General features: G+C 48.3%; 2 protein-coding genes and 1 long non-coding RNA gene across 5 annotated transcripts; 2 read left to right on the top strand and 1 right to left on the bottom strand.

The window, feature by feature from the left end:
• The first annotated feature begins 28,585 nt into the window (after window positions 1-28,585).
• LOC102903612 (5-hydroxytryptamine receptor 5B) lies at window positions 28,586-47,031 on the top strand. 2 transcript variants are annotated; one of them, XM_006980954.4, is made up of 2 exons: window positions 28,586-29,892; window positions 45,783-47,031. In XM_006980954.4, exons 1-2 carry the CDS (start codon window positions 29,122-29,124, stop codon window positions 46,116-46,118), a joined length of 1,107 nt encoding a protein of 368 aa, XP_006981016.1. In that variant the 5' UTR covers window positions 28,586-29,121; the 3' UTR covers window positions 46,119-47,031. The 2 variants fall into 2 exon arrangements, with proteins under 2 accessions (XP_006981016.1, XP_015854865.1); XM_015999379.3 differs by having other exon boundaries at window positions 28,682-29,733; window positions 45,783-46,419.
• A 5,902-nt stretch (window positions 47,032-52,933) lies between these two features.
• Ccdc93 (CCC complex scaffolding subunit CCDC93) lies at window positions 52,934-129,258 on the bottom strand. Of its 2 annotated transcripts, XM_042258018.2 has the most exons (25): window positions 129,054-129,258; window positions 124,748-124,861; window positions 122,154-122,248; window positions 117,594-117,705; window positions 114,641-114,739; window positions 112,021-112,077; window positions 103,605-103,705; window positions 102,488-102,505; window positions 98,213-98,249; window positions 97,703-97,795; window positions 97,415-97,465; window positions 96,337-96,423; window positions 84,190-84,306; window positions 82,735-82,797; window positions 79,498-79,571; window positions 78,301-78,382; window positions 77,612-77,677; window positions 75,148-75,201; window positions 73,603-73,665; window positions 67,553-67,661; window positions 66,338-66,420; window positions 64,855-64,892; window positions 62,939-63,023; window positions 60,974-61,087; window positions 52,934-58,705 (listed from the first exon to the last, which is right to left on the bottom strand). In XM_042258018.2, the coding sequence occupies exons 1-25, from the start codon at window positions 129,093-129,095 to the stop codon at window positions 58,652-58,654; spliced, it is 1,908 nt and encodes a 635-aa protein (XP_042113952.1). In that variant the 5' UTR covers window positions 129,096-129,258; the 3' UTR covers window positions 52,934-58,651. The 2 variants fall into 2 exon arrangements, with proteins under 2 accessions (XP_042113952.1, XP_015854876.1); XM_015999390.3 differs by lacking the exon at window positions 102,488-102,505 and having other exon boundaries at window positions 129,054-129,239.
• A 20-nt stretch (window positions 129,259-129,278) lies between these two features.
• On the top strand, window positions 129,279-131,331 carry LOC121821223 (uncharacterized). The gene is made up of 3 exons (XR_006061918.2): window positions 129,279-129,784; window positions 130,215-130,336; window positions 130,633-131,331. It is a non-coding gene; the product is annotated as an uncharacterized LOC121821223 (long non-coding RNA).
• Window positions 131,332-133,012: the final 1,681 nt, after the last annotated feature.

Raw genomic sequence — 133,012 nt, 5'->3', positions numbered from 1 at the left:
GAGACAGGCGGGTCCCGGAGCTCCTGACCAGCTGCTCTAGCCAAATGCAATTCCATGTTCAGAGAGAGACCCTGTCTCAACAGTAAGGTGGGAAGCGACTGAGGAAGGTATGCCAAGATAACTTCTGACCTCCACACGTGCACACATGAACTGGACATAAAAGTGGTACCCTTTTGTATGTTCCTGACTTTCAAATGGTGGGTTTTTGTTGGTTGGATTGGTTTTGTTTTTGTTGTTTTGTTTTTTACATTTTTTTCCAGAACACATAATTGGTCTGGGGAGATGAATAACGAGTTCAAATCCCCAGAAACTACTTAAAATACAGGCATTGTAGGGCCTGTACAATTCCAGCATCCCTACAGCAAGATGAAAGGAGAGACGGTGAATCCTTGGACAACTAAGGGGAGTCCACAGAGATGACCACTGAACCACAGTGTAGCCAGTTTTGAAAGTATTCCAGTTAGCTGGGACTACACAGGTATTTGGGACCCAAGTGTAGCCCCAGGTATTTGAGCAGGAGACTTACAGGCAAAAAGCACATGCTAGCATCTTGTTCTGCAGCTGGAGGGAGAGGTTTTGCACGAGCAAGCAAATTATTAAGCTAAATTACCTGGGGCATCTTGAACCTATTCCTGGGATAGGGTGATTTTCCATGGGATTCTCCATCAAGGAGATCAAATTCAAGTTAAGCCTGAAATGGCCTCAGCAAAAATACAAAATGGAGGAGCCTCTGCACTGTCTGCCATGTCACAACTAGAATACTGTGTTTAAGAAGATGGAAGGCAAAGACTGACAGCCATGGTTATCCTCTTACCTACACATGGTGTGATGACAGGCACATGCCTGTACACACATCTGTAGGAATAAGAAATGTTTGAATGAAGTGCCCTGACAGGGAGGAGGAGAGAGATTAGATATTGTCGACTCTCACAGCAAGAGAGGTGTGAGACCAGCAGTAACTTAGCAAAGACTTCTGGGACAGTTTTCCTATAAGAGCAGGCTGAATTCACAGAGCCTCCTGTCTCTACCTCCTAAGAATGCTGGGATTAAAAGCAAGCACCAGGCGGTGGTGGCTCACGCCTTTAATCCCAGCACTCGGGAGGCAGAGCCAGACAGATTTCTGTGAGTTCAAGGCCAGCGTGGGCTACAGAGTGAGTTCCAGGACAGCACCAAAGCTACACAGAGAAACCCACTCTCGTAAAACCAATAAATAAGTAAAAGCATGCACCACCTTGCCTGACCACAGAGGTAAAACACCAAACCAGAGTTAGGATCCCTGGAACATGTGCCAGGTAGACGTGGCAGTCCACCTGTGCTTACAGGTGGCATATTGATGAACTCTGGGTTTGAAAGAAGGCCCTGTGGAATGATTATCAACCTCCGACCTCCTTTCACATACGCATGAAAATGAGAAAATGGGTAGTGCTCATTTAGATTCTCGACAGCACAATTTGTCAGGGTACAGGGGACGAACCCCAGCCACCAGCCCTCTGAAACAATCCTGGACAGTGGGTTGGGTCAGAACTGATTTCCTAAGAGCCCTGTAAACAAAGGCCCCTGAAATGACAGCTGAACGTGAACAGAGGTCAAATTGAGCAGAGGTTCAGCCAGATCTTAGGAGTCCTTGCACCCCAGAGTGTTTGGTGTGGTGTTTAACTACAAAGCTGCACTTTGTTGTCATTCTTGGAAATCCAGAATTGCCAGATGCCACTCAATTCTGGCTCCTTAGTTTCTTAAGTTCCTAACACCTGGCACTTAACAGTTAAGTCTCCAGGGATCTTTGCGGAATTTTTCTTTTTAATTACGTGTATACATGCCTGTGTGTGTGTGGGTGCGGTTACCTTCTTGCAGTCCCTGCAGACAGGACTCGGAGATTGTCTTGTCTCACCCCAGGAGGGTTTCAGCTGATCACTGGTGGGGCAGGGAACCTGCTCAGTGGCTCTCGTGTAGCTGGGTTGGTAAAGTCTCCGGTCCCCGTGTGTCAGTCTCTTGTTGGACCTTGTCTGCCCTGACTGTCTTCTCTTTTGACACTGACTGTGTAGCTCTGCCTGCTGTTTGCTGTGTAGAGCAAGCTAGCCTCACATTTGCATCTACACCTCTGCCTCCTGTGTGCTCATCATGGCCGTAAGCACCTGGCACTCTGCTGTGGTCTTGGCCAGTTGAAAAACCAGCACAGGAAATGGTGTTAATATGTGTAGTCATCCACAAGCGATTATTATCCCCAGGAGGCAGATGCCCAGGCTTGCCGGAGGGAAGCAGCTGCGTCTTTTTGAATGCCTTGTGTGGGAAGAAGCATGCTATAGGCAACCTGGGATTGCTCAGTGCTGCCCATTCAGTCTGTGGGTTGGTATCCACACAGGAGATAAAACGTATTTTCCTTGGCCCTGTGCCTTTTGGAAGGAAGTTCTCCCCTCTTGACTCAGCATCCACGCCTGTGATGGGGAGGAAGGTTTTTGCTTTTAAGTTGCTGTGCAGCATTTAGACTTCCTGGTCAAGTCCTGAAAGGCTGCTGAGGCCTCCTGTGGTGGTTAATAGTGACAGTCAACTTGGTGGGAATTAGAATCACTGTGAAAACATACCTCAGGATGTTTCCAGAAATGCCTAAGAAGGGAAGACCCACTCCGAAGGTGACAGCCTAGCCTAGGCTGCGGTCCTGCGATGCATTAGCATTCACATCTCTGGCCCCAGACAGCAGGTATACATGCCGCTATGCTGCCTGCCTTCCCCACCATGGCAGACTGTGCCCGCCAACTCGGAGCCACTATAAACCCTGCAGTGAGTGGTTCCTGCCAGGGATTCTGTTACACCAGTGGAGAAAGCAACCAATACAACTCCCATCAGGAAAGCAAACAGCTTTCCTGAGACCTGGTCTGAATCAGCCAGATACATCTGCCCACACTGAATCAGACACAGATTGAAGGGGCGGAAACAAGGATAACCACTTACTCGGGTGCTGAGGCTGCAGCGTTGGGAACAGCTGGTTCCCACTGAGCATCCAGGCAGCAGCTGTACTTGACGTCACACTGGCAACAAAGAGCTGCCCACCCTCTTTCCTAAGTATTTTCCAAGCTGGTTCTCTACAGTCATTCAATAGTTTGTCAAACAAGACTGCTCACATCTTTAATCCCAGCACACAGGAAGTAGAAGCAGTTCAGTGCCATCTTCTGCTTCATAGCAAGTTTGAGGCCAGCCTGGGCTACCTGAAATCTCAAAACAACTGAGATAATTTTTTTCCAATTCTCTTTTTTTTTAATTAAATTAAACAAAAATTTAGGATTTCATATAGTCCAATCTGACACTAAACTGTAGACGTGGATGATCTTGAACTTCTGATCTTCCTGCTTCCTGCAGTGTTGGGATTATAAGCATGCACCCCACGACTGTTTTTGCAGTGTTGGTGAATGAACTCAGGGCTTTTGTTGTTCACTGAACCACATTCCCAGCCCCAGGTTCCTTTTTAATCACTCTAGCTTTGTATTCATCCTAAGAACCCAAAGCTTTCTGTCTGCTGTTTGTGAATTGGTCAGGCTGCTTGCTGCATCCCCACCCTGGGGCCACAGCTCCTGAGATCAGGGAAAGGAGTTACTTTCAAGCAGCTGGGTTTTGGAACATCTAGGGCAAGTTTACATCAAAGAAAGAACACGAGGTAAGCTCAGCCTGGAAGAGCTGGCCTAGATCTAAAAGCTTCAAAGGCATTAGGGAGTGGGAACTTTGGATACTCTACCTCCATGGGGATTATCATCTGGAGAAGGGCAGAGCAGAGAACATCAGAGCCTCCAGGACAGCAGCTCTCAGATCTTGGAAGAGCTTACAGGGAGACATTGAGGAAGTGACTTCCCCTCTCTGGGCTGTTTCTTCATTCATAGGAAGAGGGGAAGGGATTATAGCTCCAGGGATCACATGCATGATCGAGCCATGAGCTCACAGAAACCAAGGCTGTCAGTATCGGCAGTCAAACAGAAAAGAGCCTGTTCCTCACATCCTCTCCCCATCAAGTAGGCTCAAGATGAGTCAGGCCAAGAAGCTGCTAAAAGGAGCCTTCTTGGGAGCTGGGGAGATCAGGGTGACTCAGTGGGTAAAGACACTTGAGCCAAGCCTGATGATGGGATTTTGATCCCCAGAACCCACAGGGGAGAAGGAGAGACCAAACTCCTACATAGTATCCTCTGCTCTCAATATGTGTGCTGTGGAATGCACACACACGCAGTCATTTTTGTAAAGTAGTCTTTCAAAACTATCAATTTTCATGATTCTCCCATGTTGCCAGCAGAGGGCCTCTGAGATAGGCCCACACCAGAGGACAGCTACCTTGTCGGGACCTGCTGAGTTGGCAGAGGCAACTTGGGCCTGGAGCAGTGGAGCTTTGATTTGTCTGTGTGGGGAGGCACAAAGTGGCATATTGCCAGGCCCTCTGGTGCTCAGAGCCCTTGAGGAGATGGATCCGTGCCCATGCTGACCAGGCTCTGAGCTAAGTTTGGCCTTGAGCTCTGATCTTCATGTATCACTCAGGAGCACCAGGGTTGCAGGCATGCTTCATCACACCTGGTTTTCCTGAGATAAGCCCTTCCCGCGCCTTGCCTTCTCCAAGCATCCGAGCAAACCTGAGAAGCACGGACTCATCCTAGTATTAATAAGGATTTAACAAATCAGATGAGGCCATGACAGCTAGTAAGTGTCCTGGCTCAGATTCAGGCCCGAATCCATCCCAGAGCTGAGACTCTTCCACTCTAACTAAGGCTTCATTCTTCCCATAGACAAATGATGGCTGTTCCCAAAGACACAGGCAGGAGAAGCCACAAGAACCAGAGTCCAGATGCAGGGCTGTGTGTGGGAGCAAAGACCAAAAGCCTAGCCTCAAGCCTGATCCTGCATAGAGCTGCTGACAGCAGACCAGACACCACAGCAGCAGTGCCCTGGACCTCATTCTCTCGACATGTATTTGAGCATCTGAGAAGAGTCTGGGTGTGCAGGAGCATCACATGTTCAAGACCAGCCTTGTCTATATAGTGAGTTACAAAACCAAATAATGGTTTTGATATCCTATAATAATCTTGAACTGCTCACATGGACACACTGCAAATCTTGGTATCTTTTATGAGGCTAAAAAGTCAGAATAGGGGGCCAGCCAGATGTCTGGATAAAGACACTTGCTGCCAAGCCTGACCACCAGAATTTCATCCTTGATTCACCCACATGGTGGAAGGAGAGAATCAGCTCCCACAAGTTGTCCTGTGACCTCCACACACATGTACTCCCCACACATATAAAAATATATGAATAAATGATTTCTAAGTCAAGATCAGAACACAAGATCTGACACCAGAGAGATTTGAAGAATGGCACAGCTGGCTTTGAATAGATGGGTGGGGGACTCAGGCCATGCCGTGCGTGCTCTGGAGCTGGAACCCACAAGGAAACAGCAGCACTGGAAGTTGGGATCTTCTGACTATTGGGTAGGATGGGGTGGGGTGCTGTGTGTGAATATGTGTGTGTGTGTGTGTGTGTGTGTGTGTGTGTGTGTGTGTGTGTGTGTCATCACATGTATGTGGAGGTCAGAGGACAACCAGAGGGAGTCAGTTCTGTCCATCATGTAGGTCCTAGAGACTAAATGTAGGTGGTCAGCCCTATTGGTGTTGGTTGGCTGTCTCTGTCTTATTGCCTTGAGACAGGGTCTGTCACTAAATTTGAAGTCAGGCTGGCAGCCGTCCAGCCCCAGTGATCCTCCCGATTCCATTCTCCAGTGCGTGGGGGGTTACAGGCACATGCTGCCATGTTTGACTTCGCGTGTGAGTGCTGTCTGTGTATTTGAACTCAGGTCCTCATGAGCACACAGCAAAAGCTCCTGTGTGCTGAGCTATGTCCCCAGCCCCTGTGTTTCCTCCGTTAATACTTGTATGCATTACGTAATGATTGAATAAAATAACCTGCATTTCCATCCTCTCCAACTTTTCTTAGTGCTTTGGGATGAGAATACTATTTTAAAATTTTTATTTATCTATTATAGTTATGTGTGTGCATGTTCTGTGTACCAAGGCACACACATGAAAGTCAGAAGGGTCGATTCTCTTTTCCCACTTTTATGTGGGTTCCAGAGATCACACTTTACCAGCTGAGCCATCTCACTGGCCTGGGATAAAAATATTCTTCTTTCAAATGCCTTTTGGTGATTTTGGAGTTTGGAGTACTCTTTATGTTTTACTTAGTTTCCTTCTGTCCACCTGTCAGTATTTGTTTTCCATGGCAGAGTAAGTTACCATGGTAACATGATCTGGGCAATAGGTGAACTGAACTGAGCTGTTGAAGTGCCTAGGAGAAAAATATCAGTAATCTAAGAAAATCTACTCACTGAGCAGAACCTAAGGCCACAGACATAGGATGGATAGGTCTCAAGGCCACCAGGAAGTGCTGGTGTCATCAGCTCAGATACAACTCACTGTGGGAAACTACACTCCATCCTCAAGTGTCCACCTACCCATCTCCAAACCCCTATCCAAGCTGCTCAGCTTAATGCCAACTGTGGGGGAAGGGCTTACAACCCAGAACAAGAAAAGGATGAGTACAGAGCTAGCCTGCAGGGATTCTCAGAGGTTGATGGCAGCCAGGGTGGAACATAATCCAGACATAAAAACTGATAAATCAGTGGTGATTCAGGCCTGTACTTACAGCTGCTCTACCTAGTGAGAGCCCATTCTGGAGAAAAAAGACTAAGAAGCCACAGGCGTATTTATTACTCACAGCCACTTCCTGCCTTATCCTCTCTGCTTCCCGGCCGCCATGATGTAAACAGCTCTTCACCACCTTCCTGCTGCGTAGTATCCTGCACCACACTCTGACAGCAGGAGCTGAAGTAAGTCCTCCCTCCCCTAACTCATCCCTTCCAGGCAGCTTGTCACCATGGTGAGCAAAGTAACTAATACAGCTGCCTCTGCCATGGAGACCCTCACAGCAGGGCAATGTTCCAAGTTCGTTTCTGTTGCTGTCATGCATACCCTGCCTGACAAAAAGCTTGGGAGGAAAGGGTTTGTTTGGCTCACAATTCCATCATTTCAGGGAAGTCAAGGCAGGAACTCAAGCAAGCTGGTCATATCATATCCACAATCCAGAGTGAAGAGTGTGTCCTTGCTTGCTTGCTCCCGGCTCGCTTTCCTCCACTTATGTTGTTCAAGACTTGCTGCCTAGGCGGTGGTGCCACCAACAACGGGCTGTATCGTCCTACCTAAGTTTACAGAGCAATCCCTCACAAACATTCTCACAGGCCAGTGTGATCTAGATAATTCCTCATCAAGTGTCTTTCCCAAGTATTTCTAGGCTGCTTCAAGATTACAATTAAAACTAATCAGAACAGGTAGTATGGCCTCTTCATAATGATCAGTTCACCCTCCCCCAAACATGGAGGCGAGATGATTTGAGAGGCAACATAGAAGGAATCAGGCATCCTGGGGGCCACAGCACCTTTCTGGAGGCCTGGGGGCAACAGCACCTTTCTGGAGGCCTGAGGGCCACAGCACCTTTCTGGAGGCCTGGGGGCAACAGCACCTTTCTGGAGGCACTCAGTGTCTGCAGTGTGAGGCTTCTGCACCCTCAGATCCTAACTCTCCCACTGCATCCGCATCTTCCTTGTTTCCAAACCAGCAGAATTAAAGTATTTGGTGATTATAATTAATTGTGTGATTCCATCACAGTGCTTCTTCTTTGCTGTCCCCATGGTTCTCCCAGAGTCCAGGCTCTTTTCACTACCCATTGGTCCACTTGTGACTGTTATCTATCATGCTTTGAATCTAAAAGTCTACATAGTTGTTGGAAAGTGATGGAGACTTTAGAGGAAATATTTTTCTTTTCTTTTTTTTTTTTGAGGTTTAATTTATTGTTTATTTATATGTATATCTGTGTGCCTGTCTGTGGGTGGCTGTTTACTGCTCTACTTAGGAACATAAACCTGGGAGAGCAGGTCCTGAAAATGAGGCGGACTAAAGTCTCATGCAATAGCCAACTTTATTCAGAGCATCAGACAATTTATACTCTAAGGGTTAAGAGTCATATGAGTAAAGTGTCCAACTACAAGGATAAGCCACGTAAGACACATGTGGCAAAACAACAACAAAAAAAAAAAAACATGTTTTTTCCATGGAGGCATATAAACAAACAAGAGCCAGTTGTAATGAATAACCTAAAGCAAGCTCTCTCCTATTCGAGAGAGGGGCACAAAAGCACATTCCAAAAACAATTCTGTGTTTTTGAAGAAACTGAGGTCACGAGACTCTTGTCTTTTTTGTTTGTGTGTTTGTTTGTAGTTTCCTCATAAGCATTCAGAATTCTCACGATTCCATTCTTGGCCCGTGTTCCTCTAACAAATGTGTATGTGCACATGTGTGTGGGGGTACCCACAGAGGCCGGTAGAGAGCATTGGATCCCCCGGAGCTGGAGTTACAGATGTGTATAAGGCACCCAACATCAGTGTTGGGAACTGAACTCAAATCCTCTGCGAGAGCACAAAGAGCTCTTAACTGTGAGCCAGAGTAGTGGAAGTTCTTTAGGTTATTGGAGACCTACCTTCCCAGTGGACTGTTGGACTCTGGTTCCTATTTTGCTCCTTGCCCATGTGGTTGGGCTAGTTTTGCCTTGAGGTATGTTCATGTGTCTTTCTGTGCATGTGATATTGGAAAAGAAAGTGACACATGATTAACCACTGACTTGTACTGCCATCATCCTGTTAATGCACATTTTTGTTAAGACTTAAGGGGCTGGAGAGATGGCTCAGAGGTTAAGAACACCGGCTGTTCTTACAGAGGCCCTGAATTCAATTCCCAGCACCCATATAGTAGCTCTCAACCATCTGTAATGAGATCTGGCTCCCTCTTCTGGCCTGTAGGGATACATGCAAACAGAACACTGTATACGTAATAAATAAGCAAATCTTTAAAAAAAAAAAAAAAAGGACTTAAAAATTTTTTGTATTTATTTGCATGTGTGTGTCTACCTGTGTTTATGTGTATAGGGATGCCTAAAGAGGCCAGTAGAGGGCAATGGACCCCCTGGAGCTAGAGTTACAGGTTGTGAGCTGCCCACCACAAGTGCTGGGAACCAAACTCCGGTTTGCAAGAGCAGCAAGTATTCTTAATTACTCAGCCATCTCTCCAATCCCAGACTTTCTTTTGTCCATTAAATTGCTTCTTCTGTATCCAGCTCATCTTGACTGTTGCAGTTCAGGTTCCCTAGAACACACATGTTGAGATTAATTAATTTCTTGTTTTTGTGTGTGTGTGTGTATGTGGGGGTGGGGTGGGGGTGGAAATCAGCTACAGGGAAGGTTTAAGGCAAAGGAGAAGCTGAGCTCTGACACCATTTCAGCAGAAGTTTGAGGATGTTCTGAGGTGGGATGACCCTACAGATTCATCTTAAGTTGTAGCGAAAGGCTTTATATCCTGTGTTACAACAGACCGGCCACTCCTAGAAGGTTTTGTGTTTCCAGAAGGAGGCATGGGTGGAGGTCGTTTATTATAGCTTTCTCAGCTGCTAGGGTGAGAAATTCTTCAGTCCTTAAAGAGAATATTGGTGTCAACACTGATGACCTAAAAAGAAAGCAGGACAGGAAGGGGGAGGAATGGAGGGAGGAGATGGAAGAGGACAGAGTCCTTCGCTCTCTCTTTGTACATATGTGTTCGTGGATGTAGTGGTGTACGTGTGGAGGTGAGAGGACTGCCCTGGCTGTCATTCCTTAATCAAGCCACCTTGGTTTTTGAAACAGCATCTCTCACTAGTCTGGAACTCTCTGATTTGGCTAATTAGGCTGACAGACTGTCTATAGATCGCAAGCCCCAGGGATATATCCTCTCCTACCTTCCCAGCATTGGGATAACAACCATGTGCCAACCATAAGCAATGTGATAGTTAATCTCAAGCTGTCGATTTGATGAGCTCTAGAATCACCTGGGAGATGGGGGGCTCTGCACATGCTTGTAGGGTACCTTAATGAGGTCAAGATGGGAACATCTTCCCACTGTGGGTGACACCATTCCCTGGGCTGGGATCCTGGGTTTTATGAAAAGGAGGAAGTAAGCTGAACAGAAGCATTCCCCGTTCTCTGCTTCCCGACTGGTTGCAGTGTGACCAGCTGCCTCGAGCTCCTGTTGCTGCTTCTTCCCCAGCACAGTGGACTGGAACCCTGAGTGTGAACCATAATAAACTCTCTCTAAGTTGTTTTTACGTGCCTGCTTTATCACAGCAAAGGAAAAGCAGCTAAGACTCTCTGCTCTGTTACATGAATTCTTGGGCCAAACTCAGCCCTTCCTGACTGCACTTTACTGACTAGGCCACCTCCCCTCCCCTCCCCTCCCCTCCCTCCCCTCCCTCCCCTTCCCTTTTCTCTCCTCCCCTCCCACCTCTCTTGTCGGGTCTCATTGGGAGCAGAGTGAAACAAGACAGTCACTCTGTGTCGAAGTTGGGCGCCTGTATTAGTTCCTCTCCTGGTGATGTGCTAGAATATCTTGACCAAAGCAACATAGGGAAGAAAGGGCTTCCTTTGGCTCCCAGTTCTAGAGAAACACAATCCACCCTGGAGAAGGAGGTACAGCAGCTGGAGAGTGAATCTGACCCAACAGGAAGCAGAGTGATCACATTTCATCTACACACAGGAAGCAGGAAGAGAGAGAATAGGAAAGTAGACCTAGGCTATAAACCCTCAAAGTCCACCCTCTGTGACATATTTCCTCTAGCAAGGCTCAGCCTCCTAAAGGTGCCCAAATCTTCCAGAACGGTGCAAAGCTGGAGTGCAACCATTCAAGCACACGGGCCCAGGAGGGACAGTTCTTATCCAAACCACCACAGCACCCCTCTGCAGAGGCCAGGTAGCTGCGTGAGAAGCATCAAAGCATGGGATGGAGAGATGGCTCCAAAGTTAAGGGCATTTGTCGCTGCTGTAGGAGACCTGGGTTTGAGTCCCAGAACCTACATGGTGGCCCCCAACCATCAATAACTCCAGTTCCAGGGGATCTCATGCTCTCTTCTGACCCCCCTGGGCATTGGACATGCATGTGGTACACATGGAAACATTCAGGCAAACAAATCACACACATGCAATAAAATAAACAAACCTGAAAAATAAATACACATTTTAAAAAAGCAAAGTGTCATGACCTCAGGGTACTCAGTTGACTGCCAGCTGAGGCGGCATGGGCCACCAAGCTTGGGGGCTGCCCAGAACTCCCTCCCATTCTTTCTGTACTCAGAACTGGCAAATTAGGCATTGGCTCATCATTGCGGGGTAAGTACGTGGAAAAGATGAAGGAAAACTAGTAGCCAAGAAAAGACAATGAATTTTGAAAGTCTTTTCTGTCTTCTGTACCCCTCAGAGACCAAAAGAAAAATTTTAGAGTTCCAGGATAGTGAGGGACCCTGTTTCCAAAAACAAGGTAAACAGTGCTTGAGAGATGACACACAAACCATGTTTTCAAAAATATTTTATTTTTAGGCCAGGCAGCAGTGGTGCACACCTTTAATGCCAGCACTCAGACAGCAGAGGCAGGTGGATCTCGGTGAGTTCGAGGCCAGTGTAGTCTACAGAGTGAGTTCCAGGACAGCCAGAGCTACACAGAGAAACCCTGTCTTAAAAGAAAAAAAAAGTATTTTTTATTTTAAGTGTGTGTGTATACATGAATGCAAGTGCCCACAGAGGCCAGAAGAGGGCATTGGATCCCCTGGAGCTAGAGTTACAGGCAGATGTGACCCACCCCCATAGGTGCTAAAACCTAAACTTTGGTCCCAGGTAAGAACAGAGAGCACTCTTAACAGTAAGCTATCTCTCCAAGCCATACTTTAAGGGGCAAACATTTGCCTGAAGGAAGAATTTCTGGAGTCCATCTTTCTCTAGATGCCAAGGAAAGCAGAAGTACAGACTTTGCAAGATAAAGAATATGCCTGGAATGAGTCAGAATCCAAAACTGTACACACAAAGGAAATTCTCAGCAGGAGGCCTGGTACTGACTCACTGAGCTACCTACAGGAGTGAGCTTGGTTCCGAGGAGATAGTTCTGAACCAGACAGGAGAGGCGTGGAAAAGAAAGCAGAGGTGTGAGGAGAGAGCTCAGCCTGCAAGAAGATGCATGGGACCAGAAAGCAGTGTTCCCTCCTTCCGGTTTGGAGCCCAGTAAGGATATGGGCTCTCTCCAAGGCCCTTCCCCGCAGGTCCTAGGTTTGGATTTACTTTGGAAAACCCTCAGGGAGAGAAACAAAAGTCTAGGGCTTTCAGAAAGTAGAATGGCTTCTGCTCCAGGGATCCTGGATAGAACTGGGTGGGAGGGCAGGAGGAGGAGAGGGACAGGCATTCCTCATGGAGTGTGAGGCAAAATAGCAAGTTTTCTTTTTTAGATTTAAGTGTGTGTGTGTGTGTGTGTGTGTGTGTGTGTGTGTGTGTGTGTGTGTGTGTGTCTGCCTGGTAGTGAGGTAGTATGTGTACATTAGTGCAAATGCCTCCAAAAGCTAGAGGCCTGGAATCCCTTGGAACATCAAGCACAAGTGAGTGTGAGCCGCGTGATGTAGATGCTAGGTGATGAACTCAGGTCTGAAAGAGCAAGCATCATGGACTCTCACCCTCTGGACCATCTCTCCAGTCCCAGAACTGTTTTTCTAATTCCAGTTCCAAGGATCCAGTATCCTCTTCCAGGCTCCTTAGGATCATCGTGCTTACATACATGAAGGCAAAACACATATGCACATGAAATAAAGGAAATCTTCAAAAAACATTTTATGCTTTTCTTTAAAACTTTATACAGCCACCATTCATTAACAAGTGGCACTTTAGAAGGCTATACATCTGTCCATGAAACTTATCAAACTCCATTTTGTTATTTCTATTTCTCTAACTATAGTGTTGATAAAAAGCTTTTAGAGGCCTTTGAGGATGAGCTCCTCTCTCATGGTCAGCTTTGGACCCAACTTCTGTTTCCCTGGTCACTCTAGGAAAGTAAACATCAGCCTAGCCTCTCTTTATTAATCCTCCTGCTGGAAAGGATGGAACACCTCTGGCCCTGAGTAGAAAAATGGCATTCTGATCTGCTCCAAGATTAGAAGATCACTATTGTCTCCTCCCTTAAGTGGTAATTCAGTTGGGCCTATCAATCACCTGGCCCAGTACCCAGTAAAGGTGACTCAACCTGAGAACATGTAAAGAGATGGGAGAAGTAACCAACCTCTTGATAAGATGCTGCTCATGTTTCCTTCTGTTATAGTGATCAAATACTCTGATGTTTGTGGGCTCACTCATTGGACCACTCTCTGGCCTATGCTTAGCCAGCTTTTTTATATAGCCCAGGAAAATGGTGCCATACACTTTGGGCTGGGCCCTTCTACGTCAATCAAGAGAATCAAGACATGTCCACAGACCAACCTGACAGAGACAATTACTCCACCAAGATTCCTTTTTCAGGTGGTTCTAAGATGTGCTAAGTTGACACTTGATTCTAACCAGAAGAGATACCGCAGTGACTGCCCAGTGGATCTGTCCCATGCAACTACTTGCAGACTTTCCATTGTGTAGCACTACCTTTGCGTCTGCACACGTCTCTGAGCTACTCAGAAAAGCATTGCTTTCCCGTTTCCTGTCCTATCTTCAGACACTGGCCAAGCTGAGGGCATGCTTTCCTGGTCTTTACAGCTTCCCCACTCCCTTGTCCCCCTGTAGCTGTTTACAAATGGCATGGCCTTCTCTCTTTCCTCTTAATCTCCCTTCTCCCGGCAGCTGCCAAGGCTCCCAGGTTGTCTGCTCTGTTGTTTTCTCTTAAACTGTAGTAAGACTGCCTTTAACATTCTGAATTATTTTATTAACAAAACTAAACTCAAAAGAGGGAACCCCGATTTCCCTGACAACACAGCTCTCAATGATGCACTTCAGAAGGACCATTTTCAAATCATAAGCCGTAGAGTTCTTTGATTCATTCTTTGAAGCTGGAAATGGAATCTGTTGGCTTTCTAGGTCTATGGGTTCCATAACAAGATGTGGGGTTAGATTCCCTGGTCCTTATTCATGAACTGAGGGTTCAGGATGGAAATTAGCTGCAAGGAGAACAGAGAACATTTCCAGGCTTCCTTCCTAACTTGGCCTTCTGTGAGCTGCTTAAAATGCAGAGGAGACTATGATAAACATGGTCTTCCCTCATCCATCCTGTCGTGTGTGTGTGTGTGTGTGGGGGGGGGGTTATGACACTATTCTTAGGGAAACATTAGCAAACCTCTACTCACCCTCACCGCAGACATGGAACTGACAATAAACCAAAGTAAGGACGTCACCCCAAAGTCCAACTTGGTACATGACAGAAGATACACCAGGAGGAACTAACCAGATGCTGACAGGCCTTCATTAAATCTACCAGGCTTCACTCAGGATGGCAAGAAAGTATAACCCTGGGGACAGAAGTGAGCTTTAGGGATAGGATAGGAGCAAGCTTGAGGTGGGCTAGTCAGGCCCTGATTGGCTGCAGCCTGAACAGTTTCTAAATAAGGGCACCAGAACATGCTGTCTAATACAACATGGTGAAAAATTGTAAATTTAGAAAGTGATAGATTTCATTTTCCCAGGAGGGATGTGTCCATCAGAGGAGTCAAAACCCATTTATCTTGTTACCAACTCATTGATGGACTGAGACAAAATGGCGTCACCAGTGTTCAGGCCTATCACTGTATGTACCAATGAATTTTATTGGGGTTGCTTGCAGCAGCAGGATTGTTTCAAAGACAGCTGCATTACCAAAAGCCCACTCCAGCAAGGGTGACAGCTCATGAAAGCTGGGAAGCTGATCCTCACCTCAGAATTTGCAGGCAGCACAACAGGATGGAAAGTGTCTTTTCTAGGTAAGACATTTTGTCTGATCCTCTTCCTGGGAATTCGGCTGGTCTTTGCCTCTTCCAGGCAGCTACGTTGGTCTGAGCTTCTTGGAGTGTTTCTCAGCAGTCTTCACTGCTTGTTGGGAGCATAAAGGCCTTTGGGTTCACCAATAGCACTGGGGACACCAGGAGTGTTAAACACACAGAGTTGTCTTTTTAAAGAAAAAGATGTGAAACCTGTTTTTTTGCCCAGAAAGCTAGGAATGGAGGTGCCTAACAGCCCAGGTCACCCTTGCACTATCTGTAGGGCCAGGCCACACCTGGCTCCCCTCCAACTCCCACAACCAGGATGGGAGAGGGCTAATAGTCTAGCCTACCTCTGTGCTATCTGTTTGACTGAGACCTTAAGTTAACCTATCTCTAGAACCCATCGTCATGGAAGAGGTGGCATGTACTTTGAGAAGAGTTTTGATGTAATGATGCCTCCTGGTGCACATGGGATTGTGTTGCATAAGGAAACTTTTCTTCCAAATTGTATTGTACTTAAATGCGCCCAAAATAAACCTCCCAGTGTCAGACTCTAGAAGTCTGAAACAACACCGCTCCTGAGCCACGTTGCATCAGATTTTCTTCTTGCCTCACACAGATCATTACTCTGCTGGCCTTGGCATTTGCAGAGCCCATCCCCCCAACTGCTCATATATGCTTGGGGAGGGAGGAGCATTGTGAATCTAGCTGATTTCAGGGACTTCCTTGGTGCTACTGAGTTGTTTGCTCCTTGAATTTTCATGAGCTTCCCTGTGTCTTAAGGCATTTTCTTCCATGTTGGAATTTTTGTTTAAGAAGAAATTGCTGCAAAGCAGGATGGGAGCAGGGTGTGGGGAGACTGTGTGTATCACGTGGCCTGAGTGGACTGGGTTCTTACAGCAAGTTGCTGCTCTCTATTCTCATCGTTGATTCTGGAAAACCTCCAGTTCTTGGTGATTGTTGTTGCTCTCACTGAGAAACAGGCATGTTTAAGAGCTGCATCTGAATGCATGGAAATTAAAAAAATGACTTTTGGATATATAAAACAAGGCAGCTGGGGAAACGGAGGGAAAGGAGCTGTTCCGCTAATTAAAACTGGGAGACAGGAGGAGGAGGAACAATTACTCTACAGCACTATCTCTCCCCACATTCCTGCAAACAAATTAGCTCCAACACCCACGCAGGAGGAAAAAGAAATGGCAATTATGCTTAGATGTTTCCTGAACTCTTTGCTCTCTCCATCTGATCCACTAACACTGGTAGTGGGCCGGAGGTAGGCCTGGTGCTTATCTGGATGAATGGTTTCCTCCTACCTTTCAACTAAGCCAAAACCACAGCAGTGAGGAGGCTGGGACCCTGTACCACATTGAGAACTGTTTCCTCAGATAGAGCAAAAGCTTCTGCATGGCTGAGTGTCAATGACAGTCTTTTATCCAAAGAGAAGGAGAGTATGGTTTGAACCATTAAATTTCAGCAGAAAACTTAACAAATATGTTTAAAATAGTTACATAAAGGCAGGTGAAGCTATGGCATGTGTCCATGAACAGAGGATACAAACCGCATTGAGGGGCTGATGAGATGGCTGAATGAGTATGGGCACTTGCCACCAACCCTGACGACCCAAGTTCAGTCCTTGGGACCACCTGGCAGAAAGAACTGACTCCTATAAATTATCTTTTGATCTCCACATGTGTTCTGTGGCACACACACACACACACACACACACACACAGAGAGAGAGAGAGAGAGAGAGAGAGAGAGCGCAAATAAATATAAATCATTTTAAGAATCAATCTCAGTCGGGCGGTGGTGGCGCACGCCTTTAATCCCAGCACTAGGGAGGCAGAGCCAGGCAAATCTCTGTGAGTTCGAGGCCAGCCTGGGCTACCAAGTGAGTCCCAGGAAAGGCGCAAAGCTACACAGAGAAACCCTGTCTCAAAAAATCAAAAAAAAAAAAAAAAAGAATCAATCTCACATTTATCTTCAATGTAGATATAATGGAGGTGTCTGGCTAAGATACATTTTGGAGAAGTAATCTTTAAGTCTCAAGTAACCACAGTAATGGTTCTATAATCACCATGCACAGTTCTTTGTGTGGACGTATTTTTTGTTTAGATTCTATGTATATTCTTGACATCTTGATGAAGCCAAGGTGAGAGTTATGAAGGGAGATAGCTATCTGAAAGCCACAGGTGGGGGCCGGTGAGCCGTCTCGGGAGCCTGGGAGCAGACTGGAACAAGAAGAGAGTGGGAAGATCCCATGTGACGCCTTCATTTCATGTTCTTTTATTTGATGCTTCGTTCCAGATGTCACGGTGGATTTAATAACTCGGGGACTGCACTTCTCTGGGGGCTTGCATGCTGTCTAGGTGAGGAGGGACTAAAGCAAGAGGACGCTTTGTTTCTGATGGAGTGTACCAGTGAACACAGAGGCACGTGACCGTTCTTGTTGCCGAGACTAAGTGACCTCGAGTGCTCAGCTCTAAACCAGACATTTAGACTGCCACCCTAAGGCTCAGGGAGTATAATGAAAGGGGGGCAGAAAGACTATAAAAGCTGGAAGACGGGGAGAAGGGCTAGGAGATGCTGTCTTCTGGGTATGGCATGGCCTGTGCAGAAATGACTTCTCAGCAGCTGTGAGTGCCTGCACTGTGCTGGGCCTGCCAACAGTCAATCACAGCTGGGGGATGGTCGCAGGGGCACTACCTCTCTCTGGTGAACTATGGGCTACTGAGGTATTCTTGGAGAGGGGCAGCCATTAGTCCTGTGGTCACCAATGAGATCACCAGTCTTCACTGTACAGACCCAAACCCACGGGCACCGAGACAGCTTCTGTTAAACAGTGGGTCACAGAAACAAAACAATATGAATATGGAAAAGAGACAGGTAAGGCGGGGGAGGGGGGAGTAATAGGGAAGAAAGAGACTAGGGGGAGCAAGCAATCAGAATGGACTACATGTCTGAAATTGTCAAAGAAGAAATTTAACAAAAGTTAATTTCCGGAAAGAGGTAGGTATCACAAAAGGTTGTGAAAATTAAATGATTTACGTGGGTTACTTTGCATGACTTCTGTGGAGTAGTTAGCACAGTGACTGACAAAGAACACTTGACAGGATGTTTTATAAAATCCCTCATAGTGTTTTGCCTAGAGTAGTCATCAGTGCGGTGATTGACATGGAATATTTAGCGGTGTCATCCACTGAGGGTAAGACAAGGGAAGTAGAAGCCAATGGCTCTCTACCCTCGAATGGTCGTCACAGTGTGTCCCTGACCAGCAGCAGCCCCAGGGTGCTTGTTAGAAGTGCAATGTCCTGGTCCCCAGCCCAGAGCTAACACTTAGGACAGGGTCAGAAATCTGTCTGTTAGCTACTGCTCCAGGTGACTGATGTGCTCAAGTCTGAGAGGCAGTGAGTCCCGGGGAGATACAATGTGGGCTGTACCAGAGAACTGAGTCTCAGCCCTGCCAAGTCTATAAAGATGAAAATAAAATAAGAAATTAAAAACAATTCCATATTCTTTCTATATCTCCTTCCCCTCCTCCCCCAAGGCAGCATCTCATGTATCCCAGTCTAGCGGTGAACTCACTATGTAGCTGAGGATGGCCTTGAACTCCTGACCCTTCTGCCTCTGCCACCTGAGTGCTGGGATTACAGGTGTTTGTCACCATGCCCAGTTTATGTGGTGCTGGAAACGGAACCCGGGGCTTTGCGCATGCTTGGCAAGTACTCTGCCAGCCGAGCTGCCTCCCCAGCTCCCCTGCCTCCTCCCTTTCTGGTTATTTATTTCTTTTAGCCTCATACTCAGAGATAGATTTTTCCTCTTCTTAAGACTACATGCCTTCCCTGATGCCCTGCAACACCAGAAATAGTCTCTGTCTTCAGTGAGCTGGTATTAGGTTCCTTTCTTTCTTTCTTTCTTTCTTTCTTTCTTTCTTTCTTTCTTTCTTTCTTTCTTTCTTTCTTTCTTTCTTTCTTTCTTTCTTTCTTTCTTTCTTTCTTTCTTTCTTTCTTTCTTCCTTCCTTCCTTCCTTCCTTCCTTCCTTCCTCCCTCCCTCCCTCCCTCCCTCCCTCCCTCCCTCGCTCCCTCCCTCCCTTCCTCTCTCCCTCTCCCTCTCCCTCTCCCTCTCCCTCTCCCTCTCCCTCTCCCTCTCCCTCTCCCTCTCCCTCCCTCCCTCCCTCTCTTCTCTCCTTTCTGGTTTGCTTGGTGTCAGCCAGGCCGCCTGTGGGCAGCCTCATGGAGAGCCCCGCCCACATCCATTAGGAACTTACCTTCTAGTGGGGAGACAGAAATAGGCCCCTACTGTATGCTGCATCCAAGTCCAAGTTTGGGTGGAGTCCAGGGTCCCAGGAGAGCTGGGCTTGGGGCAGAAGCGCAGCTCAGAAGCAGTTTCTTTAAGCAGTTAGTGTCTAAGAGCTGATGAAACAGGAAATGGGCTTGATAAAATAATATTAAGAACCATCTGGAAGAACACACGAGAGCACCGATATCTAACAATGAATGGTTTTTAATAACAGCCCAAAAGATAATCACAGGAGACATGGGAGCTCTGGAGAGACGAAAGGCCCAGCGGAATGAAAATAGTAGACACGCTCTATGCACATTTTATTTGTCTCCCTTTTTATTAATTTTTATTAGTGTAGAAAGCATTCGATTTTAGGGCCGGAGAGATGCTCAGTGATTAGGAACATTTGCCACTGTTGCAGAGGACCAAAGTTCGGTTCCCAGAACCCATGTCTGGTGTCTCACAGACACCTGTAACTCCAGCTCCAGGGGACCCAACACCCTCTTCTGGCTTCTGCAGACACCTACATATGTATGTTGATACACACTCGCACACGCACACACAAATAAATAAAACTAAATCTTAAAAGTAAAACAAAAAACAAAGTATTAGGTTTCACTATGGTATTTTCAAACAAAATTTGTTTTTGTTTATTTTCTTTCTCCACTTCCCCAGTGGCCCTGTGCCCCTCACACCCTCCCGTTCCTAGCCGCTTCTTCTCAGCTGTTCCCTCATCTCTTTCCTCAACACCTCTGTCCCCTCGCCCCTGTGTGGTCTTCTGTCTAGTTTCCTAGCCTACAGTCCCTTTCTCATGTACACACATATAAATATTGGAAGCCAGGACCCATGTATAAGAGAGAACATGGAGTGTCTGTCTTTCATAGTCTGAGTACTTTCCAGAGTCCCCCAGTATCCTGCAAAATACATAATTTCATTTTTCTTCACAATTGACTAGAAGTCCATTGTGTATCCGTTGACAGACACCATAGTGGTTTGAATGTGGAATGTCCTCCACAGGCTCAGGTAGAGGAACCCTTGGTTCCTAGCTGGTGATGCTGTTTGGGAAGTTGTGGGAAGTCAAGTACAGGCTTGACGGAGGAAGTGCATCACTGGAGGGAGGTGCTGAGGGTTTATTGCTTTGCACTATTTCTGCTTTGCCCTCTCTTGCTTTCAATGTATTGTTGAGATGTGATCTCTAGATGTGATCATGTACATCTAGTCCCATAGAACCATAAGCTAAAACAAGACTGTTCCTTAAGTTGCTTTTGGTCATGATATTTTATCACAACATCAACAACAACAACAACAAAGTTAATACCTCCATCTAGGCTGGATCCATTTCCCTAGTGTCGTGAATAATGTAGCAATAAACATGGGTGTGCATGCATCCCTGTAGTAGGATATAGAGTCCTTTGGGGACCCAGGAGTGGTAGAGCTGGGTCATAGAGAAGATCTATTTTTTAATTGTTGAAACAAAATGTTATTGTGTTTATTTATACATGTTTTAGAGGGGGTGATGTGCATGCCACAGTGATTGTGTGGAGGTCAGGGGCAGGAGTTGGGTCTCTCCTACTTTGTGGGCCTAGAGAGAGAACTCCAGTTGTGAGGTTTAGCAGCAAGCACCTTTATCCTGTGAGCCATCCCTCTGGCCCTATTTTTAATTTTTTTTTTTAAAGATGCCTCCATGCTTTAAATTTTCTCTAAAGTCAAAAATTGACAAGCCAGAAGTAAACAGACTACCACTGGGTCGGGGGTGGGGGGGGGAATGAACTGCCATTTGCTCTCTCTCTCTCTCTCTGCGGGGTGCTGCCTAATCATTCTCACTAGTGGTTTGGTTTTATTCTGTTAAAGTCTTTTTTTGCCTGCTTTGTTCACCTTCCTCCTGACAGGCATGGCTCGTATCTCCTCTCCCTCCAATTTCTCAGTGAAATCCCCATATTTAACGTCCAAGTCAGAAGCAACCTTTCCCCAAGAGGCGTGCACTTCCCTTTCCAGAAAGCAACGGCCTTTGCTAGGTATCTCTAAACTGTTTCATACATGTTGTTGCAACACGGTTGTTCTCTAACTCTACCTGGCCTCTGGCAGATGAAAGGTACTTGTCCTAGCTAGCTTCACCTGCCAACTTGACCCAACCTGGAAATCACCGGAGAGGAGAGCTTCGGTTGGGGGATTCTGTAGATCAAAATGGCCCAAGTATGTCAGTGGGAAATTGTCTCCATTGTTAGCTGACATGTAGGATCCAGCTCCACTCACTGTGGACAGTCCCATTCCTTAGCTAGGTGGTCTAGGATGTACAAGGAAGCTGGCTAAGCCTTTAAGCTGATATATAACCAAATAAATACCCAGAGTCCTCTAAAAGTGGATCCTTTTTGATGGGGCCCTGGAGATGGATGGCTCAGTGATGAAAGGACTTGCCACAGAAGCCTGATGACCTGACTTTAATCTCCAGGACACACTTGATGAAAGAAGAGAACAGACTTCTGAAAGTTGTCCTCCGACCTCCATATGTGCCATGGTGAGCACACACACACACACACACACACACACACACACACACCACCACCACCACCACCACCAAAAGTTTATTAAAGTGGATAATTTCTATAAAAGAGTGCATAGGTAATGTATCAGTGTGGAAAATAAGTCCTTTTATCCTTTAAAGAACTAAGATTTAGACTGTTGAAATATATTATTGTACAGCAAATAAACATTTTTCTAACGATAAATTGATTTTGGCAAGGCTTCAAATATCTCCTTTTCTCTTTTTTTTTTTCCTTTTCTCTTTGTCTTTGTCTCTCTCTTCAAAACCCAGAGCTGAAGGAACAGTCAATCCATAACATATCTCCCAGGTACAATATAAAAATATGAAAAAGGAATAATCACATATTCCTTCCTACATTTTAAGCCAGTCATTAAATTTGGAAGAAAATGTAGTAAAGAAATAATCCACAAAGGAAAAAAATGGGATTGTTATATTAAAAATCAATAATTTGCTTACTGAACGCCTGTCAAGTCCTGCTTAGCATTTAGGATTTTACCTGGCTACAGACTGGACAGCAGTTCTCTTCCTGTTTTCAGTATGATGGTTGAAGACGTGAGACTTCTGGGTCAAATACGAAGGACTTAGGACTCTGAACTAAAGCTTCGTGATTGTTATGCCAGTTCCTGGTGTGTCTTATTAAGTTAATTGATGCAGAAGATCCAGAGCACTGTGGGTGGTGCTATTCCCTAGACACAGGGTCTTGAACTGTGTAAGCGTGGGGCACCTGAGCTGAGCATGGTTGTAAGCAGGCCATTGAGTAGGCATGCGTTCGTGTCTCCCTGCTCCTGTCTGTGGTGTGCTGGGACCAGCTAGCTGCTTCAACTGCCGATGACTTAACTTCCCTGTAATGCTGGACTGTAATCCAGAGCGAATAACCCCTTTCTCCTCTGAGTTGCTTTTTTGTCAGGATATTTTCATCATAGTCGCAGAAGTGTGACTAGACTATAAATTGGTGTGTGTCCTGTGGTGTGTGTGTGTGTGTGTGTGTGTGTGTGTGTGTGTGTGTGTGTGTGTGTTTGTGACAGAAAGGTCCCATAATAGCCACACAGGCAGTAAACTGTGTCTCAGGACAGAAGTGTGAGCCTGCCTTTTGCTCTGTGTGGGGAGCTGCCTCTTCCTTCAAGGAAGCATTCTCTAAGCTCCTTCACATGTGAGCCATTTTCGCAGGAGAATGTTCACACCACCCCAGGCTTATCAGAATGTAAAATAGGCATACAAGTCAAACGTATTGTTCACAAATCATAAAGAGGTTACTTTAAAACAATTCCTTCTTATACACAGAATTTCACTACTCCCTAAAGACAACAGCCAATCTGCATGATCATGAGATGGATGTACTCGTTCACTTTTTATGACTCTGAAGTCAATCTATGCAGAACATTTGACTCAGAAGGATGTAGAACATCTTCAGCCCTCTGCAGAGTTGATTAACATTTTTTTGCCTCAGTCCAGCAGCAGCCTGGGTTCAGCTCCTGAGACAGGGAAGGGGAATCAACATGAAGAAATGAATTGTCCAACCACCAGATGAGTTTCACACAAGTGGCTGGCCCCAAATAGCTCCAGCCATCTTTATTTATACATAAAAAACAAGCATGCCTTTCCATACTAACAAGTTTTTCCAGTCCTTCAACGTTAACCTCTAAGCAAAAATAAATATGTCAAATATGTTTTTTCCCAACTTCTACATCAAAACATCTTGTAACTAAAAACAACACTTACATTTTGCTTGCTTGGCCAAATATTGAGCCAGGTACACCCTGTCTTTACAAAACTAAAAGGTGACCGACATAGACACACATTTTCAAGAACAGCAATATCATCAAAACTTAACAAAGCATATTTATAGGAATAGGGGTGAATCGCCTCCGATCCTGTCGGCACTGAATCAGAACAGCTCCCGGGGTCTGGAGTGACAGCTGGCATCCCCAGACAAGAAACCTGAGAAGTATCAGCTCCCAAAGAATTTTAGGGGAAATTCAAAGAAAACTGGGGTTTCCAGGAGTGATCACATCTGTCCAATGCATGGTTGACAAAATGACACTGAAACTGCCGAGAGAATCATCAGTGTTACCAGAGAGAAGAGAGCATGCAGGCCGTGTGGTCCCAGCAGTATTCTGCTGTTGTGAAGTCCATTGGTCCTTGCTGAGTGACACTGTCCCCGTGGGCTTTTGCCTCATCTGGAGACCCACTGGACAAGCACTCATATATTGGTCCAAAACTGTTGGGAGGCCGTGGGGCTCCCAACAATTTTTATTTGATAATTGTCAGTGTTGAGAACACTGCTTCATGTAAATACATAGTCCAAAATGGTAGCAGTTATGTTTTAGGGCTATTTCAGAAATTGTTGGAAATGGTATACTAAACCCAAACCAAAATTCCTTATGCTTAAACAAATGAATCTTAGGTCCTTGTTTTCTGTAATTAAAACACTCTATCTCTTTAAAAATTTTTACACACACACACTCTCTCTCTATATATATATATATATATACATATATATATATATATATATATGTATATATATATATGGTGTGTTTGGGTGTGGGTGTGGGTGTGTATCATGGCACACAGGTGGAGGTCAGATACAGCTTTTGGGAAGCAGTTCTCTCCTTTTACCAGATGGGCTCTAAGAAAGGGACTTAGGTTACCAGGCTTGACAAGTGCCCTTGCCTGCCGACTCATCTTGCTGGCTCCAAACCGCTCTATTTCTGTAAGAACCAAAGCTTTGTACACGGTGTAAAAATACTTCAATTCTGGGCTGGCAGGATGGCTCACCAGATAAAAGTGCTTGCTGCCAAGCCTGACAACTTGAGTTCAATCCCAAGAATCCACACAGTGGAAGGAAAGACCAATTCCCTAATGTTATCCTCTGACCTCTACAAGCACTCCATGGCATATGGACACTTGCACTCGTACATACCACATACACATACCTGCCCACAAGCACAGATATGTAGTAATAATAAACTTAAAAAGGAACACTGTAATTTGTCACACAGCTGTCTCAAATGTGATCTGGGATGTTCCAGGGAGCGCTCATAGGTATCATGTGACTCTGGTATGATGTGGCGGGCAGAGTGTGCATGCTGTGAGTGCAGAACCAAGGCTGCAGTGACGATGTGCAATGCAACACAGGCGAGTGGGGCCAGAAACCATCTCAGGTATATTGTGTGTTTGGTTTTTAATTAATTTTTGTTTGTCCTTTTAACGGCACCAAGTTTTCATGATCCCAACATTCAGTTACATGACCCCATCTGGGGTGTTGTGGTCATAAAGCTCAAAGAAGTTGGAGTTCTGAAGAGCATTTTGGCATCAGACATGGAGATGCAGAGTTTGGAATTCGCCCCGCTGGTTTTAGGTCTTCCTTTGGTCCAGTGTTTCCTCATTATGCTCCCTTAACTCCCTTTTGACTGGTAATGTATACTCTGTTCCTTTTCTGTTGGAAGTACACGATCTGCTTTTCGATTCTGATTTTACAGGGAGTTATAGTTGAGAGATCGCCATGCATTAGAAGAGACTTTAAACCCAGGCTCACCTGTTCAGCCAGTAAGCTCCAGGGATCCTTCTGTCTCGGCCTTTCCAGGTATGGGATTGCAGTTCTCAGAGATCAAGCTCAGGTCCTCATGCTTACAAGGCAAGCACTGTACTAACTGAGGCATCTCCCCAGCCCCAGTCTCTCTCTTTTTAAAGATTTGTTTATTATGTCTAGTGTTCTGCCTGCATGTATGCCTGCAGGCCAGAAGAGGGCACCAGATCTCATCATAGATGATTGTGAGCCACCATGTGGTTGCTGGGAATTTAACTCAAAGAGCAGCCAGTGAGTGCTCTTAACCTCTGAGCCACTTCTCCAGCCCCAGTGTCTCTTCTCACAAGGACTCTCTCAGGTCAGGGCTCTTTTAACCCTTTACCTTCTATAGGTCCTGTCTTAAAACGTATCACACTATGGGGCAGGACTTGAGCATATGGGTTTGGGAGTGAGGGGTAGAATCTAATCACATGCGGAGTGAGGGGTAGAATCTAATCACATGGGGAGTGAGGGGCAAGGCCACAGTTCAGTCGCAGCGAGTCGACAGACCTCTCTCCATTTTCCCACCTGCACAGGGTAACTGTGCCTTAAAAGGCGGCTAGTTGTGATAGTTTATTCTGATTGTCACCTGGACAGGAGCTAGAATCACCTAGGAATGGAGCCTCTGGCATGCCTGTGACTTTACAGATGAATTACACCGCTGTGGATGTGAACTCTACCATTTGATGGGCTGGGATCCTGTGCTGATGAAAAAGGAGAAAGAGAGCCGAGCACTAGCATTCATCTGCCTCTGGCATCAAGTTCCTGCCGCCATGCCATGATGGCTCGCACCCTCAAACTGTAAGCCAAAATGAACCTTCCCTTCTTCAGCTATTGTTTTTTTAGCAGGTATTTCATTACAGCAACAACAACAAGCATCTAGGACATTGGTAAGCAACAGAAAAGTCACTGGTAAAGTCAACTAAAAGGCATGTGAAATAAAGTGTTTTGTCATTACAAATACTCGACAGACTAAAACCTATATAAAAACATGGTCACACTGAAGATCAGAGAAGAACTGATTATGAGGTCTGGGCACGGAGTTAAAAAGAGCAGAAATTATCAGCACTTACTGAATGCTTACACACCCCATGCTGCTGGCTTTATCTAGCTTGATTTTCATGACAATCTCACATGAAGTATGATCATCTTCATTTTAAGGTGTGTGTGTGTGTGTGTGTGTGTGTGTGTGTGTGTGTGTGTGTACACCCATGTGCAGGTGCCTGCCGAGGCCAGAAGAGGGTAACAGGTCCTGTGGAGCTGGAGTTATGGGTGGTTGTGAGCTGCCTTAAATGGATGATGGGACCTGAACACAGACCTTCCCCAAGAACGGCAAGTGCTCTTAATCACTGAGCTGTCTCTCCAACCTCAATTATCCCCACTTTTTTTAAGATGAGAAGGCTGTCTCAGAGAGCCTAAGTAGCTCAAAGTCTTTCAAGTGATAAATGATATGACATAAATAAAAACCACAAAGAGAATATATAGTAACATGAAAAATGTTAAGGGAAATGGGCAAAATAAAAAATTGATTTTTGTCATAAAAAATATATGTGGAGAGAGGAGCGAAGACTAAGAATAAAAATGTGTCATGAATTTGGTGCAAGGTGAATTTTTCTACTTTTTTTGGCATTCTCTCTTTGTTCAAAAAATTGGGGAGAGTGTCATGGCAAAAAGTATTTCTCTTTAAGGATTATTTTCATTCCATTAGTTTCCTTAAAATCACCCAGTGTCCAACCTGCAGCCATAGGCTGCATGTGGCCCAGGACAGCTATGAAAGTATCCTGAGACAAAATCTTCGAATCATGCGCCTGCAGGGCAAGATTGCCCAGGTGCCGGGATTAGAGAAGAAAGTCCACTCTGCACTGGAGCTGGGGAGAAGACTCAGCAGTTAAAGCAAGCATTTGCCACACACTTTTGAGGATTGGGATTTGGATTCCCCAGAGCTCAGGTAAATGCAGATTGGGTGTGGTGACCTATAATCCAGCCTGAGATGGCAGAGGCAGAGCTGGCGATCCACAGAGGAAGCTGGCAATAGCGAATAGCTATATTATAAGAGATCCTGCCTCAGGGGATAAGGTATAAGAGTGATTGAAGATCATTGCTGAGGCAAACCTGGGACCTTTACACACACACACACACACACACACACACACACACACACACACACACACACACACGAGCTGGGGAAAGCCCCTTCCCCTGCATTAGCCTGCGAGGCCTTCCTGGGTCACCTTGGGAATTCATTGGCAGCCTGCAGAGTCCAGTAGCTCTTCTGAACATCCAGCTTGGCCTCCTCTGTCCCTAATAGATGAGCAACATGCTATTTAGTTATTTTGAGGCAGGGTTTTTCTGTAGTCCTGGCTGTCCCGGAGCTGGCTATTTAGACCCTGCTGGCCTCAAACTCACAGAGATCCATCCGCCTGCCTCAGTCCTCCAAGTGCTGGGATTAAAGGCCTGTGCCACCACTGCCCTTGATAATGCTTTTTAAAATATGAGACAGGGTCCCAAAAGATGGTAAGAAAAACTTGGCACCAAGCCTGAATATCTGAATTCAATAGATGAGAGTTCCATCCCTGGCCCCACATGGTGGAAAAAGACAACTGACTTCCTTAGTTGTTCTCTGACTCATGATTCTCTCTCTCTCTCTCTCTCTCTCTCTCTCTCTCTCTCTCTCTCTCTCTCTCTCTCTCTCTCTCTCACACACACACACACACACACACACACACACACACACACACACACATACACATACACCTTTAAAAATGTAAAAATAATTTAAAGTATGAAAATGAGAAGAGGATGTTGGTGGAGGGTGAAGAGATTTTCACCTAAGTAGATTTTTTTTTTCTTCCCTTAAGAGTAGATAGAATAGCTGCTGGGCGCTTGCCTACCGTGGGCAAACCTCCCCCCGCGTTCATCCCCAGCACCACAAGACAAAATTAAAGTTTCAACAACAAAACCTCTGGCTTGAACTTGGAAGAGGGTGGTAGAGCTATTACAAATCAGGCGCAGGGAAGCACGGGAAATTAGGGGTTTGGCAAGCAGGTTGGAAACTGTCCCTCTTCCGGACCTCTGCCAACAGCTTCAGTCTGGAGCTTTTTTTGCACAAAGCGCCCGGGTGGGGGTGGGGGATAAACTCCAGCGCCCAAGAAGCTCTCCCTATGTGCTGGGCACCAAGCAGTCCGGATGAAGCTGGGCTTAGGACTTTCTATTTCACGCACTCCAATATTTGGTACTCTTGCTCCGGATACAGGTAGAATCGGGGCTCCAGGACACCACAATGACTTTGTCTCGGTCTCCAATGTCTTCAGTGTCTAACGGAGCTACCGAGTCCGCGGGTGTGTGTGTGTGCGCGGGGGGTGAGGAAGTGATGGCTACAGAATCATGATGGATTGTTAGAAACCTTCCCCGGAGGCGACCGCTGCTAGGATTCTCTCTGCCGGCCTTGGCTGGAGAAGGCTGGGACAGCGTTACAGCTCCATCTCCTATTGGTGGCGGCTCCAAACCTCCTCCGCCCACTTCAGCCCACACCAGGAGCCCATGGGTTCCAGACGCTATCCAGGAGAGGTCTTCCTGAGCCATCTCTGCGCTCAGACATTGATCCCCAGCCCTCGGCAGCCGGTTACCCTGAAGACTACAAAGGGACCGGGAGAAATTGATGTGCTGGGCAAAGCTGGACTAAAGGGTTCCACTCATTTTTTTTTTTTTTTTTTCTCAGCTGGAGAAGAGGGTCCACGAAAGCCACCGAAAGAAGCGCCAAAGGGAGGCTGCAGTTTGGAAAAAGGACCAGGGTGGAAAAAGGACCACAAAGTGTCCCTCCAATTTCGCCACCTACCCACAGTCCATGCAACCACGCGCGCATCTCCTGCCCAGGAGCCCAAGTCCCTGAACAATGGAAGTCTCTAACCTCTCAGGCGCCACCCCTGGCATCGCCTTTCTCCCGGGGCCGGAGAGCTACAGTGACAGCCCAATTTCCGGCAGGGGCGTGGGGTCCACCCCAGGTGGGCTCATCTTGCCAGGCCCGCCCTTCTCTGTCTTCACCGTGCTCGTGGTGACTCTCTTGGTGTTGCTGATCGCTGCCACTTTCCTATGGAATCTGCTAGTTCTGGTGACCATCCTGCGCGTCCGCACCTTCCACCGCGTGCCACATAACTTGGTGGCCTCGACAGCCGTCTCGGACGTGCTTGTGGCGGCCCTGGTGATGCCACTGAGCCTGGTGAGCGAGTTGTCGGCTGGGCGACGTTGGCAGCTGGGCAGGAGTCTGTGCCACGTGTGGATCTCCTTCGACGTGTTGTGCTGCACGGCCAGCATCTGGAACGTGGCGGCCATCGCCCTGGACCGCTACTGGACCATCACGCGTCACCTACAGTACACGCTGCGCACCCGGCGCCGCGCTTCGGCGCTCATGATCGGGGTCACCTGGGCACTGTCCGCGCTCATCGCGCTCGCCCCGTTGCTCTTTGGCTGGGGCGAAGCCTATGATGCTCGGCTGCAGCGTTGCCAGGTGAGCCAGGAGCCCTCCTATGCCGTCTTCTCCACCTGCGGAGCCTTCTACCTGCCTCTGGCAGTGGTGCTCTTCGTCTACTGGAAGATATACAAAGCCGCCAAATTTCGCTTCGGCCGCAGACGGAGGGCTGTGGTGCCCTTGCCTGCCACCCTGCAAGTGAGAGGGGCTGGTTGTGGATTTGGGGGTGGGGGACCCTGGGAAGGATGAAATTTAGAGAAAGGGAAGAGTGGGACAGAGCTGGGATACTGGAGCATAAGAGGAAAAACTGTCGCGTGTGGAACGCGGGAGGAGATGGCCATCTGCTCTTTAGGAGAGCACATGGAGTGGCTTATCGCTGGTGCTTCTAGTGAACCACCTGCGGGATAGGCACCTGTGGAAATGGGTTCTTCGCGTGCGCATTAGGACTAGTGCTGGAGCCTCCAAACCTCAAAAGTTGTGTGTGTGTGTGTGTGTGTGTCTGTCTGTGTGTCTATCTATGTGTGTGTGTCTCTCTCTCTCTGTATCTGTCTGTCTGTCTCTCTGTGTCTGTCTGTCTATCTATATGTGTGTCTCTCTGTAACTGTCTGTCTCTCTGTGTGTGTGTCTGTCTGTCTGTCTCTGCGTCTATGTGTGTGTGTGTCTGTGTGTGTGTATGTGTGTCTGTCTATCTATATGTGTGTGTGTCTCTCTCTCTGTATCTGTCTCTCTGTGTGTGTCTGTATGTCTGTCTGTCTCTGCGTGTATGTGTGTGTGTCTCTGTGTGTGTGTGTGTCTGTCGGTCTCTGTGTGTGTCTGTCTCTGAGGTGTGTGTTTGTGTGCGTGTGTCTGTCTGTCTGTCTCTGAGGTGTGTGTGTGTGTGTGTGTGTGTATGTGTGTAGACAGAGTCTCATGAAGCCCAGACTAGACTCCAACTTTCTTTGTAGCCAAGGATAATCTTGGATTTCTAATCCTCCGGTCCCCATCACCAAAGTGGAGAATTACAAGCACGCACCACCCATCTCCGGGTATGCAATGGGGGTGGGATGGGGGTGGAACTCAGGGTTTCCTGAATGGGAGGCAACTCAATGTACCATCTCAGCTACATTCGCAGCCTGCCTTTCTTGATGGTATCAAGTCACATCTAATTAGCTGGGCTCAGGCAGGCAGCCTGGCTTATCTAAGTAAAGGCACTTTCTTCCAGGCCTGACAGTCTGGGTTCCATCCCCGTGATTTGTACTCTGACTTCCACGTGGACTGCACATGCACACGAATGAATAACTGTTACACACACACACACACACACACTCTCGCACACACGCACGCACACACGCACGCACGCACGCACGCACGCACGCACGCACGCACGCACGCACATATGTGTAGATTCACTTAGCACTCTTCATTCCGTAGATCCTGGAATTATTCTGCCCATGTCAGGTTTGGAGCTGCCAACTTGTTGATCCCTGCTAGACCGACTGTCCTGGACTGCGGTGGGATGTCATGTACCTTAATATATGTAAATAAATTCCTGCCGGGCGGTGGTGGCGCACGCCTTTAATCCCAGCACTCGGGAGGCAGAGGCAGGCGGATCGCTGTGAGTTCGAGGCCAGCCTGGGCTACCAAGTGAGCTCCAGGAAAGGCGCAAAACTACACAGAGAAACCCTGTCTCGAAAAACAAAAAAGAAAACCCAAAAAAAAAAAAAAAAAAAAAAAAGATTCCTATAGCTTCCACTCTTTTCGCCACTGACTCCAGACCCTTCACAGTCCAGTGACCATATCCTGAAACTCTAGGGGCCACTATCCTGACAGTGTGTGTGTGTGTGTGTTTAAAACAAAAAAATCCATTGTCCTCTCCTTTGTTTATCCCAACCCCAGTGATGTCCTCTGGAGATTTGGGAGAGAGAAACTGTGTTGCAGTCCCAGTTCCAGACATCCATTGCTTAATACCCTTGTGCCTCATTTTTCTCATCTTTAAACAAGTTAGTTATTACTTTTCATTTAGTTTAATTTTTTTGAAGGTAGGAGCTCAGGTATTGTAAGTTGACCTGGAACTTCCTGAATAGCTGAGGATGACCTTGAACTTCTGATCTTTCTCCTCTCACTTCCCAAGAGCTGGAATTAGAGGCAAGCACCACTATGCCTGGTTTATATAGTTCTGGGAATGAAGCCCACAGCTCTGTGCATGTTGGGCAAGCGTTCTACCTACAGAGCCACATCCCAGCCTTAGGTCCTACTGTATAAGGCCCCCGGTGAGGGTCTCACGAACTGAAGAATGAAAAAATGTCTGCATAGTCCTGGCTCATGGTGGGTGGCAGAACTGGCCGAGGAAATGAAGTATTAACAGCCCAGCAGTTTAGCTGAATCAGTGGAGCTGTGGGCTCAAAGAAGAGACTTTGTCTCAAAAACAGTATAATGGGCAACAGTTGAGGAAAACACCTCATGTCAGAGAACTCTGGACTCCACAAACACAGATATACCCGTGTGCACATACACACAAACACAATGTGTGGACCAAGAAAGGAGTCAAAAAATTAAAGAGAGCACGACATAGGAAAGGCTGCTGTAGTTTGCTTGACTTTTACAGACTTGGCCCAGATACCAGGCTACCAGACAAGGGCATGCGCTTTTAAAAGTAGATTCTTCTTCGTTTTAATTAAATGACGGAGGAATTTTTTTTTTTTTTAACACAAAACAGGAATGTCAAGTCTATAATTGGAAAATGTTGGAAGGGAGAGCTTTATTCAAAATTAATGATGCTCTTTGAAAGGTCCCTCGGAAATGCCTGGGGTGATTATAGCATCTCTGTTTGGCTGCAGGGGCAGGGCTGACTTTTAATAGCTGCATCAATCCAGTTATGCACCTAGGAAAATCACAGTGGAATGGACGCCTGAAAGGCTTGCCACGCTTGATTGGACTTTTCATTTCATAGAATAAACATTTATTTATTTATTTATTTGTTTATATATGTATTTATTATTGCTTTGCTTTGGTTTGGTTGTGTTGCTGGCGATCAAGATGGCACTGAGGACCCCGGGCACGCCAGGCAAGCACATTACCCACTTGGCACCATCCGAAGCCCTTGCTGTTGACTTCCGACACATTCCATCTAGGAAGGTGATAGGAAGAGGTGAAAGGGCAGCTGGCTGACCCATCAGAAGCAGCCTGTGATGGGGAGAAAGAACCCCAGGAGGCAGGGGTAGGTAGAATTGGGCTGAGTAACTCTTTAGTGGTAGGGCCTGTGGGAAATCCTCCTCCGCGCTGACATTGCACAGTATTATCTCTGTCATGGTTGGAATGTGAAGTGTCCCCCACAGGCTCAGGTGTTTGAGTACCTGGCTCCCAGCGGGGGATGCTTCTTGGGGAGGCTGTGAAATCTTTAAGAGGCAGAGCCTCCCTAGAAGAAATGGGTCACCTGGAAGGAGCCTTGGTATCCCAGTCCTACTGCCCTCTCATGCTCTGCATCCTGACTGAGAACGCAATGTGAGCAGATGCCTCCTGCTCTTGCTACCATGGCTTCCCCACCATGACAGACTGTGTCTGAGAACCGTAAGCAAAAATAAAACCTTTCTCCCTTAAGTTGCTTCTTGTGAGAAATCTGGTCAGAAAAATATTTAATACCACAAGATAGTTTATTCTTTCTTTCCTTCCTTCCTTCCTTCCTTCCTTCCTTCCTTCCTTCCTTCCTTCCTTCCTTCCTTCCTTCCTTCCTTCCTTCCTTCCTTTCTCCCTCCCTCCCTCTCTCTCTCTGTCTTTCTTTCTCATTCATTTTGAGACAGGTTCTCTCTATGTAGCCCTGGCTGTCCTGGAACTCTCTATGTAGACCAGGCTGACCTTGAACTCACAACGATCTGCCTGCCTCCAAAAGCTGATAGTTAATTTTAACTGTCAACTTTGAGATAACATGACAAGAGTCTTTTTTTTTTTTTTATTATGTATACAGTGTTCTGCCTGCATGTGTCCTTGCAGACCAGAAGAGGGCACCAGATCTCATTGCAGGTGGTTATGAGCCACCATGTGGTTACTGGGATTTGAACTCAGGACCTCTGGAAGAGCAGTCAGTGCTCTTAACCACTGAGCCATCTCTCCAGTCCCAACAAGAGAATCTTAATTGAGAAACAGTCTATATCAGCTTGGCTAGTGGGCATGTCTGCGGGCATTATCTTGATCAAGTTAATTGATGTGGGAAGACCCAGCCCACTTTCGCTGGCCCTGTTCCCTCTGCAGGGGGTCCTGAACTGTGTAAGAGAGGAAAGAGAGCAAGCAGGCCCGCATGCCCTTATCTCTCTGCTCAGGACTGTGGAGATGATGTGACTGGTGACTTCAGGCTCCCGTCATTGGTCATTGTCACTTCTGTACTGTGATGGACAGGAATCCGGAATCAGAAGACGAACACATGGCTTTCTCTCTGAGGTTTTGTTTTGTTTTTTTCTCTCTCAGTGTATTTTATCACAACAATGGAAATAAAGCCAGGATCCACAGTATCCTAGTACCTTCCTGACCAAACTAGCAATACCCCCGCCCCCAGTCCATATGAAATTAAAGCTGAAAACATAAATGTTACCTAACCTCAATTAACGTACTTGCTTACATCTCCCTTTCTAAGCGCTAATCCCAGTGCATCCTTAGCCCGTGCAGAGCAATCAAACTCAGCAGCAAAACAAGATCCACCTAAACGTAAGAATGAGGACAAGATCTGGGCGGTGGTGGCACACACCTTTAATCCCAGCACTTGGGAGGCAGAGGCAGGCGGATCTCTGTGAGTTCGAGGCCAGCCTGGGCTACCAAGTGAGTTCCAGGAAAGGCACAAAGCTACATAGAGAAACCCTGTCTGGAAAAACCAAAAAAAAAAAAAAAAAATGAGGACAAGTGTACCTTACCCAAGACTTTGGTTGACCTGTATATTTTTTGTGTGTGTGTATTTCACCGCACTGACAGGATGGCTTATTTGTGTCAAGCCAACTGTGCTCGGCTTTTATTTTTACAAGAGAATGTCCTTATTTGCACAGTTGCTTCTACACATGAGAGGCCGTTGAGAAAATTTCCTTTTTTTGAGTTGTCAGACATGATAATCACCCTCTGTTTATGGCGGGTGATGTTTGGGGATGTAGTTTTTCAAACTTGGCGTTTGTCTGTGGCAGACAGACGAAGCCCCGGTGTTCCAATCTTGGCCAGGCATCTTTGGTTAGAAATAGCTATTTCAGAGGTTAGGGAGATGGCTCAGTCGATAAACTTCTTTCGTTGGAAGCATAAGACCCGTGTTGGACCCCCCAGAATCGCGACACATAGCAGAGAGTGATTGTGCACACTTGTAATCCCAGAGGTAGGGAGGTGGGGATGGGTGGATCCCTGGGACCCACTGGCTGGCCAGTCTAGCCTACTTGGTTAACTTCAGGCCAGTGGGAAACCACACTCAAAAAACAAGATGTAGCTGGAAGGTCATTTCATGTACCATTTTCAGCCTGCCTGCATGTGGATGATGACCCCCCTGGAGGTCAGAAATGAAACTTCTTGCTGGTGGCGTCATGCTGATGTTTAAGAAGTTGTAGATTTGGCTACATACTGGATTTCTGGTTTTTGCAGGAGACCGTCTGGTCCTGTAAAGGTCACACAGGATTGATGGGAGGATGAGTCAGTGGCGGTTAGTTCAAGAAGTTAGTGCTCTCCACAGCGCCTTTCCATTTTCCTGTCTGCACGTTGAGTATGTGTGGATGCACTTGTGTATGAGAGCCAGAGAATAACCTCGGTTGTTTTCCCTTGGGGTCCACATTTTTTTCCAGCCAGGGTCTCTCATTGCCTTGGTGCTCACCAAGTAGCCTAGACTGGCTGGACAGCTAAACCCCAGGGATCCACCTGTCTGCACCACCATGCCCTGGGATTACAGATGTGCACCACCATGCCCTGGGATTGCAGGTGTGCACCACCATGCCCTGGGATTACAGATGTGCACCACCATGCCCTGCTTTGTCTTCCTGTTTTCCAGCGGACATCACATTTTGAACTGGAAAAGGGAAAATGAATTATTATGTGCAATTGACTCATACTCTCTCTCCCTTTCTCCCTCTCTCTTCCTCCCCCTCCCCCTTCCCCCACCCCGTTCTTTCAGTATTTACCACTGAACCTAAGGCCTCCTGTATGCTATCCAAACTTTACCACTGAGCTACAAACTGAGACCTTTATATTTTCTTAGCGGTTGCTCCCGGCAGCTCCCTTCCCTTCCAGTGTCCCTCTGTGTGGTGGGTGTCATGCTCAGGCTGGGAAGCTGTGAACACGGAGCTTCTGAGCACACGTGTTGACAGTGCACGGGTGGACTCAGCCCACTGCTTCCCCTGTGGAGTGGGTCTATTTGAAATGAATGATTTCATCAGTAGACTTGCCTTTTCTACTCCCTTCCCTCCTGATCTCTTTGGACTTAACTTACCCCATCCATTTCTTACACTTTCTATTCTTCAGTGGACAGACTCTAGTGACTGGAGGTCCTTTAGATGGGCAGAGAGATGGCAGGGAAGGTGCCCACTAGTAAGCACTTCCTGGGTGGGAGGGGAAGGGGACAGAGCAGTCGCTTTCTTCCTCTTGTGCTCTGTGGATGATACTCCCTCTCCAAAGAGATGGCTAGGAATTCCTGGAATGATTTCAGGATACAGCTGTTTATCCCTTAGACCTTCTGTGGTACGTGATGCTGGTCTGTGCTGCACAATGGGCCAGTCTGTCTCCCCTAGTTGCCTGATTTTTGTTTTAGTCTTACTTGTAATTTTGTCCTCTGCCCTCCGAGCTGGACACTGGAAAAGTTGGAACAGCTCATTATTGATGGGGCAGTTCTCAGCTCCCTCTTCAGAATACACCTGTAGCTACCCCAGGGGAGAGAGACTTCTGTGTGGGGACAGGGAGGGGTGTTTTTAGGCCCCGCCCAGGTCTCTTTGGATCCACCTGCCTCCTCCTCATCACTGGAATTGTAAGTACAAGCCATCACTTTGGGTCCTTCCTCCCTCCCTCCCTCATTCCCTCTCTTCCTTCCTTCCTTCCTTTCTTCCTTCCTCCCCCCTCCCTCCCTTCCTCTGCCCTCTTTCCTTTTCTTTTAAGACATGGATTTGGGGACTTGAACTCAGGTTCTCTCACTTGCAAGGCAAGAACTGTACAACGTGAGCTATCACCCTAACCCTCCAGAGACTGTTTTCCTGCCACAGGTATTTGCCTCTTCATGGTCTCTCCTCGGGTGACAGGTGGGGAGGATGCTGGGGTGTACACTGTCAAAGGAAAAGGCTTTTCTTTTGCCCAGATTTCCACGCATCTATGTTTAGACTGATTTAGTGATATTCCCAAACAAACAGAGGTAGGGCCCTTGGAAAGAGAGGGCAGGAGACAGAATCTAAATGTAGTCCTGAACAGAATTCTGACTGCAAAGCCAGGCCATCTGGAAACCCTCCCTAGGGCTTATTTTTGGCAGTGCTAAAGTGAAAGGGGATGGACAAGCAAGATGGGCTGAGAACAGAGTCCAGTGCCCTCGGTCCCCAGTGGTCCTGATGGTTGCTTCCAGGTGGATCTTGGAAAACAGCTGGAAACAGTTATTCTTTGACATCTTCTAAGAAGGAAGAGAGAGGCAGATGTGAGCCATTGTGTTGTAACACTAAGCCACTGGTTAAGTGGCTATTTTCTGGGTACTGCCAGGAAGCAGGTGCTGATGCTAGGTAGTTCCTGTACTAAGAAGATATAGGTCCTTCCTCTATTTGAGATTCAGACATCACTCACATAATCACCCAAATTAGTATAAAAGCAGAAAATGAGGTCTTAGTACAGGGAGTCATGAGTGAGTTCAGAGGATGATTGGAGCATTCTTTGGAGGCTAGTAACCTAAGAAGTGAACAGAGCTCTCTCTCTCTTTGTGTGTGTGTGTGTGTGTGTGTGTGTGTGTGTATGGTATATGTATATATGTGTGTGTGTGAGAGAGAGAGAATGTGCAGAAATGGCAGCTAATTATTATTTTGTCTGTATATGGGTGTGTACATGCTAGTTTTCAAGTGTGGGTGCATAGGCATGTGTGTGCTTGTGAATGTGGAAGCCAAAGGTTGATGCTGGGTGTCTTGATTGATTGCTGTCTACCTTATGCCAGGGTAAGTGAGGCAGGGTCTCTCATTTGAACCCAGAGCTTGCTGCTTTAGTCAGTCTAGCTAGCCAGCTTGCTCAAGGGATACTGTCTCCATTTCCCTTGCTGGGATTACAGGTGAGCTGTCATGCCTGACCAGCATTGACGTGGGTGCTAGGAATCTGAACTCTAGTCCTTACAGTCGTGTGGCAAATGCTTCACCCATTGAGTCGTCTCCCCAGTCTAGTAACTAATTTATGATACAGAGGTATTTGGAGTTCTTTTTTTAATCTAGGCAAAGCAGAATTATTACATCACTTCTAAGGAATCCATTTACTATAGCAATTATACAATGCGTTGCAATGTTAATGTGGACAGACTGTCTCTCTAGAGCAGACTCTGTAAGGGCCAGGGCTGTGTCTGCTCCATTGGTGGCTCCAATTCCAGTCCTAGTCTCCACCATGAATATGGAAGAGGTGGACGCATGTGGCAGGGGCTGTTCTGGGCATGGAATGTGTATCCAATGATGATCTTCCTTGAAGCCTCGATGGAGCAGCAGAGACTCATCAGCCTGCTTACCAGATGGGCAATCAGGCTTGGAGAGGCAGACAGGCTTGCTCAGTTTCAACCATGGGTCTGACCCAAAAGCTTCTGTTCTTGTCATCTGGCCTTGTGGGGACCTTTATTCTCTCTTCCGGAGACTCTTTAGACCTTACCTTATCCTGTATTTTCAATATATTTTTTTCAAGGATTTTTGATGGGTTTCTTGACTAAAAACAGAGAGGTGTCTGGCAAGCCTAGAATAGCCTTGTGTTGCCTTAGTCATGTAGTACTAAGGCTAGGGATGGGCCTCAGTCGGTAGAGGGCTTGCCAAGTATTCATGAAGTCCCGGGTGTGGTCCCCAGCACCTCATAAACTGGGCATGATGGTGCATACCTGTAATGCCAGAAGGAGGTGGAAGCAGGAGGATCAGAAGTTCAAGGTCATCTTCAGATAAATAATGAGTTTGAGGCCAGGCCAGCAAAATGAGGTCTTCATCTCAAAAAAAAAAAAAAAAAAAAAAAAAAAAAAAAAATCCATGGCAGGTTTTATTTGTTTAAATTGATAAACCTTTTTAAGAGTAGCTTTGTTTTTCATCAAAAGGGGTGAGAGCCTCCACACATGGTTTATTTAATTATATCCCCCCCCCGTTTCCTCTCTCCTACTTTCCCATGTCCCTCCTTTCCCAAATTCACGGGGCCTTCTTTTTCTTTAAAACTGTTGTTACATTTACAACAGGAAGCAGAGACAGGTGGAACTCTGTGAGTTCGAGGCCAGCCTGGTCTACACAGCGAGTACCAGGATAGCTGTTACACAGAGAAACCCTGTCTCAGAAAACAAAACAACAACAAAAGCACCCCAAACATTTACATATAAACTGTGTTGACTGTATGTAAGTTTCTAGGGCTGATCACTTGGTATTGGATAACCAATCAAAGGCTCATTCCTGGCTAAGACTACTTTCTCAGCATTGTTAATTGCTTGCAGCTCTTCATCGAGGAATGGGGCCCCGTGGGATTACATCAGTCCATATTGGCATATCAACAGTTGTTGGAATTGTTCAGGTCTTGATTAGGCAGTCATGTTGACATTTTACGGGTAGAGCCGGAAGGCACAGTCTCACAGCAGATTTCCTGGTCCTCTGGCTCTTACAATCTTTCCACCCTTTTTCTGTCCATGTTCTCCAAGCCTTAGTGAGGTGCAGGAGTTGTGTTGTGTTGTAGATCTATCAACTAGTATCCTGTGGTCAGTTATTTGCATTTTGACTAGTTGTGGCTTTTCAGTAACGGCCTCCTGCTGCAGCAAAAGAGGCCTCTTAGATGAGGGGTGAGATGGTCCCGTTATCTGGGGGTCCTCACCGTTGGTGCTCCATTATTTTACTTCTTGAATCTGGGTCTCAAGTATCCCAGGCAGACCTCAGACTCACTGCGTAGCTGAGGATAACTGGTCCTTCAGCCTCCATCTCCTGAGTGCAGGGGTCACAGGTGTGTGCTGCATGCCTGGGCTATGTGCTGCTGAGTGCTGGGGTCACAGGTGTGTGCTGCATGCCTGGGTTCTGTGCCGCTGAGTGCCGGGGTCACAGGTGTGTGCTGCATGCCTGGGTTCTGTGCTGCTGAGTGCTGGGGTCACAGGTGTGTGCTGCATGCCTGGGCTATGTGCTGCTGAGTGCCGGGGTCACAGGTGTGTGCTGCATGCCTGGGTTCTGTGCCGCTGAGTGCCGGGGTCACAGGTGTGTGCTGCATGCCTGGGTTCTGTGCCGCTGAGTGCCGGGGTCACAGGTGTGTGCTGCATGCCTGGGCTATGTGCTGCTGGGAGGGGACAAAGGACTAGTGCACACTAGGCAGGCACTCCACCAGCTGCGCTGTGCTAGCCATACTCTCACGCCATTTTGACAGCGGTTTAGTGACATCTCATCGATGTTTTGATGTCTACTTACCTGATGACATGAAGTGGAGCATATTTTCATGTTTTTATGACGTATATCTTCTAAAACCTTTAAAATACATCTATCTGTCTGCTGTCTGTCTGTCTGTCTATCTATCTATCTATCTATCTATCTTTGGTATGCATATGTGTAGGCTGGAGCAGAACTTTCTATAGTCTGCTCTCACTTACTGCCTGTGGGCCTTGGGCATCAAATTCAGATCCTCAGTGTGCCATGTTGCCAGCCCAAGAGATGTAGAACTATGAAGTTTTTAGTGATGCGTCAAAGTTTTTTTTTTGCTTATTTTAAATAGGTTGCTTTACATTCCCTTTTTGCATGTATGTGTATGTGTGTACGTGTGTGTGTGTGTGTGTGTGTGTGTGTGTGTATGTTTGCATGTGTGGGTCACAAATGTGTGTCTAGACACATGTGTAGAGGCCTGAGGTTGACATTGGGTATTTTTCTTGATCCTTCTTCACCTTCTATATGGAGACAGAGTCTCTCAGTGAATGCAGAGCTTGCTTTTTGGCTTTTTTTTTTTTTGGTTTTTTGAGACAGGGTTTCTCTGTGTAGCTTTGTGCCTTTTCCTGGAACTCACTTGGTAGCCCAGGCTGGCCTCGAACTCACAGAGATCCACCTGGCTCTGCCTCCCAAGTGCTGGGATTAAAGGCGTACGCCACCACCGCCCGGCGCACTCATTTTTTTATTATTATTATGTTAAAGTGTGTGTGTGTGTGTGTGTGTGTGTGTGTGTGTTGAGTATACACATGTGTACACAGTGCCCAAAGAAGCCAGAAGAGGGTAACAGGTCCTCTGGAACTGGAGTTACAGTGAACCCCCTGATGTTGGTGATGGAAATCAAACCCAGGTCCTCTGGAAGAGGAGTAAGTGCTCTTAACCACTGAGACATCTCTCCAGCCCTCAGCCGATCTTACTAGCCAGCTTGCCCAGGGGTTCTGTCCATTTCTGACCTGAGCTGGGATTACAGGCAGGTCTCCATGCTGGCTGGCATGTGTGTGGGTTCTGGGGAATGTGCCCTTGGGTCTGTACATGTAGGGCAAGCACTTGACACCTTGAACCCTCTCCTCGGCCCAGTTCATGTTCTTGACTTTTAAGAATCTTTATATTTTAGGTAAGGATACTTAACTTGCTGACTTTTTGTTGTTGTTGTTTGTTTTCTTGGAATTATTTCCCCTCAGACTGTGGATTGATTTTTCATCCTCTTGACAATGTTTTCCAGAGAGCAAAGAATTTTAACTTATTGATATGTAGCATGTTGATTCTTTCCTTAATGATTGTACTTGTGGTATTGTGCCTCAAAAGACATCATGAATCCAAACTTATCTGGATTTTCTCCTACAGTATTTCCTAGGGATTCATATTCACACTGTGATATGATTTGTAGTATGTTTTGTGCATGTGTAAGGTCTAAGTGGATGTTTAGCTGTTGCAGCCTTGATTGTTGAAAACACTTTTTATCCATTTTATTACTTTTGCTTCCTTGCCAAAGATCGGCTGACTATATGCCCTAACTTCATTTCTATTCCTCTGATAAAATACCCTGATAAAAACAACTTAGGGGATAAAGGGCTTATTTTAGACTTAATTCTGGGATCCAGTCCATGATAGTGGGGAGATCAAGACAACAGAAACTTAAAGCTGGTCACATCACATCCACACCCAAGAGCAGAGAGAAATGAATGAATGCATGCTTACTGCTGTTTAGCTCACTTTCTCTACTCTTACATGGTCCAGGACTCAAACGTAGGGAATGGTACTGCCTAAAGTAGGCTGGGTCTTCCCATGTCATTTAATGTAATAAAGACAGTCACTCACAGAAATGCCCAAAGGCCAATCTCTCATTGCAATTCTCTCCCCAAGTAATTGTGGATTGCATCAAGTTGACAATTTAACCACCACACACTACATATATGTAGGTTTATTTGTTGTAGTATATTATTTTAAGATGTGTTACATTAGTTTATGCCCTGGAACATTTGTTTTAATGATGCAAAGATGTTTGCATTCCCTTATGTTGCATTTGTTTAACTCTGTGAAGCTGTGTTACTTTGTCCAAAACACTTGATGGTCTAATAAAGAACTGAATGGCCAATAGCAAGGCAGGAGAAAGGATAGGCGGGACTGGCAGGAAGAGAGAATAAATAGAAAGGAGAAATATGGGGAGAAAAGGAAGAAAGAGCAAGAGAACAAGGAGGAGAATGCTAGGGGCCAGCTACCTAGCCAGCCACAGAGTAAGAGTGAAAGTAAGGTATACAGAAGTAAGAAAAGGTAAAAGCCCACAAGAAAAAGGTAGACAGGATAATTTAGGTTAAGAAACAAGCCATTATAAGCTGGCAAGAAACAAGCCAAGCTAAGGCAGGACATTTATAATTAAGAATAAGCCTCTTTACATGAATTACTTGAGAGCTGGGTGGTGGTTCCCCCAAAAGAGCAGAAACAACCAACTACACTATGGTGTTCCAACATGGAGCTACAATAAAAAAACAACCAACAACATTTACTATTGAGCTCTTCATGTTCCATTGATCCACTGTATTTATATGTTCTTTTGCCAACACAACATACTCTTGATTACTAAAACTGTAGAGTACTTGTTTGTTGTTACAGTTTTTGTTTTTTGTTTTGGATTTTTTGAGACAGGGTTTCTCTGTAACGCCCTGTGTAGGTGGAATTCTCCTGTGCCATAGCTGCTCTCCAATAACCAACATGGAGACTTAAGATTACTTATAAATGCCCAGCCAATAGCTCAGGCTTGTTACTAACTAGCTCTTAAAACTTAACCTGTTTATATTAATCTATGTGCTGCCCTGAGGCTCGTGGCTTTTACTTCCATCCCATTTTGTATATCAGACTCATTCTCCATCTGGCTGGCAACTCCTCTGACTCTACCCTTCCTCATCCCATCACTCTCAGTTTGGCTTTCCCACCTAACTTTATACTGTTTAGCTATTGGTTTTTCAGCTTGTTTATTAAACCAATCACAGTGACATATATTCATACAGTGTACAGGAGGATTATTCCACAGCAGCCCTGGCTGTCCTAGAATTCACTCTGTAGACCTGGCTACCTTTGAACTCAGAGACTGCCTGCTTCTGCCTCCCAAATGCTGGGATTAAAGGCATGTGTTACCACTGCCTGACTGTAGTATGTTTTCTTTTTTGGTTTTTCGAGACAGACTTTCTCTGTGTAGCTTTAGAGCCTGTCTTGGAACTCACTCTGTAGACCAGGCTGGCCTCAAACTCACAGAGATCCACCTGCCTCTGCCTCCTGAGTATTAGGATTAAAGGCATGCTCCACCACTGCTCAACCCTGTAGTATGTTTTTAGAAAGATTATTTTTATTTATATGTATGATGTGTCTCTGTGTGACTATGTGTATGTGTGTGCAGGTGTGTGCAGATATGCACAGAGGCCAGAGAGGGCATCAGATCCCCTGTAAATGGAGTTACAGGTAACTGTGAGCTGTGACATGGGTACTGGTATCTGAACTCTAGTCGTCTAGAAGGGCATCAAGCTCTCTTAAGCACCGAGCCACAGATCCAGCTCCCTTAGTTTGTCCTAAAGTTGAGTAATGCTAATCCTTCAAGTTTGTGGTTCTCCTTCAGTACTGCTTATGTAAATTTCTACCTTAGGAAGCAAAATGGGAAGAATAAACCCTCAAGAGTCAGAATAGAAATTAAAAAAAAAGAGGTAAAAATGAATGATGAGAAGTGGAAATCAGTGGAGAAAATCAATGAATCCAAAAGCTGGTTCTTTAAAGTGATCAATTAAAAAGTAAAACTCAAGACAGGCTAAGGAAAAATGTCAGTAATGAGTATCAGAAATGAAAAAGGGGACATCACTACAGGTCCCGTGCTTGTTGAAAGGATCATCCAGGGCTGGGGGATGGCTAGATGGGCAAAGTGTTTGCTGTTATGTGCTGGTTACTTTTTGTGTCAACTGGGCACAAACCTAGAGTCACCTGAGAAGATGGAACCTCATATAAAGAAATGCCTTAGTCTTGTTGGTCTGAGCTCACTCCTGTGAGAGACTGTCTCAATGGGTGATTGACATTGGAGGTTGGAGGTTCCAGACCACTGTGAGCAACACTGTCCCTAGGCAAGTGGGCCTGGGCTGTATCAGTAAGCTTCATTCTTCCATGGTTCTATTTCACTTCCTGTTGTGTTCCCACCCTGACTTTCCTAAGGACTGACACTTAGCCTGGAGGTGTAAGCTGAACACATCCTTTCTTCCTCAAGTTGCTTTTGGGAAGAATGTTTTACTCAAAAGCAAACTGGGACAGCGTGCAAGCACGAGGATCTGAGTTCAGTCTCCAGATCCCCATTAGACTCGTTGAGGGCCAGTGCCCTGGACACATGCTTGCTTATCTCATCCTCAGGTGGGACCTGAAGGTTAAAGGGTGTTTAACTTTAATGTTTACCTTCTCCAAGGTAGATTAGAATCTGGTTAACTAATTTCTTTTGATGCTAAGCCTTGTTCAGAACAATAAAATGATCTGATGGGTTTCAAAACAGATCTCCCTGTCACCTGCAGTAAGCACAAAACGATCCCCACACACTATTTGCTTAAAGGACAGGGCAGGATTTCTGAAGTTACAAACTTTTTGAAGTGTATACTTTCACTGCCCACTTCCTTTCCTGAGTGAGTTCTCCTGTGGCGTTTGTGTTAGTGTGTGTGCTGATGTATGTGAGGAGGCCAAAGGTTGATGTTAGGTATCTTCCTTAGTTACTTTCCACCATGTTTCTTAAAATGCATGTGTTTGTGTATGTGTCTCTGTATACCTATGCCTGTGTGAAGAAGCAAGATGAGGACATCAGGTGTCCTCCTCTATCACCCTCTGCCTATTGCTTTGAGGCAGGGTCTCTCCCTGAACATAGGGCTCATATTTTCTCAGCTAGGCTGGAAGTCAGAAAGCTCGACAATCCTTCTGCCTTCCTCCTCCCCACTTCCAGATCTGAGGCTGTAGGCATACAAAGGATATTGGGATCCAAACTACAGTCCTCATGATTGTACGACTAGGGGTCTGAACTGCTGAGCCATCTCCCTAGCCCCCTTCACCTTGTTATTTTGAAACAGGGTCTCTCACTGACTCTGGTACTCACCAGTTTGGCAGGACTGGATGGTCAGTGAGCCCCAGCCAACCTCCTGTCTCCACTTCCCCAGCACTCCCTATTATAAGCATATGCCACCATGTCTGGCATTTTTAAGCTGGGTTCTGGGGATTGAACTCAGGTCCTCATCTTGTACAGCAAACACATTCTTGTCTGTTTAGAACTCAGATATGTCAGTGCTGAACTTCCGGCACCCTGTCAGTCATATTTACAATTTTTTGCCCCTCTGCGCTTGTTTGTGGGTACCCTATTCCTCTCAGCTGTGAGTCTCTGTAGTCACCGGTTTCTGCCTTGGAAATGGCATCTGAGCCTTGTGACCTCACTTCTGTGACAGAGCTGAGAATAGCTAACATTTTTTCCTGTTCAGCTTTTCCCCTTGTTCTGTTACTCTAATTCCATATTTCCTTTGTTCTAAGGCAAAGGAGGCACCTCAGGAGGCCGAGATGGTATTCACGGCACGGTGCAGGGCCACAGTGACCTTCCAGACAAGCGGAGACTCATGGCGGGAGCAGAAGGAGAAGCGAGCGGCCGTGATGGTGGGGATCTTGATCGGCGTCTTTGCGCTGTGTTGGATCCCGTTCTTCCTGACGGAGCTCATCAGCCCGTTCTGTGCCTGTAGCCTGCCACCCATCTGGAAAAGCATATTCCTGTGGCTCGGGTATTCCAATTCCTTCTTCAACCCCTTGATTTACACAGCTTTTAATAAGAACTACAACAACGCCTTCAAGAGCCTCTTCACTAAGCAGAGATAAGAAGGGCTGGGAGACGGAAGGGAAGAGCAAGGGGATTTGCAATTCCCGTTTCATCAGAGCCCTGGGGACGTTCTCTCCACCTCACGCCAATGACATTTTGGAAGTCCTACCATTGGGCCTGGAAGAGTTCTCATGAAGGGTGGCAACTGTCTGGCAGACACACTCATGCCTTCTACAGAAGGACATGACAGACATTACTAGTGGACTGTGGTACATGCCTGCACATGTGGGACACAAACCCCGCCAAACCCTTACAGGATGTAGTTTAGGTATTACTGATAAATCATTAGACTTGGCACGTGACAAAGCTGATTTGCTTTTGTTTTATTTAATACTCTGTTCCTTGGGGGGGGGGGAATGGTCTCTCAGGGTTTTCCTGAGACTGTCTCCCTGACATAGCTTCTCCTTTACCCTTTCTTTATCCACCAAAGGAGTTTACCTTTATTAGCTTCCTACACATCCTCAACAAGGCAATGATTCTTAGTTTGGGAACACGCACCTCACCTGAAGCCTTGTTAAAAAGTGTTCCATGCAGGTGTCTTCAAGACGGCTCAGTGGATAAAGGCACCTGCCACCAAGCCTGGTGACCTGCTTTTGAGCCCCAGACCCGTCCAATCTCCACATACGTGCCGGCAGCCCGCTCCCCCATGTGTACACAAAATAAATGATACATACAATTTAAAGATAGAAACGTGTTCAGTAATTCACACAAACCAACCCAGACTCTCATAGAGGCCTGGTGGTCTAGTGTTATGGTGTCTCAGTGGTTTTTCTGTTTTGTTTTTGTTGTTGTTATTTTGGGATAGGGCCTCCTTTGTAGCCCTGACTGGGCTGGGACTCACTCTGTAGCCCAGGCTGGCCTCTAACTCACAGAGATCCACCTGCCTCTGCCTCCTGAGTGCTGGGATTAAAGGTGTGCATATTATCATGTCCAGCTTTTTTGTTTGTTTGTTTGTTTGCTTTTATAATTAGTCCATATGAGATACTCCTGGGTGCTTACATTACTCTTCAAAGTTTTGTTTTTTTAAGAGTTATTTTTATTTTTACTGAGTGTATGTGTGTGTATATGCTGGTATCTGCAGGGACCAGAAGAAGGTGTCAGATCCCCTGGAGCTGGAATTATGGGCAGTTCTAAGCTGCCCCGTGTGGATGCTGGGAACTGAACTCTGGTCCTCTGCAACAAGTACTTTTAACTGCTGAGCCATCTCTCCAGCTCCTTACTTTACTCTTTAGACCAGTTAAATGGGCATTTCTGGGGATGATCCATGAAGCTCCTCACGTGGCCTGGTTTTTTTCTATCCACAGGAAGGACAACTGTGAGAAGTTTGCTGATGTGTGTATGCCTGCAGGCATACACACGTGTGTGTGTGCATGAGTGAGGATGTGTGTGACTGCGTGTCTATGTGCTTGTGTGTGCCTATGCATACACGAGTGCGCATGTGCATGTGTGTATGTTTGTGGTTTGTGTGTGTATGCCTGTATGTCTGTGCATCTGTGTGCCTGTGCATGCATATGTGTGTGTGTGTGTGTGTGTGTGTGTGTGTGTGTGTGTGTGTGTGTGTGTAAGCAATAAAAATACTTCTTAGCCGGGCGGTGGTGGCGCACACCTTTAATCCCAGCACTCAGGAGGCAGAGGCAGGCGGATCTCTGTGAGTTCGAGGCCAGCCTGGTCTCCAAAGCAAGTTCCAGGAAAGGCACAAAGCTACACAGAGAAACCCTGTCTCAAAAAAAAAAAAAAAATACCTCTGAGGTGCTTCTTTCTTGGCACACTATCAATTTATTTATGGTGCCTACTCCAAGATTGGGAGTGTGATGCTCACTGTGGACTCACAGTCCACACGCACAAAGCCTCTGTATCATACAGATCCTTTTGGCTGAAAGACACTGAGCGTTGTCGTCAGCTGTGCAGCTACAAAGACCTGGGTGGCCCATCGAACAAACCGTTATCACCTTGCTCAGATGCCTATGGTCTGTGTGGGTCTTTCCAGCTCTTGGTGTCTTCTTAGCCCCCTTGGTGTGGGCAGGGTGTGTTCTCAAGAGAGGGCAAGAGGGTGAACACGCTGAAGCCCCCAAACTCACATTAAGTCCGCTGATATCCCAGGGACAGGAGCCCAAAGTGGGGACAGAGAAGTGTATATCAGGAGTAAGAAAAACCCAGCTGGGGACATGGCTCAGGAGGCAAAACGCTTACTGTGAAATCCTGAGGATATGAGTCTGTGTCTTTTTTTTTTTTTTTTTTTGGTTTTTCGAGACAGGGTTTCTCTGTGTAGCTTTGCACCTGTCCTGGAACTCACTCTGTAGTCCAGGCTGACCTCGAACTCACAGATTTCTGCCTGCCTCTGTCTCCTGAGTGCTGGGATTAAAGGCGTGTGCCACCACCGCCCAGCCTGAGGACATGAGTCTGAATTGCCAGAACCCAAATGAAGCTGAACACAGAAGTGTGTGTCTGTGATCCTAGTGTTCCTATGGTGACTGGGAGCAGACACAGGGGGGTCCCTGGAAGTTTTCAGGTCAGCTAGCCTGAGGTATGAGACAGTGAGCAGAGCCTTTGCCCCAAACAAGACCGAAGGTGAGGATTAGCACCCAAGGTTCCCTCTGACCTCCACATACTCTGTGGCAAGTGCTCACCTACTCTTCCACACACATCACACATGCAAAGATGAAGGAAACAAGTTAGCAAACATGGAAGAAAGTCCAAGAATAACATAGAAAGGGTGGGGACTGGGAATGTAGCTCAGTTGGTAGAGTGCTTTTCTATCATGCACAAGGTCCTGGGTTTGATACCCACCACCACATAAAACAAGTATAGTGCAACATGCCTAGTGATCACACTTAGATGGAGGCAGGCAGATCAGGAGTTCAAGTCATCCTCAACTACACAGGAAGTTTGTGGTGATTTGAAAGAAAATGGCCCCCTAAGGGAGTGGCACTATTAGGAGGTGTGGCCTTGTTGGAGGAAGTGTGGTACTGTGGAGGTGGGCTTTGAGGTCTCTTCCATGCTCAAGCCACACCCAGTGAGACAGTTCACTTCCTGTTGCTTGCTGATCAAGATGTAGCACTCTCAGCTCCAGCACCATGTCTGCCTGCATGCTGCCATGTCCCACCATGATGATAATGGACTAAACCTCTGAAACTGTAAACCATCCCTTTAAACTTTTTCTGTTATAAGAGTTGCTGTGACCATGGTGTCTCTTCACAGCAATAGAAACCCTACCTGAGACAAAGTTCAAGCCTGGGCTACATAAGACCTTGTCTCAAATACACACACACACACACACACACACACACACACACGCCTGGGGGAAGCCTTCAGAAACTTTTGTCTCCATCACATCCACCGTGTTATTGTAGTCATCTTTGGAGCCCTGCACCTGCCCCCACCTTCCTGCAGTCATCTGTCCCCAGAGGGAGCCCATTCGAGTTGCCTCCCTCTCAAAACCCTCCGATGGCTCTCCACACAGGTCCTCAACCTCACCAGGGCATGCGCTTGTTCAGTCTTTTTACTCGTTATTCCCTCTGCTTGGAATTGTCACCAGGTCCCCACGCGACTGTCCCTGGTCGGTGGCTGAGGCCTCCCCTAGCTCTTCAGTGTAACAATGCAGCCACCACCAAAGCCATCCTCCCGGTCCTTCCTCGTTTTAACCAGCATGTTGAAGCAGCGCATGCGGTCACGTGCTCGCGTGCCTTGTCCCCACTCCAGTCCCTGTGGGAAGACAGGCTCTTGTCTGACCATTAGTGCACCAGTGCTTGACACCTTTGAATATGAACAATGAAGATCCTCACTGAGCAGGACATCGAGGCAAATGGTCCCCCGTTTGGTTCAGAAGCTTGCCACGCCTCTAGGAATTCCAGTTTTCCGTTTTTTGTTTTTTTTTTTTTTTTCTTTAAAAAACTTGGCCAAGCTCAGTATCAAGGTGTCTTTGCTTGTTCTCAGGATGGTTGATGCCACTCAAACTCTGTCTTTTCTCCTACTATTTGAAAGAACAGGAAGGGTAGGTACCAGGAGCTCTTGGTGCCTCTCCTGCTGATGTGGCCAGGGGTCCTGTCTTTGCCGGTGGTGTGCTAGCAGGGTTTCTCAAAGCATCACAATTGGCTTGGACATCTGTTCAAAAATCAACCGAGCAAGTAGAGCATTTCCCTGCTTTAGAACAGTAGTAGTGGGCTAGAGATGGTCAGGGGTTAAGAGGGATTGCCGCTCTTGGAGAGGACCTGAGTTCCGTTTCTAGCATGCATGTCAGGAGGCTGACAAATGCCTGTAACTCCAGCTCCCAGGATATCTGATGTCCTTTTCTGGCCTTCACCGGCACCTGCATTAACATGTGTTGTGTGCCCCTCCCCCACTTAAATAATACTTAAGAGGAGTCATGGTTCCTTCCCCAGGGACTTCATGGTTAATGTTGATTGTCGCTTGATGAGATTCAGAATTGCCATGGAAATAAAACTCGAGGAATTTTATGTGAGGGAGTTTCTAGATTAGGTTAACAGAGGCGGGAAAACCCACCCTGAGTATGGATGGCATCGTGGACTGGGATCTCAGACTGAATGAAAAAGAGAACACGAGCTGAGCACCAGCATTCTCTTTCTGCTTCCTGACGGTGGGGACAATGTGACCAGACACTTTCAAGGCTCCAATTGCTGTGCTTTTCCACCACGATGGACTGTATCCCTTGAACTGTGAGCCCAAAAAGCTGTTTTTTTTTTTTTTGTTTTGTTTTGTTTTTTGTTTTTTGTTTTTTTTTTGGTTTTTCGAGACAGGGTTTCTCTGTGTAGCTTTGGAGCCTTTCCTAGAACTCTTTTTGTAGACCAGGCTGGCCTGGAACTCACAGAGATCCGCCTGCTTCTGCCTCCTGAGTGCTGGGATTAAAGGTGTGTGCTAATACTGCCCGGCTTTAAGCTGTTCTTGTCAGAGATTTCTTCCCAGCCACAAGGAAAATAACTAATGCACGGGAGTCAGACCCAGCAGAGTTCAGCTGCTCTTCTCATCAGCCTTCTGTTGCTGAGATAAACACCAGGAGCAAAAGCAACCTGGGAACACAGGGTTTGCTTCCCCTTATGCTTCCAGGAAACAGGCTTCACTTGAGGGAGGGAAGGCGGGGCAGGGAGCTGAAGCGGAAATCGCAGAGGAACATTGCCTACTGGTTCTTCTCTGGCATGTGTTCAGCTAGTTTTATATGTGGATGAGGGCCACTTGCCTAGGGATGGTCCGTCATCCATCAAGACCATCTCTTACAGACATGGACACAGGCCAACCTGAGGCAATTCTTCATCTAAACTTCTTCTTTCCAGATGACTCTAGGTTTGTGTTCAGTTGGACAATAAAACTAACAAGCAGAGTTGGTAAGGAAAAGGGGGTGAAAAGAGCACCCACAGAAGGCTCCCGGTGAACTAGGCATGGCTGCTGGAGGATGTTAATTGTTCAGAGGTACCGGCCCTATCTTTTGAACTTCAAGTGTCAGCAGGCAGGTTATAATGTGAGTCTCATGAGAGACAGGCAACCCTAGAGCTGCTCAGCTCACCCCCTGTCCCTGTTAAACATACACACAAGAGCAGAGCCAGCCTCTCCAGTCCCCCAAAGCTCTTCCGCCAGACAAGGCCAACCCTTCATAGTGGCCTAGTGTCTACGACCCAAACAGATGAGTCTAGCTGCCTGTTTTGGTGAGGGTTCTCTAGAGCAGAGCTTATAGCATGAATCTAACACACACACACACACACACACACACACACACACACACACACACACACACACACTCTCAAAGACTAGAATAACTTACAGGCTGTGGTCCAGCTAGTTCAACAATGGTTGTATACCAATGAAGGTCCATGAATCTAGTAGTTGTTTGGTTCATGAGGCTGGATGTCTCAGCTGGTCTTTAGTCTATGCCAGAATCCCAAAGAAGTGGCCTCTAATGCCAATGGAGGAATGGACTGGACAGTGAGAGCAAGCAGGCAAAGGGGAGGGGCATGCTTCCTTCTTCTGTGTCCCTTATCTAGGCTGCCAGCAGAAAGTGTGGTCCAGATTAAAGGTAGATCTTCCCACCTCAAAGATCTGGCTTAGTAGTGGGTCTTCCCACTGCAAGTGATTTCATTAAAGAAAAGTCCCTCACAGATATGCCCAATCATTTGGGTTTTAGTTAATTTTAGATGTGGTCAAGTTGACATCCAAGAACAGCATCACATTGCCAGACTCCAGTGCTTTGTGTTTGTCAAGAAAACAAATTAGCTGGACATGTTGGTGCATACCTTTAATCCTAGCACTCAGGAGGCAGAGGCAGGTGGATCTTTGAGTTTGAGGTCAGCCTGGTCTACAGAGCAAGTTCCAGGACAGCCAGGCTACACCGAGAAACCCTGTCTGGGGGGGAAAAAAACCAAACCCAAAGCAAACATATTGATGGGGGGAGGGGTGGTGTAGCTCAGTTGGTAGAATGTTCAACTCATGCAAGACGCCCTGAATTCAATCCCAGTTCTGCATAAACTGTCTGTGGAGACACAAATCTGTACTCCCAGCACTGGGAGGTAGAGACCAGTGGAAGCTCAAGCTCACTGATGCTATACAGAGTTTGAGGCCAGTCTGGGATACTTGAGACCCCGTCTCAACACCATTTGTCCACCCCCACCCCTGAAAGCAGGAAGGAAGGAAGGAAGGAAGGAAGGAAGGAAGGAGAGAGAGAGAGAGAGAGAGAGAGAGAGAGAGAGAGAGAGAGAAAGAAAGAAAGAAAAAGAAAGAAAGAAAGAAAGAAAAAGAAAGAAAGAGTAAGTAAGCAAGCAGATTAATGGAAGTGGAATCTTATCCCATGATTTTTTTAAATGAAACCAAATTAAACTTCAAAAACTATTTATTTTTGAGTAGATAATGCATGTACATGGTACAAAATTCCAGAATACAAAAGACAAGTGGTGAAAAGTCATTCCCACCCTCTTCCAGGAGGCAACCTAGGTTGCCAGGCTACTGTGCCACTTCTGAGAGACACTGGGCACAGGCAAGCAGACGCATCACAAGCATATGTGTGAGTATATGCACACACACATATGCATACACACACCTACAACACATGTATTTATCTCTATCCCAAACACTAGCATTCCATGCATGTTCGTGCATGTCTCCTTCCCCCACTTAGCCATGTGGCTCCAAGATCTGTGAACATTCCCTGGCAATACACATCGCAGGTCTACTTTAACTATCTGCAAAAAGCCCCATTGTGGAGATGGGCCATGATTTTTCACCCCTGTTCTGAATTAATGATAGTTTCTAACTCTTTGTTATTACAAACGTTGCTTTAATAAAAGTTTCTGTACATGAGAAAAGTTCCTAGACATGGCACTGCTGGTTCAAAAGGCGGTCCGCTTGGATTTGTGATATACATATTCGGCTGTCCTCCGAGGAGGAGGCTGCAGGTTTTCAGCTCTGCCATCACTGGGCTGCTGCCCACAGGTGTACAGCACCTCCCCTTTTCTTGGATTCATGTGGCTAAGATGCATCTGCCACGTTTGAAGAACATATACTCATGATCCTATCTGACATCAATGTGCCCTCTCTGCCACAATACTGGACATCTCCAAAAGGTGATCTTGGTTAAAGGTTGGAAACTTCTGGAAAACTCTTTTCCATTCCAACCTTCAAGGTTAGTGACTAAAGAACACACATCTTAGAGAACTTCTCTAATGTTGCTGACTAGAACTGCCAGCCTGTTTCAACCTGAGCAAGGATTAGGTTAAGTCTATATTTTGCTACTACAGGATTTAAAGATACAATCTGGGGAGCTGACTTAACCAAGTGGGGTGTTCTGACCATTTGAGGAACCACAATAAGGTGGTCAAGGTTCCTGTTTTTGCTGCCCTTATACATTCCTAAGAGGGAAGGTGTAGATCTTGAAAAGGACTGGGAACCTTGAGCATCGATGTGTGTCATTGGGACAACAGATGTGGTGGGTGGACTGGGGATCAGGAGGCCAATGTAAAAGGGACCACACAGATGATCATGGGAAGCCACTACACCAAGCCAGGGAGAGGACAGAGCCTAGTCAGAGGACATATGAGGAAAATACCCACAGAGGGTGAACTTAGTCCATCTAGGAAACTAATATAGGCTGATGAGGATACAGAAGAAGAAATTCCCCATGGAGTCAAACACACTGCAGATGAGGTACTAAAACCCTGATCATGATCTCATACATCATATTTATTCTAAGAAGATAGAAACATGCATTACTTTTTTGTATGTGCATGTTCCTATATGTGTATGGGGTGTGTGTGCATGTGCATGTATATGCCTGTGCAAGTGAAGGCCAGAGGTCAACTCAGTTGCCTTCGGATTGCTTTCCACCTTATTTTATGAGACAGGTTTTCTCACTGAATCTGAAGCTTACCAATTGAGCTAGTCTGGCTGGTCAGTGAGGCCCAGAGATCGTTCTGTCTCTGCCTGTCTAGTGCTGGGAATACGAGAGCACATGGCTGTGCTTGCCTTTTTATGTGGATGCTGGGGACGCTAACTCAGGTCCTCCTGCTTGCAAGGCAAGCACTTCACTGCTAAGCCGTCTCCCCAGCTCTCCATTACATTTTATGGACAACTTTGGCCTACTGCCCCCTGCTGCTAGAAGAGAGAGCATGGCGGACTCTAAGACACATCTCATAAGGCTCTTCCTCTGGCCACGCCCAGCTGCAAGAACAGACAGTAGCACCCATGTTACTCTTCGCTGTACTGCTCTGCATTAAGGTGTTCTTTTTCTTGGTGACCAACCCCGGCAATGACTACATCATAACCACCTCCTTCCAGTGTTTCTCAGAGCATATTCCAATTCAACCACCTGAACCTTCACAAGTCAAAGTCACTGTTAGAAGTTATTGCTAGGATATCCAGTCCCCTTAAACTGACCATCCATGGCCTGGAGAGCAGGCAGGATAGAACCGTGGAGGTGGGAGGAATATAGAAGGTACAGGCTGCAGACCGGGATGGGTGTCCCAGATACCCCTTCAGGTAGTGTCTGCTTTACTCAGGATAGACAAGCTGAGAGTCTGCCAAAGTGACAGTCCATGGGAATGGCACTTTGTGAGGTAGTAAGAGGGCTGCTGGAGGGCCTGCCCCATGTTTTCTTCAAGGTTTTGAGAGGTCTCCAGGGACAGTGTGGAGAGGAAGAGCCCTGCCTGGTGACCAATGCTGGTCTGGTTCCACCACCAGTCTGTGTCTTCACTGTTTAAGCCCGACATAAGCTCTGCTCCAGTAGGAAAACACCAGCCCTTGGAGACAGGCTGGCAGCTGTTCTATGGTACTACGTGCTGCCCACGTGCTGCTGGCTGACTAAATACTGAACATGGGAGAACAACAGAATGTCCCCACATCCTCCCAGACATCTCACCATCACTTTATTCTCACCTAGATCACGACTGCAACGCTGCTCTGAGCCTGATGGTAACCAGAGCACCCCCAGGTATTCCATGAGAAGCGAGTGGTAACCAGAGCACCCCCAGGTATTCTAGGAGAAGGAAATGGGAGTGAAGGCAGCTCCTCACCTAGAGACCGAGAAAGCATGGCACTGGGTGCCAGTCCTGTCAATAAGCTCCCTGCTCTGAATCTGGTTTCTCTTAAAGTGCACACGGGGGAAAAAAAAGTCACTTACAATTGTTTCCCCACTGTCTTATAACTCTGGTAAAAGCCAGGAGGCTTAGAACACAATGCTATCCCATGTCTGGGCACAGAAGACACTGCCTGGGCAGGCCTCTCCCTTTCACCAGCCTCCAGATGGATTCTGAAATGACCAGGGCCCTCAGGGAATCTCCTCAGCCTATTTCATGCTGGAATTACCCACAAAGGTGCTGTCTTATGCTTCAGGATGTCAGAAGCACATGTAGAATTCTCAGTGCTGGCTTCTGAAGCCTAATTCAGAGTATTCAACCAACCCAGCCAACCCAGGAGACTCCAAAACAATACTCATGGTGGCCATGCTCATGGTTGGCCACCAGAACTAGATGGAAAGACACTACTGCTTCAGGTACCACATACTTTGAATGAAAGTCACAGAGAAATCGAGATAGATCCTAGCTAGATGCTTCCTCCCTGCTGGCTAGCTTTCATGGTGGCAGATGTTGCTCCACAGGCAGCTGGGGAGGAGGGCGTCATCAACAGTCTTAGCCAGCTATGAACTTGCAACTAAAATACCAACCAGCCAGGCAAGATGTGAGCATTGGTGCAATACTGGCATGACTGTTATGGGGTAACCAACTGTACTTTGTTTAGATCTGTGGCCTGCTCCTCAGGAGGGAGTTCATACCTGGTACTATAGAGCTAGTAACACGAACCTCTCATCATCTGTGTTAAGCCTTGTGGATTAAAAAATGGGACAAGGTATCTACCAATTTCTCTCCACCAGGAGTGACCAACCTTTTGATATGATAACATGATATCGTCACCTCCGAAGTTTATTCAGAGTACACAGTATAATGGAGTTTAAAAAAAAAGCAGAGAGGGAAAAGAACCTCAATGTTTTTAAATTACTTTACAATTTTGTGTTGGGCCACATTCACAGTGATGCTTGGCTACAGGGACCCTGTGGTTGAACATGTCTACAGACTAGTGATCCTCTCCTCTGAATTGGAATAGTTCTAACAAGGTCAAAATGCTGTCTCCTTCCTCAAAGTCCTACTTTATTTTTATTAATTGGGATAGTTCTAACAAGGTCAAAATGCTGTCTCCTTCCTCAAAGTCCTACTTTATTTTTATTAACTTCATTATTATTTTACAAGTGTTTACGTCAGCCGAGACTTTTCACAATGCTCTCGTGACGATGCAGGTCCCAGTGCAGGCAGAGGTGGGCACAGGGCTCACTAGGAAGTGTGCTGGCACAGGGGAGTGATGCTTTAGCTGCTGCTGTTCCTACCCAGCTCACTGCAGCTCAGTGACCCTGCTTCAGGAACTGAGGATGCTATTAAGCCTGCCTGGGCTTTTCTTTTGGGGTGGGAGACAGTCTTATGTAGCCCAGGCTGGTTTCCAGTTTGCTGTTTAGCCTAGGAGGACCTTGATTTCCTGATCCTCCTGACTCTACTTCCTGAGAGCACATCACAAATGTGCCCTACCATGTGTGGTTTGTGTGATGTTAGGGATGGAACCTAGGCAAGCGCTCACCAACTGGGCCCCAGCACCATGCATCTTAATCACATACATCAGGAAATGAACAGTGAATGGTGCTTCTGCCCAATGCTCCACCTGCCTCACATATTTATGCTTCTGTCAAATGGTCCCAATCTGCCGTTCAGGTTAACTTTATGCAGGATGAAGCACAAGCCTCACACTGGGGTTTACTGAGCATGACCCAGTTGCTAGGTTCCTAATTGCTGAGGGGAGTACTCTGCAATTGCTTTGGTCTGCTCATTTTCCAGGGCCTAAAACCAAGGCTTTGGGGGTTATTAAAGGCCCTTCCTCCCAGCTCAGCTAACATTCTCTTCCTTGCAGAACTAGTCCAAGTACTGTTTCTTCCATGGAGTCCTCGTGCCCCTAAAACCTGCTCAGAGCCTACTGTCTTTCCCCAGGTCTGCCCTGATAGTACCGAACAGAATACACATCTTAATCTTCACTTAGACCCTGACATCTGCAGTGCAGGAACATGGGATACACCTCAAACAAGGCCCAGCCGGATATGGGAAGCTTCAGTTCTTATTGAAGTGTCCTCAATGGAAGGTGCGTTTGCAGTATTTCCATCAAGTGAACCTAGGTGGTGTGCAGGGCTAAAGGGATGACACTGAGCCACCCTGACAGCTATCCTGGACCACATGTAGCCTGAGGGCTGGACACACCCACAGCCATGCCAAAGGAAACACCCGAGAAGCATGGATCCAGATGAAGGGTTACTTTGTATCAGTCTTCCCGACACAGACAGGTGAACTCCAGAAAACCGGAACCTCACCTCTTCTGTCTCTACACCTGTGGGCTAATTTCTCTGCATGCCAGTCCCGCCCATAGTCTGCACGCACTGTGAGAAGCCAGAACAGAAGGCACAATGGTAGGTGCACGGCCAACACCAGCCACAGGACTGGGCTGGCTGCTCCCTCAGCAGCCTTCTGAGACATTGCAAGGGACAAGCCTCAGGGGTCAAGTGGGTTGTATCTGCTCTCTGGCCCCTGCCAGATGCCAGAGGAGAAGGGACAATGTTCTGTATTCTGCTACATTTATCTCAGGGCTCATTTTTCAGCAGGTGCTCAACTAATAAATGCTCTTTATTCTCAGGGCCTGTACAAATCTAGGTACCTTCATAAATGCAGTGTTACTGGAGGAAAAAGTTGGGCGGGCAGAGTGAATGAGCATCGCCCACATTTCTTCACAGGGTTCTAGGCGTCATCCAAGCCATGGTGTTAAAACTCTGAGTCCACCAGCTGCAGCCAGGAGAGATGAAAAGAAACAAATAGGAGAAAGAAAACATCCATCCGGAGAGTTGAAATGAGTCTTCCTGTATCTTTCCACCATCACTTTCAGAACCGTTTCAGGATCCTGTAGTCTATACATGCCATTGAAAATATCGCCAACATACAGAGGTGGAGATGGGTGTTCAGGAGGCCTTGGCTTTGATCTTGGACAGCAAGAGTTCATTCTTCCGGCCCTCCTGGAAGAGCAGTCAGAGAGAAGCAATGACTGTTAGTCACTGGTACTCACGTGGGGTTTCCAAAGATGCCCCAACCTTCTACTCAGTCTTGGTAACTGCCTGCTTCACCCCCCCCCCCCCCCCCTTTGAGACAGAGACTCACATAGCCCAGGTTGGTCTTGAACTGGCTACAAAGTCAAAAATGACCTTGAGTCTCTGATGCTCCTGCCTCCACCTCCTGAGCACTAGAATGACAGGTGTGCTGGAGATCAAATCCGGTGTTCTGGACTGCCAGGCAAGCACTCTACCTACATCTGTGTCAAGACAGATGTGATGAAACCTCTGGGCTGAAGAAAGGAGACCAGGTACGACCATCCTACAGATGGAACTTTCTAAAAGTCTCCAAGGGGACAGAAGCAGAGAGGAGACACTTATTTTCCAGTCTGTTTGGGGAGGCAAAAGGAGAGAAGGAGGCTTGGAGATTGTTCCCCAAGAAGGGAGCAAGATATCCTTAGTGCACACACAGCAGGTGGACAGTCAGAGGTTCTATCAGCGAAGATGCCGGGCATTCTCAGCCTTAAGAAATAAGTGTGCAGAAGGCGCAATGAGAGGCATTTATGAAGGGTGCTTTCTTCTTCAATAATGAGGGCATAAGGTTCATGACTAAACACTGTGAGTGCAGCCACTGAGGGACGTCATTGCCCCTATCCCCTGCCAATAGTGTCCAGTGTCCTGAGATACCAGTTACCTTTCTGTATTTCCTTCCTCTGGCAAATTCCAGAGTGGTTCACCTGACAGCTCAAGACCCCTCGCTTAGCAAACCCCCAACAACCCCAGGCCCTTCCCAAAGCTTTCTCACGTCTCTAAGCAAAAGGGAGCTGAAGGGCTGGGGAGATGGCTCAGTGGGAAGCGTGCCTGATGAGCAAGAATGAGGACCTGAGTCTGAATCCCCATCACCTGCACAAAAAGATGGGCATGACTGTGCACATGCCTGCAACCTTGGTGCTGTGGGTATGGAGACTGAGGATTGGTGGGACTTTCTGGCTGCCAGTCTAGCTCTGGACCAGTGAGAGACTTTGTCTCACAAGAATACAACAGAAGAATTATAGACATCCGATATCCTCCTCTGGTCTCTGCACAGACATGCATGGGCATGCACAGGCACACACATGTGCATCACATATGTACTCCACATCAGGTGCTGGGCTCTTCCCGAGCCTCAGGACCTTGGCTGCTCCCTGACATGCTCTTGCTCTCCCCAGAGCAGAGCCCTGCTCAGTCTGTAGACTCCACTTTGGCTGCAGACCTGCATCTGTCTCTCTGCATGGTGAAGTCTGCAACTATTACTGTTATTATTTCTTGTTCACTGTGGCTTCTGTCTGTCTATTTCTTAGCATCTCATCTGTCTCCTTCAGCACAGTGAAGCTCCATGAGGGCAGAGAGCAGGCCCGGTTTACAACCTGGTTTATGCCAGAGGCACAGTCAGAGCTCGGAGGACATTTGAAAGGATGAGAGTTGTTGCTTTGCCTTAGACAGGCATTCAGCTGCCACAGTTAACTCATAAAACAGGGGGTCGGCCAGGTAGAGAAGAGTAAGGCGGAAGAGGAGACAGAATAACCTTTAAAAATAAACAAGAACATCGTCGGCATGGGACGTTTGCTTTTCATTTTGTTCATGTGTGCGTGTGTGTGTGTGTGTGTGTGTGTGTGTGTGTGTGTGTGTGTGTGTGTGCTTGCATATGTGTGTGTACGTGCGCCTATGGAGGGCAGAGGTCAGGCTCAGCTGCTGCTCTTTAGGCATTGTCTACCTTCTTTCTAAAATTATATTTTCTACTCATTTGTTTTGTGTGTCTGTGTGTGCCGGCCACGGAGATCACAGGGCGACTCGCGTGGTTGGTTCTCTCCTTCCACTGTGTGGGTACTGGCTATTGAAGCCAAGTCACCAAGCCTGACACCTTTACCCACGAGGCGTCTTGCTGGCCCTACCTTACTTTTCTGAGGCAGGGTGTCTCCCCGGCCTGAAACTCACAGAGAAGGCTGGGCTGGGTGGCTGGGTGGCCCAGTGGTGCTCCTGCCTGCTCTCCCTCAGCACTGGGATTACAAGTGGGCACCATACCTGTCTTGTGAGTTCTGGGGATCGAACCCGAGTTCTCCTTCTTTCACACTGAGTGCCTCACTGACAAAGCCCAGGTCTCGCCAGCTCCCAGCTCTGGTCTTTAAGGATGTGCCTTGAGGTGGGTGAACGAGCACCTGATTTTGGCTACCCCCCGTCCGGCCCATGCCCTCTCACCTCTTTGAACTCTTTCACAGTCTTGAAGTAGAGCCGCTGCTTTTCCAGAAGCTCCAGGTACTGATCGTTCAACTGGTCCCTTCTCATCTTGTTCTCCTGCTTCTTCTTTTCCATCTGTTGGAAACATTTCGGCGGATGAATGAACAGGCATTCTGACAGCGACTACAACAGGCAGCCCTGATTAGCATCCGCAGCTGCTGCTTCCAGGCCCTCCCTCTAAACATCGCTTCTCAGGTTGGCCTGTTTTCCTGAATGATACCATCTGCAGGCTCTATAATCTAGTCGGAAGCTCAATCGCCATGGAATGTTAGGTGAGCAGCGTGTGTTTTGGGGGTATTCTCGACTGGGGACTACTTTTTAGAGCGTATTTCTGAGTGTCTGCAAGAGGTTCCGAGTGAGTGAGTGTCACAACTGTGAGGAAGGAGCTGCTGGCATCACTAGCAAGGAGGACCTGCTCACTACCCTACAGGTTCGGGATGGTGATAAGGAAAAGGATTACTGGCCCAGAATGTTGGCTGTGTTGTGGGTGAGTAACCCTGACATATATAATTGTGTATTTATAATAAAATAGCCCATCACCCCTTCACTTATCATAACTGCATCATAGGATAAGCTATCTACAATTGCCTTGACTGTGTTATAGGTTGTTCCCAGGATTCTGATCTTATACAGACACTAGATGCTGACTTCAAGGGATTCTCTAAAGTAGCCAAAAGCTGGGGTAGGTTGCAAGCGGAGGTTGGAGGACAATTTGTCTCTCCTTCTATCACATGCCTGTACCCAGTGAGCCACCTAGTTGTCCCCACCTTGTTTTAGAGACAGGGACCATCACTGGCCTGAAACTTGCCAAGTACTCCATCAAACCCCAGGGACGCTCTAGTCCTCTGGTCCCCAGCTCCGGGAATACAAGTATACATTAACACCACTACACTTGACTTTTTCTCAGGGTTCTAGGGACTAAGTTCAGGTCCCTTATTCACTTGGTAAATAGTAACGGAACACCTACAGAGGGCCTAAAGTTAGCAGCGAACAGCAAAGTCTTTGTTCTCACTGAGCACATCCTGGCAACTGGTACCGCGCCAAACGAAACCGAGCAACCAAGCATCTGACAAACGAATGCACGTTACAGTTCTCAGCAGCATCAGTGCTGAGGAAAACGGAATGGGGAGAGATGGTGAGGGCATGGGGACTCTGTGATGCAGAAGGCTGGGGGTGGGGGAGTGCTCTGAGGAGAGACAACTCAGCAGAACCAGGAGCGGCGTGTGCCGTGTGCCGTGCTTTCTGAAGCTAAATGTAGAACATCAGCCAGCCAGGAGGTGAGGGCAGGAAGACGTCATGTACAGAGCAGGTGCTGCCTGCACGTAGCAGCAATGGTGCGTGCGTGTGCATGCATGCGTGTGTATCTGTGCAAGTGTCTATGTGCATGCGTATGTGTGCATAGGCCAGAGGACAAACTCGGCTGTAATCCCTCACCTTGTTTTTGAGACAGGTCTCTGCCTGGCCTAGGACTGGCTAAGGAGGCTAGGAGGGCTAGCCAGTGAGCCCCAGGGGTCCTCCATCACTCTCCCCAGCATCAGAATCATAAGCACATGCTATCACACCCTGCTTCATTTGTGTGGAAGGAGTCAGTTTAGGCGTGAAATGTCATGAGATAAATGACCAGGGAGGAGGTGGATGGACAAGAGAAGGTTGCTAGGGAAGGACAGCTCTTTTTCTGTAAAGCAGGGCAGGGAGGGGGTAGGATTACTTATTTAATACAGTCTACGGGGGAGTAGCACAGTGCCTGGACACAGGAGTGCTCAGTGCCTGGAAGCTTTGGTTAATAGCGTGGAGGCTCCCCCCCCCCCCCCCCAGTCTCATGTCTGCTGGGAGGCAATGTGGAAGGGTGCAGTCAGGATGGAAAGCCTATGCCGGGACCTCCTCCCCACCACAGAGGCTGCAATGCTGTAGAATGAGCTAGCTGACCTTCATCCTGTTTTGTTTAATGCCTTCGACGATTTGTTCCATCTGCCTTAAAAACTGGTCCCGGGAAGCAGGGGAGGCCATGGCTCTGAAAGAGAAATCAGCAGAGGTAGGAACAGCACACGGGACGGTTAGAAAGGGGTGGGGGGCACCAAGGAGTCAGCCCTGAACCTAGAGTGTGCCCAACAGCCACCTAGGTCTTTGCAGGGCCAGCGGACCCAGAGGGCCACCAAGAATAGCACGCAGTCAGTATGCCAAACCCCTGATCTAATAACTGAATGTGAATCTTCTTTCCCATTCTCCCTATGTTCCTGTGGCAATGGACTGCAGAAGGAACAACTTTCTTTAGATGGAGGTGGATTCCGAGGAACACTATGCAGGTGAGAATATGCTACTTCTTTAGTCTACACAGACAGGTATGTGTACCTCTTTCAGCAGCACTATGCACACAGGCCACTTTGGGGGGCTCCCCTTCCTAGGACTTTTCAGCTTCTTCCTTTCAACTTTTAACCAATATGTATTTTCTCAACATAAAATGTGAATAAAAATAATAAAAATGCCATCTGCCATGAATTATGGCATGTACTGCTTAAGAAAATAATTCGTTTTTGTTTTTTAGAATCTGAGGACAGGGAGATGTCATCTGGAACTAGAGGCCATGCTCTGAGTAGTATTCCTAGATCTGAGCCGGGGAGCCTAAAACCATGCTGGAGGCAGCAGGTCAGGGGTAGATTTCCCGGTGTGCCTGCTACACCTTCCTACCCATATCCAGCCCTACAGAGGGATGGGAACCAGGAGGCTCAGAACATCAGTGCTCACAGAATTGGGGATTCTCCCAGAGAGTGAGTGGGCTGACAGAGCAGAACTGTCATGGTCATCAGGAAGACAGTACTATAGTCTGAGAAGGGCAACAGGACCCTGAGAAGGCCACACCTGCACCTCCCAGGAAACTATGGCTGCTGCCTTTTTTCCCTTCAAGACTCCTTCCCTGGCATGCCATAGGTGCTGAGGATCCAATTCAGGTTCAGGCCTGATGAAGAATGCCTTAGTCCTGCTGTGTTTAAATTAGAAAAGACATAGACACCCCTGATTCTAGAAGAACTTTGTCTTAAAATGTTTCTGGTCTCCTGCCGGGGGCCCACAGAGGCTTGTGCTAGAAAAGGGAAGCATGCTATTCTGGGAGCAAGCCTTGGGCTACCAGGAAGGTGGGTAGGCTAGCTCACCGTGGATACACTCCAGAGCTGATGTGACCTGATGGTCTTGCTATACGATTTACAGATGTCCTTGCTACACATGTTTTATTTTATTTTTTGAGACAAAAATCTCATGTAGCCTAGGTTGGCCTTGAACACACTTTGTAGTCAAGAATGACCTTGAACTTGATTCTATCTTCGCTCCCACGCGCTAGGATTACAGATGTGTCCTAAGAAGTCCCAGTTTATGCAGTGCTGGGAACTGAGCCCAGGTCTTCACGCTCTACACAAGCATTCCTCTACTGAGCTACACCCACAGTTCAGAGGATGTATGCTAACCTACAGAATACGCCTTCAGGCATCCCTCCTCAGTGTCTGCCTTCCTTGGTTTTTGAAGCAAGCTGTCTCACTGGCCTGGAATTCACCAAAAAGGCTAGGCCTGCTGGAAACTGGATCCCAGGAATTGCCTGCCTCCACCCGCTCTGCTCTGGGATTACAGTCATGACACACATTCGATTTTCCATCTGGGGGTTCTGGGATGGAACTCTGGTCCTTGTGCAAGGCAGGCTCTTTACCCAGTGCATTACAGTTTGCAGAACCTTCCCTTAAAGCCCGTCTGCCCTGAGTGGAGCAGGAAAGTGAGAGGTTCACATGCCAGCACCAGGCCATTCATGCACCACAGCAGGATCGGGAGGGCAGCCAGGGGAGAGAGCACGCGGTACTTACTGGGAGAAGTTCTCGTGAATCGAGTTAAGCAGGCTAATCTGGGGGAGTGAAAAAGAATCGTGTAAGTAAAAGGCGGTAGTTCCCACACCACCTCAGTCGTTGCAAAGCTTGCCTGGGCTGGGGTAACGCCACTGAAAGAATAAAGAGCTGGTAAGTGGGCCGAAGTAACACGTGGAAGAAGAAAAGAAAGAGCAACGTGTCTTGCCTGAGTTTTCCTCCGGGAATCGACCACTATTTACCTGAAGACAACTTTCCCTCAGAACGCATGATCGTGAGAATGTGGAAGGAAGGACGGTTGCCAGCTGAGAGGACTCTAGTGGCAGGACTCTTTGGACAAACTGCCGGCACAGACCATTTTTGTCTTCCCTAACATCCTCTTTGTTTTGAGGCTATCAGCCCGGGGTGGGTCAGCTGAGAAAGAGAAGACACTGCCCGTCGTCTTCCACTACCCCACTCCCACCAGTCAGCCAACATGGCCAGCTGCTAAATGGTCCTGAGAGCTTCTGATAAAACATATCCTTCATGGTCCTGTTCCCATGGAAACTGTCTCTGCCCTCACCTCTGGACCCCTCATCTGCCGGGAAGAGCTGTCTGGGGTCTCCCTGGCTGATCTGTTGGCTCATCCCTAAGCAGTAACCATACCTGAACTTTGGACTCACCACACACAACATAGGAATGACATTCTTACCCTTAGTACTTCAGAAAGAGTGTGGGTTTTTTTTTTTTTTTTTCTCATGCGTTTTTTTGTGTTTGCATGCACCCTTGCCTGTGGAGGCTAGAAGATGCCCTCATCTGCCACTCCCCATGATGCTATCCACCTTGCTTTATAAGACAGGGTCTCTCACTGGCCTGAAGTTTATCAAGAAGGCTAGGACAGGGATAGGGCAGTGATTCCCAGTGATCTATCTGTCCCGGCTTCCCCAGGGCTGGGATTACAAGCATATGACCATGCCTGCTTTTATTTTTTTAAATGTGGGTTCTGGGGGCTGAACTCAGAACCTCATGTTTGGAAGGCAAGTGCTTCATGGGTTAAGCCATCTTCCCAGCCCTTCATGAAGGTGTTTCTCACATGATACTACAGAGCAGGTGAACACCAGCTGCGCTTCACTGCAGTGAACTCCCAGGCAGTCTCCTGCTTTGCAGTGGCAAACCTGGATGCTTGGCCCAGGACGCCTCTCTCTACTCAACGCCTCCATCGCAGGCTCGAGGCTCTCCTGAATCTTCTGGAGCTACTACGCTCTCAGTGGCTCATCTAAGTTATTTTCTTCCCATACAGGCTCTTACTAAGGCCAGCGCGATGGCTCAGTGTAAAGGTGCCTGCTGCCAACCCTAAAGACTGGAGTTCTAGTCCTGGAGCCCACATGATGTAAGGAGAGAACCGACTGCCACAAGCTGCCCTCTGATCTCCACATACGCAGCCCCCCACCCCGCAATACATTTTAAAATGTAGCAAGAAAAGAAACAAATAATCAAAGGCTCGTACCTCCTTCTCCAAATAAACTTTTCTGTCGTCCAGGGTGTTGTACAAAGTGAAGAACTGCTTGGTTTCCTTGTGTACCGCAGAAACTGCCCAAGAGATCAGCATCCCAGTGTAAGGGCGTCAGCCGGCAGAGCATCCCTCCCAACCCATGCAGCAGCGTGTGCCCTGCAGGGCCTTGTGCACACTTAACCGTCCCGTCGTCATGCAAGCTTTTGTCTCTGCGCATACATGTTTGTACCTGCGTACATGGGCATGCGGAGCCCGGAGGTTGACACTGGGTATCTTCCTCAATCCCTCTTCAAGTTAGTTTTGAGATAAGATCTCTCACTGAACCTGGAGCTCATGCACTAAGCTGGGCCAGCTGTTCAGTGAGCCTCAGGGGTCCGTCCATCTGTCTCCACCTCCCCAGTGTGTGTACCATCACGCCTGACTTTTAAAAAAATGTGTGTATGGATGCTTGGTCTGCATGCATGTATGTGCACATGTGTGTGCCTGGTGACCATGGAGGGTGTTGGATCTCCTGGAACTGGAGCTGGAGTTATAAATATCTGTGAGCTGTCACGTGTGTGCTAGGAATTTAACCTAGGTCCTCTGCAAAAACAAGGGCACTAAACCCCTGAGCCATCTCGCCAGACTTTTTTTTTTTTTTTTTTTTTTTTAAACAACAACATACTTTTCAGGACCGAGATCAAACTCAGGTCCTCATGCTTGCATGCTTGTAAGGCAAGCACCTTATTAGCTGAACCATCTCCCTCAGACCCTGGGAGTGGCTTTGAGCCTAACATAATATAGTCACTGGGTCAGCTGAGGGGAGACTGGTCCTGGATAATGAGGAGAATATGATGCTCTAAAGCTCTAAAGAGAATATGATGCTCCAGTGAGACTCCATGCACCATGACTGAGGTCCATCTGGAGATGCTGGGACGGGGATGCTTCATAAGAAACCAGAAAGAAGAGGGGGCTCAGGTAGCTAACCTGCATGTAGCTAACCATGGCAAGCTGGCTCTCGAGATCATGAACCCATCTACGGAGTGGACAGTCAGGCTACAAGTCAGCTCCTGGACCTGTTCAGCAGGCCTGATGATGAAGCAGGTCCTTTTCAGGGTGGAATTTACAGACTGTGCTCTGGCCAATGCTGCACCATACTAAAGTGGATGGAGCCCCTGGCTTCTCATACTTCCTGGGGCCCAACGGTCTGTGTTTGATCAATGCACCTACTCTGACGGTAGAGCTCAATAAATCGCTTCTGATACTGTATCAGCTCGGCTCGACTGGGCACTTCATCAATCTTGCGATGCAAAATGGCTATTTCTCGATTTCTTCGTGCCTAAATGTAAAGAGACAGGGAGGGAGAGAACACTCGGTAAAAGAATTTCTGTATTTGTTTGCACCCCACATGCTGAGCCAGCCACAAAGACACACATTTGGCTACTGGCTTGGGATCCTCATGTGGGATTGTGATTGGCTTTACCATTTTTGACAAGTGCAGAAGTTGCTAACCAGAACCACAGAAAGACTCAGGGTGACTGACCCGAGAACAGGAAGTGAAAGGAGAGTCCCAGATGACAGACTACTGCTCTAAAATGCATTCCAAATTCCTCAGTCTACCTGGAAGCCCATAACTGACTTCTCAAACCCTTTGGACAGGGAGACTGTCTGGTCAGGTGTACAGGAGACAGCAGAGAGTTGCTTAAGACCATGTCACAGAAGCAAGTCACTTAGCTCCCACATAGCTCATGTCTGAATCTCAGGACCTGGGCTGAGCACCGCCCTTCCCCTGAGCCTTTGTTCCTCTGTTCCGGCCCCACCAACCCTCTAGCCCGACTGTCCCAGCAGCAGGGATGGAGCTCTAATTTCCAAGGAAACACAGCCTCTGGGCAGGAAACCCACTCTTGTAACCAAATCTTAAGTCCAGTCTAGCAGCTTTGGGTAGAGGGGTGCAGGCCAGTGCTATGCTGCTTCTCCTCAGGAACGTCAGGGTATAGCCATTCAATCTTCAAAATCTTTAAAAATTACGTTTGTTTGTTTATTGTGCATGTGCCACGGTATGGGTGGAATTCAGGGGGACAATTTGTGGAAATTCTCTCCTTCCACCACGGGTTCTGGGGACTGAACTCAGGTTGTAAAGGATGGAATCTACCTCTAGGTGGAGACATGCCCTTGTCTCCTCCCTTAAGAGTTAGTCCAGTGGGACAGGGCAGGGAACAGGCCAGAATACCCCTATGATAAGTTAATTTTCCATTCAGTCCCTATGACCCACCATCAAGCTTGGCTGGCTCTGCCTGCCTGCCTGCCTGCCTCTCTGAGTCCAGATGCAGAAGGACGGAACTAGTCTCTTTTCTCTGTCCTTGCCTTTCTAACCCTGGCAAGAGCTTAAGTATCCCTTTAAAGTGGCTAACAAATGCGGCTGGCCTTTTCCTTTTTCTAAAGCTCCCGCCCCTACTGCGTGACTGACCTCCACGCTCGCCTTCATTCTCCCTCCACGCAGCTCTGAGATTCACAGCCTGCCTGCCCTGGGGTTTGCCTTTTAAACTCTAATTAATAAACTGCTCTTGATCTTCTGTTTGAGTGTGTTCTTACTTCTTTTATTAATGAACCAAGAACCCCGATTTCCCTAGCATTGTATGACAGCTCTGTTGGACTCCCCAGGACTTCTAGTAACATCTCTCTAACTCTTGACTAGGCAGAGGAAATGAACCCATCCCTGCACCCGCACACAGCACACACTTCATCAAGCGTGGTGGCAAGCGGCAAGCACCTTTACCCTAGGAGCCATCCCACACCAGCACACACGCCACCTTTTTACTGCGCCCTTATTTCTAGAATGCTCTGCATGTGTGTGGGTGCCTGTGGTTGCACTAGCTGTTCAACATTTAGATCTGCTCAAGTCCTTCGCTTTAAAGAAGTCTTTTCCTGAGCGACACCACCGTTCCGCCACCAGCCTCCTGCCTTTTTCTTTTTATCACCCTGGCAGCCAGGCGTGCTTAGTGCCTCCCGCCTTCAAGCCACAGCTCCTGGGCCTTCTCTCCCCTTGCCGAATGTTATAGTGGGACTTCCTCCCAGTTGGAACATTTCTTGGGGTAGGGGGCTCAGGAAACTCAGGAAGTAAACAAACTCCACACTCCGAGAAAGCTGACATTTACAAGGTTCACTAGACCCCTCCCCAAGGAGGCATCAAATAACCGCTGTCAGAGGAGACGGACCAGCCACGATGCCCAGGAAAGGTGTCAAGGAGAGGCCCGCCTGTCTCACTGCCTGAAAATGCTGCAGGGGCTTTGGGGCTGCAGCTGCTGTCACTTGTGTGAGGGAGGGATTTTGGTGAGTCATCCCTGCTCCTTGTCATCCCTCACCATCAGCCCTGTAAGTGATCCCAATAAAGACTCACTGCTTCACCAGGGGGACTCTGGCGGGATCATTACTTGGATCTGTCCCGGGTTCCCTAACTGCAGTGATTAGGAGAGGAGAGAAGTCTCACATGACTCCGGTGTTACCTCAGAAGTTTTCTGGGGCATGCTGAATGGAGGAGTCTGAGCTTCTAGCTCCTCCAGTCCTCAACTACTTCCCATATGTATATATTCTTTTTTTCTCTTTTATTAAAAATACATCCTTGGATAAAGAAAATGTGGTACATATACACAATGGAGTGTTACTCAGCTGTAAAAAACAATGACATCATGAAATCTGCAGGCAAATGGATGGAACTAGAAAATATCATCCTGAGTGAGGTAACCCAGACTCAGAAAGACAAATATGGTATGTACTCACTCATAAGTGGATATTAGATGTAAAGCAAAGGAAACCAGACTACAACCCACAGCTCCAGAGAAGCCAGGAAATAAGGAGGACCCTTAGAGGGACACATAGATCACCCTGGGAAGGGGAAATAGATGAGATCGCCATGAGTAAACTGGGGATGGCGGGGGAAGGGGAGGGCGGGCGGGGGGGGGATAGCAGAGAGGGGGTGGGGGATGAGAACTTGAGGGAACGGGATGGTTGAGCTGGGGGGAGGGACACAGTGGGAGAGCAATGAAAGAGAGATCTTGATAGAGGGAGACATTATGGGGTTAGCGAGAAACCTGGTGCTAGGGAAGTTCCCAGGAATCCAAAAGGACGACCCTAGCTTAGACTATTAGCAATAGTGGAGAGGGTGCCTGAACTGGCTTACCCTGGTAATCAGATTGGTGAATAATACCCTAACTGTCATCATAGAGCCTTCATCCAGTAACTGATGGAAGCAGACAGAGAGATCCACAGCCAAGCACCAGGCCAGGCTCCAGGAGTCCAGTCAAAGAGAGGGAAGAGAGATTATATGAGGCATGGGTTGGGGGAAGGGGTGGTCAAGATCATGAAATCTACAGAGACCCCTGAACCAAGCTCAGAGGGACTCACGGACTTTAGACCAGCAGCTGTGGAGCCTGCATGGGACTGGACTACACCCCCTGCATATGGGAGACAGTTGTGTAGCTGGGTCTGTTTGAGGGGTCCCTGGCAATGGGATCAGGGTCTATCCCTGGTACATGAACTGGTTTTCTGGAACCCATTATCTATGGTGGGAAGCCTTGATGCGGGGGGAGGTGGGGGGGGTGGGGGGGTGTTGACCCTGCCTCAACTGAATGTACCAGGCTCTGCTGACTCCCCATGGGAGCCCTTACCCTTTTGGATGAGGGGAAAGGGGGGTGGGTCGGGGGAAGGAGGCTGGGGGGAGCAGGAGGAGGGATGAGAGAGGGATCTGTGGTTGGTATGTAAAATGAATAAAAAATTTCTTAAATAAAAAAATATTCTTTTCTCATATAATATATCCTGATTGTATTTCTTCTTCCTCTGCTCTTCCCAGTTCCTCTCCATCTCCCCTCCCCTCCAGATCTACTCCCTTTCTGTGTCTCATTAAAAAAGAACAGAATAATAAGCAAATATAACTAAATAAAATATAGTAAGATGAAGCAAAAGCTATCATATTGAAGTTGGACATGGCAACCCACGCTGTCTGCTCAGCCTCTGTGAGCAGCCCTTGGCTCCTCTCACCCCCTCTCTCTTGTTCTTGCTTTATCTGCTCACTAGGGTTTGGTCCTGGGTCTTGCCCACATGTCCACAGCCTTAGCGAGCATCCACACATACGTACATGTGCACATCAAGACCTAGAGTCGATGGCAGGAATCACCCCGTCATTCTTCCACCTTATTCATGGAGGCAGCGTGTCTCGATCACACCCAGAGCTCAGACAGGACCAGTCTTGCTAGCCAGCTTGCTCTGGGGATCTGTGTCCCTCTGAGGTGTTATTTCAGGTGGGCCACTATGTCCACCTGAATTTACATGGCTTCCAAAGGTCTGATCCCTGGTCTTCACACATTTTTTAAACTACGTAAGGCAAGTACTTTTTAAACTAAGCTGACTTCCAGCAAACCCCACTCCCCACCCAGCTGGGAGTTTACTAACACTTTCCTTCACACTGCCACTTGAGTCCCCCCTCTTTGATGTCCGTTTCCCAATGATTTCCACATGTACACACCTTTGGGTCAGACACTTGAGCGTCACCCTTGAGCCCCATCTCATCCAGTCATCACTAAATTCCAGTAGCTACAGCACTTCACTTTCCCCTGCCAGCTCCATTCACAGATCCTGCTGCCTCTACCCAGGCCAGGCCCCCAGCAACCTACTGGCTTCTCTGAAGCCCTCTTCTAGTTCTGCTGTAGCCTCGCTTTAGCAGTGGTTTAAGTGGCATTGCCCACATAAACAGCCTTGTTCTTTGGCACATACGGGTGGCTCTTGGTCGTCAAATAACCAGTTCCCATTAGGCAGACCATTCCCATTCTTGTTCCTGGGTCCTGATGCATGGCTGAGTAAGTAGCCAGTCAGGCTCTCCAAACAGCAGCAGGGCCCCGATTGTATTAATTTTATGTATCTTTAAATATTTGCTCTTGGTCTTGCTGAAGGCTGAGAAGCCGTCTTTAAATATTTGAAAGGTAGTCATGCATGGTGGTGCATATCTATAATCCCAGCACTTGGGGGATGGAGGCAGGATTATCAGAAGTTCAAGGCCAGCTGTGGCTACACATAGAGTTTGAGGCAGGTTGAGCTATAAGACTCCCTCTCAAAACACTAAAATAAAAATTAGAATAGTGCTCTTGTATCAAGGACATACTTGACTCCTCTGAATTTAACCACATACCTCACAGAATAGTTAAGAGCCAGGAAGATGGGAATAACCCCTCACAGGCCCCTGAAGCCCCCTGGCCATTCCTGCCAAAGCTTGGCTTTCCCCTTCCAAAGGCAAGGAAAATGTCCCAAACTAACGCGGAACACAAGGCCGAGGGCCATTTGTGGGTTTGACTCTCCATGAGCCAGACATTGGCGATATAATACGTTTAGGAATGCAGTGTCAACTGTGGCTAGGTTTGCAGCTGGCTCTACAACCTCTCCGCTCCAGATGTGACACCACTCTCTCTGATCTCCAGTTACTAAGGAGACATGAACGTGATTCCTGCCTTGGGGAATCTATGCGAGGCTTTGCCTTTGGAGAAAAAGCCTACTTGAAGCATTTTTTTTTAAAAAAAGTTTCATATATATATAAAATTTTATGAGTGTGGGTGTTTTGCCTGTATGTATATGTATGCCTATATACTATGAAAGTCAGTGTCCTTGGAAGTCAGAAGAGGGTGCTGGATTCCCCAGAATCATCGGAGTAAAAGACAGTTGTAGCAGCCATGTGGGTGCTGGGAATTGAACCTGGGTCATTTGAAAGAGCAGCCAGTACTCTTAACTGCGGAGCCATCTCTTCAGCGCCCCCTAAACTTATTTCACTTTTTAGTGATGTGTACTTGTGTGTGTTTGCGTGGGGGTATGTGCACATGAGTGTAGGTACCTGTGGAGTTCAGAAAAGCAGGTCAGATCCCCTGGAGCTGGAGTTACAGGCGGTTGGAAGGCAACTCATGTGAGTTCTAGGAACAGGACTAGGGTCCTGTGCAAGAACAGTAAGTGCTCTTAACTTCTTAGCCATCTCCCTAGCGCCCTGAACCTACTTTTTCCCATACAGAACCCGAGGCTAATCACATCTACTCTGCAGGCAGGGTGAAGTTCAATTCCAATAGCAATGCTGAAGGAAGCAGACATCTGTGGTGCTGTCGGCCACACCTTAGATCATGGCACGGCTGCCTACAAAGGAAGCAGTGAGCACAGCCGCTCTACACCTCGACCCCTCCCCGTCCAGTCCCAGGACATTCATTCCAGCCAGGCACATCTGGCCACCACTGGCCTCGTGGACACCCACCCACCTGAAGTAAGCGGATCTTGTATAGCTTCTCTTTTTCCATGGTGTACCGTCTGTCCAGGTCCTCCTAAGAGCGAGAACAGGCCACGGTTATCTAGAATGGAACTTCCACTCCCCGATGGAGTCTTTAGAAGTCGAGTACATCTAACCATATCCTCTCAGCTTGAGCCTCGAGTTCCTTCTCTCGGATGGCCAAGTTTAGCGCCTCCCACCCACGAGACACTTCCACACTGTATCCTTGAACCTCTTCTTCTGTCAGCATCCTGGCTGAAGCCAATGTTCTTTTTTAAAAAAATGTATTTATTATTACTGAACTGTGGATTGTGGAGGTCAGAGGGCAGCTTTGGGGAGCTGGTTCTCTCCTTCCCCCTTATGTGGGCTCTGGGGACTGAACTCATGTCATCAGGCTTATAAAGCAAGTACTTTACTCACCAGCCCCTAAGTCCAATCAATGTTCTTAACTGAGTGCCTCCTATGGGCTCCTGAAGCCCCCCACCCCAGAACCTGGAACACTCGACAACAAAAGAGAGCCAACACACTACCTTAAGAGTCTTTGTTCTACGTCTCCCTGTTTTCAACTAACACTGCTTTTCTGTTTATGTTTCTGCCTGGACCTGAATTATCCAAAATGACAACCACTAACCCTACCTGTCTATTCAAACCCGCATCAATTAAAGTAAGAAAAAAAATCAGTCCCCTGGTTTCCATAGCCATGCACTATGCATGGGAAGATGCTTATGCAAACATTTTCATCATTACAGAAAGTTCTTTTGGGACAGAGCTAATGCTGTTAGGTGTGGCTCGACATTGAACCTAGACATGGGAAAAACAGCTGGACAGTCTGTTGTCTCAGAGAAAATTAAGGAAGGGGCATGCATACACATGAACACATATGGCACATGCAGTTTCTTGGACAGGGCTCAGCTACAGGTGACATCTAACATACCACAGGAGTCCATGTCCAGTTTCCTAATGTATTATGAAGAGCCACCCTAATGGCCCTGCTTGGAGGTCCCTCTTCCTCTCTCTTTACGTGTGACGAGTATTGTTTTAACTCATAACGAGGTTCAGCAAACTAGAGCATGCCTCGGAAAGCCTATACCTTCGAGTCATGTGTGACTCTGCCTATTTCTGTAGACAGAGGTGGGCTGGAATACAGTCATGTGCACTCATTTACAATACACGTGACACGAAGTCGTCACTTACAACATTCACGTTCAATATTGTAAGTGAGTTGATAACTGTGTTGAGCTGCCAGCTGGACAGGCCTGACACAGTTTGTCAACTAGAGCAGTGGCCTGCTGTCATGCAGCTGAGGAGGGGTCCCCCCGGCACCACTCTCAGGCCTCAGAGCTCACGTGGCTGACACAGGCCCCTTCCATCTAAGGAATGAAAGGTCTAAGATGGCACCATGTCCCCAGAAGGCAGCAGAGAGGAGGTGGCTGTACAGACTGGACAGGAGGCCGGGAAGGCTGTGCGGGGAGAATGGAAAGGAGGCTGCCAGGTTCTCTCAGGATGATGCTGGTCCCAAGGATGAGGCGATACTTACGTTGTGAGTCATGGTGGAGGTCAGGGCACCCTGTGGCTCTCCATCGGAGACAGTCTGAAAGGATGTGAAAACAGGGTCAGCACCTTTGCTCAGGAAGGGGTGCAGACAGAAGCTGAGTGTCTAGGCTTCACGGACAGGAGCCGAGAGGAGCAACTATGGGGCTGAAATGGACCTCGTTTTTCTGAAGAGTGGCCAGACGGTTCGAGAACTCAGATTTTAGACCGTTCTTCCAAGTTTACCAGGTACAGTCTCCACAGCTCTTTTGAGTGTGTGTATGTGAAGTGTGGGGGTCGATGTTGGTGTCTTGCTCTACCACTCTCCACCTTATTTATTAAAAAAAAGTTATATTTATTTATCTATCACATGTGTGTATATTCACGTGCTAGTGCATGCGTGCGTGCGTGCGTGCGTGCGTGCGTGCGTGCGTGCGTGCGTGCGTGTGTGTGTGTGTGTGTGTGTGTGTGTACACCTTGCTGTTCTTTCCCTCTACTATGTGGGGCCCAGGGATCAAAGTGAGCTCATCAGTCTTGATGGTGAGCACTTCACTGAACCTGGAACTCAGCCAGTCTGGCTAGACTGCTTGGCCAGTGAGCTTCCTTCTGTGACCGTCTCCGTGACCGTCTCCTCACTGCCTGGCTTCTACATGGGGGCTGGAATCCAAACTCAGGCAGTTTCCCCTCTGAGGCAGCTCCCCGGCCCCTTGCAGTTCATTCTCAATAGAAGAACGCCTTTGGTAGGAAGTGATGAGACAAACGTGATCGCTGCTGATTCAGAGGCCAGTGGAAGTGAAGATGCCTCAAAGGCTCAGTGCTGGAGAAGCGCCCGCCCGAGGGCAGCCTGGGCTGCATTCCTCCTCTCCCTCACAGAGGGGGGCATCTCCCACTGAGGTGACACAGCAGCTCTGAGGCCTGGCTCTCTGGCTAGGGGCAGCAGTTCCCATGGCCGGCCTCGTGTCCACTGGAGAGCGCTGGGTATAGTGGTGGGGTACCTGGAGAACATCAGTGCTGGGAGCTGGGACCTGCCCATCCCCCTGCTGCAAGTACAGGGCAGGCTCAGTGAGTGGGCTCCACGGCCATGACCACCCACATCTGGGGAGGAGGCAAGCTTTGAATGAAGTGTGGTAAGGGAAAACAAAATCCAAGAGATCCACAGGGTCTGGTGCCTCAGGCCTGTAATCCCAGCTACTCAGGTTAAAGTGGAAAAAACTTAAAAGACAGGCTAGGTGGGAAACAGCTCAGACATTTCCTATGGAGGGAGGGGTCAGAGTTTTGGGCCTGTGGCTGCTCCTTCCAAATCTAGAAGGAATCACTTGGATAAGATCCAAGAAAATCACTGGGCATGATGGTCTACGCCTTTTGTCCCAGTACTTGGGAGGCAGAGACAGGTGGATCTCTGAGTTCAGGGCGAGCCTGTTCTACAGAGCGAGTCCCAGGACGGCCAGGACTGTTACACAGAGAAACTCTGTTTTAAAACAAAAACAAAAACAAAAACAAAAACAATCCAAGAAAAGCACAGGAGAAAGTTGAGAAATACAATGTGGGTGGAGTGAGGTGTGTCAAGGTACACGCATGTGCACAGTGCGGTGTGTGTCAAGGTACACGCGTGTGCAGAGGCTGGAGGATGGTGCCCAGTGTTCTGCTCTATGTCTCTGCCTTATTCCCTGAATGCAGATGTAGGCTGGTGCTCAGAAAGCCCCAGCAATCCTCCTGCCTCTACCGACTAGTGATGGGGTTATAGGCTCTTGCAGCCATGTTTGGCCTTTTTATTTAAGGAAATAATTATTTTTATTTTATGTTCATGAGTGTTTCGCCTGCACTGTATGCCTGTGCACCACCTAGTACCACGGGGGCTGGAAGCGATCGTCAGATCCCCTAGAACTGGAATACAGAAGGTTGCGAGTCACCGTGTGCATGCTGGGAAGTGTTCTCACCCAGCGAGCCACCTCACCAACCCTGGGAAGTGCGCATTACAGGCCCGGCTCAAGAAAGTGGAACATGACTAATGGTTGGTGCCAAGAGCGTGGCTGTGTAGCCCAGGCTGGATGTAGCTGCTGCCATCTTTAAACACAGTAGCTGGGATGAGCAGCAGAAGACCCTCACACCATCAGGCCTTTTAACAGCCCGTCATGTAGGACCGAGAGGCTCCTGAGAGCCTTCCCCTCCTCAAGACGTGACAGGTAAGCTGCGGGTCTCTCTGAGGTGCTGCTGGCCTCAAGTTGCCAGGGACTCCCCTTGTGGAGCCCCTGTGACACCCAAACCCTGTAACCAACCCTAATAATCATACTTTGGGTTCACCAAACTGGACTTAGAAGGCTTCCTTCTGCCCGTCAGCGCCCTTCCTGTCTGGAGCGAATGGAAACTTCTTCACGTCTCCCTAGAAAGAGTCACGGCCTGAGCCGCTGCAATCTGTCCACATACCAGCCGGAAAGCAGCTGATGGCCCTGGGGACTAACTGAAGCCTTTACCTTCTCGCCTGGTGTTCTCTCAGCTTTCAGGGTCTCAATTTCCTGCTGTAGCCGAGCCATCTCCTCCTGGAAAAGCAAGGTGAACGAACCTTTACAAAGCTCAGTTAAGCTACCAACCGGAGGTAACCGTTAACGTCTTCCCACATGGTTTTGTTTTTCCATCTGTGCTTGTGTGCATGTGTGCGGGCACACGCACGCGTCCGGTGTGTATTTGCATGTGTGCGCTCATGCTCCTATGTGCACCACGGCATACGTGTAGCGGTCAGGGGCAACCTACGGAGTCATTTTCTGTTTCTTTCCACCACGTGCGCCCCAGGGACTAAGCTCAGGCTGTCAGGCTTGGTGGCAAGCACCGTCATCCGCTGAGCCACCTTGCCTGCCCAGTTTAACTATTCAATGGAGACATTTCATCTCTACTTTCACTGGTTTGTGCCAGGACAAAAGCCACCAGGGAACCAGGTGCTCTGCGTCCACCGGCAAGCTCGTCCCTTCCTGGGAAAGAGCTCTCCCAGGCTTGCGGGAGCAGAAGGCACTTACTCAGCCCGAGTCAGCTTCTTACACTGCACTGCACGGGCTAGCAGGCCCAGCAGCACGGGGGTGGGGGTAGGGGTGGGGGGGTGGGGTGTGTGTGTATGGGGGACCAGGACCCCAGCGAGCTCCTGCCTGTCCACCAACGCCACGGCACTTACCCGGCAGTGTGCTTTAAACTCCTGCTCCTGGCTTTTCAGATTTTCATTCATGGCTACCAGTGCTCTCAGGCTCTGCAGAATGCTGAGGAGGAAAGACCAACGGCCCAGGGCAGGCCATTACCATTTCATTTTACAAATCGAGGGTAAAGCCACATCCAGAATACAAGGAGCTCCTGCTTAATCCCCTTTGTTTTCCCCATGGGTGTAACGAGAGTGCCACAAACTGTTGTCATTTCCATTCCTGATTATGCATTTGGACCTTCAAGTCCACGAGGAGACAAAAAAACCACCCAGGACAGGATTCTAGAATGTGAAGGTCAACTTTGGAAACATCATGAGCTTCAGTGGTATTCATTCATCATTTACTCAGTGGCGCTCAGGGTAAACAACATCAGTAACAGTGTGTGTGTGTGTGTATGTGTGTGTGTGCGTGCATTTGTGTTCACACCCATGTGGAGGCTAGAGGGCAGTCTCAAACGTTGTTCGTCAGGTGCTGGCCCCTCTCAGTTAAAACAGGTTTCATTACATTTACTTGTTTATTTAGTATGTGTGAGTGAGTGTACTTGTGCAGCGGGTGGAGGTCAGAGGACAGACAGCCTGTGGGAGTCAGTTCTCTCCTTCTCCTCCCTGGGTTCCTGGAACTGAACTCAGGTCATCTGGCTTCACAGTCGGCACTTTACCCCACACAGCTAACTCAGCAGCTTGTTCCTCCCTGTGTTTGAGGCAAGTTCTCACTGGCCCGAGACCTGCCAAGCAGTTCAGCCTGGCTGGCTAGCAAGTGCCAGGGGCCGTGTCTCCGCCTCCCTGGCTCTAGGATTACAAGCATGTGGATTACACCATGCCCAGCCTTTTCAGGTTGGATCTAGGACATCAGACTTAGGTTCTCATGCTTAAAAAGCAAGCACTTTACCCTCTAGGCCTGCAGCCCTGGTTCATGGTTTTTCAAACCAGCACACCACTGCTCGGGTCACAAGAAGAGCTGACAGGAAGGTGGGTGACCCGGTGCGGTCCAAGAATCTCAGTGAGCATCAGGGGGACTGCTGGTCCCTTCCAGATGCTCCTGTGACAATACCTGAATGGAAATGGAGCCCCAGCCCATGACCTCTGGCTGGTCTGTCCCTTGATCAGACAAATCAAGCCGCAGACACTGTGGCCAGTTTCCTCAAAGGGATAATAGCACATGCCGAAACCCCTTACCTCGGGTCAGCTTTGGCTTCTAATTTCTCCAGGGCTGCCTGTTCTTTGTCTAGTTTCTCACCATGATTCTTCAGCTGCAAGACAGAGCAGAGGCGTCACTGGCTACAGAGACTGAAAAGAAAATAGAAACGTGTGCCCCACGACCCCCACCCCCCCAATTGCTGCCTCATTTGGGATAGATGACCGAGCCCATTGGCTTTGGTTGTACACTGAGAAAAGAAGTGTGCCAGACAGATGGGATGGAGGGGGAGAGGCGGCAGGGAGGTCAGAACCTGCTCAATGGTGCACTGGCTGTGGAAACGCGGACAATGACTTCAGAGTGCCGCAGAAAGAGGCGGGAAAGCCCAGGCAATGCTGAGAGCAATGGCCTTGGAGTAGGAAAGTGGGCGGGGGTAAAAAGTGACAGAGAGAGAGACAGACAGGGAGGGAAAGCAAGAGAAGAACTATCAGAATACCACTGTCACAGCAGGGCTAAATCTTCCCAGCCTCTTGAACGGTGTTATTTCTGGTTTTATGTCAACTTGACACATACTAGAATCATCTGAAAGGCCTCAATTTAGAAAATGCCTGCATGAGATCCAGCTGTAAGGCATGTTCTCGATCAGTGATCAATGGGGGAGGGCCCAGCCCATGGTGGGTGGGGCCTCCCTGGGCTGCTGCTGGTCCTGGATTCTAGAAGAAAGCAGGCTGAGCAAGTCATGGGAAGCAAGCCAGTAAGCAGCAACCCTCCATGGCCTATGGATCAGCTCCTGCCTCCAGGATCCTGCACTGTTTGAGTGCCTGTCCTGACTTCCTTTAGTGATGAACAAGAATATGGAAGTGTGAGCCAAATAAACCCTTTCCTCCCCAACTTGCACTTTGGTTATGGTATTTCGTTGCGGCAATAGAAACTCTAACTAAGGCCAATGGTTCTACCTTCTTTGGATGTAGCAAATGGAAACATCTTTAAGAACCTGCAGATTTTAATGCACAGCGATATCCTTTCCCGTCTGTTATGTGAGCGTGCACTTGCTAGCGTGTGAAGTGCAGGTGGAGTCCAGAAGTCTCCCTCAATTTTTGCTTCTCCAACTTTATTTTCTGAGACCTGATTTGTCACTGAAATTGAAAGTCAAGGTGTTGCTGGCCTACTTGGCCAGTGAGCCACAGGGATCCCCCTGTCTTGGTGTCCCAGTGCTGGGGTTACAAGTACCACCCCTACGCCAGGCTCTTACGTGGATGATCAGGTTCTGAACACGGGGCCTCACGCTCATGCCGCAAGCACGTCACCCACCGAGTCCCCTCCCCACCCCATCTACTGTTTGTTTAAAGTATATCTTTTACAATGATCTAGAAAACAAGGTCTAAAATCATGAACACGGCAAACTCCCAAAGCATAGAAAGAAATATGTACATGTGGGCTCATGAGATGGCTCACTATGGCACTTGCCTCCACGCCTGATAATCTGAGTTCAGTCCCTGGAATCCGCATGGTGGAAGAGAACCAACTTCCACAAGTTGCCCTCCGACCCCCACACAGGCACTGTGGCGTGCTTAACGGCCCAGGCCCATACACACACTAAATAAATACATATAGACATTTCTTAGAGGAAATGTCCACCAGTATATAGGATATAATTGCTATGGAATCATAACACAGTCCTTAAAAGACTGAAAAGGTCCTGGCTGTAACTCACCACCCTGGAATGGGCGAACAGATGGTGGGTTACAGGAGTTTACTTTTTGGTTTTGTAAATTTTTGAACCATGTGAATATGTACCCCATTAAAAAAAAAACAACAAGTTTCCAAAGTTCCTAGGTGTCACATAGGACCTTCTCACCTCCAGTCTTGAACTAACCCAGGCTATGACGCTGGACCAGGAAAGTAGGCTAACTCATGGGACAAGACCGAGGGCTGGCAGATGGGAACAGATGGCAGACAGCTATGGAGAACTAGCCAGCGTAGGTGGGGAGATTGGCTTGTAGGGCTGAGGCCTGTATCAGAAGAGCGAGGCCGACAAAGCAATGGAGCCCGACTCGGTCACACAGGAAAGCATCTGAGGGCTCCAGATGGCTGGCAACAGCAAAGAGACTGGGAAGTTCCTCAGCTCTGGGCATCTGCTGCCATCAGCTGATTTACCACACAGAAGGCAGCGCCCTCCCAGAGGAACAGTGGAAGCCAGCTGCCGAGGCAGTTAATACTGTCAACTCGAGAGGACCTAGAATCACCCATGAGACGAGCTCTGGGCGTGTATGAGGGACCAGCCCGGTTAGGCCAGCCTCTGGGCCAGCCTGTGATTTCTCTTCACTAGGTTCACTGACTGGGGAGGCCCACCCTACAAGTGGGAGACACCATCCATCCCCGGGACTGGTGTCCTACGCTGCAGAGAGAGGAGGCCACGAGCTGAGCACCAGTGTTCATGGCTCTGCTTCTGGACTGGGCATGCTGTGAACAGTTGCTTCGAGTTCCAGCTGCCTCCTCCACCGTGAAGGACGGCATCCTTCAACTGTGAGCCACGCTAGAGCCCTCCCTCTTTAAGCTGCTTCCTGTCAGGGGTTTTGCCACAGTAACAAGTCAAGGAGCTGTAGCGCGCACACAGTATTGAGAGGTGGAGAAAGGAAACCTTAAACCAGATGAGCATATAACCAAGAGTCCTCAAACACCCGAAGACAGGAAAAAAAGTGGTGTGTCAGCTTCTAAATGCAGCCAGACTAAAGAAACAGCTGTAGAGCAAGAGACACTTTGGATCCAGAGAGTCCCCATAGGGACCCGGGAAGACAGTGCTCATGGAAAAGGAACTGGGCTTCCAGCCAGGGAATCAGAATTGTGACTGGTCGGATTGCGATACGGACAGATTAGAGCTGGTGGCCCATGCCACTGATGCGGCAGCCAGTTAGTGTCCTGGCTTTCCTGGGGTGGCTCCACGGCTGTCTCCACCCGTCCGTCACCTTCCATGCCGGCTTCACTTCATGGAGAAAGCAGTCTATTTCATCACATTAGTCGACCCTGGAAGGGCAGGCTTCGCAGACACAAAGCTTAGGTCTGCGTCCTGAGAGGGCCCAGCGCGGTCACGTCTGACCAGTGCTGCTGGGGGAATGGGGCTCTTCAGCCGGCGTGGAGGGAAGGCTCTGTCCTCAGAGAAGGGAGGTTTCATGGTGCTGCTTCACCACGCCATCTGTCTATCTGCACTGCTCTATGTGACCTGGGAGAGGTGACTGTGCGCCCCGAGGTCACAGGAAAGGAGGGGCAGACCCACTTACCTCCGCCAGTGTCTTCTTCATGTCACTGTACTTGGCTTGGAGGCTGGTATGATTCCCTTGCAGCTGTGAGTGAGAAAGAGGACATTTGCTTGAATGGACTCCTTTTCTCGGTCCAGACATCGATGGGTTCCCTCTTTCACAATGAGGAGGAAGAAGCCCAGAAAGGCTGAAACTGATTAATCTGCAGAACTTTCATTTTTCTTTGTTTTTAAACAGTTCTATATTTACTTATTCTGGTGCTAGGGAGTTAACCCATGTTTCATCCCCAGGACCCATTTGGTAGAATGGAAGAACTAACCCCAGCAAATTGTCTACTGACTTCCATGACATATGTGCCTTGCCTTCAGAAATAAATGGGAAACAATGGTTTATTTCTCCCACTCCCTACCATCACCAGAACCTACCATACCTGCCTCCTAAAGTCTGAGGCTCTCTGACCCTGCCCACATCCCACATCATACACAATGACAGGCAACAGCATGTCACTGCCTTGCTGCAATCCTCTGTGGCTGCCACAGACCTAACATGGACCAGGAAAGTGCTCTGTCATCAGCCTGGCCACTGCACACCTCACTCAAGACGCCTCAACCATCAGACAGGAAGGAGCTGGCCAACTCTTCCTCCCTTTATCTTTGCTTATGTTGCTCTGTAAGTCTCCACCTGGCTCCTCAACATCTCCATGCAGACCCCCCATTCAATCACTGCTCATTCATCTTTCCAGACTCAGCCAGCTCCCCAGACTTCCCCATTGAAGCCCTTATCACACTGGTAACTAAACAGTGCATGTGATGGATATTTCACTTACTGCAGGTCTCCATTACACCTTAGGGTCCTTGCGGACAGGGCCCTCACCCTGTCTTCATTCACCCCTATAGGTCAGCTGTCACTTAGCACACACAGTACTATGTATTTATGAAGAAACACCATTCTGGTCCTGTATATTTTACATGCACGCACGCGCGCGCGCGCGCGCGCGCACACACACACACACACACACACACACACACCTGAAGACTGACGACTGGATCTGCGGAATCCATATGAAAATCTAGATGAGTGGCAGCTTGCCTCCAACTCCAGTGCTTAGGAGGCAGAGACAAGGGATATCCCTGGCAACTTAGTTCCCTAGACAAGTCAAACTGGTTGAGAGACCTTACCTCAGTAAACTAAGTGGACAGTGAGTAAGAAAAGCACCCAACAATAGCCTCTGGCTCCTGCATGCCCATCAGGCACACATATGCACACTTGCACACAAGTACCCCCACATACCTGCACACATTACCCACCTACACTTTGCTTACAAAAACACATGCAGCTAGCCTGGATGAAGGCTGCAGCATGTCTGAGCTAGAGCCCCCTTTGAGCAGTCCAAAGGTCATTCATTCATTCATCTTCCCAACTTCTCCCCTCTTGCAAGAAGTTTCATTAGCCGAGTGCAATTATAAAAACACTCACCTCTTGTAGCTGTTTGGTCTTCTGCAGAATCTGCTTATTCAAGGAAATGACCTTCCGCTGATGCAGCTGGGAGGTTCCTAACTTTTCTGGACTTTCTTCAGCGGACAGCTCAGATTGCTGTGGGAAAACCCAAAGCAGGCAATGAACTCAGCTCTTTTCAGGTGGTCCAGCCCTCCTCAGTGTAAGCAAGGCAGTTCTGGGCAGCCAGGCTCACCCAGCCAGGGCATCTACAATGTCCTGCTCAGAACCAAAATCTACACAGGGAAAGTCGAACATGATGACTGAGGCCCTGGTCAGCAGTCTGCTTTGGAGCAGGGGTGGCATGGGCACAGGCTGCCCAGCTAAGGTTGTGCTGAAATCACCCAGGCAACAGGGCCTGTGGGGGTCTTGGTGGGGGATCCAGGATGTCTTAGTGGTTTCTTATGAGACCATCTGGAATCACGAAGAGGTACAAACAGGAGACGGCAAGATGGCTAGTGGGCAAAAGCACTTGCTACCATGCCTGATGAGTTAGATCCCTGGAACTCTGGCAGAAGACTCCCAAAGCTACAGGCTGTCCCTCTGATCTCCACATGTGTGCAGTGGTAAGTGTGTAAACACACACACACACACACACACACACACACACACACACACACTAATGTAATAAAATATGAAATAAGCTATAAACTGAATCACTTTCATTGAAGTTTTATAAATACACAGCTGCAAAGTCTAGTCATCTCCGATCGTGCATAATGAGCAGCCAGCCCACCCCCTCCCCCTCCACAGACCACTTTCTCAACTACCTCCTACTTCCGTTCTTCTGTCTTAAAAAAAGACGGGTTCAAGAAGGAGAAAGGGGCCAAGAGGGGTCATGGAGCACACCTCTGAAAACGGACAAGTGAGAAGGGGGATGGAGAAAGCCAAACAGACCCAGGGACTGTAAGAACTGGAGGCAAGTAGAGGAGAGATTTCTGGGTAGGGTCACAGGGTAAATGACCGACAATTTCTAGAAGAGGTAACGATGATTACTAAGGAATGATGCAAAGACAAAGCAAGGGATGGAGAGACAGACGGCTGGGTGGTAAAGGTGCTTGCCACCAATCCCCAGGCCCATCACAGGGGAGGAAGAGAACCTGCTCCCAAAAGTTGTCCTCCGACTTACATGGATGCTCCCCACTCCGCCACCCCTGCCAGGCCCACAGATAAACAAATGTAACTTTTTTAAAAGAAGGAAGCTAATAGGAACTTTGTCCTAATAAGACTGGTAGGGAGTGGAGGAGCCTGGAGAGATGGCCCAGCCATTAAGAGCACTTATGGCTACTGCACAGGACCCTAGCTCAGGTCTTAGACCTAGATGGTGGCTAACGACTGTTTATAATGCCTGTTGCAGAGGATTTGATGCCCTCTTCTGGCCTCTCCGGTTACCAGGCACATACAACATGTGGTATCGATACACATATGTAGGCAAGCTCACTCATCAATCTTTTTTTAAAAGGAACCTTGGGGGAAGTCCTGGAGAGAAGAAACAGAAGGGTTTACCTTGATGTAATAGCAATCATTACAGTAGATAGCTTTACTGAGTAACAAAAGCCCAAGCTAATCATGTATTTCCAGCCTAAATGTAGGTACCTTTGGGGCAACTTACTGTCCCCGCATGTTTCATCAGTGCTCATGGGAAGTCTGGACAGTGCTGCGCCGGGAAAAAGAGACGGCAAAGGAGGAGAATCTGCACAGGCATCGGCACGACTTACATGGCTAAGCTTTCCCTGAATTATTTACACCGCTGTGACAGACCACGAAGGTTTTTGTTGATTTGTTTTGCTGCTTTTGATGATTTTGGAATCGGGGAACAGTGGGCTGGGTACCAGCGCAGTGAAGAGCCAGCAGTAACGTTCTGTATACTGTGGGCCAAAGGCCAGAAAGGCAACAGAGAACCCTTGGGGCTAGAGAGACAGCTCGGCAGTTACGAGTGGATATTGTTTCCAAGAGGACCAGAGTTCAGTTTCCATCACACAATTGTGTCCGGAAACCCACAACCACCGTCCGTCCACCTTACTGCAGAAGATCTGATGGCTCTATCCTCCAAGAGCACCTGTATGTACACGTGTGTGCATGCACACTCACACACAATTTAAAAAAAGGAACAGAAAACTAAACATTAGCTATCACAAGCCAGGACATCAGAAAACGCCCACTATCAGGCCCCCGTGTGACAGTCAGGGTCAACTGTCAACCTGACAGCTCTGGAGCCACCTACGAGGCAAGCCTCCAGGCACACTGTGAGGGACTCTGCTGGCTGGGTTAAATGGGGTAATAAGACCCACACTAAAGTAGGAGGTGCCATCACTTGGGCTTGGTCTTAAACGATAGAAAAGGGAAAAGCCAGCAGAGCTCAGACGTCCATGGCCCTCTGCCGACTCTCTCGATTCAACTCTCCTGTCATCGTGATGGACCGTATCCTTGAACTGTGGGCCAGAGTAAACCTCCTTCCCTTGAACTGCTTTTGTCCAAGGGTAGCTTATTGGTAACAGAGTAAGAATGAAGACTTGTTAGATTTCTGGAAACTGAGTTGACTTTTTAAAATTAATTTTGCATGCATTGAGGTACAACCTTTATCCCAGGGAAGGATAAACTCTGAAAATTACTTGAAGCCAGAAGAAAAAAGGCATGCTGGAGATGCCTTTCTGTATGCTGTGAATGTGTTGCTCTGATTGGTTGATAAATAAAATGCTGATTGGCCAGTAGCCACACAGGAAGTATAGTATGGGCTGGATAAGCAGAAAGGAGAATTCTGGAAACAGGAAGGCTGGGTCAGGAGTCACCAGCCAGACACAGAGGAAGCCAGATGTGAAGGCAGAACTGAGAAAAGGTACCAAGCCACATGGCTAAACATAAATAAGAATTATGGGTTAATTTAAGTGTAAGAGCTAGTCAATAGTTAGCCTGAGTTAATGGCAGAGCAGTTTTAATTAATATAAGCCTCTGTGTGTTTACTTGGGTCCAAGGGGCCACTGGGCTGCGGGAGCCAGGCAGGACCAGGAAAACTTCAGCTACAAGGGCAGTCAGGAGGGAAGACCTCCCTTTGCAAATCACTTCAAAGTCAGAGTCACTATGAACTCACTGTAACTTACCTACTTTGACTGGTCCATCCTCAACCATAGTATTAATTTGGACCTGTTTGTAGCTTGCACTTCATTTCCAAATGAGATTTTAATATACAACCCAGTACCTGACACTGCCCTCCAAGGCACCACAGGCATAGCTTGAGAACATTTGATGTTACTATCAGAATTAGGTCATATTCTGTGTTGCTTGCAATCATTCACTTCCCATTCATAGGCCTCCCCTGTACAGCATAGCTCTATGCTTGCCCAGGCTGCCCTAGAACAGGCTTTGCAGCAGAGGATGACCTCCTGCCTCCACCTCTCAAGTGCTGGGGTTACAGGAGTTCACTCCCATGCTTGGTATATGTACTGCTGGAGATCAAGCACAAGCTTTATTCATGCTAGGCAAGCATCCTATCAGCTGAGCCACCCCTCTCTTTCCATCCCTCTCTCCCTCCTCCTCTCGTGTATGTGTTTGTGTGTGTGCAAGCATATGTGTGTGTATGTGCAACACAAAGTCTCACTCTCTAACCCAGGCCATCTTTGGAACATTATGTAGCCCAACTTGATTACATCTGGAATTAAGTAAAACCCAAGCAGCTGGGCACACCCGCTTCTTCTTGATGGTATCATTTGGGGCCACACCTTCTGGTGGCAGCCTATACAAAGGATACAGAAGAAGAAAGCTTTTGCCTGCTTATCTTCCCTCTTGCTGGCGAGTTAATCTATCTTGTCACTGAGGCATTCCTTCACTGGTATTAGAGCCTACTTTTGGGGGATTCTGATGTATGTTGAAGAACAGCTGAGACATCCAACCTGATGGACTGAACAAGATTGGATTCTTGGACTATCCATTGAAAGATAGCCATTGTTGGACTAGCCAGACCACAGCCTGTAAGTCTCTCTAGAGAATACACACACACACACACACACACACACACACACACACACACACACACACACAGCTTCCCAGCTGGACAGCTTCCTGAAGCACCCTATGGTGGTATTGTGTTCCCCAAAATATTGTGTACTCTAATAAATTTATCTGGGGTCAGAGAACAGACAGCCACTAGATACAAAGGCTAGAAAATGGTGGCACTCACACCTTTAGTCCTAGCATTCCAGAGATAGAAATCCCTCTGGATCTCTGTGAGTTCAAGGCCACATTGGAAATAGCCAAGCATGGTGACACATGCCTTTAATCTCAGAAAGCCAGCCTTTAATCTCAGGGAGTGGTGGTAGAAAGCAGAAAGATATATAAGGCGTGAGGACCAGAAACTAGAAGATTTTGGCTGGTTAAGCTTCAGGCTTTCGAGCAGCAGTTCAGCTGAGACCCATTCCGGATGAGGACTCAGAGGCCTCCAGTCTGAGGAGATAAGACCAGATGAGGATCCGGCGAGGTGAGATAGCTGTGGTTTGTTCTGTCTCTCTGATCTACCAGCATTGACCCCAATAACTGGCCTCGGGTTTGATTTTATTAATAAGAACTTTTAAGATTCCTGCAACAGCACCCTGTCTAGACTCAAAGGCTAGTGTAGTGGACCTGCACATACGTGTATTTGTCATTTTACTTACCAACATGGAGCTGGTCCTCAGAATCCTAAGTCAATCAATATGAATTAATACTTTATAAACAAAGATTTAAGAAACTGCAGGTGCTAGATCTCTCTCTCTCTCTCTCTCTCTCTCTCCCTCCCTCCCTCCCTCCCTCCCTCCCTCCCTCCCTCCCTCTCTCTCTCTTTCATGTTTGTGTGGATATGTGCACCTGTGCATGAGAATCACATGCATGTGTGTACATGTATGTATATGAAAACTAGGGGTTGGTTTGGGGAGTCTTCAATCATTCTCCCCCTTATCTTTGGAGACAGGGTCTCTCACTGAACTTGGAGGTCCCTGATTTGGCTAGCTGGGTTGGCTGGTAGTCCCAGAGATCTTCCAGTCTGCATCTTCCCATGATGGGATTATGGATGTGTGCAGCCGCATCGCACTTTTTAAATGGATGGTGGGATCTGAACTTGGGTCCTTATGCTTGCATGGTAAGCACCTTATCCACTGAGCCATCTCTCTAGCCCTTGAAGTTTCTTACATTTCCACTTATAAAGTATTAATTCATATTAATTAACTCCATGTTGATACATTTCTCTAGTGTAGGTAAAATGACAAATCACGTATGTGCAGGTCTACTACACTAGCCTTTGAGTCTAGACATGTGCTTCAGGAAGCTGTTTGTTCAGCTGAGAAGCTTTGGGAGAAAGCAGTTTATTCTGGGGTTATAGTGAAGACAGTTCCTAACTAGCCAACGGAAGTCTGACTGCTTTCCAGGCATACTTTTCATTAAACAACCTAAAATTTTTCTTTGTTCCAAATTATCTTCCCAACATCCAGGAAAACCCAGACTGAAGGCAGAAACAGGTCTTTGGAACAGCCCGGCCCGTCTGACGTTGGCTGATGGACAGTCACAGCAGGGTAACGGGTGATGAGGGCCAAGATGCACTTTTAACAGGAGTACAAAGTTGGTCAGATGGAGAAGACAGAACGGGGCCTTACACCCAACCCTCAACGGGAAAGAGTTTAAATCCCAAGCATCTTAACAGTCTATTTACAAAATACGTCTGTCAAAAAAGGCCAGCCATTGACAAACACACCCTTGTGTCCACCGAGGAGCAAGGGTTGATGCGCGGATCTCACTTTGTTCAACAATTGCAGATTAAGAACGTGCCTGAAACACCCCCGTGTGGATTAAGAGACTCTGCTGGAGAACTCATGTTTTCTAATTTGACAGATAGAAATGATACCCGCTCTTGGGGGAGATGGCTCTAAATGTCACTTGATGGCATTAGTCTAGTTTAAAATGTTAAATACCCCAGAGAAATAAGAAATGATTACTATACCTAAAACGATACCCTTTCAGAATTGAATGAGCCCTGCAGGTTACCCATGTATTAACCTTCATGCCTGTTTTCTCTTTTCCAGTGCTAGAGATAAAACCCAGGGTGCTGTGCAGGCTAGGGAAGCGCTCTACCACCGTGCTACGTCCCCAGCTCTAACTTCCTTCTAGTTCAGGAAGCTCCCCCTTATTAGTCCCCTCTTCCTATCACAATACAGTCTCTGAGATGAGAAAGTGGGGCCCTACGCACCCACCTCACACGGGGATCTAAGTCCTCCACAGTGATCTAGGGAACTTCAGTTTCCGGCATCTTGGAAGCCTCCAGTTAAAATCAAGCAAACAGATGACAAAGCACAGCTCAGTTCCCCCCCTGAAACAAAGCTATGAGCGAGGAAGAACACTATGGAATTCTGGGAGGCCCAAATGTAAGTGAATGTGGTATTCTAGAAGGCACATGCCTCACTGAAGGTGGCTTACTTCCCTGAGGGTATGTTTCCAAAACCTTGTAATATCTAGCTTTGATTTTACAGTTGATTAATAAAGGCCCCACAAGAGCCTTGGATTGGTATCAGAGGAAAAGGTATGCAATGAAATACTGTAAAGACGGACCAGCTTCACAGAGTTCTGCCATCTAAACCCACAATGCTCCCCGCATGCCCACATAACTGCCAGCCAGAAGCCATGTGGGGTGGTGCACACCTGCAATTCCTGCACTTGGGAGAAGGAGGCAGGAAGATCAGGAGTTCAAAACCATCCTCAGACAGAGTTGAAGCCAGCCTATGCTCCATGAGACCCCGTCTCAAAACACAAAACCAAACAGAAAACACCTGCCAGTCAGGACCCTAAAATGGACCAGTGCTGAGGTGTCCCCCAGTACCTGAGAAGCAACACTAGATCATCCCTGGAAGAACAGAGCTGCAACCCTCAGCCTCCAGGAATTTCCACAGACAACTTTCAGTAAAATATGGTGAATCCAGTCAAACTCACGAGCAGGCTGGAGAGATGGCTGAGTGGGTAAAGGCGCCTGTCACCAACCTGGCAACCTGAGTTCATTAATCCCTGGGACCCAAGGATGTGAAGAGAGACCAGACTCCTGCAAGTTGTCCTACTGATCTCCACGTGAGTATATACACCCATGCGTGTTCACTATGATGTGTGCACCCACCCCAACATGTAAATGTAATTTAAAAACTCCTCACTAGCACTCTGAGAAGTCAGAGCACCGTGAACCTAAACTAGCAGGAACAGACAAGAGAACCAGGCCTGTTAACACTGAAACACACACACACACACACACACACACACACACACACACACACACACGTACCAACAGTTCAATGTACGCAGGAGCACCTACAATTCTATAGGATGTCAGTATGTCAGTGTCTCTCAGTGCCTTGCCTGCTGTCCTTTGGACATACAATAGTGTGCAAGTGACTTCTGAGGTACTCCCATGGAATGTGACCATCCACTCTCCCTGGTCTACATTCTGCTTCTTTTTAACATTGTGTGTGTGTGTGTACGTGTGTGTGTGTGTGCGCGCACGCGCGTGAACATGTATGCACGTGTATGGAGGCCACAGATCAACTTTGAGTGTCATTCAGTTGCTGTTCACTCTTGTCTTTGAGACAGGGTCTCTCACTGGAACCTGGAGCTCACTGATTGGGGTAGACTGGCCACGAGCCCCAGAGATCCTCCAGTCTCTCTTCTCCAGTGTTGCGATTACAAATGTGCCCACCATCTTTTTATGTGTTCTCAGGTTCTTATGTTGGTGCAACTGAGCCATCTCCAAAGGCCCCTAGTTGTCTTTATAACTGCTTTGAGAAGCTTTTATACACAACCTAAAAACAATGGCCAAGTAGCAAATCCAGGGCAGTTAAATAACATGAAGGCAGGAGCTACAAGCAGGCAGATAAGTATTAACTTTTTCTCCTGGCTCCATCCTATCAGACTTAGTACATAAATGTCCCGAGGGCCTCTGGGTGCTAGGCACCATGGGCTAACTTAATGACAGCAGCCTGCTCCTGTGGGAATCACCATCCCCAGCCCGCGGAGGCACTGCCAACCACAGAATCCCAACTTGGATACAACGAATGGCTTGAGGGGAGAATAAATGACCCGAGCCTGTCAAACAGAGATGATTAGCCCAGGATTTAATACACAGATATGAGGAGAGATGGTATGACTAAAACAGTCTGTGGTCAGGCTCCGAGGCGAAGACCTTGAGAAAGAAAGTGGTAAGCACAGGCAAAGGGCCGTGACAAGTGCTGAGTGCCCAGGACCCCCAGAGGGGAGCCGGGCAACACACGGCTCTCTCTGGCATGCTCCGGCGGCAGAGTTGCTGTCACTCACTCTGGCCAGGCACGTGGATGACAGAAATGAAGAGGCATTCTTTTCCCATCGGTTCACACTGTCATGTGAACTGGGCAAAGTGCTGAACATAAGTGACTGTCGAGTGCACAGCCTGAAACGGGACATCTCCATCACTCCCTCTGAGGGGCACGGAAGGCAGGTGGACGGAAACAGGAAGAATGGAAAAGCCGAGGATGGTAAGGGGTGCCATGAATCAGTCTCACAGACACAATGTGGCTAAAACATTGATGAACTCATAGACGGCTGTGGTCATCTGCATGAGAGCCTCATAAGATCAAGCCAGCCAACTTTCCATCCTGGGTGGGAGAAGAGTTCGTGAGGCTTCACCTGGAGACCCAGGGAGCTCTCGGCAGTTGATGGTGGCTGGGGGAGGGACAGTCACTTTCTTCAGTTGTGAGGCCACTGGAAAGTTCTGCCCATGCAACAGTCAACAGTCCTCATCTGTGCTTATCCAAGTAGCCTTAGTCAAACTCAGCAGGAGGGACACAGACACACGGATGGACACAAACACACACACACACACACACACACACACACACACACACACACACAAGCAAAACACAAAAGATGAAAATAGGAGGGTTTGTTGGGAAGAAGGATTCAGTGAGGGATGGGGGAGAGGGTAGTTGGGGTGAAATGAGCAAGATACATTATATACATGTATGATGTTGTCAAAAATGCAAGTATAATGTATTTTATGAAAATATAAAAAAACATCATGTGTGTGTGTGTATGTGTGTGTGCATGTGCGTGTGTGCGTGTGTGCGTGTGTGTGTGTGTGTGTGTGTGTGTGTGTGTGTGTGTGTGTGTGTGTTTCATGTCTACAAGCCTGTACTGAGCTGCTATAGCAACCACATCCTCCAGAGGAAGGCTTCCTTCCTTTGTATTTGCGTGGGTACCCTTGGACTAGCCCCAGGTCTAATTATCTGCTGAGACAAAGGTGCTCTCGAGACAGAGGTGAGGTTCTGACCAGCTGCCAGAGCACAGTCCTCAGAACCAAAAGGTCAGGAGCGGTGGGCCTTCCAAGACCAATTAGGAAAAGAATACCTTCTATAAATAAGGCTCCCAAGGACCTAAAACACGTGTCCCCATGGCAACGAGATGACGAGGGTGGCAGCACCCAGGCTGGGACGCTGCATTTTATTTCAGAACTGTTGTTATTTTGTGGGTGCGAGTATACACATGTGTGGAGATCAGAAGACAACTTGTGGGAGCCGGTCTTCTCCTTCCACCGTGGTCACCAGACTTGGTGGTAAGTACCTTTATTGGATAAGCCATCTTTTTGGCACTGAGAAGCTATACTTTAAAAAGAGCTATATGAGAATGTCATAATATGTTCTGTAGTGACAGGAACAATCATTGGATACCTCAAAGAAACTTCTATAGCTTCCATGGGCCAACAAGATGGCTCAGTGGTAAAACACCCTTGCCGTACAAGTGACTGCGTTTGATTCCCATAACCCAGTTAAAGGTAGAAAAAGAAGACCTTCCCCCCACTAGCAGCAATAAACCAATGCATTTCATCACAGCTGGGGCCACCTTGAAGGCGCCCGGTCTTTGGCCGGAGACACTGTCAGAACACTAAGAAGCAGACCACACAGCAACCGCATGACGGAACCTGAACCAAAGTGAAGTCTAACAAAAGAAAGGCCGGCTTGTATTTTAAATTAGATGGAAAACACAAAGCAGAGTGACGCTTAAGTGTGTCACGCTAAAACAAAGGTATTATTTGACAAACAGTATTAAGGTAAGGAGATAGAAACGGAAAAACCAGGACGGACCTATACACCAGAATCAATGAGATCTAGTTAAAGTATTAATTACAAGAAGAGATTAGTTGAGGGCCAGTGGGCTGGCTCAGCGGGTAAAGATGCCTGCAGCCAAGCTTGACAACCTGAGTTCAATTCCTGGGACTCAGAGTTGGAGGAGAGAACCAATTCTCACAAGCAATTTTCAACCTCTGGCCTCCACATGCATGTCCCACACTAACAAACATGCACGTACCACACACACACACACACACACACACACACACACACACACACGGAGTGGAAAAATATCTAGTTTTCCTCCCTGTTAAAAAGCTGATAAGGCCCATTCCCGGCAATCTAGGACTGTAAGAGACTCACAGCCCTGCCCTCAGGAGACGGCGGACAAGAGACCAGGACACTTCTGGGGCAGTGGCTTTCATTCCTCTTTCCACAACTACGTACTGCAATCTTTGAGTTTATTGAACCTTTACAGCAAACAGAATCTTTCCTGAATCAATCTCGGATGATACTCTGATCAGACAAGACCTTTGGAGTCCTTGAGAGCTGGATAAGAAAATCCACATTCAGAAGCATACAGTGGGAAGACGGGAAAACAAGACACCCCAGCCTAGACACACTATCTAGTCACTGTCCTGCTCTGAAGTGCCATTGCTTGGAGATCCACCCTCAGGTACTAAGGGAGACGGCTTCCCTAAGCACACAGTGACCTTCACAATCACTACAGAAGGTTCAAGTGCAGAGGGCAGAGTGGAACTATCCTGTTCCCAAGGCACCTGAGACAAGAAGATCAGAACTAGCTGCTCCAGCACACATGACACTCGGAGCAGAGCTGAGGGAAGAATGAGGAGACCAGACCCGTCTGACACAGTCTAGACTCACCTCAGAAGGGAGTCTCAGAGAAACTGTCTGGATTAGCTTGGCCTGGGGGCATGACTGTGAGGGAGTTTTTAGGTGGGGGCAATTCAATGGGCAGAGTAGGCAGCATTGCATGAGCTGGGCCCTGGGCAGGAGGAAAAGGAGAGCGAGCTGAACACGCATGCACACAGTAGTTGACTGCGGTCTGCTCTTGACTGTGGTTGTGACCAGCTGCTTCACACCCCTCCCGACTAGACCTCCCTGCAATGTGGCCTGTAACCCCCAACTGGGAGCCAAATGAGCCTTTTCTCCTGGGAGTTGCTCTTGTCGGGTATTTTATCACAGCACAGGAAACGAAACAATGGAGTCAGCCTTATAAATCAGATCTCACAGGCCATGGCTCAGCCACACCAGACTCAGTTATGTGCAAAATGACTCTTAACTGGGCTGGCCAGTTGGCTCCATGGGTAAAGGTGCTTGTTGCATGAAGCAGACCTCCTGGGTTCAATCCTGGAGCCCAATCAAGGCAGAAGGAGAAAATCTAGGTCACAAAGTTGTCCTGTGGCCCAAACATGTATGCTGTGATCAACTGCCTCCCTATACAAACATATTAATAATAAATAAAAATGAAAACTATTTAAAAATGGTTTGTCACTGCATCTCTGAAATATTTAAGGTCTCTCTGCCTCTTCTTAGAACGGAAGAAAAGGAACATTGAAATATGACTGAGGCTTTTGTTCATTCTACACACTTTTTAATAAAGTCAAGCAAAAACTTTTGCCTTGGGCTTGGGTGAGTTATAGAGTTTATCTCCTAAATGGCAAAAGCACCATTCCTCAGCCCACTTGCCCAACCAAGCCTGGGTGACAGGAAAGGACAGATGACTGCCTGGTCTGCAGATGGCGACATATTAGATGTGGCTGCTATTTCAAGACAGAGCTTTTCCCTTAATATTTATAGAAAAAAAATGGGTGCCTCAGAACAAAATGAATTTAGCTCACGGGCAAACGCAGATGGCTGTGCATGGTCAAGCCTGGTGTTGGTGCTTCTGACAAATGTGGTTGATGAATTCCAATGAGACTCCATGGTTACGCAGGGAAGGAGCTAGAACGCAGGAGGGCAGGGCTGTGGGTGTGACCTGAGGCCCAGGCTCTGGCGGGCAGCAACCTACCTTCCCCGCATACTCAGACACAATCTGCTTGATCTCAGCAGAGCAGAGACCCACGATCTGGCCCACGGAGCTGGCGGTGAGGCGGCTCTGAAATCAGATGAGGCATATTCTCAGGGACACTTGCTCACACAGGACTGAATATGATTACAAAATACACAGCAATGCCCCAGGAAAGTGACTTGGCTCTGACCGGTGACTCATCTACAAGACTTAGGAACAGAAGTCAGAGCCACCCCTCTATCTCCTGCATCACACAGCTGACTGTTGGTTTCCTTGGCCCCTGGGGACCCCTGGAGCCACCCCTCTATCTCCTGAGTCACTCAGTAGCTATGCTAGCTTGCGCTTACTTAGGTCTTGGATACCCCTGCCAACTTCCTCTCAGGCCCTGGGTATCCCTCCTAACTGCCCCCGGCCTTGGGTACTCCCGCTAACTTCCTCTCAGGACTTGGGTATCCCTCCTAACCGCCCCCAGCCTTGAGTACTCCTGCTAATCCTCCTTCCTCTCAGGCACTGGTCACTTGAACTAGCTTCCCTTCAGGCCCTGCATACCCCTAGGATTCCATCTTCTCCATCCCTATGTCCAGGCCTGGAACTCATATATGAGCAGTAGAAAAGGAACCATAGGTCCTAAAGTATCTCTTGATTCCCACAGGTCTTTCCTGGTCTTCAAAGAAACGATTCCATCGAAGGATATAGCTAATCCTTCAGGAAGGCCTTGAGCTGTGAGAGGGCTCATGGGCAACTTGGGATTTCATCTCCTACATAGCTGGTTTCAGAAGAAGACGGGTTCCCATGGTTACAGAGAAGCAGGGCTGACCCTTGTTCTTCCTTAGAGGCCGGTAAGCCACCCCTGCGGGATATATCATCCCAACAGTTTCCTTAAACTCTCCCTCTTAGAAGGCCCTGGACAATGCTAGACATTATAAAAACCTTCCTGCAAATGAAGCAGGGCTCTCAGGACTTCTAAAGACTGAGGGCTCTGAAGATGGTGTTTCCCTGCCTCAGGACTCTAGAGAGGGGGCCGCGTCTCCCCTCTGTGTTGCCTCTACACCTCCCCCCCATCCCCACCAACCCTCACCTCCTCGTTTGCCATGGCAGTCATCTTGGTCATCAGGGACTGAATTCGTTGCTGAAAGAAGAAGAGGACAATGGTGAGTGGTTGTGACCATGTAAGTGCCTGCCCGGGTCTCTGGTGAAATCTCTGAGCTGCTGCTTTAATGTGGCTCAGTGGTGAGCCTCACCGCCTCTCACAAAGGCAACTGGGAGGGGTGGGAGGGGGCTTGAGAGCAAGAGCTGTGAATGGGAGCTAAATCTCCCCTCCAGTGACCCAAACCGGAACCTCGGAGGGCTGCTGCAGGGCACGCACCTCCTCAGCCGCTCGAAGCTCATCTTCCTCGTGAGCATCCGTCTTCTCTGTGGCCGACAGCCCCGCGGCAAGCGTTGTTTTCTTGTCCTCCGCCTAGACGGGAAGATGAGGAAACAGCTGAGCACCAGAGCTGGAGACTCAGCAGAGGTGAGACAAGCCTGCAGAGAGGTAGCCTGTGAACGAAAACGGATCTGGGGCCCGTGTGAACGAGAAACGGATAATCTAAGGGCGTCAGGTCAAGTCCTAGCCTCCAGAGCAGGCCGGGCAGGCATGGGCTGGTGAGGCCTGCCTCACGCCAGGTCACGTCTACCTGCTGGACTTGCTCTGCAGCTCTGGGATAAGCTTCTGTTGGTAGGCTAGAAACACCAAGACGGACAAGCGGGGGACAGAGGCGGCTGGTACATTCCCAGGGCCCTGGTCGCCCAGAACCTGGTGCTTGATGGGCAGCACCCCTGCTACCCAGCCCACATCTGCTCTCTCCCCCAACCCCCCACTCCAGGTCTTTCTTACCTTCTCTGCTTTGCTCTGGCGACTAAATCCGTATCTCCTGTAAGCCATGAGAAAGAGTTTAATTACTATGCAAAAATCACAATAGATTCCAACAAGTGTATTTTTGACATACACATGCATACAGAGGCCTGGTAAGCAACATCGGATGTCTCCTCCCTCGGCCAGTTTCCATCTTTTTCTGAGGCAGGATCTCTCGATGAACTTGGAGCTTGCCGATTTAGCTCGAATGGCTAGCTGGTGAGACCCTGGGCTCTCTTGTCTCTGCCTGCCCAGCACCGGGGTTACAGGCACATACCCTCGCAGCTGGCTTTCACATGGGTACCAGGGACCGAGCGCAGGCCCTCAGACTTATGTGGCGAGCATTTTACCCACTGATCCATGTCCCCAGGCCTTGCTTGGATTCTTCTATGAAAAGCACCAAACAGGACTTAGGCTATATAGTGCTGGGAGAAAATATTTCAAATGCCTTACCCAGACACATAATCTCCCAGATCTGAAAGTGGCCAGTCATCTTACCACTGTACGAATGCTGTTAAAGGGAATACTAAGACAGTAAGTTCAGAGCATCCTCCAAGAGCACTCATTGCTCTTTGAATGGGAACTGCATCTCAGAATACACTGTATTATTACATTAATACACTGTATTACAGAATAACTATAACCACACTGTAAGCTAAAAACCTTAAAACATCTGTGTAAACATTGTATTTCCGAAGGCCGGATCAGACTCCAATATTACTTTGATGACTTCCAGCCATGCCGTGTTTTATTTTCAAACACAACCCAAACACAAGGTCAGTAATGTGCCCTCACTTCACGAAACCTTAAAATTAAAAGGTGCACCGAGGCATCTCAAATTAGTTTAGTTTTTGGCTTAAAACAAACAAAAATTATGCTTTTTATTTTTTAAAGCAAATACAACAATACAGAAAAACACCAAAAACAAAAGGCACAATGCAAACATCTAGCCTCCCAGATTTTAGTTTGGAAAGAAATAAAGTCACATGCAAGCATTAAGACAAAACATTAAGGTTTTGCTCTGCCCCTGATCAGGACTCGCCTGGCCTGTGGGATCAGTGTACTGCCCTCACTGTCCAGTGTCTGTGGTCTTTCCCCTCACTGTCCAGTGTCTGTGGTCTTTCCCCTCACTGTCCAGTGTCTGTGGTCTTTCCCCTCACTGGTCCAGTGTCTGCAGCCTCCCCCCTCACTGGTCCAGGGTCTGTGGTCTTTCCCCTCACTGTCCAGAGTCTGCAGCCTCATCCCTCACTGTCCAGGGTCTGCAGCCTCTCCCTCACTGTCCAGGGTTTGCAGCCCTCACTGTCCAGGGTCTGCAGCCTCATCCCTCACTGTCCAGGGTCTGCGGCCCTCACTGTCCAGGGTCTGTGGCCTCCCCACTCACTGTCCAGGGTCTGCAGCCTCATCCCTCACTGTCCAGGGTCTGCAGCCTCATCCCTCACTGTCCAGAGTCTGCGGCCCTCACTGTCCAGGGTCTGTGGCCTCCTCCCTCACTGTCCAGGGTCTGTGGCCTCCCCACTCACTGTCCAGTGTCTATAGCCCTCACTGTCCAGGGTCTGCAGCCTCCCCCCTCACTGTCCAGGGTCTGCAGCCCTCACTGTCCAGGGTCTGAAGCCCTCACTGTCCAGGGTCTGCAGCCTCCCCCCTCACTGTCCAGGGTCTGTGGCCTCCCCACTCACTGTCCAGGGTCTACAGCCTCATCCCTCACTGTCTAGGGTCTGCAGCCTCATCCCTCACTGTCTAGGGTCTGCAGCCCCACCCCTCACTGGTCCAGGGTCCAAGGTCTCCCCCCTCACTATCTAGGGTCTGCAGCCCCACCCCTCACTGGTCCAGGGTCCAAGGTCTCCCCCCTCACTGTCTAGGGTCTGCAGCCCCAACCCTCACTGGTCCAGGGTCTGAGGTCTCCCCCCTCACTGTCTAGGGTCTGCAGCCCCACCCCTCACTGGTCCAGGGTCTGTGGCCTCACCTCTCTTGCTCCTCAATCATCCCTGTCCCATCTCACTTTAGCAAGATGCAGGTCTCCTAGGCAGCCTCCCCACCACTTCCTCACATCTTCCTCTTCCTCCAAGGCCCTGCTCAGCCTCATACAAGCAGCTCTTGCTCCATCTACTGTCCACACAAAGCATTACAGTCTGACCAGTTCTCTCCCTTCACCTGCTCTCTGCTCTAAAGTATGTCAGTAAAGCTTCCATGTGCACAGTGCATCCCCAGAGCCAAGACCTGAGCACAAGTCAGCAGTCTTATCCTGGAGGATGCTGCTGCTTTTACAGTTTGAAGTTCTAACATTTGTTATGAAAAAATGAAAAAACACAAATGAAAGAAAATGCAGAAAGTAAGATGTCATAGCATTGCCTAACTTTGCAATAGGCTCCCACAGAACTGGAAAAGATCAAAAAGGACATTGCTGGGCAGTGGGCCAAAGCATAGCAGATTTAATCTAAGGCTGAACTTTGGGTCTGCACACCACCTATAAAGGACATCATGGCAATCTCTGCGGCCTAATCAGAACTGTCAAGTTAACTGGAAAAAGCTACTTCAGAGTTAAAAAAGGCAGAAGGCCTACAACTTCAGGGTTGTGGAGGGTTGGAATGTTTGGGGGCTAGCCTTAACCCTCCTGGTAGTCATCCACTGCTCACTTCTGATCTGATACAAACTTTTCGAATGTCTTTAGCTTCCACTAACTCAACAGCTAAGAATGTCACCAGACAGCATCCCGCCCCACGGCGCACATCTCTTGGTTTGTTTTTTTTTTAAAAAAAAAAAAAAAAAGCCTTTTGTTCTGTAGAGTTTTAGGGAAATATTTCAATGTAGATATAGGCTATTTTGGATATCCTGAATCCATGTTCCTGGGCCTTGGTAACTTATATTTGAATTAAAGATAAACTACTTAAAAAAAAAAAAAACAAATCTAATTTTTCACCAACCATAAGGCTAAGTCACCAGGTAACATCCAAGGCCTATAGCTATGAGTTCTCCAAGTATCTATAATCCCTGTGCCTACCTAATGTTTCCACCAATATATATGTATATATTTATGTATATAATGTGCCTTGATTTATGACTTTCTTTGTTTTATTACTATAAAAGCTTCATGAGACTTCTTCCATATTGGAGCAGGGAATATGGGGTAACTTAAATCTGTGATTCAAACCATAGTCACTCACATTTGGCTCTAAAAAAAAAAACCAAAACTTATCTTTTATTCCCTGTGAGGTAAAAGCTGTTTTTTCATGTCAACAACTAAATCTGGGTGACTCAATTTCATGGCTCAGCTCCTGGAAGCTCTCATCTACTCTCCATACAGACAGGCTCCATCAGAGTTTCATTACATTCCTTTATTATTTGAGAGAGACAGAGACAGAGACACAGAGAGACAGAGGGAGAGAGACCACCTCACTTTGAAGACAGGCTCTGTCACTGGCCTGGACTCCCCCATTAGACTAGGCTGGCTACAGTGACCCCGAGGGATGTTTCTGCCTTTGCCTTTCTAGCCTTGAAACCACAAGTGATGCTACCACGTGCAGCTTTTTACTGTGGGCTCTGGGGACTGAACTGTAGTCCTCAAGGTGGTAAAGAGAGCACTTTACCAAATGAGCCATCTCTCCAAGCCTTTGTTAATCATTTTTAACAAGGGGCCATGCATTTTTATTGTGTACAGTCCCTGTCCCCTCTCAAAATTATGTCCCTGGTCTGAATGATCTCTGGATGAGAAAACATTCAATTCTCAGCAGCAAGCGATGAGCTGGGAGGAAGGCCACCACACTGGGCTTGGACCAGATTGAACTTGGTGGCTTCTGAAACACACTAGTTTCAACTTGGGAAAGAAAGAGACTTGACCTCAGATTATCACCTCAAAATAAGCAAATAAACAAAGCCACACAATGACACATCATGAGAGGCAGGTGAGATGGCTCAGTGGATAAAGGCGCTTGTCATCAAGCCTGAAGACCCGAGTTCAATTCCTACAGCCCACATAAAGGTGGAAGGAGAGAACTGATTTCTGTAATCTGTCATCTGACCTACACACACACATAATAATAATAATAATAATAATAATAATAATAATAATAATAATAATAACCGTCTTTCCTTGAAAAGCTAGAATAGTTCAGCCTAATTTCTTCTGGTTTACCACTGTTTCTCAGAGGAAGGCACCGTGAGACAGTCAGGGAGATGCAGTGACAACGAGTTAGTGTCACACACACAAAGGCAGGGACATTCACCTCACGCAAAGGCAGGAAGCACAAGATACATACTCACATCAAGGGATTGGTCACCCTGGGTAGAGAATGTAGGACATAGGGAAGGTTAACATCCACTGTTGAGAAAAGCATTCAAAGAGGAGCCTGCCCTTGCATGTTTTTAAAAGACATAAGGCTATAAAAGTCAAACCCTTTCTTAAGGACAAAATAATTTTAAGAAGTAATAAAGCTTACTATTAGGTTTTCATTTTTCCAGTCAGAGCAATCTTTGCCCCAAACCAACAGATTAGAGCAGGGCCTGGTGGGACGGGCACAGGTGCTCTGTGGACTGTGTTTCAAAGGAGGGCCAGGAAATGCACTCAAGCCCTGGCCTCCGAACCACCAATTCCCCAAGGAGGTCAGAGCCCATGAGCAGAGGCACCCACATTTCCAGAGAGCTATATAGGCCGGGCACAGAACACAAACTCTGACCTGGAAGTCATAGCTGCAATCAGGCAGAAGTGTGTGTGTATGTGTGTGTGTGTGTGTGTGTGTGGGTGTGTGTGTGTGTGTGTGTGTGGGTGTGGGTGTGTGTGTGTGTACAGGGTCTCACTGCGTGGCCTTGGCTAGCCTGGAACTCACTCTGTATACCAGGTTGGCCTCAAACTCACTGAGATCTGCCTGCCTCTGCCTCCTGAATGCTCAAACTAACAGCATGCATCCCGTCTGTCCTTCCCTCCTGTCTGAACCAGAGATAGTTTATTAAGAAAGGAAAAGCATCCTGGGAATGGGAGAGGGTTAGTAAGCAAACACAAACACTCTAAAAGCCTTTATGTTTCTTTTGTTTGTTCGTCAGTACAGGGAGATGGAAGCCAGAGAACAACCTTGTTCCTCAGGACACGGTCCACCTTGGTTTTCAAGGCAGGGTCTCCCATCAGCTTGGAGCTCACCCAGTAGGTTTACTTTAGGCTGGCTGGCAAGGGAGCCCCAGGATCTCCCTGTCTCCACCTCCCCAGCGCTGGGGTAACAAGCGTGTGCCTCCACTCCGGGCTTTTTCTGTAGTTCTGGGAACTGGACTCAGTTCCTCATGCTGTAAGACAAGCACTCTTGACTAAGCGGCCGCTCTAGCCCCAGCTTTTCTTTGAACTGGTGTAGGTGGTGTAGGAAACAGGTGCTGACCAGCACCCACTGCGTACCTGCCATATTCCAAAAGCGTGGAGTGGACGCGGGACTCCTCGTCCAGCAGCTCTTCCGCTCCCTGCTGCCGCCTGTACTTGCGACGGGGCTTGTAAGTGTCCTGAGGGGACGAGAAAGGCAAGGCATGGAGCTTGAGAGGCTCCCCTGGACTGGGGCTGGGCGCCTCCAGCCAGCCGGGGGAGTAGACCTTTCCTCCAGAATGGGGGCACCTGGTCAGCTCACATCAGGGGCCACAGACACAGAGTCTAGGTGTGACAGATCGAACTGTCAACTTGGCACGACCTGGACGCGCCCTGTCTGGGTCAGGCTGGCCTGTGAGCATGTCTGTGGGGGACTGTCTTGATTGCCTTAAACCACGTGGGAAGACTGAGCCTGAGAGTGGGGGGCACCACTCCCTGAGGCTGGGCCCTGGGCTGTATAAGAGAAGAGAAAGCAGGCTGAGCACTGGGCCCGTGCGCATTCATTCTGCTCGACTGTGACGTCACTGGCTGCCTTCGGTTCCTGCCTTGAGTGCCCCACAGTAATGGACCATGACCCGGAAGTTCAAGCCAAGGAAGCCCTTTCTCTCCTGATTTGTTTCCTTGTCAGGGTGTTTTACCACAGTAACAGAAAAGAAACCAGAGCACAGGGTTTAGGAACACTCAGGTGAGAGGCCAGGCTGGAGCTGCCTCCACCCCGACAACCACGAGCCTCACGTGCTGAGGAAGGCAGCCAGGGCGGAAGCTCACTGACAAGACTGGCCTTTCCCCTGGCGTTTTTCTCTCTTTCTCTCCTTCCTCCACTTTCTTTCTTCCTTATGTAGCTGAGGATGGCCTTGAACTTCTGATGCTCCTGTCTCCAGTTCCAGAGTACTGTTACTGACTCATGTGCTGCCACATCTACCTTTTGTACTCGGGTGCTGAGGGACAGAGCTAAGGTCATTTTAACAGTGTTTCCTTAATTCCACATTTTATACTGTGACTGATAGTTTTAATTGTCAGTGCAACACAATCTAGAATAACCTGGGAAGGGACTCTCATAAAGAATTGTCTGGATCAGTTCAGCCTGTGGTCACGACCAGGAGGAATATTTTTTGAATCCTCAGTCCAGCTAAGCACCGTTTGCTGAGCAGAGAAGGCTGGCTGAGGACTAAGCATGCATGCACTCATTCTCTCTGCTCTGACTGTGGATGTGCCCAGCTGTTTCAAGTTCCTGCCTTGACCCCCGATGATGATGGACTCCCAGCTGGAATGGTGGCCTCAAATCAACTCCCTCTGGCCTTTTGTTGGGGTGTTTTATTGAGACAACAGAGAGGAAACGATAGCATGTAGCTTGCTTCTAAACAAGGAACAATAAAACCAGCAAACACAGAAACAAAGCACCTCATTATGTTATCTTCACTAAGTACGTTCATATCATAGCTTATGTTTAGCCTTAAAAACATTTTTGGCACAGTAAACGGAAGGAAGCCATATATTTTTTGAATAGAGAAGAAAGATCCCAGCACTATCCACTGGAGAGTCTAGAATTCTGCTCTACGGAGCCCCTCACACACAGCACCGGACTCACAGACGCATCTCTTCAATGCCTCTTGTTTTACGATCAAGCTTCCTGCCTTCACTGTTCCGTTATCCAAATTCCTGCCTATTCTTATCGTAGCGCCAGTCTGTTAAGTTCCTCTGTTTTATTAGAATCACACCACATCTCTAGATGACATTAGAAGAGCAGTATCTTTATGATACTGCCTTGTTTTGAAATACAGAAGGGCTCGTGTCTCCTCTGGTCTTCTGAACACGGCTTTTCAAGCGAACAGTCATTAAATGGCCGACCTCCCCACAACCCCAGCCACAAACCAGAATACTATCAGACATGCGCGCCAACCAATCTTCCAAAGGGTCTCTACACAGCGAAGGAGAACTCAACTCTTTCAGAACCTAGCACCGGAAAAGCAAGATGGTTGTTGTGGTGTGAGTGTAAACTGTCCCCACAGGCTTGAGGGTTTGAACCCTTGGTCTCAGCTGTGCTGTTTGGGAAAACTATGGGGCCTTCAGGAGGCGCAGCCTTGATGGAAGAAGTATGTGACTGGGGTGGCTTGGAGCTTGGCCTACTTCCTGTTCTCTCTCTGCTTCCTGTGTGTGGATGAAAAGTGACTTCCCCACCATGATGGACTCTATCCCTCTGAAGCTCTAAAACCAAAATAAACCCTTTTTTGTCTAAGTTACTTTCTGTCGGGGTATTTGTCACAGTAACAAACTCTCCAGAGGGCCACACCTGTAAATAAAAGTGCTCTTAAACTTAAATAACAAAAGCTTAAGAAAACTAAAATGCAGCCGGGCGGTGGTGGCGCACGCCTTTAATCCCAGCACTCGGGAGGCAGAGGCAGGCGGATCTCTGTGAGTTCGAGGCCAGCCTGGTCTCCAAAGCGAGTTCCAGGAAAGGTGCAAAGCTACACAGAGAAACCCTGTCTGGAAAAAAAAAAAAAAAGAAAAAAAAAGAAAAAAGAAAACTAAAATGCCTTGTACCTTTTTGCTGACTTTAAAAATTACTAGATTTTTCTTCCCCTCTTTTATGACAAGGGCTGGCCTTGAACTCCTTGTCTTAAGAAATTCTCTTGCTTCAGCCTCCAGAGCAGATGGGACTACAGGTTCATGCCTGGCTAGAGTTGTTTTAATTATAACCATGTAATACAATAAATATAGATCTATTTTATATGGCATACCTTCTGGTTGAATGTGCACATGTATGTACATGTGCACATATATGACATCTATCTATCTTGAACAAAATGTGTGGCATGATGTGTGAACATGAACAGAACATGTTCAATAACCACTCCTTCTGGTGGCCTGATTTGTCATTTTACCTCCAGTGTATGTCCTTCCTGACTGCTAAGACGGCAGTCAGTAATCTCTCAGGAAAACCTACTTAGGGCTCTGTACGTGGGCCGAGGGACACTGTGCCCGTACATGCTTGTCCCCAGCCGACCCCACGGTCAGCACTTCAACGGCCCCTTTAAAGTAGCGGTTTACGCTAGTGAAAACTGCCCCCTGGGGAGAATCTAGCTTACTGGGCCTTAGTTTACTTTTCTTTATGAAAAGTTTCAAGTATCTGTGACACACACATAATCTCAATTGTTAAAACATGTATTCATTGTATGTGTGCTCACGTTCGTGCATGCAGAGGTCAGAGGTCAGCCTGTGGAAGTCGGTTCTCTCTCTGGGGACGGAACTCGGGTTTGGCAGCAAAGCCCCCTTACCCACCAAGCCATCTCACCAGCCCATCCCAGATTTTTTGCAGAAATTATCCAGCATGATGCTTGAGGGCTGTTCTCATCAAGTTCTGCCCCGAATATCCCCTAGTTCATCCCAGCGTCTACACAAATAGCCAGCTATAAATAACACAAACCAGACTCACACAGAAATGAAACCAGAATGAACCTCTGACACTGTGACTGCATGTAATTTAATTTCCACCGAGCTCTCCCGTTATAATAGCGCTGCATAATTGAGCTGAACTGCTATTCTCCTCAGTCACCATTGAGAGAGCCCATGACTCAAGACAGGAAATTGGATTCTTCTTAAAAAAAGAAAAAAAGACTTCAAAACAATAGCATGGGGAAACCCAGAGCCAAGGGGACTGCTTGATCTGCAGAGCGACTGGCTCTGTGCACACCTGAAGGATGCAGCTTCATATGCATCTTACCTTGGGCACTGTGACGCCACCATGAAGCAGAGGCAGAGCATACAGCATTATTTTCAATGTACCATTAAAGGAACAGGGGCTGGGGATGCAGCTCAGTTGACAGAGTGCTTGCCAGGCCTTCGTGAGGCCCTGGGTTCCATCCTCAGAACCGCATAAACGGGGTGTGGTATAACATGCCTATAACTGAGCGCTCCTGAGGCAGAGGAAGTGGATCAGAAGTTCAATGTCATCCTCAGTCACATAGTGATGTCAGGGGCAGTTGTGGGGTACATGAGAGCTGGTCTCAGTAAAAAATAAAACAAATCAAACCCCAGCAAATGAAATAATCTGTCTAAGATCCTAGGATAGTTATTGGGCCCAGGATGGTATTCTCCTAGGACACCGTTAGGATTATATTAGCCTAGGATAGCATGGGGCCTAGGATGGCATTAGCCTACAATAACATTAGGATTAGTGCAGCGTTAGCCCGGGATAACACGAGGCCCCAGATATCTTGGCTTCTGATCTCAAGGCTCTTCTACTAACTTGCATGTTCTAGTCACTCTAGCATGTATGGGCCAAGGGCCGCCTCCCTAGCTGGTCCTCTCACAAGATTCATTGTACAATCTGTAGCTGAGGTACGATTTGATTGAGCAATAAAGACCTAATGCCAGCTGCTGTTACAAGCCAACTGTAAAGAGCTACTGCTAAATCAGTCTTCAGAGCGACAGTCTTCCCCCATCACTGCCACTGACCGCCTCTGTGATGGAGAGAAAGCCAGCTCCCTTCAACAGGCCTCAGCTAGTTCTTTTTCGCCGTAAAAGGAGGGGGAACTAGCAGATTTTACAGGATAGGCCGTGTCTCATTCACCGTTAACATGATTGTGTCAAGTTCAAGTCCGAGAGTAACAAACGATACTGTTTGACATATGACGATGTTGACTTTTCAAAAGTTACACAGAGCCAGCCACATGGCTAGTGGGTAAGAAAGAGACCTTAACCACTGAGCCGCATGACTGCGGGTTAATCCCCGATTAAACCCACACGGCAGAAAGAGTACCCCATAGTATGTGGGTACCCACACATGTATACATACACAATAAAGAAACCAAAACGTTTTTAAAAGTTTATACAGAATCAACTTGCTATTTTTTCCTTTTGTACATGTGTTTGTTTGGGGGTACACATAACTGTGGAAGCTACAGGGCAGCCCTGGGAGTGCTCCCCAGTCACTTTCTACCTTCTGTTAAATCACCTTTTATTTATTCATTTGCTTACTTAGTGTGTGTGCACATGCCTGCATACAGCTACATGCAGACACATGCACTAGTGGGAGGCCTTATGAGACAGGGTCACTCACTTTTACCAAACTCACTTATTTGGCGAGGTTGTCTGCCAGCATGCTGCGGGGACCCTCCTGTCCTATCTCCTGCCAGCTGGATGTCAAGCTCATGTCCCCATGCCTGGCTGTCTCATGTGGGCTCTAGGGAGCCATCTCCCCAGCCACACTGTTTTGCTCTAAGCACATGACGGCCCAGCACTGGCTACTCCATACACACTGCCCACCACCCTTGTTTTCTGTTTACAGACAAAACATGCAGAGTTTACATTTTTATTACACTACTTATCTTATGTGCACAGCTGGGGGAGGGCGCACACATGTGCCACAGTGCACATGTATGTAGAGGTCAGAGGACCACCTGTGGGAGTCGGTTCTCTCCTTCCACCAGGGATCCAGGGCATGGGAATCCAACTCGGGTTGTCAGCTTAGTAAGCGTCCTCATCACAGAGCCACCTCACTGGTCCGTAGCTAACAAGGCACTAAGTGACAGGGACGGGATGACACCGAATGGGGACTCTTCAGATACTTTTCCTGCCTCACTCTGATCATCTCTCCTGGCGGGCTCTGACATTTTGCCTTGGCAAGTGATAAGGACATGTAAATGGCATTGAAAAGTTAAGGTGACCCTTAAAACAGAGAACTCCTGTGTGTCAGACGGCAGCTTTCCTCGCAGGGACAGTTACAGCTGCTCTCATCTGTCACCGTGACACCCCTGAGCCCGCATCCGGAATGGCAGGGCAGGGAGAACAGCACCGGCCGCCGAAGTGTCAAACCTCTGATCGCTGCCCTCACAACCGCCAGGGACAACTTCTTTATTGAAATCCAGAGACGTAAAGCGCCACTACCAATCCTGCGCTCTACACTCGAAGACTCCAGCGGGTCACAAGACGCCCCGCTCAAGAGGAAGCTGTCTCCGCTGACCTTAACTCCCTCATCCTCACAGCCTAGCACGGCTCTCCCAGTTTCCTGCTGCAGTGACAGGAAACTCTGACAAGAAGCAGCTTAGGGAAGGGAGGGACTATGGAGCTCGTAACTCTAGGTTACGGTCCACCACCACGGGGAAATCAAGGCAGGTATAGGACAGCTGGCCACATCCACTGTCAGAGCAGAGGGAAATGCGTGATGCACCTCGCTTGCTTGCTGGTGCTCGGCTCAAGTCTCCACTCTTCCACGGTCCAGAAACCCATCTATAGGATGCCGTTGCCCACAGGGGGGCTGGGTCTTCCCACATCGATTAACAGTGAAGACAATTCCCCCATAGGCCAGCCTGTTCCAGACAGTCCCTCATTGAGACTGTCCTTCTAGGTGATTCTAGATTGGGTCAAGTTGACACAAAGCAGGCCATTGCAGCATCTCTAACAGACAGTCTTCAGTCTAGAAGCTGTAAGTAAACCGCTTCCCACCCCACAGGGCACCACAACGTGCTCAAACCCTACCCCAAAAGCAAACAGCTGTAACTTATAACCACTCTCCTTCTAATTTTTCACATTAATGAAACAGCAAACAGATCAAAGCCCCTGGATACTAAGTGACAGAGATGCTGAGACAGACAGACAGACAGACAGACAGACAGTACTCATCTGTGCATGCTTCTCCAGACACAGACCCCACCTCGCCCCGTGTCGATTTCCATGAGCAGAGCTCTCCTGCGGACCCTGCCTTCTTCTCATGGATCCAGCACAGGTACCACCTCCAGGCTGCATGAGTCTGTACCAAACTGTGTGACTAAGCTGGGTGTGGCAGTGCACACCTGCAATCCTGGCACTTGGGAGGTTGAGGCAGGAGGACTAACGTAATTTCGAAGAAGTCAATGGGGTACATGGCAAAACTATGTCTCAAAAACAAACCTTTAAAGGTTTTCTACCACTTTCCACAATGGCATGGGGCCTGCAAACAAGGAGGACGCAGTGGCGCAGGCTGGGGGTGTCTCTTGAGGTCTTCACGTCTCTGACCATCAAGTGACGTGTTGTTGTTTTCAGTGTCATCACTTTGGGACGACACCAACTTAAGTCCAGAATTATTTTTCTGAAAAGATTCCCTAGCAAGCTCACAAAGCCAGACAAACTCAGCTTCTAATTTTACAGTGCAACCCGGTCATCTGCATTAAATGTACATTTCATATTTAAGCTGGGTGACTTAGGGTTATTATTATTATTATTATTGGTTTTTCAAGACAGGGTTTCTCTGTGTAATAGCTCTGGCTGTCTTGGAATTGACTCTGTAGACCAGGCTGGCCTCAAAAGAACCTCCTGCCTCTGCCTGCCAAGTGCTGGGATTAAAGGTATATACTACTTCTACCCAGCCAGGGTTGCTTATTATTAACTAATATTAAGCACTAACTAAACACCAAAAAAGTAGCTCGGCTGGGGAAGGGATCAGTGGGTAAAAGCGCCTGCCACGGGAACATAAGGACCCGAGTTTACATCCCCAGAAGCTATAAAAAGAACAGATGCATAATTTGAGAATCTTTTTTTTTTTTCTTCTGAGACAGGGTTTCTCTGTGCAACAGACCTGGCTGTGCTGGAACTTGCTTTGTAGACCAGGCTGGCCTCAAGCTCACAGAGATCCACCTGCCTCTGCCTCCTGAGTGCTGGGACTAAAGGCGTGCACCACCACCCAGCTTAATTTGAAAATCTTTAATCTTAGCTCTTCCACCGGGATAGACAGTGAAGAAAGAAAAATCACCAGAAACTCTCAGGCCTGCTGTACACAGCCAAGAAACATCAAAAATACTTTCTTAAACAAGGTGAAAGGTGAGGACTAACACCTGAGCTCATCCTCTTAGCTACGGTCAAAGCCTTACAAATGAGATCAAATAGATGTGTTAGACGTGTTACGACACAATGAAGTCACAAACCAGATGCACAGTACATTGTGTGTTGCTTCTAAAGGAGAGAACTGGGCACTGGGCACAGAGGCTCTATTCTCTTCAGCTCAAGGCCAGAGGCTTCCATCTCCCAGCTCAGGCTCAGAGCATCTTAACAAGGCTCCCCACCCCCACCAGGGACGTGGATCATGTGTAGACTCCAGTGATCAAAATGCACCACGTATGGTGACTTTCCCGTGTAAGCTCAAAGCTACTTTGTCTTCCCAAAGCCATCACGGGACGGGGGCGGGGCAGCGAGTTCCATTCACCGTCTCCAGTTCACCGTCCCTTCTCAAGCGCTGTTGCTTCTCCTGCCACTGGTGGAGGAAGGGGAGCTTTGCGTTCTAATCTTTTAATTCCCTTAAAACTGCAAGTAAGGACTTGGGGCATGCCGGTGGGTGTCTGTGTCCTGGTACCGAGTGTGTGAAGCAGGCAGGGATATTAACACACACCCTTTGCTGCCAGCTCCTGGGTGACATGTGACTTCTACAGGGGCTGTCTGAAGGCTATGCCGTGCTGGGACAGAAGCACACGGGCAAGGGACTTACAGAGAGGTCGACAACCGTCTTGATGGCCTTGTCCTTTCTCTTTATGAAGTCATCATCCTGCAAGACAAAACACAGGAATTCAACCCGTTCTACTGAGGACTAAACTCAGCTGGGCATACAAAGCTCCCTTAGCAAACAATTGCTCATCACTGCTGTGCATGAATTAGTACAAATCTGCGTTTGTGTCATGCATGTGCAGGTACATATGTGTGTGTGCACGCATGTGGAGGGGAGAAGACAGCAAAGCTGTTCTTCCTCTGGTGCTGTCCACACTGCATTTGTTTGGAGAGAGTCTCTCACTGTCTTGAAGCTGGCCAAATAAGCTAAGCTGGGTAGCCTGGGAACCCTAGGGACCTGCCTGTCTCCACCTCCCCAGGGCTGGTACTACAACCTAGCTTTTAAAATGTTGATTCAGGAATTAAATTCAGTATCTCTTGCTCGCCAGGAGCTATCTCCCCAGCTCTCAATTTTCTTATACGTTGGAATATATCTCCCATGGGAAAAAAACTAGGGCCTCTGCAGATAACACTAACAGGGCCTTACAGCAAGTAAGAGAAAAGAGAGGCCATGGAGAGCAGTGATTCAAACCCCTGCATGCCCAGTCCTCCAAAGCACTGAATGTTCCAGTAAGAACCTAAACTCCAAGCCTCAGTTCTTCCATCTGCAAAACAGGGCAGCAGCGCCTACCTGACAGAGCATTTGTCAGCATGCAGATGGAAGGCAACGATGTGCCAGAGCGTTTGATGGTGCTGAGTATTCTTACTGTCGAAATCATCATAAACTGTGCCTACAGGAAATGTGCCACACAAGCAGTCTCCTAAAAAGCTTTTTACAAAAATAGAACGTGGGCCAAGGAGGTGGCTAGATTGGTAGAGCATGCGTCCCACAGGCACAAAGCCCTGAATTGGACACACCCCAGGACCCACATAAAAATAAGCCAGGCAACGTGGCACATATTTGTAAGCCCGGCCCTGGGAGGATCAGGCAGTCTAGATGAGTCTGTGAGCTCTAGGTTCAGGGGAGACCTTTTCAATAATGAGAGAAAAGAAAACAGAAAAAAGGAGGGATGGAGAGTGACTGAGGGAGGTACCCGATGTCAATCTGTGGTCTCTACACACGTACACCCACACACATGACCATGCATGTAATACACGCAAGCTTTTGCAACTTCATCAAAGCGGTTCTGAGTCAAATACTGAACTTGAGAAGAGAACAACAGAACTGCAGAGCCTTATCCTCAATGCCATCTAAGGAGCAGCTGTAACGAAGCACGAGGCTGTCCAGAGGTGCCAGGTGGAGGGTGGGGTGCAGGAGAATCTACGTGCACCCCACCTCAGGACTCTCTCAGTGCACACTCACACCAGCAGGGAACAAGGAGGGAAGAGCACACACAACCTGGCCGGAGGCGCTTCCTCTGTAGTGGGCAGTTAATACTGAGAATTTTGACCGGCCAGGCTGCCGAAGGTATGTGCCTGTTGAGTGCTCAGCCCTGAAGGAGACATGCGTGTCAGCTGCTGCACGGCTCAGGGACAACACAGAGAGAGTGTACGCTGGAGGATGGGAGGGGAGCCGTGAAACACATGACATGGCTGCTGCACCCGTGAGCTCACTGCACCTGTGACCACTGCACCTGTGACCACTGCACCCGTGAGCTCACTGCACCTGTGACCACTGCACCCAATGAGCTCACTGCACCTGTGACCACTGCACCCAATGAGCTCACTGCACCTGTGACCACTGCACCTGTGACCACTGCACCTGTGACCACTGCACCTGTGACCACTGCACCTGTGACCACTGCACCCATGAGCTCACTGCACCTGTGACCACTGCACCCAATGAGCTCACTGCACCTGTGACCACTGCACCCAATGAGCTCACTGCACCTGTGACCACTGCACCTGTGACCACTGCACCCATGAGCTCACTGCACCTGTGACCACTGCACCTGTGACCACTGCACCTGTGACCACTGCACCCATGAGCTCACTGCACCTGTGACCACTGCACCTGTGACCACTGCACCTGTGACCACTGTACCTGTGACTACTGCCCAAGACCAGCCAACGTCTCAGCAGGCAGCACTAACTGAACCAGTGGGGGATGGAAAGTAAGGGAGGAGGAGGAGGCACGGGTGTGGGAGGGCACGTGCTAGAGACCGCCCAGGACGGGTAGGAAGGCGCAGGAAGCACATGATCGTATCTACTTATACAGGTATAAAATTCAAGGTTAAAAGGGAGAAAAAAACAGCAAGCTGGAGAGTGGCTCAGTGGTTACGAGCTCTCACTGCTCCTTGAGGACACAGTTGGCTGCCTAGCGTGCACGTCAGGTGGCTCACAACCTCCTAGAGCTCTGGCTCCAGGGAACACGCCTTCTTCGGCTCCCTCAGGTGCTGGCACTCATGTAAACACACAAACACACACACACACAATACAAATTAGATAAAAGAGAGAGAAGGAGAGAGACAGAGAGAGAGAGAAAGAGAGAGAGAGGAAGGAAGGAAGGAAGGAAGGAAGGAAGGAAGGAAGGAAGGAAGGAAGGAAGGAAGGAAGAGAGAGGGAGAGAGAGAGGAGAGAGAGAGAGAGAGAGAAAGGAAGAGGAAGTGGTGCACGGTACTAACCTCCGGGAGGCTGTAGGTCTTCTGGAACTGGGATATAGAATAGGAGCGGATGTAGTCACCCATTTCCTCCTTTGTTTCTATAGCTCGCTTCACCAGCCACTGGGGAGAAAGTGAGGAAGTGTGAGGTCAGTGCACATATTTGTATCTCCCCCAGGGAAATTTTGTCACACAACACATGCACAAACATAAATATGCACAATACACACACACCCTGTGGACAGTGCACACACACATACACAACCTGTGGACAGTGCACACATACATACACACCCTGTGGACAGTGCACACACACAACCTGTGGACAGTGCACACACACACACAACCTGTGGACAGTGCACACACACACATACACAACCTGTGGACAGTGCACATACACACACACACCCTGTGGACAGTGCACACACACACAACCTGTGGACAGTGCACACACACATACACAACCTGTGGACAGTGCACACATACATACGCACCCTGTGGACAGTGCACACACACAACCTGTGGACAGTGCACACACACACACAACCTGTGGACAGTGCACACACACACATACACAACCTGTGGACAGTGCACATACACACACACACCCTGTGGACAGTGCACACACACACATACACAACCTGTGGACAGTGCACACATACACACACACCCTGTGGACAATGCACACACACACACACACCCTGTGGACAGTGCACACACACATACACACACACACACACCCTGTGGACAGTGCACACACACACACACACACACACACACTCTGGACAGTGCACACACACACACTCTGGACAGTGCACACACACACACTCTGGACAGTGCACACACACACACTCTGGACAGTGCACACACACACCCCCTGTGGACTGTGCGCACACACACACACACACACACACACACACACACACACACACTGTGGACAATGCACACACACACACACCCTGTGGACAGTGCACACACAGAGCCTCTACTTCTCCTTCCTGCTCTTCACTCATCCTTCCCATCATTCAAGAGCATGCTGGAAGAGAGAACCATTTGTCAGCGTTGGCAGTCCCTCCTCAATGAGCACTCCTACATCCTCAAAGCAATCTGGGATAGCGGGGTTTACCAAGCTCGTAGCATATGACCTGGCCAGGTCGAGTTGCCTGGACACCTAGATATATGGCCCATAACAAGTTACTCCTGTAGGAATGGGGAAATTCTATAGTTTTTTTGTTTGTTTGTTTTTATTACTTGCGTGCAGGGTGCACACAGATATGCCATGGCTCAGATGTGGAGGTCGGAGAACAACTTTGTGGAGTCATTTCTCTTCTTCATCTTTATGTGGGTTCTGGGAATCCAATTCAGGCCTTCAGCGTCGCACAAGTGTTTTATCCCAGAGCCATTCCAATAACTCAAATTCTGCATGTTTAGAAGGCAGCCAGTACTAGTAAAGGACGTGGTTAGGAAGCAGGTGCCCAAACTAGGTTGGCTTCATGAAAACAACATGCTACATATACCACGGGACACGCTCCTGCACCGTGTACAACCTGGGAAGAACACGTTTCTGCCGTGAGCACCTGAAATCCTAAGCAGGGCAGAAGAACTGGAGCCTCCTCTACCCCCACCGAGGACCATGGCCCGGGTCACGTGCTGTCTGCCCTACTTTCCTCTCTGTTGCTGCGCTGGAAAATCCCTACAAAAACAAAGCAGGAGGGGAAACGTCTACTTCACCTCAGTTACAGGCGACAAGTCTGTCGCTGTGAGGAAGTCCAGTCAGGAGCTGCAGACAGTCACTCTCCTGTCCACGGTCAAGAGCAGAGAGGAATGCACGCCCACCTCCTGTTCAGCTAGCTTTCTCTATGCTCACAGAATCCGGGGACCCAAACCAGGGATGGATGGTGCTCGCTCCAGGCTGGGTCTTCCCACACCAGTTATGGTAATGGAGACAGTCCTCGCAGACAACCCACGGGCCAAGCTGATCTACACGTTCCAGTCCCCTCCACTGTGGTTCTAGGCTGTGTCAGACTGAAGATGAGAGCTAACCATGTAGCCAGGTGTGGTGGTGCACGCCTTTAATCCCAGCACTCCGGAGGCAGAGGCAGGTGGATCTCTGTGAGTTCGAGGCCAGCCTGGTCTACAAAGTGAGATCCAGGACAGCCAGGGCTATGCAGAGAAGCCCTGTTTCAAAAAACCAAAAAACCAACCAACCAAACAAACAAACAAAAACTGAACTGACCATGGAGTGGTGGGTGGATCACTGGACCCCGATCCTGACCTTTCATGCCTGTTTCTATTCCGTCTGCGGACATGCTCTTTAATGGACCACAGAGAGTGTGCTCCGCTAGAGAAGGTAAAGAAGGCTGCATCCCAGGAGCCTCTCAGAGAACCTGTTCAAGAGTTCCCACTGTCAGAGACAGTGGAGGGAACCTCCTAACACAGTCACTTCCTACCACGACTCCCCTAGCACTCCCACAGAGGATCTACTGTCACAGACTCGGATCCAGGGTGGGAGAAGAAGACATGCCTTAGCCAGCTGGTCTAGTCTACTTGGCAAGCAGACACCTAATGAGCAATGCCCAACACTGTCCACTGGCTTTCATATGCATACACTCATGTGCATGCACACACACGGACACTTACACACACTTGAATGCCCCCACACATGTGTAATTCCACACTGATGCACTAACATTTGTGCACTGACCACACACACACACACACACACACACACACACACACAGCTGAAAAGAAATAGAAAAGCATCTGATGGGAACATTCAGAGACTATAGCAGAGGCCAGTGTGGAACTGTGGTCCATGGCACACCAGCTGCCTTTTAAGGATGATGACCAGAATGCCAGTCAACTGTGCCGCACCACGTGCGTCCCACACTCACTGCACCCGGGGTCCAGGCTGGGCTGCCAGCTGTGCTCCGGAAACTCTTAGTTCCGAGACAGGAATCCACAGAGAAGGCCTCACCTGCACAACAGGGAATATGTGAATAAAGTCCATGCCCTGGATCTGGTGGGGCTCCAGCTGATGGGGGCACTTCATCCTTGGCAGAACCGAGACAATCTTTTCTGAAAGAGCTCTGTCCAGAAAAAAAAAAAACAACCAGAGTGACACACTGAGCAGCTGTAAAGACGTCTCTGAAGTTTAGGCAGTCCTCCGAAGAAACCTCGGCACAGGAGAAGCGTGATTCAGCTGCGTGCATGTGTGTGTGTGTGTGGGGGGGGGGGGGCAAAACAGCTTGACCACACACACAAGTGCCATGGCAGGCGTAAGAGGACCAGACACAGCTTCTGTGACAGGCTTACAGGCAGGCAACACTGGGATCCAGGAGAAGCTATGAGCTGACCCCACCCAGGGATGGACCAACATCTAAGGGGAAGTACCTGACATCCCAAACATTCCCTATATCCCTAGACAAATGTCAGCCAATCAGGGTCCTGAACCCCGGAAATCCGCTCACCCCAACCTCGGCTATGATAAAAACCCCACCCTGCCCAGGCTCGGGCTCTCTGCTCTCACTGCTGCATCAGATGAGTCCACACTCCGAGCTTGAAATAAAGGCTCTTGGCTTTTACACATGGGGTTCAGTCTCTGTGGTGGTCTTTTGGCGAGTCCCCTCGATCTGGGCATAACAGCAAGGTCTCAAAACTGCTTCTTCTCATCATTTGTTATTCCTCTCCCTTCCTTCTTTCCTCCCTCCCTCCCTTCCTTCCTTTTCTTTTCTTTTTTTTTTTTTTTTTTTTTTTTTTTTTTTTTGGTTTTCCGAGACAGGGTTTCTCTGAGTAGTTTTGCGCCTTTCCTGGAGCTCACTTGGTAGCCCAGGCTGGCCTCGAACTCACAGCGATCCGCCTGGCTCTGCCTCCCGAGTGCTGGGATTAAAGGCGTGCGCCACCACCGCCCGGCCCTTCCTTTTCTTTTTAAAGGCGAAGTCTAATACAGTCCAGGCTGGCCTCAAACTTGCTAAGCAGACAAGGCTGACGCTCCTGCCTCCACCTGGGTGCTGGTGCTGGTGTTACAGGCGTGTGCCACCACGCTCTATTGCCTGTGGTGCTGGGGATCACCTACCCAGACTCTACACTGAGCCAATGGAGACCAGCAGCTCTGCTGGTTCTGGGTCCCGGCTCAGCGTGGGTCTTTATGATCAGCACACCATCGTGCTGTGCTGTTCTTTAGTAGCATCTTCTTCAGTGGGAGGGGTGCTGCGCCCTCTAGCGGGCCCCAAAGCTGTAGCTTGCAAAAGGACCATTTGGTCGCTTCAAATCTAGAGGCTGAGACTTCCACAGCACACAGCCAACCTTTAGCCTTTGGAGAGGGTTCTCCCTGGCCACGCCTCATAGCCAGCTTGATCGGGCAATTCATAAATGCCCGGAGGGAAGGATGTAACAAGTCATTTCGGGTTTTATGAGCCTCTTAAAACTGCCTCCCAGAAACTACAGCCAAGTCGTCCTGACAGTCTCAGGGACAAGTGGGCGTGGCTGCCAGCCCTAACCCAGGACAGCAGGAGCAACAGGGAAGGAAGTGGGGGTGGGGGTGGGGGTGGGGACATGTTGCACAGGGTCGGGGAAAGAAGTCAGGGAGACTTCTCCAAGACAGTCACAAGCCACCCTCTGCTTTGCTGGGGGGAACTCTGGACTTCCTAAAAACGTCAGAAGAGGCGTCCTAGTAACCTTTGTCAACCTGACAGAGCCTGGAGTCGTTGGAGGGGAGCGCCTCACTTGAGGAACTGCCCAGATCGGACTGGCCTGTGAGTCTGCTTGGGGGACTGTCTTGTGCCCGGTCCGTGGTGGGCAGCACCATCCCTCCGCAGGTTGCCCTGGAGTGTATCAATGTTAGCTAAGCATGAGTCGGGGGGGGGGGGGGGGGGCGGGGGGAGCAGCAGGGCTCTGCCACAGATACTGCTCCCGTTCCTGCTGCAGTTGCTGCCCTGGCTTCTTCAAAGATGGGCTGTGTGAGACCTGCAAGCCCCCTTCCCTCCCCTAAGCGGCTTCAGAGCAAGGTGTCTATCACAGCAGTGAAGCAAAACCAGTAAAACAAGGGACACGTTAGGCCACCAGGCAAGCTTCCTAGCCTAAGATTTTAGTATGATCACTGTTGCTGCAGATTACAAATCTGACTTTAAGGCGATTTTCTTTTTAGACAGGATCTTGCTAGATCGCCCAGGACAGCCTCAAAATGTAATCCTCCTGCCTCAGCTTCCTGAATGCTTGGATTACAGGTGTGCACTACCACACCCAGCCAACTCTTCTCGAGCGTTCAGTGTTGGACACACTACTTCCTCCTCCCCCACAGTCGATTGCTCCTGGATCTAAATCCCAGCCCTGGCACCACCTCTGGGACTTCTGGCTAGTCACCAGCTGGGGCTGACAGACCCCTAACAAAATGAGAAAGAACTGGGACAACAAGATGACTCTGAGGGCAAAGGCATTCGTGGTAAACCTGACAACCTGAGTTCCGTCTCCTGGACCCACATGGTAGAGGGAGAGAACCAACTTTCACGTGTCCAACTCCACATGCAAGTTATGGAACACACACACACACACACACACACACACACACACACACACACACACAGCAAAAAAGCTTAAATGTGGGAGGGGAAAAAAGAACAATCCTCATCTCACCTCTTCAAAGGCAGGACAAATGATAAAACGCACGCACAGTGCTGGGAAGAGGCTCCCCTCAAGTCTCAGTCCCACAGCATCACCCTGCTCACGTCACTCAAAACTGCACGTATCCCACGGTGTCCCTCCCCAAACCCTTCCCCAACTGTGACTGTTCCCAGCGCTGATGCAGCCTCCGTGTATATTACACTCCTTCAGGATTTACTTTTTACTTCTTAATTGTGTATGTGTGTGCCCAGAAAAAGGCATCGGATCCCCTGGAGCCAGGGTTAGGCTGTGCTGGCTAGTTTTATGTCAGCTCGACACAAGCTAGTGTCATTTGGGAAGACGGAACATCAACTGAGAAAATGCAGCCACTAGAATGAATGACCTGTGGGCAAGCCTGGGGAGCATTTTCTTAATTAGATACTGACAGGGGGAGAGAGGGCCCAGCTCACTGTGTATGGTGCCACCCTGGGCTGGCGGTTCTGGGCTGTGTAAGAAAGCAGGCCGAGCAAGCCTTGGAGAGCAAGCCAGTAGGCAGCACCCCTCTAGTTCCTGCCTCCAGGTTCCTGCCTTGACTTCCTTCTTAGATGGACTGTGATGTGGAAATGTGAGTGAAATAAACCCTTTCCTCCCCAAGTTGCTTTTGGTTATGGTGTTCGAATCACAACAGCAGAAAAATAACTAAGACACAACCCAGACAGCTGTGAGCTGCCCTACCTTGGTGCTGAGCACAGAACTCTGATCCTCTGCCAGAGCAGTATGTGTTCTTAACCACCAGGTCATTTCTTCAGCCCCACATTTTACTCCTTATGTGATATCTGTAGTCTGAGCCATACTAATGCTAAGCTTTACGATGGCAAGGCACGTCTCCTTAGTGTTCCCAAAGAATAATGTCTGACCCACAGTATTCATACAGACTTGATGATTATCTATTGACAGGATTAACGAAGAGGCTCTTTCAGTTTTCTCCTTTAAACAGTACCATTCGCACTGGCAAGGTGGCCAGTGAGTTAAGAAACTTGCCAGTAGGCCTGACAACCTGAGTTCAATCCCTGGGACCTAAATGGTGGGAGGAGAAACTGACTCCCTCAAGTTATCTTCTGATCTACACACACACACACACACACACACACACACACAGAGCATGCACACATGCAAACTTATATACACACAAACCTTTAAGTGCTATTAGGTCAAGAAGACTGCATTTTCTTTTTTTTTTCTAATTTCATTCCTGGATTTAGTAATTACTATAAAAATGATTATACATGTAAGAATCTACATGCATATAAATCATAGAAAATTAATTATGATAACATTAAAAAATTATATTATCATAAACATTATGCCCTTATCATTTTGAAGGTAATGTTAGGGTGGTAGCTGGAGGTGGAAGGTCAAATAGAGATGCTAAAATGTCTACTCTGCATACTTAGAAACCAGGAGAAACCACAATGCTAGTGGGTTAGAAAACTGAAGCTTGGGCTGGGGAGATGACCCAGAGAGTAAATAAAGGGAATGTCTCCAGAGCCCCAGGACCTGAGTTTAACCCTAAAACCCAGGGGAAAAGGAAGTCAGGCATGGTGATGCACTGTAATCCCAGCACTGGAGAGGGTAGACAGCAGTCCCCTGGGACAGACACACTGGCCTGTCAACCCAGCCTACTTGGCAAGTTCCAAGCCAGCGAGAGAGCCTGTTTTTAAAAAGGTAGACAGTGCTTGAGGAACCAGAGCTCATCCCCTCGCTTGCTTACACACACACACACACACACACACACACACACACACACACCAGATTAAATAGAGCTTTATAGCACGAGAAATGAAAAAGAGTGTGCATATAAACATGTACACGCCACCTCCACCGTAAGGCCCCTCCTCCCTCTCATTAGATCTTTCTATGGCAAACGCTGGAAACTTACATTTTTTGACCGATCGTAGAGTTTTCCTGAAAGAGCAAGTCCACATCCACATCAAAGTTGCAAGTGGTGATACACCACGTCATCCCTCCTACTACCTGCAAGAAAGGAGAATGCTGTTTCTCACGAACCCCTCAAGAAGAGAAGCACAGGGTGGGAACTGAATTCCAGGACAGTTCACACAGACTCAGTAAGGACACAAAACTGTAAATATCTGGTGTGCATGCACATGTGTTCATGTGTGTGTGCGTGCATGTGGAGGTCAGACACCAAACACTGGCATCAATCCTCAGATGCTGTAAACCTTGTTTATCGAGACAGAGTCTCTCACCGGCCTGGAACTGGCTAATTTGATTAGACTGGCTGGCCAGGGAGCCCTGTCTCCAAGTCCCCAGTGCTGGGATGACAGGTGCCCACCACACCCAGATTTTTATGTGGATTCTGGGGGTTGAACTTAGGTCGTCATGCATATATAACACTTCACTGACAGCTACCTCCACAGCCCCCCAAATAATAAATCTCTAGAGGGAATGAGTCTCCTGACCCACCATTCACCAACCAGCACTTCTGTAAACGCTTCTGCCGTGGTGGCAATGTCCATCCCTACACCGTGTGCTACAGAAGCTGCTGGCCCTGTGTGGTTACTGAGTACTCCAAGTGCTGCCAGTGTCACTGAGAAGCTGACTGTCATCATGAAATGGTCTTATCACTCACTGATCCTCTTCCAAGGGAAGGGCCACACATTATGTGATCAGAGATTTCTGTTGTATGTGTGTGTGTGTGTGTGTGTGTGTGTGTGTGTATGTGTGTGTGTTCACCTGTTCATATGTGACAGGTGTGTTTGTGTGTGTTCACCTGTTTGTATGCGATATGTGTGTTTACCTGTTCATATGGGCTAGGTATGTGTAAGTGTGTGTGTGTGTGTGTGTGTGTGTGTGTGTGTGTGTATGTGTCTGTTGCCCTGTTTGTGGGCATATAGAGGTCAGAGAGACACTAGGTGTCCTCTGTTGTTCTATGCCTGAAGTTTTTGAGACAGGCTCTCACTGAATCTAGAGCTCACATAGCCAGGGATTCCCGGGGATCCCCCATCTCCCAGGTGCTGGGAGTACACCTGCCCATCACTACGGCTAGTTTTTTACATGTGTTCTGGAGACTGAACTCAGATCCTCACACTTGCACACCAAGGGGAGATTTCTTAGCCCAGCTTCTGAGTGCCAGATTGAGAGGGATTATGTGTTTTACCAACTGGCCACATGGGCAGCAAGGCTGACATTCTCTGGCTCCTTATTTAAAGCTAAGACGTACAATAAAATACACATTTCCAGGTCCCCAGCGCAGACCTGACTAAGCAGAAATGCAATGGAGGAGGTCTGGACATTCTTCTTATAAAACATCCCTTGTGGGTTCTGCTGCAAACAGGAGGAGGGCGACACCCCGGAGCAGGAGCATGCAGCTCTATTTCCAAAGGTTTCCTGGCCTACCTTGCCACTGGTCCCAGATGCTTGAGGAGAACAATCTACTTGGTATCATATAATTTAGTCCCTGCCTATCGGTTCACTTGTAGCAGTGGAGATCTTCGAACGAAGGGCTAGTGTTTATCTCCGTGTCCTCAACACCTCGTACTATGTCCTATGCATGATAACTATTCACAATTCTCTTAATTTAAAAAACACCATCCCGGGGTTAGAGAGACGGCTCAGTGGTTAACAGTGTCTGCTGCTCTTGCAGAGAACTTGAGTTTGGTGCCCAACACCCACACTGTAACTCCAGTTCCAGAAGATCCAGTGCCCTCTTCCAGCCCTCACGGGCACCTGTACACACTGACACACATGTACACTCAATTGAAAATAAAATAAATCTTAAGATTCCACCCCATGGTGAAGCTCCCTCCTCTAAACATAGCAGCTGCCATCTACAGAATAGCTGCCATTGTTTCTAAGTGTGTGGTTCAAGATAAGTATGAACTCGGGTTATTGTCTACGTATAAATTTATATTCCCACCCAAACTGCATGTTCCTCAAAAGAGAAACAGTTTCTTGGGTGTGAGCAGTGTTCATGTGGGCATGTGTACATATGTGTACATATATGCACACATATAGAGGCCACAGGTCCGCTAGTTGAGACGGGGTCTCTCACTGTCCTAGAACTCATCAGTTTGGCTCGGCTGGCTAGGCCAGGGAGTCCCCGGGACCTGCCTATCTCCACTTCCCCAGGACTGGGATTACAAGCATGCCAGCGTGCCTGGCTTTTAAAAAAAAAACAAAAACAAAAACATGGGGATCCAAGTCAGGTCCCCACACTTTCCAAGCAAGCATTTTACTGACTGACTGAGCCGTCCCTCCAGCCTGAGGAAATAGTTCTTTTGCTTTTTACGTTTCCTAAAACACTGTGTACAGAAAGGGGATCCCATTGCATCTACTGACTTATAATTCTCTTTGAACAGGAAGTCTGAGTACATCCATGAGGAGTCTGGCTTGGAAGGAATGGAGTCACGGGTACAGAGGAAGTAAAAACACAATCACTTCACCCTCCACTACCTTGGTTAACCATGCTGTCCTCTGAGGAATAGCCTCCTGGTCAGCAAGACTTTCTCTTACCTTGTCAAAGGGAGACAAGCCTTTGATTCTTGCTCTGAAATACCCAGCTGCAACCAGGAGCTCCAGGATCTCAGTCAACTTGACATTTTGTTCTTCATCTTCTCTCGTTTCCACCTAGAACAAAAGGGATGTGTAACTGGTAAAGGCCATCTCGATGGAAACAAGATCGATCCTTCCGGTGCCACAGCCACATTGCCAAGAGTGGTGACGGCGGCCGAATCCCTGCACTACTTCTCAGATCTCCTAAGGTGGCTCAGCAGAAGGAGTACTCGCCACATTAGCACAAGGGCCGGAGTTCAGCTCCTCAGAAGGCAGGTAAAGGCTGGGCAGGCACAGTGACCCACCTTCTAAGTGGTTCCACACTTAGAAGGACTGCAAAGACCACAGACTAGCTATTAGCACCCAGCCTAGCCCAACTGGTGAGCTCTGGGTTCAACGGGGAGGCCTTGCCTCAATGAATAAGGTAGAGACTGATGGAGGAAGAAGCCTGATGTCAGCCTCAGGCCTCCACATGTACTTACACATCCGCACATACACACATACTCACACACATGTGGACATCCATACATACGTGCACAGACATGTGTAGATAACACACACACACACACACACACACACACACACACACACACACACACACAAAATAGGAATCCTTCAAGTAGCCATCACGTGTCATGAAGATACTGCCAAGAAGAGGACACTACCTCCCAGAAGGACCATCTCCCACCTCAACTCATGTGTACAGCACTCTTGCAGGCTGCCTACACAAGGGAATGGCTGAGGCCTCTGTCCACTCTCCCCAGAATGTAGAACTGTATTTTCTGCAAGAGAACCAGTAAGCTAGGTTTTGGTACAAGACGCTGAGTGGGCATATTTGATTTCAAATTCACTTTACCCATTAGCACTGAAACAAAATGGGACGGGGTCATGGGCCGATATACAGAAAACCATCGTTTCTTGAAGACATAAACAACCACCACACTGGCTAATACATCCGGTTACTAAACCCAGAACACGGATAGCCACAGAGATAGGTCAGTGGTTAAGGGAACATACTGCTCTTCTAGAGGACCCAGGTTCAGTTCCCCTAGCCCACACCAGGCAGCTCATAACCACCTGAACTCATCTCCAGGGTATCTGATACCCTCCTCTGGCCTTCATAGGTTCCCAAATTCACTTGCACATGAAGGCACACAGACATATACATAAGTAAAAATAAATGGATCTATAACCAGAGCACTGAAGAAGATGAATGAGCACTGTGAGCCCTTAAACCAGGCCAAATAAACTCCTAACTGTCCGGCTCTCAACTGTGGCTCACAGAAGCTAGAAGAAGGGTCGAGCTATCATTCTTTCTTTCATATATACACAAAAGGGCTTAAAAACTGAATGGCATCAATTAACTGGATTAGTGAGAGCCAGGTGACGGGAATGTTGTTTTATCTTTTAAGACAGGGTCTCATGTACCTGAGGCTGGCCTTGAATTTGCCATACAGTTGAGGAAGCCCTCCAGCAACAGACAATGACACTGAATTTCTGATTCTCTTCCCTCCCCAGTTCTGAAATACAGGCATGCACCACCATCCAGTGCTGAGATCAGAGGTATGCTCCACCATCCAGTGCTGAGATACAGGCATGCACCACCATCCAGTGCTGAGATCAGAGGCATGCACCACCATCCAGTGCTGAGATACAGGTATGCACCACCATCCAGTGCTGAGATACAGGCATGCTCCACCACCCAGTGCTGAGATACAGGCATGCACCACCATCCAGTGCTGAGATACAGGCATGCACCACCATCCAGTGCTGAGATACAGGCATGCACCACCACACAGTTCTGAGATACAGGCATGCTCCACCACCCAGTGCTGAGATACAGGCATGTACCACCACCCAGTGCTGAGATACAGGTATGCACCACCATCCAGTACTGAGATACAGGCATGCTCCACCACCCAGTGCTGAGATACAGGCATGCTCCACCACCCAGTGCTGAGATCACAGGCATGCACCACCACCCAGTGCTGAGATCACAGGCATGCACCACCACCCAGTGCTGAGATACAGGCATGCTCCACCATCCACAGCTGAGATCACAGGCATGCTCCACCACCCAGTGCAGAGATACAGGCATGCACCACCACCCAGTGCTGAGATACAGGCATGCACCACCATCCAGTGCTGAGATACAGGCATGCTCCACCATCCACAGCTGAGATCACAGGCATGCTCCACCACCCAGTGCTGAGATACAGGCATGCACCACCACCTAATTTTTGCTTTGCTGGGATTAGAACTCAGGGCTCAAGCATGCTAAGCAAGCACTCTACCATGAACCCTCATTATTTGGATCTTTTAAAATTTTTCCTTGTGCTATAGTTTTTAGGACACAAGGCCAACTTTTTTTTTTCTTAAATGTATACCTATGTACACACTGTATAATACAGGCATTGTTTTGTTGTCCCTGTGTTTTGCTTTTTCTTTTTTGAGACAGGGTCTTACTATGTATGCCACCCTGGTGGGTCTGGAACTCTCTATGTAGACCAGACTAGAAAAGAGCAACAAGCCAGGCCCAGCCTCCTGCAGTCCATGAAGAGTCAAGTAAACTCATAAAAGTGGTTTGCTTACTAGTTTTAGAAAAACACCCACTAATTTGAGGGATTTAAGGTAGAACTGGAAGCCTGGACAGGACTCTATAGCAGAAGGCCCAGGCCTTAGTGCTAGAATAGTAACTCAGTTGGTAAAGTGCTTGCCTCACCCACATGAGGATCTGAGTTCAAACCCCAGAACCCACATAAACATGCCAGACATGGTGGTGTGCACTTGTAATCCCAGGGACTGAAGGATCCCTGGGACTCACTGGCCAATCAATCTAGCCTATCTGGTGAGCTCCAGGCCAATGAGACTCTGTTTCTCTGTGTCAAAGGAGGTTTTCAGTGTTCTTGAGGATGACAAGGGAGGCTGTATCCTGCCCTCCACACACATGTTCACATATGCACTCCAACACACACACACACACACACACACACACACACACACACACACACACACACACAGAGAGAGAGAGAGAGAGAGAGAGAGAGAGAGAGAGAGAGAGAGAGAGAGAGAGCAAGAAAACTTGAAATATTACAGTGCAGATCCCACTTTTCACAATCCCCCGTTAAAATCAGAACAACACACAACATGAAATTTTACCTAACCCAGGGTTTGTGACAACTGATGATCACGTCAGCCCTTCCACTACTATATCCTCACCTGAGCACAGAACACAGTGACTCTGTAATGAGTAGGATGAATTGAAACAGAAGGATTTCTGAGGGGCACAGGGAGGCAAGATCGGTGCAGACGAATAGCATGGGTACTAGGCACAGTGTCAGAGAACCAGGCACATTTCTGCCAAACCCAACCTTAGAAAGGGGTCCGGGTGCAGCAGGGGTGTTCCCTATTTCTCTCTGGAAACTGGGACTCTTCACTGAGCTCTGGGCTTTGAGTAAAGCAACTGGAAATCCGGTAGCCAAGCTCTAACGGTGGCCCCAAGAGGAAAGTTGAGCTTTCATTCCGAGCAAGCGTGGAAATCCTGTCCCTAGGATGGAAGGAGTACTGAGTGCTTGACTACAACCACGCCACACATAGAGAGGTTGTCCCTCTTTAGTACAAGCCTCAGTCTTCCTGTCCAGGCACAGGGCACCACAGGAGAGGGGGTCCTCAACTCTGCCACCACCCCGACGTGCGCACGGCTCCCAAACTTCCTCCATCCTCCCGGGGCGCGGGGGTCTACAAGCTGGGAAGGTGGCATTCCTTCTCGACAAAAGGGAATGAGAGGCTGGCCACCTGGACCCCAGCAGGAGGAGACTTGTGTCCCAAGGTCACCGCCCTCCGCACAGCCGGGGCCAGGACAGTCCCACTGAACGTCTCGTGACTGCTGAGACTCCTGAGCGCAGCAGTCTTGGCCTCGGGGAGCCAGTCTGGCTCGCAACGTGAGGGGCTTCCAGACAGCCCGAGACAGGGACTCCCGGGGACCTCGTGATGTGCGAGGTTGCATCTGGGCAGGGATCTGGCTGTTCCCCCTGAACCCAGACGACCCAGGGACCTTTAAGTTTGCACCCAGCAACACGCTGCGCCCTTGCACGCCGGGGGACCAGTCAGCTGTCCCTCCAGGGTACCCAGGGCCCACCTTGGGGCAGACACGTCTGAGCAACCCACACAGTGTCCCCGCCGCCTCCCAAGCCGGTCCCTGCCCGCCGCCCCGGGCTCGGCCCTCTCTCTCCAGCAACCCCAGGGTGTCAGGGACAGAGGTCCTCACCTCGGGGAGCCCCTGGCCCTCCGGCCCCTTGGGTAACCCCATGATCCGGATGCGCTGATGTGGAGCCGGAGGGAAGCCGGTCCTACAAGAGAACTGTGGTCCGGGGTGGGGTGCAAAGCGGAAACTTCCTTCACTGGAGCTGACACTACCCCAGCCGGTCGGAGAACCGTGGCCCCGCGGAGCATGCGCACTAGGGCGGAAGCGCTGTACCACTGCGCCTGCGCAAGGGCAGAAGGAGCCGCTGGGCGGGGCGGGGCCCTGAGTAACCGGTCCTCCCCTCAGGGGCGGTACTGAGCTCAGGAGTCCGCCCAGGCTACTTTTTCTTTCTCATCTTTTGTTCTTTTCTAATTTTTTTCCTTAAAAATATTCTAATTTTTTTCTTTTCTTCTTTCATTTTCTTGAGACAGTGCCTTAGCCATCCTTAGCATTTGCTGTATAGCTAAGGATGACCTTAAGATCCTCCTGCTTCCACAGCCCACAAAATGAGATTATAGGTATAGGTCACCAGGTCCAATTCTATTTTATTTAAAAGTCAGTTTACAAAGTAGCAGATTTCTTAAGGCATTTTCATACATCCCTAGTTTGACTTGAACGTCCATCTCATTGACCCATCCCCTTCTATCCTTCCACCTCCGGGATTCCTCCTTTCCAGGGTTACTGTGTTCTGTAACCGTTCCCATCCCCTCTCAAGGACCCTTCTCTAGTTTCTTGGCCTCCAAAGAGCTTAAAAGGTATTTCCCATATCTTGAGGTTTTCTAAGGTCCCCTCCCCTCCCCTCCCCTCCCCTCCCCTCCCCTCCCCTCCCCTCCCCTCCCCTCCCCTCCCCTCCCCTCCCCTCCCCTCCCCTCCCCTCCCCTCCCCTCCCCTCCCCTCCCCTCCCCTCCCCTTTCCTCCCCCCTTCGGTCTCCCCTCCCCTCTTTTCCTTTCCTTTCTGGCAAGTTCTGACGCTCTAGTTCGGGTCTCCCCAAGCCTTGCTTTGGAAGCTCCCGGCTCCCGAGTCAGCAACCGCCCAGATGCACTTGCTTTATGTAGCTGAGGCCCAGTTCCAGCCATGTTTAAAACGCTCTTGTGCACGTTATCAATATACAGACCCTGGGACAGAGTCCCCCAAAAGAGATTATTTAGGTCTGTTGCCTCCCTTCCTCTGCATCTTAATTCCAGGAAACTTTGGGATAATAATCCCCCACGCCATCCCATCCCGAGGTCCTGAGTCTTTCTGGAGGAAGTACTTTGCAGGACTCAGAGTCCCGTGCTCACGGGATATTGGCTGCTGCATCACTTTGGTAATGTACCCCTTGTCTGTCCCGGAGGATGGCAGCTATGCAAGAGTTGTCCCTTTTCCCACCAGCCCAGCACCGCTCCATAACGGCTTCCCAGCTTATTTTCTTGTTTTAAGAGATGGAGGCAGAAGTGTCGTGAACTTGTTTGCTGTAGGAGAGGTTTTCACAGGGGTGTGAGGGGAGAGGACTGTAAAAGCGTGTGCTCCTTGTGATTAAAGGGGTTTTGTGTTTGCTTCCCCTCTTCCTCTTTGTATCTCGGATGCTTCAATATTTCTTTAGGTTTACTTATTTTATTTCAGGTGTATGGCTGTTCTGCCTGCACACCTTGTGCACTCCTGGTATTTGCAGAAGTCCGAGGGTATGAGAACCCCTGGAACGTGGGTTACCGATAGTTGTGAGCTACGCTGTGGCCGCTGGGAATCAAACCTAGGTCTCCTGCAAGAGCAGTAAGAGCTCGTAGCCACTAAGCTACCTCTCCAGCTTCTGTGATGACTGTTTTTGGTTGTCAGCTTGACCACATCTGGAATGAACTACAATCCCGAAATGGAGGGCCCACCTGTAGGAGACCATTTGATTGGTGTGAAGTAGGTGAATCCACTTCTAGTCCAGACCTCTGAGGCAGGATGCCTTTGACCTGGGTCTTGAGGCGGGAAGACATGCCTTTAATCTGGGCGATAGCTTCTGGAAGGATGTAGAAGAAGGAAGCGTTTGCTCTTTGCCTGCTTGCCCTTGCCTTGCTAGCACACACGTTCTTTCACCGACATTAGAGCATACTTTGGGACTCCAGCACATACTGAAGACCAGCTGAGACATCCAGCCTTGTGGACTGAGCAACTACTGGATTCTTGGACTTTGTTGGATTAGCTGGACTGCAGCCTGTAAGTCATTCAGGCCGAGATTCATTCTATTAGTTGTTACTCTGCAAAACACTGACTAATACAGCTCATATCCCTGAAGTCTTAAGAACTGACATTAAGTAAATATGTGTCCTTGGAGAACTTCGCACTTTGTACTTTGGGGTTTATCCAAACAGAACAGTGGCTTCTCTGGACCCAGGGCACACAGAGGTAGGAAGAGCCTTAAGAACTTCATGCGCTGACTGGAGACAGAGCCCAGTCTGTAAAGTGATTGCTTTGCAAGCATGAAGGTCTGAGAATGATCCCCAGAATCTAGAGGTTAAAGCTAGAAGTGGTGGTGTGCTTGTATTCCCCTGCTGAGGAGGCAAAGACAGGTGCATGCCGGGGCCTTTCTGACCCACCAGCCTGGCCTAAGCAGTGAACTCCAGAAAAATTGTGAAAGCAAACAAGGAGGATGCTTCTTGAGTCCCCCAGTAATGGGAGAAACCTGAACATGCAAAGTAAAGTGTTGAGAAGAGAATCCCCCAGGTTGCAGATCTTATTCTCACACATTAAAACTCATTCATAAAGTGCCCATTCATAACTCTCAAAAGATCTTATTTTTATAACCTTAACACTGTCCTTCACTGACATGGCATGTACCGAGAGGGAATTGTAACCACATAGGGTTAAATATGGACTGCTGCCTCGGGGGAGCCGAGCTTAAACACCTGGTTATTAAGTAGCCCAGGTCACGGGCCTCAAGAACAGGATGCTGGGGCGCTATGACACCAGTCCCCTGTTGTAAATGCCTTCACAATGTTTTAAATAGAACATAAAATGTGCATGTGTCTATGTCTGGCTTTGCACACATGCATGCAGGTGCTCTTGGAAGCCAGAAGAGGGTACCAAAGCCCTTGCTTGGAGCTAGAGTTACAGGTGGTCGTGCTGTGCTAACTACTGGCAGCCATCTCGCCAGCCACCCTCTGCAGTGTCAAAAATAAACACGAGTAGCTAACTCTGTCATTTAACTGTCCCTGGAAGGTGGCAGCAACAAAGCTGGGTTAGCAGTGTCCATCCTTTCTGTGTGTCTGTCTGTCTCTCTGTGTCTATACCTGTCTCTTCCATCAGCAAAGCATGATAGCAGTCAAGAAGCTTTGAACAGCACATATTTAAGAGGGGGAAAGATTGGTCGGGTGGTGGTGGCACACGCCTTTAATCCCAGCACTGGGGAGGCAGAGCCAGGTGGATCTCTGTGAGTTCAAGGCAGCCTGGACTATCAAGTGAGTTCCAGGAAAAGGCGCAAAGCTACACAGAGAAACCCTGTCCCAAAAAAACCAAAAAAAAAAAAAAAAGGGGGGGGGGATTTACGAAGTCTCTGTCAGGTAAACATTATCCACCTCCTCTGACACCAACTACCTTCCAATACTTCCTAGTAGGCTATTTGAAGATTATGATCACCCTTATCCTGGGCAAAGATTTCTATAAGGTCTCCATTGTCCTTTCATTTTTTTTTCCAGACTTCTTCCAATCCTCCTGGACAAGGGGAATCCTGAGAGGGAGGGAGGGAGGGAGGGAGGGACGGAGGGAGGGAGGGAGGGAGGGAGGGAGGGAGGGAGGGAGGGAGAGAGAGAGAGAGAGAGAGAGAGAGAGAGAGAGAGAGAGAGAGAGAGAGAGAATGAGAATGTATGTTCAGGTGAACATACATATATGTGGAGGCCAGAGATCAGCTAGGTGTCTTTCCTCGGGCACCTTTCACCTTGCTCTTTTGAGACAGGGTCTCTCATTGGCCTAGAACTCATCTGGCTGGGCTGAGTGACCAGAGCACTGCAGGGATTGTCTG

Source organism: Peromyscus maniculatus, chromosome 11 (genome assembly GCF_049852395.1).
Source record: "Peromyscus maniculatus bairdii isolate BWxNUB_F1_BW_parent chromosome 11, HU_Pman_BW_mat_3.1, whole genome shotgun sequence".
In the NCBI taxonomy this organism is placed as follows: domain Eukaryota; kingdom Metazoa; phylum Chordata; class Mammalia; order Rodentia; family Cricetidae; genus Peromyscus; species Peromyscus maniculatus.
This window is presented reverse-complemented; position numbering and strand designations above follow the sequence as displayed.

Coding starts and splice junctions, on each gene's coding strand:
- LOC102903612 (XM_006980954.4), top strand. CDS start 29,122: ATGGAAGTCTCTAACCTCTCAGGCGCCACCCCTGGCATCGCCTTTCTC. Junction 29,893..45,782: donor CCTTGCCTGCCACCCTGCAA/GTGAGAGGGGCT, acceptor CTTTGTTCTAAG/GCAAAGGAGGCACCTCAGGA.
- Ccdc93 (XM_042258018.2), bottom strand. CDS start 129,095: ATGGGGTTACCCAAGGGGCCGGAGGGCCAGGGGCTCCCCGAG. Junction 103,706..112,020: donor AGACGGTTGTCGACCTCTCT/GTAAGTCCCTTG, acceptor TCGTCCCCTCAG/GACACTTACAAGCCCCGTCG. Junction 79,572..82,734: donor TGAAGAAGACACTGGCGGAG/GTAAGTGGGTCT, acceptor TCTGTCTTGCAG/CTGAAGAATCATGGTGAGAA.